Source organism: Pleuronectes platessa, chromosome 2, assembly GCF_947347685.1.
Source record: "Pleuronectes platessa chromosome 2, fPlePla1.1, whole genome shotgun sequence".
NCBI classification, from domain to species: Eukaryota; Metazoa; Chordata; class Actinopteri; order Pleuronectiformes; family Pleuronectidae; genus Pleuronectes; species Pleuronectes platessa.
The window spans coordinates 22085629-22229483 of record NC_070627.1 but is presented as its reverse complement, the minus strand read 5'-3'; the positions used below and the strand labels follow the sequence as shown (position 1 = coordinate 22229483).

The following is a 143855-nucleotide window of genomic DNA, read 5'->3' as shown; positions in this document are numbered from 1 at the left end:
TTATCATCATAATGATAATTATATCTCACCATTAAGTCTCATGAACCAGCTCAATTCCAGGATTAAACTGATGGAGACTTCACAGATAATTAAGGATTCTAAATCAAATAATACTCAACCCCCCCCCCCCCCCCCCCCCCCCCAAAAAAAAAACAACACGTTGAGATTGAGATAACTGATCTCTTGTGAATGGGGAGATTCACTACTCCTGACCCTCCTGTGCCACTCTGAAGTGCACTAAACTGCTGTGTACACTATATAGAGAAACGTCTTATAAATTTGATCCGAAAAATAATAACCATGCACTTACAGAGAGACAGTAAATAAAGGTTATCATACAGATGCAACAATTAAAAGATAGAGAATACAGAGGTTATGATTTAGGGTTTATAAAGAGTAATTTGTTAAATTGCTGAGATACTAGATATAGGGACACAGTGATTACGCACAGCTACAGGTTGACAATTTCACAGGATTAGATGCAGATGTTTTAAACGGCTTTAGATGTGTTACAACAGTAGCCAAACTTATTTAGAGCTGAAAATGAAGATGAACTCTGAAACAGATCTTTCACACACGTTTTTGCCAGACAGCGAGTGAGCAGGGAGACCACAACTGAGGAGGTCAGCCACGGGGCTGAAGCCATTACAGGCACAGCATTTGTAATAGATGTTGAACCGAGAGCACAAGCAGAGATCCAAATCAGGTTCTGAAGTATATTTTTTTTTATTCACTGTAAAGAAATCTGAGCTGGTGGGATTCCAACACTTCAACATTTTTTACAGTGTACATGCATGCCAGCAATATAGGGTTGTTTGGAAGAGGACTGCGTGCTCACATCAGCACCCGGTCTGCTCAGTATCCCTTCAGTCAATACATCATTGTAATGTTTGCCTCACAGCAGGGTTTCCTGCCTCTTTACAGCACTACATGTCCTTTCTTTGCCATTCAGCATTAAAAGTACTTTGCTGTTATAAAAATCAATAGAGGACCATAAACAATCCAAAGAACGCAAACAAAGCCCAGAGGATCTTCTCCTTGTGCAGAAACAACCCAATGGGTTCATGGTTGTGATACATGACCAACAATCAAACCCACACAGGCTCCTTGTGTTGGATTTTCTTTCAGACACTGAGATCTGACTGTCAACAGACACATCTCGGTACCATGTCAAGATCTTCAGATTTGAGGTTACTCACCACCAGCAGACCCATGGAGTTGTATCCAATCGACCTCCAGTTCTGAACATGAGGTCAGATTTGACCAGAGATGAATCAGGAGTTTTTCTCCGAGCCCCAGCCTTAGAGAATTTTCGCTTACTGCATCTTTCCCTGCAGAAATCGCTTTCTGCAAAAACCTCACATGAACTGTTCCAAGGCATCCTATGATCAGCTCATAATGTTGGTGAAAGGATGCTGGTTAGAGAGCGGCCAGGCAGTAAGAGTGATTCTGCATGTGTCCTCACAGCTTGATTCTCTTTACTCTTTCTATTAAAGTTGTGTTGATCCCAATCTGTCTTGCTCTTGTCTTTGAACAAATTGCTTTTCACAGTGTGGAAGAAGATGCCTGCACATTTTGTTTTTCCTGTGGGTGTTTTGTATTATTCAATGCCCAATTTGAATGATTTGAGCAATATTAATTGTGAGCATAGTCGAGCTACAAGGAGAACCATAGAGTGTAAAAGTTTTATTTTTGTTTCAACAGCAAATATCACCTGTAATTTCTCAGTCTTAAACCTCAATGTCTTTTACATAATGCCTATGGCACCAGTCGGATGTTTTTTTATAACCTACACAGAGGAGATTATGTTTCACCTATGTTTGTTTGTTGGTATAATTGTTGGCAGGAATTCACACAAAAAGGACTCTACTGATTTCCACTGAAGTTGGTGGAGTGATGGCCTCAGAGCGAGGAAGGTTCAAAGGAAGTTACAACATTTTAGGTCCTAAAGAAATTACAGGGCACTGGCCCCAGCTGAAATCTGATTGGCCCCTGAAATGCCATCTATACAGCCATTCAATGAATAAAGAAATATTTTCAAAATATATTTATTGTGCAGCTTTGCTGATATCAATAGACCAATAACTGTGACCAGTTAATGATTTCGCTGAGTAAGGTATTTATAGTTAGTTGATTTGTTTATTTGCCCTGTTTTATATGGAGGACCATACATGACTTAAGTAAAAATAAATAAATAAATAAATGTATAAATAAATACAGAAATAAATAAATAAATGAATAAATAAAAATGGAAATAAATAAATAAATACAGAAATAAATAAATAAATATGTTAATACCAAGAGAAATGTCAAAATAAATGTCTTAAATATATTTGCACATTTATTTATTCCCTGATACATTTCCTTTTCATTTGCAGTGTCCTTATGCTAATGAGAAAGGCGGGCCTAGCCGCAGTCTCATGCAGGATTGGTCACAGGAGTGTAATGATCCAGCCCTACTACTTCTGCCTCTCAATGCTGGTGTCCAGTAGCTGTTTGCAGCGTTGAGCCAGTTCACACTTAAAATGAACTAGTTCAAGTTCAGAGGGTTAGTTAAGGTTATTTTTTATTGGGATGATTTAGCTGTCAGTAGTCCTGACTGTGAGCATCACGTCCCGTGTTGTACTGAGCACAAGGAGCGAGCCGAGAGGAGAAGGAGGAAACAGAAACTCCAGCTCAGTACAAACCACCTGCAGCCTCTGCTCTGATCATGAAGCCGCTGATCTCTGAGCAGATGTGACCAGAGAAACTCTGTGTTTCCACTGTTCCACAGAGTCACTAACTGGCTGTTTCATGGTGAAGAGCTCAAGTCTCAGTCACTGCCCGTGTCTCTGAGCGAGTGTGTGGAGCAGCGCAGGGGCTGTGTGTGTGTGTAGCTCAGTTGACCAATCCTGCTCGAGACTGAGGTTAGGCCCGCCTTTCTCATTAGCATAAGGACACTGAAATCGAAAAATAAAAGTTGGAATAAATGTGGAAATAAATAAATAAATGTGGAAATAAATGCAGAATTAAATAAATCAATGTCTTAAACTTATTTCCACATTTATTTATTTATTTCCACTTTTATTCCAACTTTTATTTATTTCCACATTTATTTATTTCCACATTTCAGTGTCCTTATGCTAATGAGAAAGGCGGGCCTAACCTCAGTATCGAGCAGGATTGGTCAACTGAGCTACACACACACACAGCCCCTGCGCTGCTCCACACACTCGCTCAGAGACACGGGCAGTGACTGAGACTTGAGCTCTTCACCATGAAACAGCCAGTTAGTGACTCTGTGGAACAGTGGAAACACAGAGTTTCTCTGGTCACATCTGCTCAGAGATCAGCGGCTTCATGATCAGAGCAGAGGCTGCAGGTGGTTTGTACTGAGCTGGAGTTTCTGTTTCCTCCTTCTCCTCTCGGCTCGCTCCTTGTGCTCAGTACAACACGGGACGTGATGCTCACAGTCAGGACTACTGACAGCTAAATCATCCCAATAAAAAATAACCTTAACTAACCCTCTGAACTTGAACTAGTTCATTTTAAGTGTGAACTGGCTCAACGCTGCAAACAGCTACTGGACACCAGCATTGAGAGGCAGAAGTAGTAGGGCTGGATCATTACACTCCTGTGACCAATCCTGCATGAGACTGCGGCTAGGCCCGCCTTTCTCATTAGCATAAGGACACTGCAAATGAAAAGGAAATGTATCAGGGAATAAATAAATGTGCAAATATATTTAAGACATTTATTTTGACATTTCTCTTGGTATTAACATATTTATTTATTTATTTCTGTATTTATTTATTTATTTCCATTTTTATTTATTCATTTATTTATTTATTTCTGTATTTATTTATACATTTATTTATTTATTTATTTTTACTTAAGTCATGTATGGTCCTCCATAGTTTTATAGTTGGACTTTAAGAACTAAAGCCTTGTGTATGATTATCTAGCTATGGTGGAAATATCCATCATCATTCTAGTTAAAAAATTAAAACGACGCTGCCGAAACCCGGGATCGAACCAGGGACCTTTAGATCTTCAGTCTAACGCTCTCCCAACTGAGCTATTTCGGCGTGTAGCAATGTGTCCAACCCCGCATTTGTTAATTTACCCACCAGAGGGCCTTCTTACATCAGATATGGTGTAGGCATGTGTTTTTCCATACTTTTCTTAAATGTTCTTAATGAACCCCTCAGTGATAGCATCAGATACTTGGATCAGATATTTCGTCCTCGATGACTAATACCTGGAGCATAAATTACGAGTAACTAGGGCTAACATTAGAGGGCGCTCTAAGCTTTTAGTGTCAGGTTTTAGTCTCAGTATTGCGGCCAAATTATTATTACAACAGTCTGTTTGAGATGAACTCAATATATTTTGATGTTAATGTGGATTACACCATGATTCCAGTTTATTTTCTTCAATTTCTGTAAGCAAACATTTGTTTAATGTTTTATTTAAATGTAAAGATCCTGAAAACGAGCAGTAGCAGCGGCCTGATTGTTCTCTCTTGGTTTTAAGTGCTGCTGGATGACTTTGCCCTGCAGGCCTCATCCCACATTCATGACCTTCTCTTTCCTATACGGCAGAGGGCTGCAGCGCCTCCTCGCCCACGCAGCACCGAGCCCACGTTAAGTTTTCAAAGGCAGCTTTAGAGCTGGTGTGCATATAGTGCAAGCTGCAGGGAGGAGCAGGAGAGGAACACTGCCAGGTAAGCGCTGATCAGTGCCTACTGAAGGCACCTACACTCCACATGGATGCACCCACTGAGAACAGTCAACGTGGCTTCTCTTCACAAAGATAGTTCAACAGTGAAGTTTGATTTGACTGTATATTAACACATACTTGCTGTATCATATGGGCAGAGGTCTGGTTGTTTTAAGTATAAGCACATGTTGAAAACAGTGTGTATGCTGTGCATGAAGGAGTCACAGGCTACAGAGAATTGCAGTACCAGTGTGTGTTATGCAGCCAGGTTTGGCTGCGTCCAAATGGTGTTGTTGAGCTTAGCTCTATATTTATTTAGGCCTATTTGTTTATTTACACACTGCTCATTAACAGACAGAACAGTTTAAATGAGCCAGAGTTAGTTGTATGCGCTAATTTTCATCTGTTGACCTGAGACAGTTTTTAAAAACCATCCTGAAATAAATTAAACGACCAATCTTAAATTATTACAAATATCTACAGATATTTAATTTGCATTTTACGTACAATCCAAACTTACTATGTAACAAACCCAGGATAAAAACACTACTGCTGATAAAAACAAGCAAATAACCCATGATTAAAATGCATTATAAAAGTCAATATAACACTCAATACAATAGAAAGCCACAAATGCATCACATAAGATGTAGTGGAATGATTACATATGATCACAACTTTGGTTTGATTTAAGTCGATGTCTTAGGTTTGTATTTAATAGTTAGATAATTACTACTGTTTCTCAAGCAAACAGGTCAATTATTAGTTACTGACTGAGAAAAGTCTGTTTGCCAAACTTGCTCCGTCTGTGCTGCACAACACAGTCCCCTGTGTGATTGACCTGCTGTCCCCCTGTTATTAACTGACTCTGTGAGGGGGACACTAGGGCCATGTGAAACCTTAAGATGAGGCAGGCATCAGGAAATTTATATTTCAAATCTAATGAAATTAAATAGAGTGTATGTTTGTACTATGTGGCAGTGGTGATATCTACTGGCCTGCAGCTATTTCACTGCATGCATGGAGTCCGAGGGCACGTCATGCACATGAAAGTTCATTAACAGCTAAAAGTTCATGTTAATAAGTGCCACAGGCAGCCCTTCACAAAACAAACATTGAGGGGCCGATCACCCCAATGCCCACTCCTGCACTCGCCAGTCAACGGTACATTTTGAAGGGGTTAAAACATAGTTACTAACTGTAAAAAAGGAAGTGTGCATTTGTGTAGCAACAGCATATACTGCAGACAAACAGGTTTGAGCTGATGGCAACATTTGCATATGAGCAAGTGCTTTTTGAGAGAAAGGACAGCGGTTTGAAGGGAGAGCGCTGCAAATTGAATGTGCAATGAAGAAATTATTATCTCAAAATGAAAGCCCGTACTCTCTGCATAGAGATTGGGGAAATAACTCCATGGGCATGTCACTTTGTGTCCCCATGCGGGTCCCTCATAACAGGTTTCCTCAAATAAAGCCTGGGAGCCCTCTAACCCTGGATTTTACAGTATAGTCTGTATCTTTTTAATGAAGTAACTGTACCAAAAGCTCCAACATCACAGCAAAGAGAATATATAAATTCAAAGGGTTATTCATTGAGAGTAAAAGCAGAAAATGTTTAGACATCAATATTTCATATTTATTGATATATTTTATTTATCAATCAATAAATCAAAATCAATTTGTATGGTGATACATTTACATTAAAACAACACCATGAAGAAAACTTATCAAGATAGCATATTCCTGGTGATCATACAGAATAATTTATGTGTGTTGGTATGTTTGTATTTATATGTATATAAAGATGATAGACATGACTGCCCCCCTAAAGTGAAGGCACATCCTCTTGATGGCGACCTAGTGGCTGGCTGCAATAAAGTTCACATTCATTTTTCCACTAACTTTCATTATAAATAGTCATTTGAGCATCATGAGAACAGGATGAAAGATCATGACCGTCAGATAAACTGACTTGCTCTTGGTCAAGCGTGTGTATAATCCCCGATCTTCACTTCTTAATAGTGGTAGGACGTAAAGACAAGGCATCCATATTTATATAAGGTCTATTGTGTGTGTGTGTTTACATTCGAGATGCATTAAGTGTGCGACAGAAATCACATGGCCTATGAACTGAGCCCTGGTGTGAGTACAGCATTACAGCAGTGAACACACAAGCAGGTAGCCTACAACAAAGCCAATAACAAACACTTGTTTGATTGAAATTATCACCAAGCTGTCAGCACTCGAGTGTATTTACAGTTTCTCTCTTGTGTTTACTGGACACTTAAGTTGAGATGACCCGTGGGACCGGATGTCTGGGTCCTGACACAGACGGCCCGGCTGGAACCGAAAAACACTCGTCTGATCTAGAAAAGTCGATCTCTAATCACACAGACCAAGTGACTCATACTGTAGACTTCACGTGTCTTCAAATCTGGTCAATATTTACATCATGTACATAAAAGATATTCCACAAGAGAGTCGCATGCTTTAAGCATGCCAAAACTGAGTCACAATTAACATAATCTCCAAACAACAGGTCGGCAATACATACTACTCAAGCTTGAGGTTTAATTGAGATTGACCAGAATTGTAGTGACTGAACTTGACAGCTCATTTCGAGACTTCAATTTTTGGTGATGTACTAAACTTCATTATGCTGGAGGATTTCCGTTTATTTTGTTCAACATGTGTCCATTTTACAGTTTCATTTGAACTCGTTACCAGGGATTCTATTAACATCTGATAATTTTTAAGAATAGAAAATACATTTATAAATTTTCTTGCCAAAATTCAGAGAAGATTGATAACATGCACTTTCATGTCTGTGTGGTAAATATGAATCTACAGCCAGCAGCCAGGTAGACAGGTCTAACCTGAAAATGGCTTCATTCCTTTTTACAAAAGCTAACCATCAGAAATTATAGTTTTTTTAACTGAACCAGACTAACTGGTTCTCCTTTTTCCGCTTTTTAGTGCTAAGCTATGCTAGGCCACTGCTGCTGTAGCTTCATATTTCTCATATACACTTTGTGTTGATCTGAATGATTGAACTCTATGAAATAACGCAAATAAGCGTATTTTCCCACTGACAAACTTGTCCCATGAATGATACCTGTGCTTCTCCCTGCAGTCTACGCAACACACCAACAAGATATTACACCATTTGATACAAATCAGGAAAAAAAGAGCAATTGCAGGGTTTTTATATAAACATTGTAACATTTGAACATATAGTAACTAAACCTAAAGCCAAACTGCAATTTAATATTTCACATCTTAATTGTACTCAGACATGTGCCTCACCTGCTCTCTGTGGACTGGCCCTCATCAACCCCGACACATTTTCAACTCATCTTCACATTTCTTGTCTCTGTGTTTCGGAATGCACAGCAGCCATTCAGCCAGACTTACAGAGCATAATTTAAGGCAGAAACAATATTCAATACATTCAAAGACTTGTTGAGCATATATTTGGAGCGGAACATACATTTTTTAAGCTGCCTTGAAGCATTTGAGCAGGAGGCTGATCAGATCGTCTGCTGGTGAAACAATCTTTGGAGTGGTTATGTAAGCACCACTGTGAAAATGCTCTGTCGTGCAGCTCCTCGTGTAAACAGACTTCAGTGTTTGACAGAGTGCAAATTATTTACACTTGAGTGTTTGTTGTGTATGATTTGCTTCAGCTGCAAAGACTGTGCACGCTACAGTGACGACAGCAACCTCCCCCTACTCCTGCCTCAGGTGAGGTTAGTTGTGCCTAGAAGGGGCGTGCTGCTGGTGGTTACTGGTGGATCATCTCCCAGAGGTAGAAATGTGTTTTTCACATTTCTTACACTGGTTTCACACGCCAGGCAGTGAGTCTCCTAAAGAAACAATCTACATTAGTAGTGTCAGTCTCACAGGGCCTCTGCCTGGCAACGGTCAGTGCCCTCACTTGCCTCCAGCCGCACCTGCCGGGTGGTTTTCCTGTTCTCCACCCAGGAGTTGTGTATGATCGTGCCCCCTGGTGAAGGGTCTACTTGGAGCAAGGACACCACCCTCTTTTTAACCTTGGCGCGGAGGGCACGGCGCAGCTTCTGTCGAGTGAAAGCGTAGAGCAGAGGGTGGGAGACAGTGGTGCCGTAAGCAAGGGCCAGGAACCAGAGGCGCAGGCTGATCAGTGCGTCACTGGGGCCGATGCCGAGGATTAGCAGGTTGGTCACAGAGAGGGGAGCCCAACAGCCCAGGAAGGTGGTGATGATGATGAGGGACATCCTGAAGACCCGCCTCTGGCGCTCTCGCCGATCCCTATGTCGCCGCACTGCCCTCCGCAAGGCAATGATAGCTGACACCGAGGCCTGAACACCCATTGTGGCTGGCATAGGGGTGGCCGCACCCATTTCAGATATGACCAGAGGGGCGGATGAGGACAGGGCAGGGGGAGAGGTGGCTGTGGGTGTAGGGGAGGGGGAAGGAATGAGGGGAGGGTGGCAGAGCTGTTTGGTACCATCTGTGTTGCTCTGCTCCCCTCCCAACTCCCCACCATCGATCACTGTTAGCCCAGCCTTCTTTTTCTTTTGTCTCTTGTGGCTCCCGCTGCAGGAGGGTCCTCTGAACCGCTGGGTCTTCTTCATGTGCGAGCCAATGCGGATGTTTAAAGCTCTCAGTATCCTGGAGTAGGTGAAGAGCATGACTGCCACGGTGGTGAAGAAGATGGGTACCTGCAGGATAAGATGGTAATGCATTCCCAGGCTTGTGTGATAGCCCTGTCCACCAATACACAGCAGGGTCAGGTTACGCCATGCTGGCCCCACTGTGGTGCTATGTGATGACAAAGACATGGGTAACGCCTGCCCTTTCTCCTCTGATCCCTCTTCGCTGGACCACTGCACCTCCAAGAACGGGATAAAAAACACAGCTACTGACGTGACCCAAACGGCAGCCAGGAGCAGCGCTGCTCTGCGTGTGGTCAGCATCCTGTTGGCCGGCCGTACTGAAATGTCATATCGGTCCAAGCTGATGACCAGGATGTTGATGGCTGTGGAGATGCTGGCAAACGTGACGCAGGCTTCATGGAAGCAGCAGAGCAGGGCCAGGTTTGGTCCTGGAGGCAGCACCACCACCACCAGCGTGAGCGGCAGACACAGCACACACACCGCCACGTCCAATATATGCAGATTGACAGTTACCATATTGCTCACTGAGTCCACTAATTTGGATTGAGAGCAGTAGAGAACCAGCACTGTCAGGTTGCTGCTGAAGCCCAGCACCAGCTCCAGCATGAGGAAGGCTGTGAGCGACACCTGGAAGCCCAGCGAGTATGGCATGTACCAGGACACGGGGCTGCTGGACGACCCCCCTCCTCCCTCCTCCTGCAAGACTCCTGTTCCCTCCAGACCGGCCACCGTCCCAACCCAGTCAGCGGAGGCTGGGCCCGAGGTATAGCTGTCAGTCTCCATGCTGAGTCCTCATATATTGTATCTGTCACACCGCTGATGAGCTCCCATGATGCAGGGATGAATAACAGCTTGATGACAGCACTGGGGAGAAGGGAACACAATGCAGACAGATCAGAAGTGAACTGTGGAGGACAGAATCAAAACCCATTATTCTCTCTCTGAGCATCTTAGACATTTGTAATGCAGTGATCATAACCCATGTCTGTCTGTCTGTCTGTCTGTCTTTCTGTCTGTCCATCCATCCATCCATTGATACATCATCCATCCATCACCTATCTATCTATCTATCTATCTATCTATCTATCTATCTATCTATCTATCTATCTATCTATCTATCTATCTATCTATCTATCTATCTATCTATCTATCTATCTATCCGTCCATCCACCTACCATATGCATATGTCAACCCCAGCATCTGCAGACTGAACGCTGCATTATGCATCAAACCAGCTTCCAATCTGTCACCTATCAGAAATTCTGATAACCATTTTGGCTCAGCCACAGCATGAGACCTGCAGACAAGCTGTCAGATCCACAGGCTGCCACAATATCACTAAAGACTTCTGGGGCTCAGGGGATTGGGGAAATTGAATGAAGCAGTAATTCAAGTAAAAGCAAGTAATCAGACACACAGGTTAATAGTAGGTAGTAAGTGGGTCAACTGCGTTTCCAAACCTTTCCATTTAGTCACATTTTAAAACTAAAATGTAGTCGTGCAGATGTAGCTGCAGAAAAGACATAGTCAAGCGACCATTCACACCTATGGTCATTTTAGAGCAGGGGTGTCAAACAAATTTTTGTTATGGCGCCACATACTGCCCACTTTGATCTCAAGTGGGCCAGACCAGTAAAATCATAGCATAATAGCTTCGTACCCCCCCAGGTTTATTTCCATCCGACGCCACGCCCCTCCGCCCTGGCCGACGTTGCGTCGCTCAGGGTGGGGGTGCACACCACCGCACACCACCGCATACCCCCTGAACCACTTTGCGTATCCCATACCCCAGTTTGGGAACCGATGGTCTATGGCAGGGGTCACTAACCTTTTTGAAACTGAGGGGGATTACTTCGAAGGTACAGAGTAGTACTAAGGGCTACTTGTTTGATACAAACTTCCTGAATAACAAAGTTGCAAAGATCTCCTTTTAATAATAATAATAATATATGTGAAGAGAATATCTGATCACATCAATGTTAATTATTTCTCACAATAATTATTAACAATGATTTCCACAACAATGATGGTAGGAAATAAATATATTAAAACATTCACAGTTAAATTTAACTTAATTGAAGTGGTGACATTTATCAGTCTGTACTTTTTAAAAAATAGAGAAAAAATTTATTAAATTATTATCACTTTGTTACAACGATGATAAAGCTCAACCAAAAAGAACACATGCATGTGACTGGGGTGTAATGTTTCCAAGTGTCTACTTAATTTGTTGGGTCTCATACTGTCAGCTGCCAGAGTTTTTAGACCTAAAATACACACTGGTCTCTCCTCATGTCCTCCTTCATTCACTTTGAACCCAAGAGCAAGACAGACTTCATCGTACTTTCTTTTCAACTTGGTTTTTAACACTGTGTCTTGTTTGTTACTGACCGGCTGCTTCACATGAACGAGCTTTGATCTCACTGTGCGTATCTCTGAGCGAATGAGTGGGGGCGGAACCTGGGGCCTGTGTGTGTGTGCTGTCTGGGGACACACACACACATTTCCCACTCCTGGTATTTCATGCTGGCCTGATAAGATGATGATTTAACAAATTAACGTGAACATGATTCACTGTTCGTGTAAAATATGCGCCACATGCACAACACTGTAGAGGGAGCCACTGCAGAGCCGCGGGTTGCTGACCCCTGGCTACGGCGAAAGAACGATTTGTTTACTGTTCCACCGTTAAAGAGATGCGGACGTCAAAACATTAGCTCCTGCCTCGGAGCCCCACCAGTTTGAGAATCACTGGCAGAGAGTGAGATGGCAGTTTGACTTTTTTTATTTCAAATTTCATTTTGTATTTTTTTTTATTCATTTTTTTATTTTTTATTTAGAGCATGCCTTGCATCCGGCGGGCCGAGCTGGACCCCCTGGAGGGGCCGTATCCGGCCCGCGGGCTGTATGTTTGACACCCTGTATGTTTGACACCCTGGTTTTAGAGTGTTCAAGTAACTGAACCTGATCTACATGTGTTTGGACTGGGAGGAAGCTAGAGTAGCTTGAGAAAAACCACATAGTGCTGGTTGCACTGTGCCACCCTGAAATCCATACAGCAAAGTAGAAAATTACCCACTGCACACTGAAAGGACTTTACTAACAACATACAACCCATTTTGCTGGTAGCTTCTTCAGGTTCACTCTGTAAGTTTACTCTTTTCTCACTGGAAGCTAATGGTGATGATGGTCTCCTGCAACGAGTGGTGATATTTGAGACCCGACCAGGTATGTACTGTATGTCACAAAAGGCTGTTGAAACTCCAATAGGACATTTGGTGAAACAGATTTAAACATATCTACATAATGTGACTAAGGTCAGGATACTCTATACCTTACTTAGTTTTTTCTGAATATGACTAAATTAAAGTAATTAAAGTAATCAGACAATGCTGTTTACATAGCAGTGTCTTATTCAGACTATTGATTTAATCCTGTTAAGGCCTGAATATGTCTGTGTCTCGTGATGGCTGCTGGTCTTCATTGCTCTACAACCTTAGCCTGGTGTTGCACTGACAACCACGAGATTAAAGGCAGTTTGTACAACACAGTTGCCGCCCATTGATTATAGGGAGGCCACTGATTGCACCTGCGGGAAATCAATTGAATGATTAAACTCACAGCTTCCGTTGCTCTAAACTCATCAAGAGGTGGAAATCTCAGCATTAAGTGTCGAAAACATTTGATACTGAACGAACGAGTGGAGATAGCACGGAAACAAACAACACAACTAATCAACCCTCAACGATCAACCACTCTGCACAACTCCACTCCGGCAAACAAGACGTTCGCCTGAGTGATGGACTTTTCTCCCCCATTTCTGTTTCCATGGCAACCACACTACAAGGGTCTAGATTAATGAAGGCACAGGTGCTATAGTACGGAAGTGTGTGATCACTACTGAGCTCTTTGGTCACACCGCTCTATTACTAAACAGAGATCTTACAACTTGTTATATCAGGAAAAAGAGAAACGGAGTCCAATAAAGTGTTTGTTGAGTTGTGAGCCAAATCTTCCACCATCAAGTACAATGGTAAAAAAGTAACCTTCTAATAATCCACATTACAATGCAACTTGCTTGTCTGTGACCTTTAAAGTGTTTTGCTTCTCCATGGCTATTGTAAACAGCAGCTTGTGGGAGGAAATGTAAATTCCCTAAGAAAAACATTACTCTTATTTAAACTATTTTCAGTTATATAAGTAAACTCTGGACTTCGTGGAAACAAGAGTAGACTTTCTATGCCACGTCCTGGGCTAGCGAGGAAGCAGCTGGCAGCTACCGGTTTGAGGGGTTAGTGTGAAAGTGTAGGAACAGAGGTATCTCGTGGGGGGGGGGGGGGGGGGGGGGGGGGGGGGGTATGGAGAAATGAAAGTAGGGACACTGGGGGGAAGAGTGAAAAATAGAAACAGGGTCAGACAGAAACAGCATGTGTAGAATTTATGCTGTGCACGAGCTCGACCATGCAGCCACTTGGCGTGACTCCCGTTGGACGCGTGAAGCCGGTCCAATCGTGAGCAGACTGTCCGATCGCCATCAGAGGCTGGAATTGGGAGAGTGAACAGAAGGTTTGGATGGAAGCTGGAGAGAAAGGTACAGTAGATTGGTGCAGAAGTAGTGGATTTTTGTTCAAAAGCGTCACCTGATAGTTGTACACCTGAAAAGCCTGCTGGAGAGCTGAGACTGATTACAGAAAATGGCTGAGGGGAAAAGGAAGTAGATAAGAAGGGCGAGCTAGCGGTACTGGTAAACAAGATGTCCCTGGGAGCAGAGGATGACGGGTTTTTTCCCCACTCTAACGCCTTACATCAGCCTCACTGCAGCTGTTTTCCTGGTTACCTGTAGTCCCCAATGGACCATTTCAGTCCCAGAAGACTCCACTCCACTGATTGGCTGAGTGAGAAGCTGTGTGGTGGCTCCACAGGTGAGAAGATCCTAACAGGAAAGGTGTACAGATATTGTTGATCTTAAAGTCAAAGAGGAGAGGCAGTCTGATCATGGAGACTGGAGCCCTCGACGATAGATCACCCTGTAATATAAGAGTTTCGCTGTGCAGATCTTTAATGCTGTAACCTATATGTTTTGGTGTGATATTCATACTGTACATCTTGAGGTGGGGAGGTTTTCTACTTGAAACAAATCCGTTACGTTGGTTTTCTCCTTGCACTGCTGTTTAATCTCTTTATAAATTTACAGGCAGAGATGGACAGAGCATTCGAGTGAAGTCCAAGTGTGAAAAAACAATCAATATGACCCCAGGGAGCAATGTGCTGTTTCACACTGTACTTTATCCACAAGATGGCTGTTAAACGAATGAAACCAAGTGCATCTCTTACGGTTTCTGAATTAAGTCACCTGCGAGTGTGGACGCTCACCAGGGGGTTCTCAGAGTGCCTGTGTGTGTGTGACCTTTTTCTAGTTTTGCAGAAGCCAATTACCTGACTTGTACCATGACATCTAAGGCAGCTGCAGCTGAGGAGGTATAGCGGGTCGTCCACTAATTGTAAGGTGTGCAGTTCAATCCCCCGGCTTCTCCGGTGTATCTACGGACTTCTGAACCCCAAACGGCCCCCGATGATGAACCATCCGTGTGTGTTTTTGTCTGTGTATAGAACAAGCTCTGTATGAATGTGTGTGAATGTGTCCCATTGTGTGAAGCTTGGAGTGGTCGTTAAGACAAGACAAGCATTATATGACCTTTGTTTAATGTGTGACATACATAGGACCAGGAAAATGTCACATCCAGGTGATGAATTTCCTCTCCAATCAACACCTTCCTCCCTTTAACCTTCTCTCATCACACACCCTTACTGTGTAATGAGAGTGATGACACATTTTCATCTGAATATCCTGTGATGATGTCTAGTCCTGTGCGTGCATTGAGACTGGTATCTAAGTTTCATGTTGGATTATATAATTCAGGGTCTGCTCAGAGCCTGAGGTTAAAGGAATATTTATTTACAAGTGTGTGTAAATATGAAGCCACCACCAACAGCTAATTAGCTTAGCTTAGCTTAAAGTCTGGCACTAAGGGGAAACAGCTAGCCTGGCCCCATCCAAAGGCAACAACATCCACCTGCCAGCCCTGAAGCTTTAATCAAAATATCATGTTCGTTGTTTAGGACACGTTGTTAAATCACTATATAGTGGGTCCTTCTAGATATTTTCTTTAGACTACAAAATTATATATGTACAGTATATACTCATGCACTGAACTGGAGGAATGTCCTGAACTTTTCCTGGGGGTTGTATTTGAATATGCAAATGTCAGAGTCGTTGTCCCGTGTGCAAGTGTAAGAATACGGCATGAAAAGTCATGGCGAACAATTGGGCACATTGATGACGCTTGATGATGCAAAACTGGAAAAAAAAAAAACGTACCAATCTCCCTCTGAGTTCTTCAACTTGTGAGAAGCAAACACATGGAGTCCAATTCTGACAATTCTGAAATGTCTTACTTTTTTAATCTCCAAAACTTTTTGTTAAGAACACTAACGCCTACCAGTGTTGATCTCATTTTTGCTCAATTTATATGTAAATATTGACAGTGTTCAGAGTCTATTTCTTTATGTGACCTGTTTATGGACACTTCTTTTTTTTAATTCTTGGCAGCAAACCAACATTTTTCTCGATACTTAGGATTAAAGCTAAAACTATTCCACAGTTTGGAGGCTCAATGGAAGACACCAGGTTTGGAAAGCACACCATCACTAACAGTAGTAGTGTATCTGATTGCGTATTTGTATTTTGATCAGGAAGGAAAAATCTGATGGCAAAATTTGAAGCTGCTCTGTTTTTGCTGAACACCATTAACCTCTCCATGTTAACAGTCAGCCTTTATTGCAGCAATTTAGGCCTGTTCCCTGGGGGCTGTAGAAAGTAATTGTAGGAAATCAATGCAGGTTTAGGATGTGTAAGAACGTTTTTAATTACGTTACTTAATCACAAAGCAACCACAGACCCGTCTGATAATGTAACGTTCACTTACTGTCCTTCTAACGGTGCACCAAGGGTCGTGCAGGGAGGTGAGTTCACAAAGCAGCACAGCTCATCCTGCAGCCACCGTTTGCTACACAGATCTAAGAGACTCTGTTCAACCTTCTTCCCCCAGCGGAAGCCAGCATGTGTGAGACGAGACGGTATAGCATGTATAATTGAAGGGCCAAAAAGATGAATGACGGTCAAGATAATCTTGCTATTCCTATGAGACGCGCTGATGCAACAGGTTGTCAAAATGATAGGGAGACGACGGGAACGCAGAGGAAGGGGACATGAATAGTAATAGGGAATATATGTAAGTGCAGAAAGGACGATTCTTGTCTACACGACAAAAAGAGTTACGGTTAAATCAGACTGGTAGTTACACGTGTTAAGTTTGTTCATGTTCGGCTGTGGCTGAGGGGTAGAGTGGTCATCCTCCATCCTGAAGGTCGGCAGTTCGATCCCCAGTCTGACCCATCTGCATGCCGAAGTGTCCTTGGGCAAGATGCTGAACCCCGAATGGCCCCCCATAGAATAAGAAAGTGCTGCGAATAGATGCTCTGTATGAATGTATGGGTGAATGTAAAACTGTACTGTAAAGCACTTTGAGTGGTAATCAAGACTAGAAAAGTGCTATATAAATTAGAGCTGTGAAAAATAACGCGTTAACGCGTTATGATTAAATTACAGGATTAATTCGTTTTTTTTTTTTAACACATTTAACGCATGCGCAGAAGGACCTTCCAATTCCGCCGCCTCTGCACTAGTCGCCGCTCTAACTCCGGGTTCACACCGGACGCGGAAGCGACGCGGAAGCGAGGCGTAAGCGCAGCGCCAATCCTCTGGCTCCCATCCACTCCCATGTTAAACCGCAGCGCTGAACACACCGGAGGCTGAAGCGTAGCGTTGTGCCGCGGCTGCCTAGCGCCGTGAAGCGATCGTTTCGGCGTCGAGTCTATTTTTTCCGCTTGACGCGAGCGTATCGCGACAGGAAACACACTGAAAAATGATTTTAAACGATATAGATGACATATTTTATATGATATAAATGATCAAATATGCATCCCATACTTTGTATTCACGTTCTGTTGTCTTGGACTTTTAATTTTACCACTTTTACCAACCACATGATTTAATGTCCCCCTCTGCCCATCCACTACAGCCACACAAGCAGTCATGAAGATAAAAAAGAGAGGGGGGGGGGGGGGGGGGGGGGGGCTACGTATTCTCCACATAGGCTTGAGTGGAGAATACGTAATTTACCCTCGACACCCGACATTTAACTGAGCAAACAGCGGAGAAGTTCTTCAACAAGGATGACATTAAATTAATCATTGAAGTGGAGAAGTAACTTGAGTTGTTGATTCTCAGCATATGTTGTATAAAGACAACACCAAAAAAGACACATGTTGGGACGCTGTTGCAGTTAATGTTGGAGCAACAAGTAAGTATATGCTTGAAAAAAATGATTAAATGCCGTTTTTACTGCAGGCTGATAACAGCAGCAGTATGTGATATTATTAGTAATGCGCGGCGCTTCGGCGTCGCTACCGCGTCCGGTGTGAACCCGGCGTAATGCAGTCAGACGGCAGCTGCCATTCAAACAAACAAACAACATGGATAATTCTGATGAACCTGAGGACCTTCTGGACGGGAAGATCGTGTTCCAAAAAAACAAAGATCGAACATTCAGTAAAACCAAGGTGATATGCACACTCTGCGAGAAGACGTTATCGTTTCGACGTAGCAATACCCGCCTAACCACCGCAACGCGAAGCATGTGTTGGTCGGCGAGGGGCGTTCAAGTGGAATGCGCCAAACCAGACTCACTCGCCGGACACATTGTGCAAAAGAAGCGGTCAGCTTTACTGTCAGAGAATTTGAACAAGTTAGTTTGCCTCACCAACTGGCTAAAGACCGAGTAGCTAAGAGGGCCTTTAGAGACATTAGATTGTCTCATGGTGTGGTTAATGGTTGTGTGACAAAAAATATAAAAAATGTCAACCATCCTATGGCTAAGAAGCTCAAATAATTTCTGTTTAATTTAAAAAAAAAAGTTTTATTCAACCACACAATGGCTAAGGAACCCGAATTCTGTTTAGGATGAAGATTATATTAATGTTCCATATGGAAAAGCAATGATAACTGCTGAAGAACTGCTGAGTTGCAGCACAAAAGAAAAGTTAAATGTCATAAATCTTGTTTTCACAAAAATATTCCGAAAAAAACGGTAATGTGATTAATCATGATTAATCCATAGAAACCTGTGATTAATTTGATTAAAAATTTTAATCATTTCACAGCCCTAATATAAATACAAACCCTTTACCATCTTAAGCAGAACCAGATATTACGGAAGAGGTGCAGTGTTGCTTGAAGCTAAATGCTAAAGTCAGCATATAACATGCTCTCAGTGACAATGCTGATGTTGGTCAGATAACAAGTTTTATCGTGTTCTTCCATCTTAGTTCACGTGCCAGGTGACCTTGAAGGTCAGACCAATGTCTGCAAGAAACCCCACCGGTGATATTAAACCTATGTGACTTGAGCTAAAACAGTTTTTCTCATCATCTAACACATGGATGCTATTTACTCAGTATCTTAAAGCATCAGACAGCATCAGAGCAGTTTCAAGAAAATCAGTTTCTCTTCATCACTATGCAAAGTTATGCAGCAGGGTGCCTGAAAATCTAATCACGCTGTCAACTCGACCGAGGGGAGGCTCGTGGGGAAGGTATGAAGTTTCGCACAGGGGCTGCTGCGGTCGAGAAGGGGGATGTCACTGTGGAGGCCGGGGGCCCCAAATCTTTCAGCCCCTTTATTTTAATTGTTTTTAAATAGTTATCATCATCTTGCGACCCCTTTCTCTGTGTCTCCCGAATCCCCCAGGGTGTCCTGACCCCTGACTTTGGGAACCACAGATACAGTGCATATATTGAGATTTAACAACATAACAGATATACTCAAGGGATTTTTGCGATCACAGCAGATGGTCATCTTCTGGCACCAGGAGCCTGATCATTTCCCCCCTTTGTGCCAAAACAGGCAGCTTCAATCACTTGTCAAGACAATGGCACCACAAAGCGGAGCAGAGCTCACAAGACATTACTGAGGACAAAGCGAGGCACAAGAATAGACGCGACAGCACAAGAGTCTTCAGTGAGAGGGGGTGAGGAACGACAAAACAGAGAGGATGGAGCAGTAAGAACACAGAGCATGTACGCACCCTCTATACAATGAACACCCAACGACATATGAGTGTGTAAGTGCAAGTGTGTGTAAATAGACTGACTCCCTGCTGAGACATCCAGCAGTTATTTGAGTGCTCTCTCCAGTCGCCACGCCGTGATGAAGATAAAATGTCATGTCAGAGCAAAACACTCAGAGGCCAGTGGTCATCCTCGGCACAGCTGGTCCAATGACCGACACACACATGTATATGTATATTAGTACATGCATGCACACACACAGTTAGATGTGCAACAGGACGCCTGCTGAGTCTAAGTGGTCTTGCTGCTGTAGGTGAACACAGAGGTTAAAAGTCACTTGGGTAAATGTATGGGATTATTTCTTTGCCGGTGGGATAAATGGAAAACAAATAAATGGTCAGATACGGACTCCCTGCTGAATCTGACTTCCAGCTGTCAGCCTTCAACACGGTAACTTTAGTGCATGACTCTGACCTTCAAATGTAAGGACAACGACTACACTTGTGTTTTCCATTTGCAAGATAAGTATCATCATGTCCAGCGTTTCTGAGTGCAGTGGATATCACAAAACTGAATAGAACGGTTCTGCACTGTAGCGAATGTCAGTTACATGTTATGAAAAAAAACATCGTCAATATTATCACATATGACTCGCTGTGCAGTTCTGTTAGTGTACAGTTTATTACACTGTATATTCAGGTATTTAAGTTGTAAAGGGATAGTTTGACATTTGGAGAAGTACATTTAATATCTGTCTTGAGATTTAGATTCAAAAATGTTCTTCAAGTTCATTTTTTACATAGTTTGATGCAAGATATTTTATTTTGAAATGATCCAGCTGTTAGACATTTGAAACAGCATAATGAATACCTGAAGCCTGTAACGCTTTTCTCTTTTTATTGAGACCAGTTTTAGATTTAACATACACATACACATAGTTTCCGTTCTAAACCTGTTTGGTATGATGTGTTTGTTTGGCCTGTGTTTAAACATTTGTAAAATGCAAAAATAAAAAGTCAGATTCCAATAAAACAACATATACTGTATACTGCCATTTGGTCAATGGCGCTTTTCTTTTCTTGAAGACCACTCAAAATGCTTTCCATTAACGTTTTGCCATTCATGCATTCACACATTCATACTGTGCATCTATGTGCAGCTCTTTCTCTGCCACACATAAATCACACTGTTGGCACAGCCATCAGGGGCAATCTTCGGTTCATTATCTTGCCCAAGGACACTTTAGCATGCGGAACGGGATCTAACTGCTGACCCATAGATTACGACCCGCTCTACCTCCTAAACCACAGGCATACATAGTGTCCCTCACTGTAGTGTTATTATCTGGAGCAGTTTACAGAGTTTACTTCACTGGCTCTCCCTACAGCGTTTTTACCTGGTTGGATTATGGCTGAATCCATACTTTCTAGCCAGAAACCCAATCCTCATTTATGTCCCAGTCATAAATATTTTTATTTCATATTGGAGCTGAGGAGCAGCTGGTAAATGCAGCCGTAGAAAATGGAGAAATACAGGCTCAGAGGGAGAATATAAGGCAGAGTAAGAACTCTTTTTATAAATAACTTCTTCAGGAGACTCATCTTTAATGTATGCACATCTTTCCCTGATGGAGGAGGATGAATCTGACAGATAACTTAAACGCACAGTAAGAGCACCTATTGCCTTTTTTTAAGTCATTGACTCTAGGACATGCTTGGTATTGGGAAAGTTATCTATTATTCAGGCGAGCGCTCCAAATGGTAGATGGGGCTAATTCAGGTTTGAGTATCCAGGCTCTCACTAAGGTCCTTTGTGTTGTCCTGTTACCTGAATTATTTATCGCTGAGCAGAAATATAGACCTGAAATGGCACAAAGAAAGCTCGATGAAGAGGCAGAGAGAAGAAAAGAAAGGGGGTAGAAGACGGAGAGAGAGAGAGAAAGAGAGAGTAAAGGGGTCTGTGGTGACACAACTGATAGACGACAGATGCTGAACAGAAAGCCACTTGGGTGATAAATGATGAGGTTACTTAGCTGCAGAAGGAGGCAATTAATAGACAATTAATCCAACTGTGTGTGAGCTGGAGTCAGGATGACAGAGAGGGGATGATGTTAACACACACACACACACACACACACACACACACACACACACACACACATCAAGAAGGTTTTGGTTTTCCTATCTTTCTCCCTGCTCACAATCAAAGCCGTCCACAGCAGCAGAGCACATGGACGGCGCAGCGGAGCTACAGAATCAAAAGGCTTTCATCAGGACCTCTCTCTTCTTCTTCTTCTTCTTCTTCTTCTTCTTCTTCTTCTCCACCTCCACAATGTTGCTACAAATCACCAGCACCCCTCCCCCTTTACTCCTCCTCTCCCCTGCTGTGTCTCACTGCATATTAGTTTCACTTTTACAGTCTTTCTTCTCCGTACATCATCTCTTCTGGGCTGCTTCCTTCTGTAGCAAACTGTTGCTGGTGAGATGGACACTACACAGGCTGTGGGTTGTATGAGAGGAGAGTATATAAGCCTGATTTATGTTATTCTGTGAAGGCACATTATAGATGGTGAGCAGCAAATTATTCCGTTCAAAAAAAGATTCATGGCAACTGCTCATCTTACTGGATTGTCTAAATGCAAATAGAGAAAATACTTAAATGGAAATCGTTACATACAACTAATGGGGATTAGGTCTCAATTCATCATTTGGTCAACACAATATCAGAAAATTATGAAAATAAGCTCGTCATAACTTCACAGAAGATGAAGAAAATCATCAAAAAGCTGGAGCCTTAAGTAATTATCAAAATCGCTGTAGATAAATTAATTAGCTGGTAGATGTTATTCCACACAACAGGTTGGAATAAGACAAAACAGATGGGGAAACAACTATTTAGGTATAACCTCATAATATTTAACAATAAGGTTAAATGTACATTTAACAGTATTTAGTTAGTCTCTCCATATGATTGCAAAACAGTTGGAGATAAAGTCACAGTTCAGTAATAAATTGACACTGACGGGCAGTGAGAACAGATTAGCAGAGGTTCATGTCTTTTATAAGATGCATGTTTGTCCCCCAGGCTGCTGGCGCGCACAACAAAGCGCGAACGCAAACACACTGACAACACACAGACGCGCACACTTTGATGTGCTGCGTGCACGGTGAGATGTTTCAGCGGACTGCAGGTCCCTCGGGAGCGTGGGAGAGATACACAGCCTCGGAGCCCGTAACTGTGTCAAGCACCTCCTCCCACACGCCAGCCCGAGGTTTCTAATAAAACACTGATTCCTCTGCGAAATCGATATTTCATGCGCTCCGATGTGCCAAACAGCGCGGGGCGGTGCGCTATGCGCTGCACAGTAGGAGTGCAAGTGCACCCATCTTTACACTGGATAAAGTTGAACACAATATGCATTAACAAAGCAATGCTTCCACTTAAAATGATTTTGGTAAATGTCCACAACGTACATAGTAAATTACGCTGCGTAAAACTTCACCCGAGAGCTTTTACAAATACACCAGACGTGTTATTAGTGAATCTTTAATTAACTTTCTAAAATACCAAAGTGAAAAACGGTCTCTTTAAATTGACAGCTGCAGTTAATGCTGGACTGGATCAGGCAAGATACCGTCGCCAAAAGCTGCGTGCGCATTTTACAATATAATGTTTTATCAGATATACGGCTGCACGAATACCTGAGTTCTAAAAAAAATATTTTTTGTTTATTGTTAAAACTGGATTCTTACCTCTGGGGTTGGAGCCGTGCGCTCAGAGATCCATGTCCGCCACCTGTGTGCGCGTTAGTGAGAAGCGTTCCTCCTGTGGCACAGCAGAGCTCGTGCTCAGCAGCAGCTCCACCAGGGGCAACTGTCCACAGTGAGCAGAGCTCAGACTCCGGCTGGATCCACGGAGGTCTCCGCTTTCAGGATGACTTCCACTGACTGAGGAGGAGGAGGAGGGGGGAGGTGCCAGATATCAAGGTCACTCAGGTCAAACCACATTTTTGGAGTTTTATTCAAATTTGCATTCACATTTTAAATAGTGACTCCATCCATTTCACACATAAAAACCTGGCTACACGTGTACAATCCTTCTACTGCACATGTGATTGGCCACTTTATCAACATACTGCATAATGAGATCAGAAACCAGGTCCACAGAAATATTCTGCAAACTGTTTACATTGAACAAGGGCCAAATATCCATTCTGTCTCCAGGAAGAAATATAATACCACCTCCTCATAAACGTTAAAATTTTGATTCAGAAATACTAGAATATCTGGGTCCACAGCGTGGAGACTTCTGTAAACATCTCTTCTCTGCATATCTGAATCTCACAACGAACAGTTGAAATGTCCACATTCGTAATACTGTCTTGTGTTTGTCACCCCCCCCCCCCCCATGAGATTATGTTTTCCTCCGCGTTTATCGTATATTCTATGTAGCCGAGAGGTCGATGTTGTTGTAGAAGTTGTTGATGATGAAGAAAGGACTCCGAGGACCTAATACCTTCAGTATAACAAAGTTTATTACACAGAAGTTTCACAGGTCAGGACGGGCATCTAGAAACCCGGAGACATCACACAGCCAAATGGTGAAAATCTGACGTGCGGGGGTCTTACACACAGTTATATAGGGACATTGGTTCCGCCCTTGACTTCAGGTAAATGACGTCCCCTTATGGGATGTTTGGCTAAATAAGGGCACGTTTTTGTGTCCGAACATGAAGACACATTGGTCAAAAACATTCCATCCACCAGCTGGTCAAGACAACTCCCTAGGTTAAAGGTCATCCCAAAAAGGTAGAGTGCAAATAAGATAAACATCTGGAGGGCTCTCCGAAAATGTCTAAGAGTCCAGAGGGCAGGCAACATGTATGTAAGCCTATCATTATGTTTTAAGCACATACCAACATGTTTTATTCTAACGAATACACGACACGTTAATTAGCATTTTACAAAAACTACTCAAATTACCACGAAACATGACACAATGTGGTATAATTCAGGAGATAAACCATAACATTTTGCTGTGGGTCCGTATCAGGGGGCAGATCCAGCATTGTTTTTTCCACTTTCTTACACATTTTTTGAAATTTCTCAACAAAAAAATGCGTATATATTTTCATTAAAAATGTATAAGATTGTGTAGAAATATCCATGAATAGGTTTAATTGCTGACCGTTTTTAAAAACTCCATCTACATTGTATATGTACCTGTATACTCCAACATGGTGATGAGGTCCAATCAGCCTTTGTGAAGGTACACTCTGTGAGCTCTTGTTTTTTGTTTTTGGTAGTCGGGCGACCCCTAAGCTTTCATTTGGATCAGAAGTTGTTTCTTCAAGTGACCAGAGGGTACTGTTAAGCTGTAGTTCTGAGCTCAAACATCAAGGTCGACCGAGACAACCACAGAACCACAGCAAATGTAGAATAAAGCATTAGACCATCCACACGCACTACGTGACTCATTTCAGTGCAAACAAAGACTTGGCACATGACCAGTGTTCACTTTGATATCATATGCATGTTGGTGTGAAACTGGTTTTCGGGCTTTCTATGTGATGGGATTTAATTGATGCCACAGCAAAAACTAAACCAATAGAAAATGTATTACAGTTTTTCACAATTGTTAACACACGTTTTTTTCAAAACAATAACGGCTTTCTCAAAACTGCACACAGACAACTGAAAACCTCACACACAAAATGCTAAACCTGACACTCCCTTTGCAAGATGACTCTTTGCCATCAAATCTCTTACCTGTTCACAAAATGGAACTCGTGTTTTCATTTGGTACACAGCCATATTTTCAAATGACACACACATACCATTCATTGAGTACACACAACTAAGCATTTGCTTGCACACTACCAAGCATTTACAACACACTGAAGTGCAAAATTGAAAACACAATCATCAAAATGGAACACACCATATGAATGACAATGACTCTGGAGAATGAGCCATTTGTCCTTTTGTAAAATGTCTCAGTGTAGGCCTACTTTTTTCATAGTCAAACATAAAACAGCACAGAAATATGCAGCATAAAAAGGTTTATTCGGTACACACAGAGAACAGTACAGAACTGTAAACCGGCCTGCTCAACCCCCCCCCCCTTCACAAAAATTACAGTTTTTCACAATCGCTAACACACGTTTTTCAAAACACTAACGGCTTTCTCAAAACTGCACACAGAAAACTAAAAACCCCACACACAAAATGCTGACAGGCCTCGACACTCACGTTGCCACAGGCCTCCTCCATGGCCTGGAGCAGTGGTACCCGGTCCTGTGGGTTCCGTTCATATACCTTCCACCTCCAAGCTGAAAATAATTCCTCAATAGGATTCAGGAAAGGAGAATAAGGTGGAAGGTATAGAACGGAAAAATTTGGGTGGTCCTGGAACCACTCACCCACTTGAGCAGCCCGGTGGAAGCTCACATCGTCCCAGATGACAACGTGATCGATCCACTGTGGGTCATCTACCTGGCCAGGTGGTACCAGCAGGTCATGCAGGCCATCCAGGAAGACGAGGAGATGGGCAGCGTTATAGGCCCCTAGGTGTGCATGGCGGTGCAAGACCCCATGGTGATTCAATGCAGCACACATTGTGATGTTCCCACCACGCTGGCCGGGGACCTCAACAATGGCCCGCTGGCCAATGACGTTTCTGCCCCGTCACCTCCTCTTCAACAGGTTGAATCCCACCTCATCAATAAAGATGTACTGGTACAACACATGAGCTGTGTCATGCTCCTGGATCAGCATGAGAATGCAAGTTACAGTATGGACACAGAGAGGTCAACACAGTGGGCTACAGTGAGACACTGTAGAAAAGGAACAATATTGGATTACAGGTACAATACATGCATGTGTCAGTGCTGAATGTATGATACTTACAAGCACAAACTCTCGCAATAACTCCTTGATGCCTGTGTTCCGTTCGAATGGGACCCTGAACACTTGTTTCATCCACATGGCAGTCCTATAAAGAATACGCTTCAATGTAGAGAGGCTGACGGTCTGGACGTTTCTAAATGTAGCATGGTCAGCCAGGATCCTAGTTTTTATTTGTCTGAGTGTGATAGAGTTGTTCTCACGAACCATATCTATAATTTCAGTCTCCTGTTCGGCTGTGTAAATGAGGTGAAATTGCTCAACAGACCTGAATGTTTAGAGATTTGAGTATTTGTGTGTTGTAGGTTGATGCTTTGAGATTTTACTCGAGAAGTGTGTGCAACAACTGAACATTGTGTGTAGTGTTTTGACAACAAGGTGATGTGTAATTGACATCAGAGTGTAAAGAAGGAAAGTCAGAGTCCAATGCAGATAAGGGAGTTGGAAGTAGTGCCAAATTGGGTCGAGTGATTGGTACATGAAGTGAAGGTTGTGCAAATTGTGCCAAATTTTTGCTTTTTGTGTGTTGACAACTGAGAAAAACTGTAATTGCCTCTACAGCTAAGAAAACATGCTTGTTCTTCACTACATTAGCAAACAGTGAACCAGCTGGTATCACACTGGGTATTTAATTAACTTTATGTTAACATGAACTGAATCAGAAATTACCAGCTGACTCGGTTTCAACCAGTGGACGAGAGAAGACGCTGGTCCCCAGTGACGCTTCATCTCTTAACCCACTGAATCCTCTCAGCAGAGGTTTCTGCTTCACGATGCATTCGACGGCCAATCTGTTTAAATCCTGTTCAGCTTTTTTCCCACTTTCCACGACAAGATGGCAAAAGTGGCACTTCTGTGACCAGCTGAAGCCTCTCTCTCTCTCTCTCTCTCTCTCTATCTCTCTCTCTCTCTCTCTCTCTCTCTCTCTCTCTCTCTCTCTCCCCTTCTCTCTCTCTCTCCCCCTCTCTCTGTATAATGGTTCGCTTCCCTTCCCTTGCCTCCTGCAGCTGCTTGCTATTCCCCTTCTCTTCGCCTGCGTCTAGGAGGCAGGCTGCAGCTGGCAGGACAGTGCGGGCTTGGGGACAATTAGAGAAGCGTGGGAGAGACAGCTGGACCTGCGGCCAATTACACCGACTGTGACCAGGAACCACACCCAAGCACCAGTCTAATGGGCTCACACTGCACATCTGAGAGGACTTGTCGAATTAAAGGAACTTTCAGGTGTGGGAAATAAAAAGTTTTATTTATTCATCTCCAAAGGAAAAGTTAGAGTAGTGAGTAAAAGTGCTTTCTGAGGGATAACATGTTGTGTGGGACAAAACAATGTAACAGAGCAAGAAAGTGACTGTGAGGCGTGAGCTGTTGCAACATCTGCCATGTTTCCAACCTGCAGCGATATGATCAGGTAAATATTGATCGTTTCATCTGTGTGCTCAATCGGAGAATTGTCCCCTCCGCCATGCAGACCATCATCAGTGGGCGATCTTTCCCAGCAGCATGCTCTGCAGCTGTCTGATCCTGCTCTCCTGTGGCAGCGCCAGGCTCTTCTCGGCCTCCTCCTCCTCATCCAGCAGCTGCTCGATGTAGCAGGACGAGCCCAGCAGGACGTGGCCAGTGGCCTGCATGGAGAAGATGGTCCATCGCAGAGCCTCCCTGGAACGAACGATTTCAACATGACATGCGATTCGTTTGGATAAGTCAGAGGAGGATGAAAACTTGATGTTGCTCGGCTCGTCTGTGGTGGCTCCCCTGCTGCCTCACTTGGGTGGGAAGCTAACAGGTGAGCCCACAGATTGTAAGGTAGGGGAGAGCGGGGTAATGTGGGACATCGGGTGATGTGAAACACCCCCTGTATCAAGGCAACGGAACACATTTGTGGTCATGTGACTATTAGGTTTTCAAGCCCCTCCCGTCCCCCCTTGCCATGAAGGAGAAGTTAAGGCTGGTGCTGTGGAAAGTATGTTTTTTTAACAAAAATGTGTTTTTTGCATGTAAAAGTAAATTTTCTTGCTTTGAACTTAGTCAACTGTTGTGTCAAAACAAATTGAATCAGGTAGAAAAACTTATATCATACATGTTGGTGAACTTCCAACATATAAAACCATGTGATTGATGCTTGCTGAAGATTAGCCTGAATTGCTAAAAGATGTTGTTTTTCTAAAATTGTGGCTTCGGGGTAAAGTGGGACAGTCTCTCACTTTACCCCACCATGAAACACAAGTTAAGTTTAGTCTTAAACATATTTTAGTGTTATATTACATTATATATCTTTTATTTTTAATGTCATAAACATTGTAGAAAAGCCATCATGCCAAGAAACTATACACCAGGAAGACAACCTGGGGCCAAACACCCCTCGCAGAGATGGAGAGTGCAGCCGCTGAGGTCATGCAAGGAAAGAAGTCCTTAAGAAAAGCTGGAAGGGATAGAAATATTGATAAGACAACCCTCAAAAGATTCATAAAGAAAAAAGAGAAAGGGAAAGTAAAATCAGTAGCCTGGGGTGCAGTAGCTGAGGCAAAGAGAATATTCACAGATGAGATGGAGGAGGAGCCAAACACTTGAAACAACTAGCTGACCAGCTCCATGGCCTTGCTCCAGTTAAGTGCCGTGAACTGGAATATGAATACGCAGAGAAAAACAATATCCCTGTCCCTGCCAATTGGACAGAGAAACAATGTGCAGGTAAGCTAGGGTGTGCAAGAGATCACATGAATCATAATAATCATAAATGTGCTTAATTGACCAATCCCCATGATTCTGTTACTAGTCCAATATTAGTTTTGGAATGTGTGGTTGTCAGGATTTTAACTATTACAACATGTGTTGTTATGGTAGTTTTAAAGTGGAAAAAGTAAGTGGACCACTTTACCCCTTAGCTGGGGTAAAGTGGGACACAAGACCAATTTTTTCATCATATTTTCACTGCCCTTTGTCCTGAAGACATTCTGATCATTTCCATTGCTAGAAAACATCCGGAATTAGTTGGAAATGTGTACATTTTACTGATATATCATTTTAGCTTGCCTAGAGGGGAGCAAATGTAAAAGATGTCCCACATTACCCCGCTCTCCCCTACTAAGTTGATAAACAGTCATAAACATCTGTCTACGTGTAAAACTCAAAATACTTCCACAAGCAGCTTTTCTCAGGTGCTATGTGTCCTGATCATCTGCTCCCGGCTGATTTGCTTGCTCAAATCCTCCATTCTTGTGTCAAAACAACGTAACTTTACTGATTTACTTACTCCACATCAGCTGATGAGAAAACGACTCACGACCTCAGAGGGACATTCCAAACATCAACCACATCTCATGACGCTGACAATTGACACACACCTCTTACTCTGCATTGTGAGCTCAAAAGCCGAGTTTGTGACAATTTGCTAAATGTAATCCTCTCCGACCGAAGCTCCGTGTCAGAGCTGAAAACCAGCAGATCTCCGCAGCAATGACATAACTCTTCCCGAAATTAATCCGTGTAAAATCTAACCTTTGTTCTATTTTAGCTCTGCCGCCCACACGGGTGAACTCAGTACAGCATAACTTCATGCTTTACATTGTAGGGGCTGTGCACAGAATACGGCAACTGCTGTCAATGTGTTATTAAAGCAGCACACAGCAGGATATGGACCAGATAATAACTGAATTGTTAGTGGATGGCTGTATTGTCGAAAGGTGACGATCCGCTTGGTAATTTATGTATTAGAAACTCGTTAAAATGGATTGAAATTCATCTCTAAATGAATTAACCTTTACCAAGGATCCAAAAAGGGCTTCAATGATGCTTGGGTGAAAATAGACAAAACGGTTACGCAATGGTTCAACGCAACAGCATATAAATCATACAGGGCCTCATATATTTGGTGATCATTTTCACTCACTTCAACATATTTTTGGCAGCATAACAGCGCAGGTCATAGGACACGGAATAAGCACCGTACAGGGTCGCTTTCACGTTCAGGCAGCCAATGAAATCATTGGGGTTGTTCTTGTAGAGGTCGAGGGTCAGCTTGGCCACATCTGTCCGGTGCCGCCGCCTCTGCTCACCGAGCTGATCTCTGGAGAGGCTGTCCTGTGAGGTGACAGCGGGGGGGAACATGAGTCAGGTCAGAGGGGCACAGACGCAGGTGGTGTGGCTGCAACCTGGACCGGATGACACCTCCACCAGCCACACATACTGACTGAAGCCGCTCCTGTCAGTGCTGAGGATGATGGCGGATGACAACCAGGCAGGATCAATGCGAGGTCAGCAGGGTAAATATTTGGGAATGGGGAATGCAAATCATCTCCTGCATCAATTTCATATGGAAATGAATTGCTTTTGGGCGAACATGAGTCATATTTGATGATACAACGGGTCTGATTAATATTCAACACCATGCCTTTAATTTTTCCCTCAACAAATTAGGAAGAAAGAAACTAATCTCTGGTGCTCGCCTGTGTTCGTCTGCTGCACAATAACTGACATATTACTGCTCTATTCAGTCTGAAGGAGAAAATGTTTGGTGCTATTCAATTTCACTGAATGGTTGATGTGTTATTCTTCGGAGCTCAGAAGCATGTACCGTCTTTATTCATGGCCGCTTCATTCAGGAGCGAGAGGTCTCTCTGTCAGTCATTTTATTCATCTAAGACTCAATGACATAGCAAAACAAAAGAAGACTATCAATATGTCAAGCTTCCCTCTGTGTAGTGCATTAAAGCAACTGAACCAGAGTGCCACCTAGTGGTTGATGGGAAAAAGACATACCGGATGTTGGCTCCACTGCTGTCCTTTTTCCAGCAGCACGAGGACCGTGTTTTCAGGCAGCGTCTGGAAGAACTCCTCTGTGTCCACGTCGGTGCCGTCTTCACCCAGCACCAAGGCACCGACACACGGGACGCTCAACGACTCGCTGGCCTGAGACAGCAGGGACGGACAGACAAATACAGACGTGCATCACATGGTTAACAGGCCAGACTCACATTACTCAAGATAGATGTTTCCCCATATAAAGACATTGCCAAAGACTCATCCGACAGTCACAGTCTCGTGAACTTTAAGCAGCACGAGTTTGAAATGTGCAGGAGAATCACAGATTCAATACATGAGTCACAGTCTGTGGTCATTTTAATCCCCTGCACACACCAGGGTGGCTCCTTGCTTCATCACTGTGTCTTCAATCTTACTATTCCTTTGAATGCTGGACTCACTGTCACAAACCTCCTCTGCCACCTCACTATCCATGCTCCTCCTTCTCTCCTCACATCCAATGCTCCTCCATCTCTCCTCACTTCCCATGCTCCTCCATCTCTCCTCACTTCCCATGCTCCTCCATCTCTCCTCACATCCCATACTCCTCCCTCCCTCCTTACCTTGTTCATCAGGTCGTGCAGCGTGTCGGCCATGATGCCCTTCTTCACACTGCAGTCGGCATTCGTGACTCTGAAGGGTTTGGTCCGAGGAGCTCGACCTGACAGGAGCTGCTGGGTCATGGAGGCGCTGGCCGACATGCTGGCTGTCACACACCTGAGAGCAAAACGCAAAACATTCAGCACAAAGGTAGAAGATAAACAGAGAATGCTCACATATCTCACCGTGCATTAGCATTTGTCTGTATATTATGATGAATTGGAAATTACATAAACCAAATTGCTTTAGATGTTAAAATTGGTTAAATGATTTAATGTATTTATTGTCAATGGAACAGGATAACGACCATGGTGAAGACGGGCCTTGGATGTTAATAAGATCATATTTGAAAAATAGGTTATGTGATTAAACTGAACTGTTATTGATCCGTACCTTCACCCCCCAACTGGTTTGTTCGGTTTTATGGTATCTGTTTCTTTTGATATATGAGTTTTTTCAGTCAGTAAATATATATAGTGTGTCAGTGTTTAGTGCCTGCCATGTATCTGTATACAAGCATACTTATTTAATGCAAGTCAATAATAATTATATATAATTAAAAGAGTTAAACCTTTCTATAAACTGATCATAATCAGCTGGCGAGGCAGTGCTCTTACTTGGAGAGGGAGGACGGAGTCAAAAGGCTGAGAGACTTCATGGCATAATCCATCTGGGTGCACCTCGACCTGTAATTGAAGTTGCAGTATTAGTAGATTTAAACTGCAAGGCAACACGCCTCTACTAGCAAACAGTACAAGAGGCCTCACAGAAAAAGAAGAGCAAGTTATACTTTTATTTTCTGTTATTAAACTCCACTGTCACACATCTCCATCAAGCCCAACAATACCGTTCAATTCAACCAAGCTACACCAAATGACTAACACTTGATATTAGTTCAGTTAATGTGCCTGATATTTTTCATCCAGAGCCACAAATTAATATCTGGGAAATAGGTAGAAACATGAACAAATTTAAATTCTAAAGAGTGAAAAACATAAACATCTGCCCCAAAATGTAACGAGTTCTATCCAAATCCAGACCTCATCCTTCCCCTAGGGTTGGTGGTAATCCATCCAGTAGTTTTTGTGTAGTACTGCAATATATCAATACAAACGAACACTGATGGAGGTAACGAAAAACAAACAATCTGAAGTAAATTGGATTTACGCTCCAGGCTTTCACAAATAAATGTATCATAACTAGCTCATGTGAAAAAACAAATCTCTGTTCAAAATAAACTACCCACTTTTCACAAAAACGTCCCAGTAAAACCATTTTCTAAATCTATAACACAGATGATCTTACACAGTTTCAGAAAGGTGACCCTTCTCCGTCCTGAGTGCGTTTGAATAAAATCCTATCGCTGTCTTCTTGTTCTGAAGTGCTGCTGCTGCCTCAGTTTGCACCACTAATCCTCAAGTGATGATTCACACTCTTCTCTAGTTGCGGATTCTTGCACCACTTGGTTCCTGAACTTTGTGCTGATGACTATTGATCCAGTTACAAACCATCAAGCTTTATTGAGCAACTATCCATGAACAGTCCCACACAGCCCTGGACTCCAGTTTGATACATCCACAAACATAATGAGATTTACTGAGCAATTCAAAGGGTAAATTCCCCCAAATGTCACTACAGAGGAAACAGTCCCTGTGAAAACAAACTGGATTATTCAGATTAACCTGCTTGGAAAGACTCTTTTTGGCTAAATGGTGAGAGTGTGTTTTCAAAGTTAATACATTTTTTTTTATAAGATGACCAGAAGTCGTAGATCATTCTGTAAGAGGTTGGTTTCATGGCTCTTGAATATTCTCTACCAGAGATTGTCAAAATACTCGTCTGTTGGGTTTTTCTCTATGTTTTTTCCTTTCCTTCCTCTTTTCTGTTTTCCTTCTCGTCAAAACATTGGCGCTTTAATAACCCGATTTCTGTCTTCTTGTTTAGTTATGTGATATACGTTGTGATGCCTTCGAAGAAGAGTGGTAAATCTAAGAGGGTTTATTCTAATAAATCTATTTTAATCTGGTGTCAAATACAGTCATGACATCACACTTACATGGAATAAGGATACCCATTAAAAAGCAGGAGGTAGCTGCCAGTTTCTGCTTGAATTGTCTCCCTTAAATGTAGATCAGAAAAAGAGAATAAAGTTGGGGACTGTTTTTAATATAGTCCAAATTCATATTAAGACCCAGGTCAGAGGTCAAGGAGAATATGACGATTTCTGAAAGCACTAATCTTGGAAATTTGTGAGATTTGTGAGTGAGATCATGGTTCAATGTTCACCTCCTTATCTTACAAGTGTAGGATCAAGCAGACAGGTCGTGTCATCATATCATGTTTCACAACAACAGCTACAGGTAGGCCGACCTCACCTGTGTGCACCAGTGACATCATTTAAAACCCAGGGAAGATGTGAAAAACAGGTTCCACTTTAAATCTGATGTGTTAGTAGAAAAACACTGAGCCACTGATTCTATCATAAAGCAGGAGAATGTTTTGATTTCCTTGTTTGAGAAAATGTCCCACTGTCAGTTAATTTAAAACCAGTGAAGGGTTAAAGGAGTAAGAATGAACGCGTCGCTGTGGACTGGATCAGAAGTGACTCTCACTTACACTCCTGCTGCAACAGTAGAAACGTCTGCCCTGCTCAAGGGCTCCATACACTTAAATACACATGAAAGAGCAGAAAGTAATCTCATCGCTGTTCTCTTCAATAATTCACATGACATTGCCAGAGGCTGTGTTTCAACCTGTGTTTTTTTTTACATTTACACACACAGCTGAGCAGCACATCACTGACACTCACATACACATACACAAACACACACACACACACACACACACACACACACACACACACACACACACACACACACACACAATCAAAAATGTATCTTGTTGTTTCACAAACACACAAACGATCAGGCCTGACATTACGTGTTTGACTAACTGACAGCTTATAACATGTGGTATCGTCACACACACTCTGATTAAATGAGAAGTGAAAAAGGGGAATAGCTGTTGAAATTCACAGTGACCCAACATGGTGTCTGGGGATTAACAGAGGAACATGCCATCAGGACCCGGTGAGAAAATGTATTTTATATAATAACATATGTATCTGCAGCATTCAAATAATAAAATACATAAAGACCATATAGGATGATTAAATACATCATCAGTATGGGTTTTGATTGAAAATAACTGTATCTCTTCAACTTGTCACTTTTAACCAGCAGTTATGAGAAATTCATATAACAACCAAAAACCTATTGGAATGAAATTACAGTTCGAGGTAGATTTGAGGGGAAGGGGATTAAACCCTTCTTAAGAAGGAGGAGGTCTTATGCAGAACCTAGCAGAAGAAGTTCCCCTTCATGACAAATAAAGACGTACCACCAAATCTTCACTCTGTACTGACAGAATATCGCTGGTTTTTGTACACATTCTCCATCTTGTTTCATATTTGACACAATAAAACATGATAAATGCGTTTTTTTATAAATCCATTGTGATAAATGAGGAGAGAATCAGTAAAACACTGAGACTTACTTTTCCTCTGTGTCTCTGTACTGAAAGGTCTCACCACCTAATTGATTATCCACTTCTCTCTCTCTCTCTCTCTCTCTCTCTCTCTCTCTCTCTCTCTCTCTCTCTCTCTCTCTCTCTCTCTCTCTCTCTCTGTTTGAACACAGTCTATTCAGTGTGTAAGTGAGTATATGATATTATAATTAATGGTTACCCTGTGGAGACGTGTTTGTCAAGAGGGTTCAGCTAATAAAACAGAAGCCACAGTTACAGTTTTTCACAATTATTAACACACGTTTTTTCAAAACAATAACAGCTTTCTCAAAACTGCACACAGACAACTGAAAACCTCACACACAAAATGCTAAACCTGACACTCCCTTTGCAAGATGACTCTTTGCCATCAAATCTCTTAACTGTTCACAAAATGGAACTCGTGTTTTCATTTGGTACACACAGCCATATTTTCAAATGACACACACATACCATTCATTGAGTACACACATCTAAGCATTTGCTTGCACACTACCGAGCATTTACAGCACACTGAAGTGCAAAATTGAAAACACAATCATCAAAATGGAACACACCATATGAATGACAATGACTCTCGAGAATGAGCCATTTCTCGTTTTGTAAAATGTCTCAGTGTAGGCCTACTTTTTCCATAGTCAAACATAAAACAGCACAAGAATATGCACAATAAAAAGGTTTATTTTGGTACACACAGAGAACAGTACAGTACTGTAAAGCGGCCTGCTCACCCCCCCCCCCCTTCACAAAAATTACAGTTTTTCTCAGTTGTTAACACACAAAAAGCGAAAATTCGGCACAATTTGCACAACCTTTACTTCATGTACCAATCGCTCGACCCAATTTGGCACTACTTCACACTCCCTTATCTGCATTAGACTTATCTGCATTAGCATGGTCAGCCGGGATCCTAGTTTTTATTTGTCTGAGTGTGATAGAGTTGTTCTCACGAACCATATCTACAATTTCAGTCTCCTGTTCGGCTGTGTAAATGAGGTGAAATTGCTCAACAGACCTGAATGTTTAGAGATTTGAGTATTTGTGTGTTGTAGGTTGATGCTTTGAGATTTTACTTGAGAAGTGTGTGCGACAACTGAACATTGTGTGTAGTGTTTTGACAACAAGGTGATGTGTAATTGACATCAGAGTGTAAAGAAGGAAAGTCAGAGTCTAATGTAGATAAGGGAGTGTGAAGTAGTGCCAAATTGGGTTGAGCGATTGGTACATGAAGTGAAGGTTGTGCAAATTGTGCCGAATTTTCGCTTTTTGTGTGTTAACAACTGAGAAAAACTGTAAAGACATGTAAATTGAAGAAAGACAATGAGGACATCATGTGGAAACAAGAGGAAGTGCATCCGTTCAGACTTCATGTCTACTTCTTTTCACTGCTTCGTACAATGGTGAAAGAAGGATTCTGAATTCCAGTACAAATGACACCATAGAGAAATACTTCAGTAAAAGAAAGGTCATTTAAAAGTAGTTATCCTTTGCAGAATGATAAGTTTCAGCACCAGGTTAATACAAACACACTCCTGGTGTGAAGAGATGGAAGCTGATTAAATACAATTACTCAAGTACTTTAAAGGACAATCTTGTACTTTAATGTTTCCATATTCTTTCCTCAACTACAGTAAGAGTTACTTTTAAAAATGAAAATGTCTACATTCAGAAGCACATATATAATGCACCGTTAAGAAAAATTAAATTAAACTTGTGGTGTCCAACCTTTCTAAATTGTGTATTTTTGCAAACTGTAAGAAGTATTATGTTTGATGACTGACTTCCTGTTTGAAACCTAAAGAAGTCAAATGAGCTAATGTAGCACAAAAAAAGTAAAGACTGGAGGAAAACGCACGAAAAATGTCCTCTTCTTTCCAAACCCGAAAGTCCTCATCAGGACCATCCAGGTGTATCTTGTTGGTGGGGCCTGAACTCTCGATTGGGAGCCACCGAAAAGAAGTATGAAAGGAACTAAACTATTGCTAATGTAATTACATCTACCTCGACCAAGGACAGCAGAAAAAAGCTGCTTATACACTGTGGCATCAGTGCTAAGAATTCACAACCATAAATATCATACATGTATGGTGATAAATCAGTCAGAGAGCACACACTTTTGTTTTTTATACTTAAATTAAATGTAATTTCATTATTGTTGTGCAAGTAGGATTTGTAATGCAGGACTTTCCTTTGTACTGGAGTTAATTGTCTTATTGATGCACAGACTTTAACACAGGATATTGGGACATAGTGCATTAAAGTGTTATGAACTGTATGAATTTGTTAAAAGTATTTTGATATCAATATTATTATTGTCAACTTATACAAATTATAGCAATGTAATATATTCTATAATTTGTTAAAAGTATTTTGATATCAATATTATTATTGTCAACTTATACAAATTATAGCAATGTAATATATTCTAATAAATGGTCTCACGTTTAGTAAGAACTTGCTCTTAAGTTCAGAACTTACTTTGTGCCGCGAGTTATTTTCTTTGTTATTAGCAGCAATAGCACAAAACAGGCCGATGTGTGAAACTCTCATCTGAAAAGACTAATTAAAGATTGTGGCCTCTCAGGGAATATACTAATTACATAAACTGAGTCAGAGGCCTGAGAAAACCCTTTATGACTTCTTTGAATAGAAAATATTAAAAACCTTGATGTCAGCTGTGATAACAATGAAACTGAATATTTGCAGGATCATTTTAAGTGGTCTTAATGAGTTATATATTGTAATCCAATCATAATAATAATAATAATAATATTATCCTCTATGTTTTCTCATTATCTCCATTATCTGTTCTATTTGCACACGGTTGACTCATGAAAGCCACAACAGCTCGGAGCGATGCCTGGATTACGTCAACGTCATGACCAGTGGAAGACAGAACACACTCCAATGTAAATCAGATGAGCCGTTTATTTGCTGCTGCACATGTCATGCTCGCTGCAGGAGCACAGATGAATCATGCCACCGATACGAGTCCAACGCTGAGCGGATAACGCATCAAACCTAAAATGGCTGCGCCTCGTTTGCCAAATTTATCAAGTGTTACGTGAACAAAGGTTTATGGGAAAGGGTCTGTTGCTCCCTCAGAGGTCAATATCCTGTGTAGCCCTTTGTCCCATTATCACACATCAGGCCCCACTGTGGCTGACGCAGGCTCATTTGGCTCAGACCCATTCATCTGTGCTTTATGGGGTTGCTGATGCTTGTAATTACACTAAGGGTGCACGGTGAAATGAATTTAGACTTGAGAAGAACCAATACTGATCATCACATTGGATTTAATTGAACAACCTTTTCTTTGTACACATGCAGACACAAGAAGCAGATTTCAGAAGCTGATCACACTGTGCGACCCACGGCTGAATGATCTCTGAGACAAAAGACCAGCTTCATGTTGTATTGTGTGACACTGTTTGCAGATTCCTCTTGTGTGACTTTGTTTTACATCCTCCTTTCTAGTTATCATTATTTCCAGAGTCAGTCCATGGAGGGTTTTTATAATGAGCTGAGATAGTAAAGAATTGAATAGGAGTATAAAAGTAAAGCAGATCTAAGCTCTAAAGGACAGATACTGACCGTGATGCTTGGTATCACCTGAACTAACTTTGTTTCTAACCAGGTGTCTGAGCCTCAACGTGCTGCAGGGTGAGAATTCCTCCATCAACACCTCTCCCACGCAGGGGCTCCTCATTTCCTCCTGCCTATTCGTGCCATGAGTTCTGCATTGGCCGCAGCCTTGGTCCTCATGTCCTGGTTCTTGGCCAGGTCTATGAGGACGCTGAGGATGCTGGTGGGGACGTCGAGGGACAGGGCGAAGCGGGACCCCTGCTGGGCTCTCTTGGGCACCTGGGAGGCCGGGCGCGGGGCTCGTGCTCGCCTCAGCACCATGTGATGCTCGGACCGCAGCAGCGAGTTCAGCACGCCGCTGCGGTTGAGGATGTCCACGGCCAGCACGTCCCTCTGCGTGTCTTCATCCAGCTTGGAGAGAGCGCTCCTCTGGCTCTGGACGCACCAGGGCAGCAGCAGAGCCAGGCACAGACACACACGCACGCTCCTCATGGTCCAAGCTGTCTGCTGGGAGAGAAGAGGCACACGTCGATCATGCAGTAAAGAGTTACACAATCGTTGCACTGGGGGGGCTCACTCAGAGATGGCATGCATCAGGAATATCCTCATTTATAGTAATATGACAACAACAAAAAATTATGATTCCTTATTGACTTCAAATCAAAACTCACTTTAGCCATAAATGAGGATTAGGTGATAAACAACAAGGTTTTAAATATTGGATTTGTGCAACACCGCAGCAAAATAATATAAAAGTGATATAATGGCATTCATCAGTAATATCCAACCAACATTTACACTTCGATCCCTTCAACCTGTAACAGAGATAAACTAGTGTCCACTGTGCAGCGGCTGGTCCATTGTACATTAAAGTTTGTTTTTGCACAAAAACATTTAAATAAGTTTTAAATGTATCAAGAAAAAACAAATTTAAATACATAATTTTCAGCCACTTGTCACATAAGTCATCTAACTCTTTAATACATCATGCATTGTTTTCTGCTTGATGTGCAGCTGAACCTCTGTCTAAAGAATATCCCAATCCCAGTCTGTACTCACTCAGTGTCACCACTGTGAAATGTTGGTCCTCGTCCCGCCTCTGGACTGAAGCAGAGCTCTGATGTCCTGATGCTGGATCTTCTGTCTCTTCTCCTTGGTGAGCTGCTGGAGAGGTGACCCGTGCAGCACGCTGTCAGATGTTGAACTGGACTCCTGGCTGCTCGTCCACGACTTGGTCCTCACCCACATGAGCACTTCGTGGTGACACTGCCTCTCTCTGCTCTTTATCTGTTACATCTCTGCACCCCATCGCCCTCCCCTCATTTCATCTCATTTCCTCCACACTTATTGCGTCTTTCTCTTTCTATAAATAACACAATGACAATCACAGTAGTTTGTAATGAATTGGATCGCTGCCTCAGGGCGCTTTCAAAGTCCAAGTGTAACCTACCACCTCCGACAAAACTTAAGTACCAGCAAACACTGAAATACAATGTGCATCTGATTAACACATCCCACATTCTGGTGATGAGTCTGTGTGTCGTCATTCACACAGACAGGTTGGTCAAGTGATTAGTTGGGGGGACCTAAATATGTTTACTCAGTCCCATTATGGGGACTTGTCTTCCTTATCAGGACAAAAAACAAGTCCAGTTAAAGTAAATCAATAAATTTTAAGTTGAAAACATGTTTCAAGGAAAACATTGAGTGTTAGGGTTCGGCAAGATGTAACCATGGTCAGGTCATAAATCATAATCTCCTTTTTTAATTCTAAAGTAGTGTGGTTAGTGTGTGTGTGTTAGACATGCAGAGCAGTTTTAAACCAGTGCTGCGGTGTCACTGTAGCTGTGGATATTGTCACAATGTCCCATTATCTTAGATGTTAGGCTGAGGATTAGGCCTACTATGTGAAGTTTGGGACGAATTATTAAAAGAGAAATCTAAAGTCATGAACTCTAGCTCCTCTATCTTTTGGGTTTTTTTCTCTACGTGATTTGTGCCTATGTGTGTATACTTTATTGTGTCTTTCTGTTGGTGTCAATATGTACGATTTATTCACTTTTTAGTGTATACAGCATTTTAAACATTTACGAGACAAAAATCTCATTATACTGTATCCAATGTGTGTGTGTGTGTGTTGTTTCTATCCGAGTTATTTTAGATTTCACTTTGTGTGAATGTGCACAGTGATTTTCTCTGGATGAGAAAGAGCAGCACATAAGTGCTTGAGCTCTGTACAGTTAACAGAATGACTGATGCGTGATATAACAGTCAGGTTATGATGCAGTTACAAGAGTGAGTCACAGCAGCAAAGACAAAGAGGGATTTAGTCACTGGACAATTTCTGTGACCACCTGATGTCCGCTGCTTTCTTCATCAGTGTCCATGAACAAATACTAAGCTCAGTGAAGGAAAACAATCCTTCTCATCGTCAGTGCAGATGAAACACCACAGACAGAGAGTCATGGTGTGGGTTACTTTTTTGTATCACAATCTCATTGAGCTGGGTGAAAATGTGATACTGCAGAGCTAAATGAATCTCATGCACACACTGTTTCCTTTACTGAGACTGCATGCTCCCAAACAAACAGAACATTTATCATTAAGTCGTCAGTCCTCAGGCAAAACATCAGGACCTAAGACAAACATCCTACGTCACAAACTTTAGAAAAAGAAGTGCTACATAACAACACAACTACATGATTCACTTCTCACAGGGTGCATGCATTTTGGAGCAGCGGCCACTAACTGTGGTGTCATTAATCAGAGATCTCTGAGGCAAGAGTGTCCCGAAGGATAAAAGCAAGAGAAAATTGATCCCTTGGTTTTTGAAATGATTGATTTGATTGAAGATCTAATATCACATCATCAATAAATCAGTATAGGCACAATTTAACAATGTCAACTTTTCCCATCTGACCTTGTGCACGACGACCATCACGGCCATGTCTCCCTGCAATCTATGACATGTTGAATACAAACCGTGGACTCTGTGGATAGTTGCCACTTGGAGGAACCTATTTTACGATTATATGTTCTATTTACAGAACTTTACAGAACAGGAGGAGGAGAGGAAGGCGGTGATGGGAGGACAGACTGAGAGAATGCCCTCTGGAGAGCAACAAGGAGGAAGAGGCTGTCAGGCTCAGGAGGGACACTCACCGAGACATGGCCTAGCTCGTTCCCTGATTCACCTCCAATCCGGCCCATCATGGGATTTATCCTCATCTGAGTAATGACATGAATATTATGAGTCCAGGCTGATTACGATAGCTGGCCCCGGGGGGTCCTCAGGATTACGAGTCGTCTCAGTTACCCTCAGATAAACAAACACGGGTCACACAGATGTCATCCAGCAGCAAACAAGATGTCCTGGGTCGTACCAGTAGTGCTATCATCGCAGTAACGGCGTGACGCAGGACTGCACATGAATGTGAGCTGATGTCATCTCCATGATTCAACATATCAAAGCAGGTCCAGCTTTAATCACTCAAGCCGCCTGATAATAAAAACTCTGTATACAGTAAACATATGCATCATGAAGTACCTCAGTCAGTCACATCAACCCAACTGTGTTTTTTTACATGTACATTCTGAATATGTTGTCATTATACAGAAAAAAACACCATGAAACATAACATGTAGGTTACGCTGTTCCAGAATCTATTGGCCAACTGAAACTGAGGTGGATTCCAGATTTGAAAATAGGTTTGAATAAAATAATAAGGGTTCTTGTTTCGGGAGCCTGCAGCCACAACTATTTATAATTATTATAATAATAATTATCTAGTATGATTGACTATGCATCCAGGCAATCAGAATCAGTGCAGTGGTTTGTTTGTTTGTGTTTGGCTACTCCTCCTAAACTCCTCCACCATGACTCTCTAAATTTTCCCTAAAAAAGGATGTAGGGGACTGGCACTTGCATGCGATCTTTTACATCAGTGTTATTTTCATTTCATTTTGATGTTAGATTGAGAGTCTGTTGTTTTACCTTCCAAATGTTATGTTGAAATCCAAACGTTTTAGTTGTTTAAGTGTATATTTTACACTAATAAATAGCATTAATGTCATAAATAGGCGCTACTTAGAACAGAGCACACAAGCAGACACCCATTTAACTTGAATACAGAGAGCGAAAAAAGAACCAAATAAGAAGAAAATTAAGAAAAATACTCGAGACAGAAAAATCAAGAATAAAAGGAAGAATATATTGAACACTGATGTGCTCAGCATTCCTGTATACTTTGTATTGAAGTGCAAGAAATAGAAGTTAAAATGAAAAAAAAAAGACAAGGCCCAGGAGCAGCAATGCTGTTGATTTACAAAAATCCTGATGAAGGATGGGTTACCTCCTCACTGGCTGCCACGGGATAATGAATGGATGATTGGTGACTATAAAACAAAAAATTTCAGTGATAGTCTATAAATTTGACATATAGGTTGTGTGGATACTTTAAAAAAGCAACAACACCACATGCAACCGTACATATGAAAGAGACAACATACAATAGATCCGTGTTTTACAGTATTTTTTTATTTTTGTTGGAATGAGGGCTTCTGTTATGTACAAGAGGACAGAAACAAATTTTACAGAAATTATAAATATACTCCAAGCTGTATGTATTACCGACTGTAATGTGTCCAGTAGATTATATCATATGCAAGTCCACCCTCTCCCCCCTCCACTCTGCAAGTCAGAAGCAGGTGACAAGGAGCTGTGCAGTAAAATCAAGAGGTAACCAATGTCTACCGTTTGCAAGCTGGCTGCCATCCTCATGGCTGACTACGAGTGATCAATGGGCAGGATAATAAGGAAGGGGGGAAGAGAGAGGATGGATGGCTGCCTGTGCTGCCGAGCAGAGGGTGGACAATCCTCAGGTGATGACTCTCGCAGCGATGACGGGACGAAAGCGAGATGAGGTTTGGGAGGAGGTGGAGTTTCCAACGTGGGACACACAGAGCAACAAGACAACACGTCTTAAAACCTGAGCCAGTACATGGCACTGCGCACTCTGTTGTAGTCAGGCAGCTGCTCTACGGGGCCTGGAAAAGAGACAAGAGTAGCAGATTATAGAAAATCATCAGAGTCCGGCCTCTAGTTTTACTGTAAAAGGGACAAACTCCCAGGTAAACCCACCGACTGCTGCCACAGCAGGACACTTGTCGTAGATGTATTTAGAGCAGACGTCACGAACCATCCTGGGGGTCACGGCCTGAAAGGAGAGATGAGAAGGAGGTGAAAACAAGTATTCTAGAGACGGACAACAACAAAAGAACACCTTCTGCTTTAAAGGACTGAACAACTGTTGAACCATCTACTTCAAAGTATAAACTCACATCGATGCGAGCGTCCCACTCAGCCAGAGGAATACGCCGGCCGTAGTTCAGGACGTGTCTGCCGATGTCATCACAGATTGGAGTTGTTCCTAAAAGACAAACACATATGTTGATTTGTGACACCGATGAGTTTATTTGTGTGTGTGTAAATGTAAGGCAGATGCAGTACATACCATTGAGCTGTCCAACCAGGCTGGCCTTCAGAGCGTTCTTGCCTCTGGCTACATCACTCTCTGTCACCGTGGTGCACAGGTTCATCCTGCACGGAGCAGAGAGAGGTGGAAATAAGACGAACTACAGTTATGGTGTCCCGAGCGGGTGTGTCGGTCCTGGTGTTATTACTGACCAGGCGTTCTGGGACCAGTGCATCATGTCCTCGATGTTGTGTCTATCAGTGACAAAGTGAATGCCCAGCAGGCCGGTGTCGCTGTAGGAGGAGTGAAAGGCCTGGAAGCTGTGACAGATATTATCCTCCACCGCCAGGCGAGCCAGGCGGCTGCTCAGATGCTGCACAGGAGAGGGAGAAATAGATGCTTATATTCTATTGTTCTTAAAGTGGGATTATACAACAAGACAATGGACATGGAGAAGGTCAAAAACACATGCAGTGTTTGGCTGAAATGCTTTGAATGTAGGTTGTATGTTTGTGACTTTAAAAAACATTAAGTTTTGTGTTCCATCTTCCTTGTCTGTTAAAGTCCTCTTCTCTGTATTTAAACCTAGGGTAGCAGCTTCCACTCCACATACAAAATGTATGTGTATAAAATGCATTTCATATCTGAATAACTGAAACAAACTACACAACATTTAGAGCTTCTATTTTACCCAAGGAAGGGTGCTCCATCATGAAACTAGATTGTCAGTTGCTGCAATATTTTTTAGGTCTTGTTCCTCCCGACAGGTCCAGAGGCAGGGGTGAAACCCCTGACCCAGGTTTTCGAGAGAACTGTGATCTACCCCTCTATCATGGCCACTCAAGACACTTCAACCTCGAGTGGGCAAAGCTAAGAGGGGACAGTGCTGAACCAAGAGGATGAATTTAGTTCAGGAGGTTACCGATTTCCTCACTGTTTTCATTTTCTGAGCCGCATCAAGAAACAAGCCTGTACGAAGAAGATTTTACACCAACCTTTCCACCACCATAGGTGAGGTCAAAGCTGCCGATGATGGAGTTGGCCACCATGAGAGGCACGATGTCTGGGCTGGCAGCACTGGCTCCCTCCACAGCGATGGCAATGTGTGCCAGAGGCAAAGCATCGTCACGCACACGGATCTGAGGAGAGATGGGAGAGGCACACATTAGCAACACAAATGACAGAGACAGTAAATAGACTAACACTGCCCAGGCTCTATTTTTGATGGAAAAGCATAACAAGTAAGACAGCACATAACTTTAAAATGGAAGTATGTGCTACATTGCGTTAGGGATGCAAGTCTCTTTTGTAGAGCTTGCATTGCTATATCAGAATTATAATTAGGAAATATAATACCGGAAACAACACGAGGATAAGTCACCATGTAACAAAGCTGACAAAGAATAATCAATAAAATACTATCAAAATAAAACAATGAACACATCTCACCTCACTGCCTGTAAATCTGCAGGGCGACAGCACAGGGATGGCGTCTTCCTCGTACTCAAAGGAAACTCCGCTGAAGTGAGACTTGGCCAAACTGACCAGCTCATCATGGTTCACACCTGCAAAGGAATCGGATGAACGCCAAGTCATTCAAAGGATCGCTGGCTACCAGAGAATCTCCAGACAGTGTCAGGAGGATGCTGTTACCTCCAGCAGCAGCCAGCACCATGCGAGGAGCCTTGTAGTGACTGCTGATGTAATCGACAAGGTCCTGGCGGTTCAGAGTCCTGGAAGAATTTAAAAAGAGCATCGTTATAAATTTACACAAAAAGGTGAGGAATTGAATATTTCATGGAATAAAGTGATGAGAAATACCACAGTATTGTGGTTGTTGCTGTTCTACTCCTGAACCCATTATTGGCATCATTAGAACACTGCTCTGTTTTAACAGCAAAGGGCTTTTGAGGGAATAAGTTCAGCGTTGCCCTGAGATGGTGTCTAATGATAAAATACATGACATGCAGTTGTTCCTACCTGGCATTGCTGGAAGGTCCCAGCACGGTGTGTCCCAGAGGAGTGCCCTGGAAGGCTGTGGCATGCAGCATGTCCAGACAAACTTCCTGCCCGTTGCCCTCCACTTCCTCAAGCTCACGCAGCACCACGCCCCTCTGCTGCTCTATCTCTGCCTCATTCAGCGAGCAGCTCTGCACCACCTCCGACAGCAACTCCACAGCTGGGAAACACAGTAACCATGTGTATTAATGTCTTCTTCTTCCAAACAAGAATAGCTTGAATTTTACCAGTTCATAAACTGAATTATTATGAAATCTCAAGAATAATCAGTTTATTGTAAATCAAGTCACCTTTGGGCAGGTCTTTGGACAGGGTCTTCATGTAGTATGCAGTGTGCTCCCGAGATGTGTAGGCGCTCAGGTGACCACCCATTGACTCCACCTGCTGCTCCAGGGCAGCCTGAGGGTAGTTCTTTGTTCCCTGGGGAGAGAGGTGAGGAACATTTGCTTAACATGTACACGGTCAGCAAGCCAAGGTCAAAACCTAGGATGTAGTTAAACTGTGTGGAACAGCTGTAAAACTTTACACTTTCAGTAGAAAGAAGCTATAGACCTGATTAAAACTTAGATTGATGTATTGATATATATTTCTGTCATCACATCAGTTTCATTTTGCCTAATGTCAGACAGTGTCGGCTCTTTATCTCTCCGCTTCTTTCCTACTCTTTGCTCAAATATACAGTATTTTAATTCAGACATATTGCCAATTAAGTTCACTTGGTCCTTTTTTTTAAAAGCATCAATAAAAGGGTCTTAAGTCTCTACATCTGCTGATAAAGACACTCAGTTTCCAAAGTGGCCTGCAACTGCCCCCTGATGACAATAAAGCCTGTTGAAGCACATTTTCCTTTATATTTGGCTGATCAAAGTTGCAAATTCATCAGTCTAAGACATAGTTTATCATGAGTCTCTATGCGAAAAAAGTCGACCAATAACCACCTTGAAAGCCATGTGCTCCAGGAAGAAGCCTGCTCCATTGTTTTTCTCGTTCTCATAGCGACTGCCAGTGCTGATCCATAGACCAACCTGTGACAGAAGAGACATGTTCATCTACAGCTCTCATATAACAAACCATTAGATTGTTGGGAATAGATCCTGTATTGTGTCTTACAGTGCATGTGGCATGTCCAGTCTCCTCAGACGCGACCCTCAAACCATTGTCGAGAGCGGTGAGCTGGGTTTCAGGGGCTCCCACCAGGCTCTGAGCGTAGCTGACCGAGGCCTGACCACGCCTGAGAGACAGCAGTAGGGGCTGCAAGGGTAGGGGCGCAGAGAAGAAACAAGAGTCATTTACAAATTCTGTTCAAATAAAACATGGGAGAATCCATAACTGAAATCTTGTACTAAAAAAATCTAAAGGATTAAAGTCTCTTGTTAATCCATTCTCATTCAAAGCAGAGAATAAACATTTTGAACAGGACGGAATCCAAAGTTGAGGCTGACACTGACAGAAGCCGAACGCACGCACACGCGGCTGGCCCTTTTGCCCTGGATGAGAAAACTGCCCTTCTGCTGGAGCCCAATTTTTTCTTCATTCATCGATATTTAAGAATAAAAATTACTCTCTCTGCCATCAATTCCCCCAAAATGTGTTTTGATATCTGACGGGGCATTTATTTGAGTTATTGTGAGAATTTTCGCCCAGACATGCTCCGCGGCGCTCACAAGCTTCAACTCTGTCAGAAAACAGTATAAAAATTGTGAGTACTGTGTTGTCAGCTTTATAGAGATTATGTAAGTCACTCTTGATAATTATGCACAACATTGATCTATCTCATTTACAAAATTTGCAGCATAATGCCAAGAAAAGGGAGACTCCAAAAGCAGAAGGACAGCTCAGGGTAGCAGCTCTCTTTTATCTTGGATCAGGCCATCAACTTGTAAAACAGATGAGGGAGAATCAGTAACCCTACCTGGTCCGGAGGAGCCCATCACATCACTAACCCTAACCCTATCATATTATGTGGTTATTCAATATGGCCGTTTCAGATTTTGCCTGTTATTCATTTATGTATTCAAATTGATAATTTGAGTTAGTTTGTTAACAAAAATAAATTTATATCGTGACATATAAGAGGATAGTTCAGCACTTTAAAATGATACTCGATCGATAAAATGCTCGATGAGCACTAAATAGCAGGCACTGATCCGCCCTGTTGCAGTATATTAAAGTGATTTCTTCACAGTAGATGCTCAGTGTAAAAGTAAAGCTTTCATGTCATGATTCCCCTTGCTGATAAGTGCTTCAACAATCAAAGATCGACCGTGTTCTCCTTCCAAAGTCACCGTGCTAACGCTGTTAGCCCGGAAGCTTGTGTGAGGGGCAACTGAGGACAAGTGACAAGCTGACAGCTACTGACCTTGTGAACGGACAGATGCGAGTGAAACTACGACGAAACGCTGATCGTAATAACACACATACAAAGTACATGTAACGTATGAAGTGGTTGTAACCACAGGTTCTGGCTCCTGTGCCAGGTGACCTTGTGTACACTAGCGGCTAACTAATGCTAACCGGTTAGCTAACACCTCTCCGCCTCTGTGCAGCTAAGGGCTCAGTTAGCCGGTTAACAAACGCGGTGCCGAAAAAGGAGAGCAGTACACACAGACAAGTCACATTATGAATCCATCTTCTGGTTCTACTTTGATTCAGTACTCACACTGCGGGCTTTGGCGAGGGCTCGACCCACGGTGTTGCCGACTTGGCACAGGGACGCCGCCATTTCTCTATACGGTTACAGAAGACAGGGGGAGACTCTTGTTCTCAGTCCGGTGAAAATGTTCACAACCTCTACAGGCGCACACTACCGCCACCAGCTGTTCATTATGTGGTGGTTGAGCACTATGACGTTTTTCAAAAGTTTTAAATAGAGTTTGGATGGAGTCAATTAAAAAAAACTGCAATGAAAAAAACTACATTATGTGTACAGCTTATAAATCATCTACAAACCTATTTTCAATGAACATGTGACACTGTCCCAGTACCTTGATGGCTTTTTACACAAGGGCCTTGGCTGTCTTCCATCTCTCTGGGTTAGAACAGGTAGCCCTTGCCCTTTTGAGGTGGAGCTGATTTAAGGACACAAAATGCAGAACGCAGACACGGTATAAAAAGGTCCACCAGAACAATTTATTGGCAGGTAGAGTGGACAGGCAGTCAGTCCAAGTAGAGTTAAAAAACTACAAACAAAAACGACCAGGGCACTGCAGATGAACAGAGAAACTGGACTGGGAATGTTTAACAAGGAGAAAAATAAAACTTTCTAGAAGGATATGGACCAAAATTCAATGGGTTCTTGGGTGTGGGTTTACCCTGAACCCAGACCAACACGTTTCGTGGTAGTCCGTCTGGTAGTGTTTGCATAATCTTGCTAACTATCAGACAAACAAAAAATAAACAAATAGATGATAACGTAATCTCCTTGGTGTATGTTATTAGGCAGACACATTATGCTAATTACAGAGACTGTAACTAAACCTGATGACCAGTCATCTTAAGCCTGCAGCCAAAAAGAGCAGAGTCATGAAACTTCAACAAATGGCTTGGGAGCTCATACATTCGGCCACGTGTCCTAAGTGTGACCTCATGATTCATTCAGCTTTCACGATCTATAAGACAAACCTATAAATGCAAAGGCAGAGTCGTATATTTATATCTCAGTTTATAAATGGGCCACTCAGCAGCAGGTTTCAACAAAGGCTCCGTTTGCAATTTTCCAACAACATTAATTCATTCAAACAGTTTTTCAAATAGCTGAGGGAGAAGCATTTTCCTTCAGAATTATTCCTTGAGAAGTTCATCATGTTATTTCACGAATATATGAGTATGCTGCCAAAGAAGCCCTTTGCACCTAACTCTACTGTTTGTCACTGAACTGTGTGGTCAATGTGGTGTTGCTTTTACTGGCGCGGACCAAGATGCCCACCTAATACAGAAGAATTGATGTTGTGGGAAAAGATGTTTATTTGTCTGTATTTGGGATATTTGTGACCGGAAGAAGGAGAGGCATGTGACTGCCGGCCCCTGATTGGCTGGTACTCGCTCTCCTTTAGTGATAGTTTATTGTGGGTTGGTCAGGGTTTTGCTGTGAAGAGTGCTGATTGGTTGAAGTGAGAATATCACACGATGAGCCAATCAGAAGAAGGATAGGGGCCGGTGTGCAGAAAACCGCGGGAGGGGCGACCGTGACGAGTTGTGTGTCCGGACAAGTTCCTGAGACGACATCTGAAAACACAACAGCACAACTACACCGCTACACTCAACAACAGGTACACCTAAACGTTGCATTTGCAGCCAGCGAAGAAGAACGGTTCAGAGCACTGACATGAGTTTTAAGCTAGCATGCTAACTCTGTAGAATACTAACCGAGCTTGTCTTCTCTGGTGTTTTTAAAGTTTCGCTTCTGCCGTCAGGATGTGTGGAAGAACCGCGTGCACTCTGGCTCCAGACGAGGTGAGCCGAGCCTGCTCCTACAGGACCCGGGGCGGGCAGCGCAGACAGCCCCGCTGGAGGGATGGAGATGCGGATAAGTACCGGCCCTCCTACAACAAGAGCCCCACGACCATGAGCCCCGTCCTGCTGTCCCAGAGGCATTTTGACAAGGTAAGAGCTGGATTCATCACTTGATCTTTGCTAGATGAGGAGAGGAGGCTAATGGATGTTATCAACCTGTAAAGTCATCTGAATTGATGCTAGTTTTAATGTTTATAATATTAACCTCCAATAAGGAAATAAACAATGTGCAGTATAACCTGGGAGATAAAATAATTAGCCTCATAAATCATAAACACACATCTGATACAGTCATAAACATATGCATCACTCACTATGTTTACATGGAGAGCAATATTCCGTTTGTGGACCATATCCTGAATAAGATGTTATTTTGATTATGATTTTTACATGAGGTACTTATAGAATGAACCATAAATACTCCTGTTTACATGTTACGATATGATCCAGTGTCAGATTCAGCTTTAATTGTCAATCTCATAACACATGTTACAGCCTAACATGGGAGTGAAACACTGAACTCCACATGTCAGGGCGCAGGTCACATTTATAAACATCAGATACAGTAACTCATAGCCACGTAACCAAAAGAAAGATAAAAAGAGCAGCGTTCTAAATCTAGCAGGCAGTCAGTGGACATTAAAAGTGTTTCTGGAGCCTCTTTATATGGCATGTGTACAAAGAGGAGGTGGGAGGGGTCAGCCATTATGTTGGTGGTCTTTCTGACACACCAGTCTATGTAGATGAACCAGAGAGAAACCTGAAATCTTCTCAACAGCCCCTTACCAGTCTATCCACAGACTTGCTCTCATGAATCAAATATTCTGTAAGCCACTTGTATAAACATCAAAATGGAAATGTCTTGTTTAGAATGTCAATTCCTTGAATGTAGTTTTCTATGTAAACAGGGTCACTGTTCTGCCTCAGAATGGTAGTATGCACTTCCATAGATGCTCATGTTGTTGTGTCCATGCCTTTTGTGCGTCCTCAGGATGCTCCTGTGGATGAGTGTGTGTTGGCCTCCATGCGCTGGGGTCTCGTACCTGCCTGGTTCAAGGAGAAAGATCCGAGCAAAATGCAGTACAGCACCAACAACTGCCGCAGTGAGAACATACTGGAGAAGAAATCTTACAAGGTGTGTAGGGTCAGAGACACTTCAGTGGTCAGCTACTCCCCTGTTATCTACATGCTTCGTGGGCTTCAGGACGCTGATCACTCCCCTTTCTCTCCAAAGTACCCCCTGAATAAAGGACAGCGCTGCGTCATCCTGGCTGATGGGTTTTATGAGTGGAGGCGGGAGGTGAAAAACAAGCAGCCATTCTTCATCTACTTCCCTCAGACTCCGGCAGGATCCACTCAGGAGAAAGCAGAAGATCAGGATGACCTTCCGACCTCGGCTCGCAGTGAGGAGAATTCAGAGACGGCACGCTCTGCAGACGGGCCCTGCCTTGACTCCACGGAGGTTCGCACTGGGTTTTCTTCAGCAGTATAAGCGCCGTAAAAATTGGCTTTCATTCAGAGCAAAAGTAGAGAGAATACAGCTATGGCGGAAATTAAGAGTGGCTTAATATTTCCTGTTTGAGAGAGGAGCTGAGGCAAAAATGTGCATGTGTCCACCAGGTGTTCCCTTAGCACAGAGATTTCCAACCAAAGCCTGGTTTGGTTTAATTTAAGTATATGACCTTGGACTGGAAAGTAGTAAAACAAAAAAAGCCTGTCTCCAAATTTTAATATGCAAACTTGAACCATTTAAACCTTTAATGTGACTCTGCCTGTTTGTTCTCTGCGTTGTGTGGCAGGGAGGGGAGGAAGCACCATGTGAATGGACAGGCTGGAAGTTGCTGACTATGGCTGGACTGTTTGACTGCTGGACACCTCCAGGTGGTGGAGAACCCCTTTATACTTACAGTGTGATCACTGTGAATGCTTCCCCAAACCTGCAGAGCATCCATGATAGGTAAGAACAGTAAATTTGCAAATACACTCGTATGAAAAAAAAACGAGGCATGCTGAGAGGACTGATATCTATGTGTGTGGAATTTGGTGCAGCTTAATATAATTTAAGGGGACTTGTTAGCCTCGGTGGAGGTATGTGTTAACTGAGTACCATTCTAGTTTAATTTTTCCCGTGTGAAACTGTAGCATACTGTATGCTTGGGTTTTAGGATGCCAGCTATCCTGAATGGCGAGGAGGAAGTGAGAAGATGGCTCAACTTTGGGGAGGTGAAGCCTCTTGATGCCCTGAAACTGCTCCAGTCTAAAAACATTCTGACTTTTCATCCCGTCTCGTCGCTCGTCAACAACTCGCGCAACAACTCTCCAGAGTGCCTTCAGCCTGTGGATCCTAGCAGTAAAAAGGTATTAGATTACCCTCATTTTTTTAACTCAATTTTGACAAATCTAGCAATATTTTGTTTCCCGGTAGAGTGGTTTCATATGATAAATCTGACCTTTGACCCATAGGAGCCCAAACCCACAGCCAGCAGTCAGAGGATGATGAGCTGGTTGAAAAGCAGCTCAACCACTAAGAGGAAGGAGTCAGACACTCGTGAGAATGAGCAGCAAGAAAGAAAGACAGAGACTCAGCAGAAGTCGACTGGAGGACTTCAGCAGTGGCTTCAGGGAGCCAATAAGAAACAGAGAACCAAGGATTGAAAACTGCACATTTGATTACCGTTTAGGTCTCATTGATTCTACTTTACTGGTTTTAAAGGCATTAGAAACATTAAGGTTTTTGCTTATGCTAGTAAATATCTTTTATGTAATAAATATATGCTTCACAGATGTGACTAATATTCAATATTTCATTGTCAGAAATAAACATAGTACTTTATTCAAGATTTTTATTACCCTTATTACTTGAAACGCAAAGACATTGAAACAATGTAGATGCTTCAATCATGTTTTCATTCTATTCAAAGTTGTATGTAATCTAGAATGCATTTCAAAGTTTTAACACCAATAGATTGGTTAAGAGATGTCAAGCACTTTAACTGTTTGCCAACACGAGCAAGTCGGATATGGAGATTTACAACACAACCTTTTCAGCCTTCACCCAACCATGATCTGGAGGTTTGCAAATATACAAAGTCTTGCAATAGTTGACAGTAAAAAGAAACGTTCTAGCTAATAGTACTCGGTTATGAGTGATATTTATACTTGAGAAAACTCTCCCCTCCAGGACTGTCAGGTACAATGACCTACTGTCTTGATTTGATTCATATCAAATGTTGTACCAAGAACTCAATAAAAGACAAACCTTCATTTTCTCCAATAGAGGAACAGCAATATGTTAGTGACAGCACTTTACACCAAGGATTCTGGATATACAGGATGTCCTCAGCCTGAGCTACAACTGCATGTATTGTGGCTTCAACATGAGATGAATGAACAAGTCTTCAGTTACTGTTTGGAAAAAAGGTATCTGTACACACACATCTGATGGATTTTTCATTGAATTATATTTTCAATTCTTTGCCACTTAACGAGAACCAGCAGGCAGCATATCAACGTGATCCACACATGCCCTTTGTCCCTCACTGATCCTTCACTGCGTCACTACTCACTCCCTCTTCATGTACCAGTTTAGTTAACAAGCCCACATGATGTACAGTGAAAACATGGTGTCCTGTGTTTTTGAGTTTGAAAGGAATTTAAGCCACAACACAAACAAGTAAAATGAAAAAGGGGGAGGGGCATGTCTATTCATGCAGCAGTGCTGGGCTGTGAATGTAGGAAAACAACCACAACTGCCGGAGAGGGTTAAAAAATAAAATAAAAATGAATTTGTCCAACCTAACTCAAACACAAACATGTTCAGAGATAATGCTTCAATCTACCACTTTAAGTATTCAAATAAAAGCAATTAGAACCAAAAATGGGTGTGAAAGCAGCGATATACATGGAACTGAAATGAGACTAGCCCGAACCACCACCGCTATGACAAAAGTGTATACTGCAAAGTATTACGCATCAACAAGTAAATGCCATGATGTTTCCTTAATGTGTTCTTTGGGCTAGGAGACTTGTACTTTATAAAAAATGTGTGATTTGTATACATAAGGAGGTGAGTGCAGCATGTTTGTGTGTAGTATACTCTATGAGTGGGATGCTGCTTGTATGTCGGGCAATAAGGATTAACACAGTGGGTCATGGGAAAAGGGATATATAGACAAGGCAAGACAGGGTGGTGAGGGCAATGACGACCCCCCGACGACCCCAGATGATCCTCAGAGTCCTCAGCAGCTGCAGGTCTCTGCCGACGGCTTGGCTCGCTCGTTCCTGTCCAGCTTGATTGGCTCTGGGAACTCGTTGTACAGCTCAACCTCGGTTTCCTGAAATCAGACAGTATGTGTGAGTGAGTGTCTGTCTCAGCATCCCCCAGCTCCCATGGAAACAAATTATGACAAATGTTATATCTCAACATGATTGACTTGGTCATACTGCCTACTAGAGCTGTGTCTTAATTCAGGGGCCGCATCCTTCAGAGATTGTAATTGAAGACGTGAGTAGGCGGTCCTACTTCGAATGCTCCTTCGAATGTGGCTGACAAATACGCTTCAGTAATGAACGGTATTTCAAAATAAGTAACCGTGTCAGCAAGCTATTAGACATCCATCGCTTGAGTATCAAGCTTCAACTCAACATAAATTGAAAATTAAGGGGTATTTAAACTTTTACGTCGTGTCCCACTTTAGCTCTGATAATAAGCAGCAAAAATAAGGGCCAACACGGAAAGCCTTCGTGGACTATACTGTTTCATTTTGGTTTAACCTTTGCAGTACCCGGCCCACAAAGACCGCCTCCTTCATGGGCCACGTAGACCTTGTCCCCTGAAGGAAGCGGCCCCTGAATTGGGACACAGCTTAGAATTTCCTGCTGGCCTCCTCTTACCTGTTTAAGAGCGTTGCGTGCAATAGTCTGGAAGGCCTGTTCCACATTGATTGCCTCCTTGGCGCTGGTTTCGAAATATGGGATGTTGTTCTTGCTCTGACACCAAGCTTGTGCCCTCTTGGTTGTTACCTGAAACACAAAAGAGCAGACGTTACAACAGAATCACGAGACAGATGAGATTGACTCTTTTATCTGAGCATTTGTAGTTATGTCCCATGATTCTGGAGCAGTGGTGACCAACCCTTTCGAGGCCCAAGATCACTTTTTAGATCCAAACTTTAGCTGAGATCTGACACTCCGATATCTTCCAGAAAAAACAATTAGGGGGTCATATTTATAATTTTTTGCAATTTCTGTTAAAGGCTGAATGTACAAGAAATAAATATACACAAAGGGCGATAGTGCAACTTTTTTCTATTCAATGCACATTATTAAAATTCATACTAATTCATATTTACAATGCACAATATGTAGCTTCTCAGTTCAACGTCATGTTCTGAAGAGTAGCTGCTACTGCAGCCGATGTTTTTACATTTAGGTTTTGATTTGAATACAGCCACAAAAATGATTATTGCCTTGTATGAAAGAAGTCCCTTGTACTCTAATAAATACGAGTACTACACAGTATGAAGGCGGGCATCTTCCACTCCTGCAAATATGTCATAATAAAAAAAAAAAGGGAATGGATTTCATCAACAGACGGGCTGGAGAGCTTTTATTTTGAAAAGGCATAGAGCGAGTGTTGCAACCATTAGATTGTGACACAAATTCATCAGATAAACATTATAACTAAGCTGAAAGATCATTTTCTCAGTTTATTCTAATGTGAACCCCAAGGTTTATCTGTTTATGACACAATGTATTTACAACACTTTCCGAACCCATTTCAAAGTAAAAGCACTCCATTGTTTCACTTTCTGAATCCACTCATTTGTTCCAACGGGTCTTTGATTGTTGTTGACAGACCCAAAGATGAGCATCTTCATACAGTAGAGTCCTGGCATTTAGTTTAGTACAAAAACCAACTTGTACTTGAAGGAAATGCAGTAGATAAACCTGCAACTCTACCGCCAGTAGCGGACACACATCGCGTGTGAAAAGCAGACAACCGACACACAGCTGATCTGCGGCAGGACGAGAGCCAGCGAATCCAAAGCGTTGGGGGATCGACAGTGAAGACTGCAAGATCGACCTGGTAGATCGCGATCGATGGGTTGGCGACCACTGCTCTAGAGTGTTGCCAACGTCAACTAAACATTTCCTTGAAAAAACAAATGTTGTCAATAGATGTAAACCTGGTGATCTGGACCCACCTGTCTGTTCTCCAAGTCAATCTTGTTGCCCAGCACCACAAAGGGGAAGTTCTCAGGGTCTCGAGGGCTGGCCTGAATCAAGAACTCGTCCCTCCAGCTGTCAAGGGTCTTGAAGGTGTTGGGTGCCGTCACGTCAAACACCAGGACGCAGCAGTCGGCTCCACGGTAGAACGCAACACCTAAGGACTGGAACCTCTCCTGACCTGCTGTGTCCCAGATCTAAGATGCAAACAGCGAGAGACACAGAGTGGAAAAAGGTGAGTAACCAGGAAAACATACAATATTTACATGCACAAAATAATCTGATCACTGAAAGAGATTATCTCTTTGACGTTTGGTGTTAAAATAGTTCACTTTAACCAGATCTGCCTCATTACCTTTGTTTATACCAGCAAAAGTAAAAGCATGTGGAGTAGAAGTTTATTTACTATTGATTGCGTTTGGTTGTCTGCAGTATTAAAAATAATTTTTTTATCTGACATCACTGGTAATGGTGCTGTTTGCAAGAATAAATAAAAAATTGACTCAGTTTTACCACCACTTCCTGCGTAAAATGTAAATGTATTTGTAAGCCAAAGTATAGAGACCAATGACCAATCTCTTAAATGAGATATGCCTAACTCTGAATCTGACTTTGACTCCACTCAGCCAGTGTTTAGTTTACAAGAGTAAAGTATGGATGTCCATTCATTAACAGCCTAACCTCCATACCTCAGTTTTATGTAAATACATCTGTGATTGCAAGATGACTGGAGTTGTTAAATTATGCATCTAAAGATAAGGCCTGAGACTTGTTTTCAATAACAAATACAAAAGAGTGTGACCCACTAGTTGTATCCAGTACATTTGAGGCTTTAAGTTGAATCTTTGAATAGACCACTTTTATAGAAAACTAAAAGAAATAACACATTTTCTGATTGATAAACCATAAAAACTCCTACAAAGCAATAACTGTTATGAGCAATGTGAATTAGCATTCTTTTAAGTATCACAACCTTTTAAGCCTTATACCGTACTCTGTGATTGTTAAATAATAGCGTTTCAGTGAGAAGACACCATATCCGTGCGACATTCCTGAGGGAACTATGTCTTCAGTACCTGCATTGTGACAAGTCTGTCATCAACCATGACTTCTTTTGTGAGGAAATCAGCTCCTATTGTGGCTTTGTACTGGTTACTGAACTTCTTATTCACATACTGGTTCATCAATGAGGTCTTTCCAACTCTAGAGAGAAAAAAAATCACAAGACAACGTTCAGAAACAAGTGAAACAGAAAGTGTCAGTACCAGTATGATTGATTGATGAATCACACAAAATGAAGGGTTTTACAATCACACAGATTCAATACCCTGACGAATGTTATATATTTACAGTGAGTTGGCTATTTGTTGTTCATTTAGAGTCAAGGCAAATGTTCAATACCACTCACCCGGAGTCTCCCAGGATGATGACTTTGAGTAGAACTTTCTTCCTTGACGTCATTGTGCCACAGCTGTAACCGACAACAACACAGGTTTTAGGGGGAAAAGAAGAAACCTCCTAACAGAAGCAGACATACGCTGGAGTTGCTATAGGGGAGGAACAAAGCTTTGTCAAAATGATGACCCTCCTGATACGAGCCAACAGCTTTTACTGAAAGATGATAGGGTCTGTGAGCTTCTCAAAATACACTCCAAAGAAATGTTCTAGGAAAGACACCAAGTGCAACGTCTGCTACAGCAGTTTCCTTCACTTCAGAAACAAAGAAAAATAAAATAATGTACTGCACTGTACCATGAGGAACAACATACAATTATTAAAACAAAAAACTTTTTTTTTTTTATATGTTGGACAATTGAGTTCTAGGATTGCTGCGCTAAATTGACATCTGCTTCAGCTGCTTGCCTTTGTTTCACTAGAAAACATTGATTCTGTGATATGAATGTTTCTGACAAACCATTCAATGGGAAGAAATGCATTGTTTCATTCCCAACTTACAAGGTTTGTAGATGTGTTATTCTGAACATTATAATATGTTAGAAATTGAAACAGACAAGCACACAGAGACTTAGAAAGTGGATTTGTAAATAATTAGTCTATATAGTAAATCAATCATGGTGATTTCCACTCTGCAATCACAGGGATGAGTCAGACTGTAATTTTTTATCTACACAGATCTTGGCGATTACATCCCATTTGTTAAATTTGGAGGAACGGATGCTCATAAATCAGGCCTCAGCTATCCTCAACTCTTCCTCTTTTAATGTTATATCTGCTTCCTCCATTCGACTTCCCTCTATTTCCATAATATCCAAGATCCATAATGGTTTACTAATGACGTAGATCAGAAGCATGGAAATCAGTAGCTGATCAACCACTCTCATATTTTTGCCGGCTCAAGACTTCAATAAGTATTTCTAATTTGGCTGAGTGTGCTTTGTAATCAGAAACAAGCTCATAGAGCTGAAAAGACCAAAGTCCAAACTAATTTACATAAGGGCTTTGAAACAAAACTATGATCAGGTTAAACCTCTGAGAGAGAATTCACGAAAAACCATCTTATCCACCCATCACTTAACGTTAACAGCCTCTTTTGTGCTCAAGAAGACACTGTCTGAATCCACGTCAGTCGTATTATGAGGGAAAAGAGGCAACGAGCTGTCGGTGCGGCTCTCATAATCTGCACCCCATGACACTGTGTCAGGGACTGATCACATGGTTTAAAACACAGGACTAACGGAACCATGACTTGGCAACCATGATTAGCACAGCGAGTACATTAGCGGGATTCATCACACATAACGGAATAACCCATAGCTGGAATCAATCTGTCGACTGGGAATATTTACATTGAATAGAGCAGCAAACAATCCTGCCTCGATATGTAGCCTCAGGACCATAAAGGCATCAAAAACACTGACAAGGGGTTTAGCATGGGAGACTGGGTGCAAAGCAAATGGTGGAAAAAGTTAGATTGCTTGGAGAAAGGTTAACATCGAAAGTACACATGTTATTTTCAGGCAAAAATCGTTTTCATTACCTCGACTACAAACAATTACCATATCCAGTGACACTTCTGATTTAAGCTAACCTTTAGGTATCTGGCCAGGGTGTTTTAACAAAGGTGAAACAATATAAATAACACATTTTGTCACGTAAAACCAACAACTAATATCAACACAAACCAACCTGGCCGATGTTCCTGTGGCGAAAAAAACAACCTCAAAGCTGGATTCTTCCTCTGCCGCGGTATGGGGCGCTAGCTGACGCGCAGGCTAGCTAGCTAGCTAACAGCAGCTTCAAATGTCTGCCTTGAACAAAACAACACGTTTACGGCGACGACAGCTAAATTATCTCGGACAGTTCCACTCGCACCTAACTCTGCTCGTCAAAATCAGGCCCGCCGTTGCCGACGCTCGTCTCCCTTTGTGCTGTGGAGGAGATTTGGTGGAGACGGTCTACGTCGCCCTGGCTCTCGTTGACGCTTGCTTTTCCCCGTCCAGCGAACGCGCTAGCAGCTAACGGCTAGCCTAGCTCGGTGCACTTCCTCCAAAACAAGCTGTGTCGGTGAGCGCTGACGTCACGTGCAGGACACGCCTGGCCGCTCAGGAGAAGTCACACGAGCACCAGTGTCCCCGATCACACATTCACTGGTTTGTAGCTGGTTTACTGTTGCTGCATGTCGCTTTAAACACGCACACTCGTACTGCACATGCACTGCACTCATGTCGTACTTTGTGTTACTTGTTGGATCACTACTCATGTGGAAAAACACCATTTACGTGCAGTTTGTGTAACAATTCTGTTTTTGTTCATCATCACATTCATTTATTCAAACATTCAATCATGAAACTAGTTTTAGAACTGGTCCTGTGACGATTTGTTGTTTTAATTTGTTTTGTACTTAAGCTTTGTGTGGTTTAGTTGTGACATGCTACCCTCTTCCCCTACTCTGGTATAGGTTCCTCACTGTGGTCTGTCACATGGTTCTAACACTGGTAGCATATGTTTGTCTATGTGTCTTTGCTGTCCGCCAGGTGTGCCACCCCAGGAGAGGTCACCTCATGCCCCATGCTCTTATACTTCACAATGCTCTCTGATCTGGTGGAGCCAGTGCACTGAGCTATCAATGCATCAGCAGCTTTTTTGACCAGTTTACAATAGATAGACATGTGATGATGACCAATAAATGTCTTGATTATTTTATTGTTTTTATTTTATGAAGGTGGCCTCCTTCTTGGGGTTTTAATAGAACTAAATTCCACATCCAAGCAATTTAGCAGATTCACTGGACCATAATCATATAATCTATTCCATTCTATTCTTAACTCTTGGAAAATGATTCAAAGGTTATATGAAACATGTAATCTTCAGGGTGCGTTTTATAAAGGTTCTCTCAAATTAACTATGAGGTAACTTCCAAAGAAACTTTAGTCAACCTGTTAGTGGTCATTGTTTTTAAACCCTGTATAAATCTATATGATGTCATTACATGTGATCTGGTCCTGGGAGTTGTACCGTTCCCCAAAACGTGTCTCCGCAGAGACCACAAAAGAATCCTGCCGAAACCCGGGATCGAACCAGGGACCTTTAGATCTTCAGTCTAACGCTCTCCCAACTGAGCTATTTCGGCGAGCTGTAGAGTACTCAAATGAGCACAATTTTAATGTAAACTTTTATCACACCTTACAGACAATCGACACAGAGTAGAACACACAGATAAACTGTTAAAGGTTTTATTTGAAATAATCCTCGTAAATATCAACTGTAGTGATTCGTTGTCTGATTTCACAATCGCTTCAGACGCACGGCACGTTGTCAAGACCCTGCTGTGACGTCATCACGTCGGACTGAGTGAAGCGTCATCGTTTCTGATGTAGAGCAGCGCGGCGGCCTTTCTTTGCTGCTCTACGGTCCCCCTCGGCATTATCCGCCCTTATCCCGGCATTCAGCTCTTAATTAATTTCCACCATGGCTCTGAAGGCGCCTGTGCTCGCCGCCTTACTGCTCCTGGTAGCCGCAGTGGGCTCGGGGGTTTCAGCGGACGGTTTGGTGAACGAGGAGGTGAAGAAGACCGTGGACCTGAGCTCCCATCTGGCGAAGATGACCGCGGAGATCGTGCTGTCCAACCAGGGACACACCGGGGTCCAGAGCTTCATTCTGGCGGTGGAGGCGGACCTGGCCCCGCACCTGGCTTACATCGGAGCCTCGGTGAGACAAACGTCAATGAACGAGTTGAAACGGCGCCTGCACATCTGTGGTCTGCAGCCGGCTAGCTGCTTCACCCAGTTAGCTAGTCGGTATGATGCTACATGCACTTGCTCGCTAAGTCTTGCAGCTCTCACGTGTTTCTTTGTGCCTAACAACAGCAATAGTGGAGCGGTGAATTAACTCGATTGCTTTGTGCATTAAATCAGTCTGTAGCTGTGCGATACGATTCATTGTGAGCGATCTGTGTTAGCCGACAGCCGCACTTAGCCACCGTTAGCTTCAGTTCATAGACGTTTACTCGCTGTGCAAGACCTTCAGATGAGCTCAGCTCCTATCAGCAGTAATGTGAGTGTGTGCGAGCAGCTCGGGACACATGAGCCTCATTCATTAATGTTAGCGGAGAATGTGGGTTGGAAAACGTTGACTTCCGCAGCGCTGCACGCTCCATCAGTGGCTGAATGACACGTATGCGCTGGACAGATCACTTCCGTGTGTGACTGCGCAGCTCTGCCCCCTGCCTCAATGAATGAAACTTTTCTGTAGACAGGATAATATGCTACTTACGTTTACATAAAGGGATTGTTATGTTTTGAATCATCCAGTAAATGAATCACAATTCATGTATTTTGTCTGCAAGTGTTTTCATGTTAAGGAGAGTATGCTCAAACAGGTATGTCTTCACAGGTGAAGGGTGATGAAGAAGAGGATGGCATGCTCGAGCTCCAGCAGACATCAATTCAGGGCCAACGGTGAGTGATCACACTCTTAAATGGTCATCAAAGCATATATATATATATATATATATATATATATATATATATATATATATATATATATATATTTTATTTATTTAACTGTGTCAAAGCGAAGGGCATACTTAAAAATGCATTTCAATTCCAAGGGAATACTTTTCAATATCCGGTTCCTCTTGCCTTCAGACGGGGATAAAGAACGTTATTCCTTATAATCATATGGAAGACATTGTTTTCCCACTGGTCAATATATGGTTGATTGATTATTAACCACTAACCGAAAAGATTAAAATGTTTTATAATAGTGTTTTACGCATTTAAAAATACATGTGCAAATTTATTTAAGGGTTTGATTTTTACATGTACTAAGTAACAGCAGCATAAACAGAGAAAACTATGATTCGCTCATTACACACTTGCAGCCCTGCTCTTCTCTGCCTCTCTCACTTCTCTCACAAACACAGACCCATATGTCACAGTCTGAGTAGATCCAGTCAATCCATTGGAAACATCCAGTCTTTCAAGTTTTTACATCTTAGGGAGGCGAGTGTCTGCATAACTTACTACTTTAGCTGAGCGTGTGATGAGCCGGTAGTCACAGACGGGCCGCTCTGGCCTAATCAGACCTCAGAAAGCTTTTCTACTAGTTCTGATTCTGACACAGAAAGATCTCCACATTGTGCACAGTCCGTTAACTGGGAGACCCACAGTGGGTGAGTAACTGCTCACATCGTACCAATGTCATAGATCTTTTTTTACAGATTAACTGACAGTATTAATTTGTCGAAATTCTTATTGACAATTACTGATCAACTGGTTAATGATAAACATTTCACTCATCAATTCGTCAGGTCATTGAAAATGCTCATTAATAACTATTTGTCGTTTATTGGTTTCAGGGCTAGAACTCCTCCCTTTCTGTTAGAAGAATGACCTCCTGAAAGAATGACCTCCTGAAAACAAACCGCAGCAACATGAACCCCATCAGAAAGTTGTACCTAATCCATGCTTCTCTCTGTCATCTGTTCCTGTGCAGTGGGGAGTTTTACAGAGTGCAGCTGCCCTCCACTCTGTCAGCTGGTGCTCAGCTGATGGTGAAGGTGGAAATGACATTTAGCCATGTACTGAAGCCCTTCCCCACACAAATCACTCAAGCCGAGCGCCAGCTGGTGGTGTTTCAGGGAAACCACTACCTGTTCTCACCGTACCCCACACGCAGCCAGACCACACGTGTCCGCCTGGCCACCAAAACTGTGGAGACCTATACCAAGCTCGGCAACCCCACCAAGACGGATGAGTTTATTGAGTACGGACCCTTCCGTGATGTGGCCCCGTTCAGTGAGGTGCGGCTCCTACAACATTTCTATGAGTTACAAATGAAGCTTTGAGGAAGAGTACTGAAACATTCTGTGCTGTGTGTTATTTTCTGTTCAGGACGCGATGAAACTCCATTTCGAAAACAACTCCCCCTTCCTCACCATCAGCCGCATCACTCGCATCATTGAGGTGTCTCACTGGGGCAACATTGCTGTGGAGGAGACAGTCGACCTGAGGCACACAGGAGCTGCTCTTAAGGGCCCGTTCTCACGTTACGATTACCAGCGTCAGTCAGACAGTGGCATCTCATCTGTCAAATCCTTCAAGGTGCCCCATTAAAACACAAACTGTCATCTGACTTGTTTTTCCTGTTAAGGTGATGATGATGAAAAAGAATGTTTTTTTTTTTCTCTCCTCAGACTATCCTCCCTGCCTCGGCCCAGGATGTCTACTACAGAGATGAAATCGGGAACATCTCCACCTCCCACCTTCAGGTTCTGGACGACTCAGTGGAGGTGGAGGTCAGGCCTCGCTTCCCCTTGTTCGGAGGCTGGAAGACTCACTACATCATTGGCTACAATCTGCCCAGCTACGAGTACCTCTACACCCTGGGTGAGTTGATTGTTGATCAGCCCAGCATAAACTTCTGAGGAACCCACCATCCCTAAATTAGAAACTCCTACATCATAACAGTTGAATCCAAGGGTCTGTTGCTAACATGTCGCATCAATTTGTCTCCTAGGTGACCAATATGCACTGAAGATGAGACTAGTTGATCACGTGTACGATGACCAGGTCATCGACTCCATGACGGTGAAAATCATCCTTCCAGAGGGAGCTAGGTGAGTGTTTGTAAGAAAATCTAATGAAAAGTAAAGTTGAGTTGTGGATTTTTGCATCTAAGTTTATTCTGTCTCATTCAACCAGAAACATCCACGTGGACACACCGTACAAAATTGATCGGATGCCAAACCAGCTGCATTATACATATCTTGATACCTTTGGCCGACCTGTGCTGATCGCCAGCAAGAACAACCTGGTGGAGCAGCACATTCAGGATGTTGTGGTAAGGGCAACATAACATCATTATTTGAAATAATTGTGTGAATTTTTGTGCAGCATGATTTTACCAAAATTATATTTCCAAGATGTGACTGGAAAAAAGCAATCAACAAGATCAGGCTTTTATTCTGAAAAGTTATATAAATATATCAGTACACCTGCTTTGTGGCGGGAGGCCTGTGAGAACAGCAAAATTACCAGTCTGCTTTTGTCTGTGGGGTCGCATTGATACTGCAGCCTCTTTGGGCTGTATGTAAGAATATTGATGCTTTTAATCTGTATGCCATCTTTAAGGCTTGATTGTATTTATTGATACTGGCCCACTCCTTCATATTTGAGAATATGACTTCATTTCTAAACAAGTAGTTTTTTTCACAAATTTGTAGGCCTGTAACAGTTCTCCAAATTATCGGTTCAGTTCAAACCTCTGATTTTATTTAAAAGATTTATTGAAATTATTATGTAAATAATTTCAGCCCTTGAAATTAGGTTGGTGATTAGTTATAAAGCTGTTGCAGGACAGTCTGGATAATTAATGGGAAACACTGAACTGTGAGAAGATGTTCGTATCTAAACTAATAATGAACTTGTTCCCTGTTGTTGCCAGGTTCATTATAACTTCAATAAGATCCTGATGCTGCAGGAGCCTCTGTTGGTTGTCGGGGCCTTTTACATTCTCTTCTTCACTGTCATCATCTATGTCCGCCTGGACTTTGCCATCACAAAGGTGAGGAGGTGGTCTCTGTCTGTCTGTCTGTCTGCATCCAACCTTTTTATATGATTCACTCACATGTGCTATGAGTATGTTTTTTTTAAATTAAAATCTGTGGTTCTTTGTTCAGGACCCTGCTGCTGAGGTACGCATGAAGGTGGCCTCCATCACAGAGCAGGTGCTGACTCTGGTTAACAAACGTCTGGGTCTGTACAGACACATGGACGAGGTGGTCAACCGCTACAAGCAGTCCCGCGACACCGGGGCGCTTAATAGCGGCCGGAAGACGCTGGAGGCCGACCACCGCGCTCTCACCAACGAAATCAGCTCGCTGCAGGCCCGCCTCAAAGCCGAGGGCTCCGACCTGGCTGATAAGGTGAGTGACGTGGGCGTGTGTATTTGAAATGTTGTGAGTTACATAAAATGTGTGTGTGCAGACAGATTAAGTCGCCTCTTTCGCGTCCTCAGGTTGGCGAGGTGCAGAAGCTCGATGGCCAGGTGAAGGAGCTGGTGTGTCGCTCCTGCCAGGAGGCGGAGCGGCTGGTTGCGGGTAAGGTCAAGAAGGAGGCGTACATCGAGAGCGAGAAGACTCTGACCAGCAAGAGACAGGAGCTTGTCAGTCGCATCGACAGTCTGCTGGATGCCCTGTAAACTACTCCTGCCACACCAAATCACAAACGCACACATACAGACACACACAAACGAACACATACCATCCCTGCTACACCATACAACTGTTTGTATGTTTAAGAATTAAAAGAAATGTGACACAAATGCTTAAACCTTTTTTACTATCGTTGAACCCAGACGTGGACTTTTTCTCATCTCATTGTACAGTAGTGATGGGTTTATCCAAACACGTGTGTATTTGTGCCTTGTGATAAACCGGAGGTCACTGCATGCTCTGCTCTACAGCAGCTACATCACAACTTCCTTGGTTCTGTTTGTGTCTGCTACGTTTGTCACCGTTTGCTCAGACATGACTCTTCATTAGTTTTCGTTTTCAAATCTGGACTCTGTATTATTTTTATTTTTTTTCCCATTAAAGAATGTACGGTTACGGGATTTTTTTTTAATGAATAGCTGAGGGGCCCAAGTGTGTTCAGTCTCATGTCTTTACTCAGATCTACTGTATGCTAAGACTGAATCCTCTCTGGCTCTTTAGAATGAAGGGGATCGTCTTGTCCAATCTTTGCTCTCTTGCACTTACAACCTTTTTCTACTTGCCCCACACTGACATTTATATTTGGGGAAAAAAATGTTAAAGCTCTGATTTAAGCGACTTCCCAAATGCTTGTTTTTGATCTTCCGTCATTTTTTCTATATCTTGTATGATTTTTGTTTTGTAAGTGGTAATTTGGTTCCCATGAGATTAGTGAACATGAGATTAGGTTGTATGTGAGGAAAGACATGAGAAATGGGACACAGATGTTTGTGAAATGGGCAATGAAATGGAATGCTTTCAAATTTGAAATAAAATGTGGAGAAAAAGTTATAATTGTTATTGTGATGACACAGCTGGTGTATAAAAATGGATGATAGAGTTGGTTGGTTTTATTTACTGGTGTATTAGTTCATTTGGAGGAGCAGTAACATTGGTTCAACAAAGGAGGGCGCACTTGAGTCAAGAAACACCACGAGATTTTGATGTACTATTTTCCTCCTGAAGTTTTACCCTGCATTTGTACTCATTTTCCATGCTATTGAAAAACGGATACAAATGTAACTGCCATACTAACCACCAAATATAAAATCAGGCCACACGTTCACTGTGACCAGTGCCCATTTTAAAACTGGCACCTCAGAGGGAATTTCCAGCACATTGTTGCCTTCCTTGTTTCAGAGAGACCCCACCTATCACCGTCTCCCTCCCTAGTCAGTGGAGCAGTCGACCTGCCTCGATTACAGTCTGAGCCCAGGACAAACTCGAGGTCAGTCTGAGGTCGCCACTTTCCCTCTGAGGTCACCACGGGTCCTGGCAGGTCATTTCCTGCTCCATAATAACAGGCCCCCAATTGCCTCACAATGACAATGTTAACATATTGTATGTGCCATACAATAATCATTCTGAAAATACACACCAGGGGGAAGGCAAAGACAATGTCTGTTAGCACTGATGCTCGAGGCTGGTGAAAGGCCACACAATGGCATTTTTGTTTATACTTCAGGAGACTCGGAGCAGTGAGACTGTGGAGAGCCTGATTCTCACTGGGTACCACTGCAGGCCGACTGCTGCTGCTCGCACACGTCCACCTCAACACCACGGACTGTGTTGAGCTCACATCTGCTCTTCACTCTGCATGTAACATTGTTAGAGTAATAAGAAGTAAAGATTCCCACGGGGGGATGTGTGGACTTGATGAACCTGATCACGAAATTGGAAATACTTTATCTGAATTCATCCTTAAGCCTCAGCTCTCTGGATACTCTTTCCATCCTTTGAATAATGTCAACAGGATTTTGGGGGGGAAAAACAGCTCTGAACCACTTTCCAAGGATTCACATTATCTACACAATCATTGAAGTATTCCACAACCCTGTACATTTTTTCCACCAAATTCATATTATATCATCTCTACTTCATCTAATACATCTAAAGATAGGAGTGGCCCAATGGTACAGTGGGTTGCACTGTCAACTCAAAGCAAAAAGGGTTTGAACCTGATGGAAAGGCCGGGTTCTCCCGTGTTTAAGGGTTTTCTCCAGGTACTCTGACTTCCTCTCACAGTCCGAAGACATGCAGCCTAGATTTATTAGAGACTATAAACTGCCCATAGTTGTGAATGTGAGAATGAATGGTTGTTTATAATTGTATGTTGGCCGAGTGATGTGCTGCCGTCCTGTTCAGTGTGTACACCGCCTCTCGCCCCAGTATCAGCAGGGATTGGCCCCAGCTTCCCCGACCACCCTCAAGAGATGAGCTGCAGCCTATAATGGACAGAGACAGAATATAAAGATAGTTTACTTCTTGAGGTAAATAACAGTGGAGATATTAGAATAAAATTACTTTAAAATGTTAACTGCTCAAATTTGCTAACAAAGCCAGACAGAAAAATCGACAGAAACATGTCGAGAATGATTATTTTAAGTTTGAAGGCTCTCAGCCTTACTCAGACAGATTGTTAAATATTTACTGTAGAGTATTTTTAGTTTGATTTCAATAATAGTCACAGACCTTACATAAAACCTGAAAAAAAAAAAACATTTTGGCGCTGCTCTACGGTTTAGGCACTCCAAAAAGAGCATACGAGTATTTTTCTAAAGCTTTTTTGTGTCCCGGCTGGTGCAGGCGGGTGCAGTGAAGGAACCCTGATAGATCTAATTAACAGGGGCCGGCTCGCAGACAGACGGATGGACAAGCAGGCAGGTAGAGATAACAGGCTACTACAAGCAGGCACACAGTGAAACACAGAGTCATAAGCAGACGATCTGACAAGGAGCTGGTGGAAATGGCTGATTTATAGAGGAAAGTGTTTGAGGGCCAGGAAGCTCAGCGGATGGGAAAGAGGAGACAGGTGAGCAGGAGGAACTGAGTGGGCTAGAAAGTCTACAGACATCTGGAGAGCGGATGGAGAGAGGCAGGAGACGGAGGCCAAAGTAAAGAGGGTCTTGACTCAGTTATAGAAAAAAGGAGTGTTTCCGTGTTTTGGCTTTGTGGGGCAAAATATTCACCTGGGTATTTCTACACAGTGGATAAATTATTTGATTAAAATTATGAATTATTTGATCATCCTCTATAAGAAGGACAACATTTTTTGTAATTGTGTCTTATGCCTCACTTTTATATGAGAACAGTTCACAACAGCTTTATTCTTTAAAATTTGACCTTTAAGGGTCAAGAATCACCCTGAAATGACCTCTTTAATAAGCTGTTAGACCATACTCTCAATGAGCACTTTCTTAAAGACACCATACTAATACTGGGTCGTTCCCTCCTTTGCGCTTTGCTGTCACTTGCTGAGAACCTTACGTCTAGATCCTTTTCCATGACGAAATCATTTCTGCAGATTTGTCCGCTGCACATTCATGCTGCCAATCTCCTGTTGGTAGTCTGCTCGTGTTCCTGAACCCGGCTTGAGATGATGTATATTTTGTGTCTTTATGTCCAAAATTAATCAAGAAAACATTCCCCACACATTTACACAACTATCATCAGCCTGGACTTTTGGAATAAGCCTGGTTGGGTTAGTAGATGCGTGCTTTTGACACTAAACTCTGACTCTACCATCTGCAGCCTCAGCAGAAATCCACATTTAGTCTTCAACTGTCAAGTTTCGACGATCCTGTGCCGAATGCAGCTTCAGATTTCTGGCTGACAGGGGTGGAACCTGGCGTCTTCTTGATGTAGCCCATCAGCCACAGTTATAAAGTGGTCATGATGAGACCTCTCAGTCTTTTCAGTTCCAGCCGTGTCCTGTGGCCCAGGATGTGATTACTGGTCGCAGAAGAGCTGCGGTTTATCTGTTGGTGTGAGCCGAGCAGAATACTGTTTAAACCGGAATTCATGTGCAGCACTGTATCCTGATGTGACAAAGTGTGTGTGTGTTTGTGTGTGTGTCTGTGTGCGTGTGTGTGTGTGTGAGGTAAATGGTGGGGTATATGAAGGGTGTGGGACTGGTTATGCCATGTGGTTGAGTTTTCATGCCCACCCCCTACCCCTGCTCAGGCATATGGCTGATTATTATCTTCCTTTCCTGAAGTATAGTAATGATGCAGAGGGTGTTCTCTCTTTATCTGCCAGAAAAATAATGAATATGCAAAAAAATGTGGAGTCAGACTAGGTATCAGTTGAAGGGGTAATCCACAAGCCCCAGGCCTCGTGACGTGGCGGTGATTGATTACATTGAGGGCTCACCTGCAGCGCTCTCCCTCTTAATCTTTCTCACTCTGAAATACACACACACACACAAAGAGAGAGGCAGAAGTCACCAGTCACAGAACAATATCCTGCTCAGAAGACCCTTCACAGCACACTCTCATAAATCACTGAGACAGAGCCACCACCCTCACTGTCAGCATGTTATTATACGTACACACACACCCACGCTCCTCACAGCATTCATTCAATTCAGTCAATCCTGCTGTCCATAAATGGTTGTCATAGAACAGAAGAAATATGAGGCGAATCTAAACTCAATACTTGCCCTCATACACACACAAACACACACACACACCTCACCTGTGCTGATTCCCTCTGGCTCTGCTTAAAACATATAGCCCTACAACAGCAGCTCTGTGTCCCGTTCTCCCCCAGCCCTGTGCAGCGGCCATTCCTCAGTGACAGGGTGCCGGGATGAGAAGCTCTGAAGGGGCGAGGTGAGGGGTGGATGAAAGCCTCGCGGCTCAGGCCCCGGGACCCTGCGTCCTGTGCAGGTGGCAGGTGTGATCAGGCCGGGTGCAGACGCGTGAGGACGAGGAAGAGGAGGACAATGAAGGCGTCTGTGGCCCTCGCCGCAGCTGCAGGAGGTGGAGAGCAGCAGGGTTGACAGATCAGACAGTCAGACAGACGGACAAGACGCGAGAAGGGAAGGACAGAGTTGGGAGAGCAGAGTTGGAGATGGGACTTCAAACAGGGGATTGGGCCCTGGGTGCCGAGAGACACATTCTTGTCTGGCATGGAGGAGGTGGGGAAGGAGGGAGTGCGGGAAAGATGGACGGCACAAAAGAGGGCGAGCATCAAAGTCCACCGTCGTGTGCGGATGTTTACATCGCGCACACACACTTTTGCTCAAGGCCTCTGTGCTCTGCGTGTATCTGTGCATATTGATGTCAACCTCCCTCTCTGTATGGATTTGTATTGATGAGACAGTAATCCTCTTCCCTTGCAGCTCTTGTGTTCAACTGTCCACAGCTCCCACTAAGACCCACTGATCTCTGCCACATGGCACTCCATCAAAGCACTGATGGTCATGGGTCTCAGGGCAAATTTTGCCAAACAACGTGCCCACGTGGCTCATACATGTCCCTCAGTGCAGGGGATCAGCAGCAGATGAAGGTCTGACGCTCCTTTTGAGTTTGTATCATCTTGGATCATGTGAGGGCGAGGGAAACCAAGTGTGACAAAGCACACACCTCTGAGCACACACACACACATACACTAGCACACACACACACACACACACACACACACACACACACACACACACTTCCTACTTTCTCTATCGGACCTGATTAGAGTGACAGGGGCACTTCCCATTGGTTGTGCGAGTGGCCCTCTCCTTCCCAGGGCAGCCAATTTCCCCTACTCCAGAGCTGATAGGAAACTTTGATTGTCCACTGAGCTCAGGAGAGACAAAGAGATTTTTCCTCTTGCAATCCACATATCGCTCCATCACATCTCTACCTCCAATCTCCCTCTCCACTTGCTCTCCTCTCCCACCCTCTCCTGAATGTTCTCGCCCTATTTCCATGAGCCCAGACTCACTTTCTGTTGCGGGCAGCAGATGGTGAGTCCATTAAAGTGGCACTGACTGCTTTGATGGGCAGGAAGTTTCACTCTATGTGGTGACATCTGCATCCTGTGACACAATCCTATCCCTGTGTACATAATTTACTGTCTTGGCTCACCACTATCCTCTCATAGCATTCCTATCATTTAATACAGAGAACCTAGGTGGATGCTTCATTATGTACTTCTCATGTTGGGTGTGAACTGACCTGAGAAATGGGGGCAGTTAGAGTAAGCGAGGCGTCTGAACGTGTAGAGAGCCAACAGGAAACATCCCCCGCTCTCTCTCTCCGCTCGATGCTGGCCCTCCCTGAGAACACACTTCCTGCCAGAGCTCCTCTAACTTCCTGTCCAGCCACCGGGAATCCCAGCTGGAACATTCCAGCTGTGCACTTAGTCTCTGTCTGCGTGCTGCTTGATTACTACAGTTTCTGAGTCGCTCAGTACCTCAGAAACCCTCCTGCCACAACCAGTCAAAAGATTTAGAACACCTTTATAGTGTAAGTGTCAGAGTTTCTGACCTTAAAACACATAGCAAATACAAAATGAAGATTAGAAAACCAGGACCTTAAATAATAAGTTCAAATGACCCTTACCCGAAAAGACGAGTCATTCTCTTTAGAATAAGAATAAAAAATAGATGGACAGTTTATCCCAACATCAGCGATATTCCTGCTTGCAACATATTCTTGTGGTCAAACCACAACAAAGCAAGCTTGATAAAACTAGTTCAAGAGAATTATTTGTGGCAGCAGGAATCTTTAACTTCTGAACTGTCCTAAGAAATCTCATGTATAAAATGAGTTGCTGTATAATGATTCTGAAAATGAAATGATCTTTGTTTTAAACACGGAACTTCATGCTACCATCTCAGCTTGGAGACATGGGTATAGTTACTTGTGCCTCTCTACGTATTTTATTTTAAATAACTTTTGTCTTGACCCTGAGTTTGAATTATAAATATAATTTCATTTCCTATTTTTACAATATGTCCATATATCGCAATAAACAATGAACATATTATTGAAAGCAAAGCAAATCACATAGTTTGTGTTGCTTCACCCTCTGTTCAGTTTATTCTAAACTAGCTCTGTTGATTATGAGTCTGGAGTCAGTTCTGCATCCTTCCCCCTAATGTGAAGCCTCGGTCTGGTACTGTTCTCAGTGTTGCTGACTGGATGAGCATCCGACTTCCTCACTCTTCTTACAGCCATACACAAGCACTACATCCTGCAGTGCAGTGCTGTCCTAATAATGAATAGTTATACACATCACAGTCTTCACACAGAGGGTTTGTATGTCATCAACACAGGTCTCATGGATGAATTGCTTTAACTTTCGAGGCTTCATTCTCTCCCACTGCTGCAGGAAGGCTATGTGTTAATCCCAGACAAGAACATGTTTTCCAAAATATGTACATGATTTCCCAGGTTTTGGAGACATACACTTTGTTAAAAAAAATACTAGGCAATTTCAATGTTATTCGCTGGACCACTCCTGCTGAAACTTCAGTGAAAAAGTAGGATTTCTGGATCTTTGGACTGGCGGTGTTGAAGCGTGCACATACGCACACGGCCACCAGGGGTCGCTACATGACAGCACATTCCCTTGACTGGCTGTGCTTGCAGTGGGGATCTCTCCCTCTGTGTTGGCTGCTCTACACCCGCAGACGGCTCTCATCTTTATTACCAGTGTAAAGAAAAAGAAAAGACGCGGTGCTATTAGGCTAATGGCATTGAATAAAACGTACATGCATGTTTATGAATGTGGCTCCTCGGACAGAGAGCGGCAGGGTGCGTGCAGACAGGGAAAAGGCAGGTTTGGTGACTTTGTGTGTGACCTTTTCGGAAAAAGAGCTAATCCCGAGCTATAATAGACTCCGGGACCGATATGGAAAACTGCTGCACCGTTATCTCGGTTGTCTTGGAGACCATCAGAGCACCGGGGCCGGTAGAGAGGCCGCGGTATTAAAAGGGGAAGACTGTGCGTGTGCGCGTGTGTGCTGTAACATGTTTTCTTCTTTGACACAAGTGTCCATCATAACTACTCATGCTCGACTGTGCACGTTCCAAAAAACAAATTCTGTGCAGCATCATTACCTTTTTGCACCGGGTTGAATATATGGGCTGTAAATGCAATTCTGAAGACACGGGAAAAGGTCAGTGATGAGAAACGTGAATGGAGGAGGAGGAGAGGAGGGGGATGCGTGGTCGTTAAATTAAACTGCACTGGCCTGACATCAATTATAAAATTTTGTGGGTGTTCTATGTACTAAATTATAGACTGTTAAAGTGCTGTGCCCATGATAACACAGACCTATATATAACGTGAGGCCTGTGCCATAACTGCAGGGCCTGCTCTGACCAAAATCACAGGAAACTCACGGGGCATGTTACAAACTGAACCCTATCATGTTTCGATGTGTTTATTAGCAGGGCATCATTATGCCATGTACAGTTACAGTAGGAAATTGAGCTTATCAGATTCGAACCTTTAGCTTTACTTGTATTCCCTCCTCGTGTCCACATATACTGTACATACTGTTTGGGCTCTTAACCCTATTTTAATCTTTTGCTTTTTAACTATTCTTGTGCCACATCTTTTGTATTGATAGGTGATTAAATCTCCTAATCTGATTTTTTATTTATTTTACTATTAATTTGCGGTATTTATGATATTATAAGGTGTCCTAGTGTGTCTACAAATAAAATATATTCGTATTATTATTATCATCACATTATTTGTATTTTAACCTGTTATGATGGAGATGGGCCTAAACTATAAATATATTAAAATCATAAAAAATGTCTTACAAATAAGTCACTCTCTTTTTCTTTGGTGCTATAATCATCTTCCACAATAAAAGATGTATTTGTAAAAGGTGCTCTAAATGTTAAAGTAGGTGGGGCGGGTGGAGCTAATCAGACAGATAGGCATCTTATGACAGTGATGTGTGTTTAATATAGCATGTATTGATATGTTAAGTGCGCGCACACACATTGGTGCATGTGGCCAGTACACGGGGCCCCTGTGCCAAACACAGCCTGTATTGGGCCAACACCGCAGCAGCAGCGTATATAAAACGTGTAAATATTTCTCATTCCCTGCGCCTATCTGTCTCTATCAACCTGCGGGATCTCCCCCACCGCACAAATGATGCATTAGATGCATTGAATGTATTTGTTGTGCAAGTTTGAAAAGGCGGCGATAATCTGGGAGCGAGAGATAAGGAACACCAATTTATTCAGAGGCACTTTGGACCCCGCTCCCAGCCTCGGTCGGTGCTGACACCCCCAGCAGTTTGCTGATAACGATTAGGCCATTTATTATCTTCACACAGAACAAAGATTGCGTGGTGCCGATGAAATATTACCCCTGGTAATAATCAGAAGGAGAAGGGCCCTGGCATCTAATGCGGTGTGCATATAATATCGTGGCTGACGAAAAACGTGCACGAGCGCGCGCGTACACAACCACAGTCTCGAGCAGAAAATACAGAAAATTGAGCAAAATAACAAGTGCAAGCAGACAGAAATATAATATTAAGCTGTAGCCTACCACTGTGAATTTGATTTATTGAAGGGGATAAGCTTCTACGTACTACTACTAATAACAATAATAATAATAATAATGATAATAAACCGGTTGTTGTTTTATTTGGTTGTTATCTATTTGATCATCTGCTTCAGCTTTAAAGACAGATAACAGAACACATCGTCATATTCCTAATGATATTCTATGGAATGACTCATGTTTAAAGACATAAATGTGAAGTCACATGTAGAGTATTGCGTTTGGCTATTGAGACAATGATTTTAATATTGAATAGGAACTATCGTCCACAAACTTGTATAAATAGATAAGTATCAAAAGTCAAACTAATAATGCTGCTCTTGAAGAACAGCCTACACTTCTTACACATGCATGCAGACAATAACAACACAGAGTGCCCAAACAAAAAGAGAGATTTTGATCTTTGAAAAATCTCTACTTGTAGGGTTTATGAGTACAAAAATATTTTAAGAAAGCGTAAAGCGTTTATAAAATGGGTTACTTGTTATCAAAGTTAATCTATATTTCCGCAGATGAGCATTAATGCGCCAGACATTGTTATTTTTTCACTCTAGTGATTTTAAACACTGAAACAAATACTATTAATTCAGTCAGACTTCACGTTTCTTTTCTTTTCTGTTTTTTATCCTTTTCTTTTCTTTCTCTTGTTTTTTTGTTTGCACTCTGGGGAGCACGAGCCCCGAGTTGCAGAGGTCTCTCGCGCCCCTTGCACCTGCCCGGCTCCTGCGCTGCGCATGCACGAGCCCGCAAGTCGCGTGCAGGAGATTTCAGGGGCTTTGCATGTTTTACAAAGTTGTTGCGTATCGTGGGGGTATAAAGAGAGGGAGAGAGAGAGAGAGAATGAGAGAGGGAGAGAAAGAGCTGCAGTATTCTTCTTTAAAGAAATGAGGGGGGGGGGGGGGGGGGAGCGGGGGTCTCAGTATAAGTCAATTAGGGCCGAGGGTCACACACTTTCCTAACTATCAGAAATAAACAAACGTCAGACATATAGGCAGAAAGAAACTAATAAACATATAATATATAATTTAAAGTAGGGTTTAGGTATATTATTATATTTTATTACTATTCAACATCATTATTATTATGATTGTTATCGACTGAAGTATCACTATTATATATTTCTTAATAACAACCAGCCGTAGCCTATACCTATAAGTATGACGGCTACACAGTTGTATCTGGTCTCCCTCTCTCTCCCTAATCCCTCTCTCTCTCTCTTCTCTTCCCCTTTTTTCTCCTCTCACCACAACCGGTCGAGGCAGGTGGCCGTCCACAGGAGTCGGCCAGGCTCTCCTGTTGCCAAGTGTTTGTCCGTTGTTGGAACTTTGGTTTGGGTCTCTCTATAATTCTGTAATGTTTAGAGCCTTATATTTAAAGTATCCTGAGTTAATGATATTTGGAGCTTTAAAAATAAAATTTAATTTAATTGCCTGTGTGCAAGTGGCGCAATGATCCAGCTCTTATTAGAAGCGGATGGACAGAGTATTGTTCACAATGATTGCGGAACCAATGGATCGTTATTAAAATTTGCGTGTATTACTTTCTTTATCATTTCACTTTGTGCAAAAGTCACATGTGTGTGAGCTAAATTCTCCTTATAGCTTATCACAACCACTGAGTATTCAAAAAATAAAACAAAATTATAACCAAAGATAAAAGACGTAAGATGGGTTTACTGGTGAAACTACATCTGGATGACCTTCAAAATAAAAACAAACGGAAACATAATGCTGGGAGTCTCTGTGCAGACTCCGTGTAAGACTGTGTTAATCAGCTCTTGGGAGCAGGTATTGGTGCCAGATTGAGTCTATTTCACCAGGACCCGGAAGACAGGCTGCTGGCTGACGTGCCATTACGTTGCTGTGTGGCTGCAGCCTCTCATACGGCCACACAACTTCTTTTTTCTCTCATATTCTCAGAGCTGAGGATCCAGCGGGGAGAGCAGGAGACACACACACACACACACACACAGACACACTCCGCTCTCTGGTGCTGATGACACACACAGCAGCGACTAAACACACGGGCCCTCCGGCTCCTTCACGTCGTCTCCACACTTCTCATCTTTAAAACGCAAGCAGCTCGTCCTGACTCCGATCAGATTCTTTTTTTGTTTGTTTGGTTATTTTGGAGAGAAGCGCCGATCGAAGCTGAAGCTGGATGGAGCCACCGTGTCGGGTTTGACTCTGAAAGCGCAGCCGCTCCTCTCAGGTCAGTCAATCGTTATATTTTCACACGGTGCGTTATTTCTAAATACGCTGCAGGAACTCTGATGCTTGAAAATAAAAAATAGTCCCGCAGGCTAATGCTCAGATATATAAGGAGTCACATTCACATTGTATTATATTCGTATTATTGTAGCAACAAAAAAGAAACAAAATGTTGTTTTTCTGCAACATTGCATGGGCTGCACTATCCATTAATGCTACTTTTACTTTTGCGCTTCGTTAATAACAGCCTATTTACCTTCATATTCAGCTTTATAGTTCTGAATAGCGAGTTATCTGGGAAGCATGTGATCTACTGTAACTATGCCTTTTGTTATATTCACTCACAAACATACTTTTATTGTAGTTTGGATCTATACTATTTTATAAATGATAAAACAGTAAAAATGAGCCACTACTGAATAATTAACGCAGACACGGATGGAAACATTGCGCCCCCAACAGATTTATAGCGACATTGTAGGGTATTTCTAGAAAATAAGGTCCTTATATAAATCCGACCAATAATCATTTTTGTTATGGGGCGCTTTATGTTGCCGTGGGCAAGGTGCTGCATTCCGGGAATAAACCCCTCGATCACGAAATGGATTAGTGTATCATCAGCGTGATATTAGCGACGACAATTGTCACGGCTTTAAAAATGCGTAATGACTGGAGCGATCCTCTTTCATCTGCAAAGAGAGCAATCACCGGGCTACAATGGTGGAGTATAGAGACAGAGACAGGGGCAGGCTGGGGTCTCCACAGGCATGCGGCTGAGCTGGGGCCATTACAACGCACCTTTTCTTTTTTTATTATATATATATAAACTGGCCTCTTTTTCTCTTATACCTGCATGTGCTGTTGTCTGCTGGAGGCTTCTATAGACTGATCCAAATAACAGTAAAGTACGCTGAGGTCTGGGAGGGTTTTGTGTAGCTCAAAGCTCTGAATGCATAAAGAACTCATCTGTGTTTTATGAATTGACTGGATGAACACATTTTAACACAGATGCTGAATCTTTATCAAAGTTTTTCTTTGGAGAACCAATCTTCATACTATGGAGAACTTAATTTCCATTATTTATATAACCCAAATAGTGCTTTATGTTATGAACACAAGCATCATCTTATGCTCCATAATCTCTTTTGCAGACCATGTGTTACGTCCTGTCCTATTCTGAAATGTTATTATTCCGAGCTCAAACTCTTTAAATGGGAGTGAGTGCTGCTCAGCAGCGTCCAGGCCCCTCTCCCTCTCTCAGCAGTCATATGGTCATTGAGTCTGGGTGCTTGTGTCTATAAAGCCCCCCAGTGCATGAGCTCGATCTAATTAGCCGTGAGTAAAGGGGACAATAATGCTTCAGCTGGTTTGTGTCATTCTCCTTCTCTCTGGCTCTGCTTATCTTCACGAGCCCCAGTGTGGCTCTTCACCCCCCCACCCCCCCAGCCCCACACCCAAACACACACACACACACACACACACACACACACAATACAGACACAGTCAAGCACACACTCACATTCACACAGTCACACACCTCCACTCTGGATAATGATGGATGACCGTGCCCAATGGGAACAAACAGGTAGATAAAGCCTATCCCATTTAATAACAGCATGGATCGGAATGATAATCTTGTTGTTCATTAGCCACTGTGGCTGCACAGCCATACAGTTGTTGCACGCACACTTCCCAACCGGTGCAGGAGCTGCTGGGAGAGGGATAGTGCTCTCCAGTCTATATGAAGCATCCCATGGCTGAAACAATACGGCTGTGTCCTTGAGAAAAGACAGAGGCAACGCATCAACATCAGTCCCCCCCCCCCCCCCCCCCCCCCCAACCCCTCTCCACTAACCCTCTCCCATCTTTTGTTCCAGCGGAGATACAAATGGGATTAATGAAGGTATAAATTACAGAGGGCTAAATCCTGCTGAGTAATCCATTTGGCAAACATGCAAACAACAATAGGCATGCAGCAGCAGAGTCTGAGCCTGACCCACTCTCTAAGGCCAAACGGTTAGCACAGTCAGGACACAGCACAGGCACACAGGCCGACCACTGCTGCAGGCTATTCAGTGACATGTTGTAGTGCATAGAAAAAATAAAAAAAGTCCTTTTACCACCAGCCTCATGAACAAGAGCACCAATGCTCATCTATTCAGGCCTGAACAGAGGGAGTCGTTGTTGCTTCAGGTTCAACCTTGTGTGACAGCAATTATTCTGCAGCATAAAATCACTAATTTCAGTGGACATACAAAGTCTGTATTATTGATGTCTGTGTATCATAATGAAATATTTATGCAAAGAACAATAAATACCATAATAATACCGTGTAAAGGTGAAGCTCCACCTGCCAGCTGCAGTGCTTTTTACACTGGAATGTGAGTTATTCAGGTAGCTGGACCTCTGCTGCCCCACATGCACTAATTTGTTGATTTTAGGGGTTGACAAGCTCAAAGGGCTGAGCTCATCAACTCACTACCCCTGGCAACATGCCAGCGATTTAATGACTTATGACTGACACACACACACACACACACACACACAAAAGCACACAGGCACACGCACACACTGCAGGTATTCCAGAAGATCATAGCACGAGTTGTCGCACTATAAAGCACGGTGATGGAGTTATCAGGGGTCTTTTACCTGGGGGAGTTATTTGTCCAGGTATCAGAGGGTTCACGTGACGACCCTCGCCAAATGCGCACCCACCGTGACTCTCTGACGTCAGGGCTCGGCGTCGGTATGGCGGCCAGTCTGGGCTCCTCGCACCCTCCAATTATTCTCTGTCAATCACGCACAAACACGCTCGCGCACACACACACACAGAGGCAAACATGTGATTTTATCCTTAAATGCAGCGAACATCAGTAATAGTACATAATGATAAGAATAATGTTATCATAACATCATTTAAAAACAGTGAATAAGAGCATTAAGCGTGTGTTAAGGGTTGTGATCTGTTTGGGTTTGTATTGCGAGCTCTCAGTGGGGGGGTGTCATGAGACACTTTGATGATCACCAACCGGTTTTTTTTAAGGCCTTGCGCTCATCGCTGGTGCCACCAAGAGAGAATGTGGCGCCATTAGTATGCAAACTGTGTTTGGTTGCTCTGTCTGCGAGACAAAACCTCTGTTTTCACAAGAAGAATGGCCCACTACTAATTAAAGACAATTAGGCTCCTCACAACAAAGGGACCAAATTCGGGGTCATAAATCGACTCCTCCTCTGTTGGTTTTAGAGGTGCTGAAAACCCTGTTTATTTACATAACAGCATGCGAAAAACGACACTTACAATTATTGATGGTAATGCGAGGCTCCATCAGTCACTTGACTTGTTGGAGGGGGAGTGGGTTCATATTCTTGTTGCCTTTTTTACAGAGGGGCGCATACAAGTGGAGGCAAGACACCTCATAATTAACCTACATTTCTCATTCGTGACAGTGAGACATGTATCGTGCAAAATGACTTTGCCTCCATGTTAAGTGTCTGCATTCATGCTGAGAACTGGTGCTATAAAAACCGATCGTCAGGGGCCGATTGCTGATCTTCATGAGAGAGAAAGATCCCCAGAGAAATGACGCTGCTGATTGATAAGTCTTTCAGTATTTCGGTGCAGGGAAATGGAAATTTAAAGGAGAGCAGGGATGCAGCGAGCCAATTGTGGCAGAGGCTGGCCGTCATTGGCTCCGAGGTAGGCCCCGCCCCCGCGAGCCTTGATATGGGAATTTACTGGCGCCATCCGCGTCAGTCTCCGCCACATCTCATTAATGAGCCCGAGCAGAGCACGGATCAGGAGGTTTACACATCCGAGCTGTGTCCGCCGTCAGCTGATCGAGACCGCAACAGGTATAACAGAGGACATGTCTCTTTTCTCCTTTACGCACGGACTCAATGACTCCTCTCAGTCAGCTGTCCACTAGAAGGGACAGTGAAGTGTGCGAAGTGAATTTCTAGAGTCAACAGCTATGATAAGACAGCGATGCTCAGTCCCTGCGTGGAAGAAGAGGTGGAGTGTCCATCGTTTGAATGAATTAACATTTTGTTTTCGTCTCATTGCAGGTATCCCCTCCTGAGGAGAAAGAAGGAGACCGGGCTATTAAAAGGATTTTTTTTTAAATTTCTGCAGTAAATAAACACAGCCGAGACCCCTACAGCTCGGGAACTATATTGTCAGGAGGATCTAACTTCCATTTTGGAGGCGAGAGTGTGTAGAGTAGCCCGGCGCACAGACAGAGGCGCGTTCAGAGGAGAAGCAGACGACCAGCTCAGCCATGGAGGTCGCAGCGGCCGATCAGTCTCGGTGGATGGCGCACCACCACGCAGTGCTGAACAGCCAGCACCCGGACTCTCACCACCACAGTCTGAGCCACAACTACATGGAGCCCATGGCGCCTTTGCTGCCCCAGGACGAGGTGGACATGTTTCTGAACCACTTGGACTCTCAGGGGAACCCTTACTACACCAACTCCCGGGCAAGGGTCACCTACAGCCAAGCGCACGGTAAGATGCGCGCTGACTTCTCAGCTACGAAAACAGTGTTTAAAACGAACACAGCCTGTTTTGTTGAGACATTATTCAGTTTGTTTTTTTATATAATTCACGTCTGAACAGAGCTTGCTTTGTATGTTTGAGTCCGCTTGTGTACTGGGTGTATTTAGAAGCTTACACAATATATGCCTTAACAATTCAGTGATTTGCTTAAAAATGTTCTTCTTGACATCTCTGGGCCAATCCTGCAACATAAAGGGATTTATAGCAAATGACAGCGAGGGGAAAGGGAAGTATGTCATTTAACCCCTCTGTGCTGGGGCAGGGGCTCTGGAGGGAGAGAGACAGGGAGAGAGAGAGAGACACTTCCCGGATATAAAATTAAAACCGCAAATTTACTAGTCCGAGAGCTGCAGCCGATGAAAAGATACTGTCCGGACAAGGAGCTGCGTTTACTGTGTTTTTCTGCAGCCAACAGGCCTTTATCGACTCTATCTTAAATAGATTAATTCACGGTGGCTTTTGGCAGATAACGGAAAATATTTTGGGGTAATTGTGAGGAAAATTCTTTATTTTAAATTAACTACCAGTGATTGTTGAAACTAAATGTCGGACTTGAGTAATTTTGAGTATTTGTCAGGTAAGATCTTTCTGTTCTGCTTTGGAAAGTAATGGAAAGGAGGCTGAAAAATCCAGCGTGTATTAAATAGATTATCTTGCATTTCAGCTCGTCTCGCTGGGAACCAGGTCTGCCGACCACACCTCATCCACAGCCCCGGGATTCCCTGGCTGGATCCCGGCAAAGCTGCCCTGTCCGCTGCGCACCACCACAACGCATGGGCGGTCAGTCACTTCAGCAAACCCGGCCTGCATCCCACCGGCTCCGGCTACCCCTGCAGCAGCAACACCGGCACGGCCCCCGTGTCGTCGCTCACCCAGGGGTCCCACTCCAGCTCGCACCTCTACAGTTTCCCCCCGACCCCTCCGAAAGACGTGTCGCCGGACCCCGGCCCCACCTCCCCGACCTCCACCTCGACCAGGATGGACGAGAAGGATTCGATCAAGTCCTACCAGGGGCCGCTGACGGACAGCATGAAAATGGAGAGCTGTAGTCCACTGCGCAGCGGCCTGGCCTCGATGAACGGCCAGGCCACGCATCACCCCATCCCGACCTACCCGGCCTACTCTCTGCCGAATCCACATGAGTACGGCGGCAGCCTCTTCCACCCCGGCAGCCTGCTCGGCGGGTCCAGCTTCACGCCCAAGTGCAAAAGCAAAGCCAGATCGAGCTCAGGTGAGTCTCACGTGTGTTAGGGTCTGTGTATGATGAAAGATTGAAGTGATAAAGTCTTACTAAATTATCCTGCTTTATTCAAATGAGCCTTGATGGGTAAATGAATTTCGAAGTTAAATTACCCGCTTTTGTGATGCACTCTTATATAAATGTGTGGGTATTATCATCTAGAATTGTGCCACGGTATTTATTTTAAATTCTAAAATGTACTCCATATTGTAAGCTCTTTCGTCACTATTATAGTATCTAATAGTTTGTTACTTTTAAAAACCAGCGGTGGTTTCCACGTGGGACCCATCTAACCTGTGACAAAACTGCCCGGACTGGTATTATCTGACGAGCGGGTTCACTTTAGAGAGAAACCAACCATAGGTGAAACTCATCAGACTAATCGGGGTCAACTTTACTAAATGCCCAGTTAAGGGCAGTGTGCGCGTGATGGGGCGGTTTGAAGAGTAGGCTCGTTGACTTGGAAAGAAAATGGGATCACAATTAAAGCAACTGGGATTTTGTAAATATGTTGGTTTGTAAATTTGTTGGTTTGAAGAAAAAAAAGTATCCAATTAATAGTGAGGGATTAAAGTTTGTAAAGTCGTCCACAAGAACTTAACATTTACTTGTTCGATGACAGTGACTTATCCTGACCGTCAGAGGTTGTTTTATGTGGCGTTTACGGCACTTTAAAAAAACAATACTTTAAAAAGTAGCCAGTCACGACGCCCTGGCTCCTGCCATATCCTGTATACCTCCAAGTGAACAAATCACGACCTCCACCCCGCCCACCCGCTCTCCCCAGTCCTAACAAAGCACAGGCGACAGAGCCCTGCTGTTTGTGTTTTTAAGCATGGCCTTGGCCCAGCAGCACGGACACAAAGTGGAGGCAACCAGAGTCCACACAGGATCTGCTGCTATGTGTATAGATGGGAGCGTATATTTAATAACACTGTCACTACAGGTCTGCAGACTGCAGTGCATTGGGTAATCCTGATTAAACATGCACTGCACAGTCGGTCCTCCTCTTACCTAAAATCCTCAAAGCCAGTGGGATTGTTTATAATGAAACGGGGCCTATTTACTGACTGTCTGGACAAGCACCTGATTCAATACGCTGCATGTGCTGGGAGGAATATTTAGACTTTATGCCTGACATTAATGTGCAGGCATTTGAAAAACAACTCAGTCTGGTAATGACTCTGTAATTTCCCCACATTGTTCCAGCTGTTGTACAACAGGCATCTTAAGACACGTTGCTCTAAATGTAGTTGTGCATTTATCAATATTTGTCATCCATAGTCCCAGTGCTTTTTAATACACCTTCTTTTTAATACTTGCTTGGAGATAATGTGAGTGTGAGCTGTGGCACTAGAGAAATGTTATACTTTGACATTTAAAAGAAGTTGGCTCGACTATGCCTGAATCAGTAACACAAACATATCAGCCACGGCATTAAAAAGGCTCTTATCTATCAAAGTCTCTGTCCAGGGCCAGTAATGGTGATTGACTGTTTTACAAAATGCCACAATGACATTTCAGCTGTCAGCACGTACACCTTCAGCTTCCTGCTGAGCGAGCCTCCGACCAGAGCACCCCTCCTCCTCCTCCTCTCGACTCTAACTTCTCTCATGAAGCTTTCATCTTCCCATTTTGTTTCTTATTTCAACACTATTGCACAAGAAATAATACCCCAGTCACTGCTGATGAATATTTAAAGTTTTAATGATCCCACTTTAATGTGGCTGTTGCTATTACGAAATACGTACGAGGAAGAGAGGGGAGGCACAAAAAAAGAAGAAAAAGAAAAAGCCGAGAGATGCATTTCAAAAGGAACCTAGCTTTTTCGCTCAGGTCAGATTCCATTGTGGAGCGAGGGTGGGACTCTGGGTGTCGCTCGCATTATGACAGGAATAATGAGGGGATGCTCTAGGGAGAGAGGGATACTTGAATTAAAATAACTGGTTGGTTTAGCAAGGGGCTGTTTGAAGTCAAACCTGTATGGCAGAGGAGTGCATGTGGAAATAACTCAAAAAGCGGGTTTCTATATAAAGGCATGCACGGTATCTACAGTTGAATAAAAATGTGAGCTTTCCCATAATAATATAGAATTTCTATGTTATTATCTGCAGACAATTGGCATAAAAGCTTCTCACCACAGGCTGCAACACTGCCCGCCACATTTAATACCACCACCACCACACACTTATGTTTCCTCTCATGGGTGCCCATTGATCTGATAAATAATGTAGTTCTAATTTGATGGTGTGCCTCATTCTTCTTGTCGGACACCTCTGGACATGTTCTGGGTGTCTCTGGCCTCCTCGCTCTGGATCGGTTTACATAGAGGTGTCTGTGTCCATGGCAGCCATGTGCACACTTGGTACACCAGCGAGCTCACCTTTACGTTGTCACCATCACGAGCCAGATTTTGACTTCATATTACAGGGTCATCCAATGTCATACAAGTCGCGTGATGGGGGCAGGACAGCTGCTGTATGGTGCCTCTGGCAGAGGGTGAACTTTTTAATTATATAAATTTCTTCCTCTCTCCTCTTGAACTCTACGCAGAGGGACGGGAATGTGTAAACTGCGGGGCGACCTCGACCCCTCTTTGGCGACGGGACGGAACCGGCCACTACCTGTGCAACGCCTGCGGACTGTACCACAAGATGAACGGCCAGAATCGACCGCTCATCAAGCCCAAACGCAGACTGGTGAGTTCTCACTCTGTTGCTCTACTATGAGAGCAGGCACCCAAATATGAGCACAAAGCAGATGCCGGCAGCACAATTCCAGGAAAGTTATATTTTCCCTATGATCTTCCTGGAATTGTTTGTCCCTCTCACCCCCTGACGATCCGCCTTCATGGCCTGTTACAATACTGCTACTATTGCCATTGTTCCTGCTATCATTATTGCTGGTACTTCTGATACTGTTACTGATACCAATACCCATGCTGCTTTAGTTAACACCACGCTCGAGTAGATGAAAAGCACCATGGACACACAACACTGTTGATGTACCCCCGCATACACACTATAGGACTCAACCATATACTGAAGCTGGATATATCTCAACTTATTTATTCATGTATTCAAATTCTATCTATCTATCAATCTATCTACACGACTACATTTAAATTTAAATATATGTATTTTATCTTTTTTAGCCTCTTTAAATTAGTTATTTTTAAGGGTTTTTATATATAGTTTACAGTAAACTCTCGTTAAATGTTGTTTCTTGTTCAGGAACAACATTTTTAGAAATCGCCCCAATTATTATTAGAGTTATATGAATTAAAACGAATTCCTGTAATAAAAATAAGCATTTTACTTAATAGTGACTGGGGAAAAAATAATAGCCACCTACTAAATACCACGAGGGTACTACTACTAATATCCTTTATTTATAGGGTAATCATACCATTATTAATGATAATAATACAAATGATGGGTGGAAATGTTTCTGAAAATAAATAACACAATTTTAGTAGTGGGTTAACCTAATAAAAATGGGTCTGGCCTATTTAATTTACCCAAGCTAATTCTAATTGCATAGTTTGTATCCTGAGTCTAACGGACTTTATTTATACTCGCTGGTTATTTGACTCACGAATTATTTGGCTGCCATAATTCGGTAAAGATATTTAAAATTTGAACAAAAACGCTTGAGCTTTTTGACATCAGGCGGGTTCGTGCTGTTCCTTGGGCACCTCCGCGTCGCTCCTCCTGCAGCTCCTGAAAAGTCGCGTTAGATTTTCCACCGCATGGCTCGGCCCTTGTGCGGCTGCAGCAGCTTTTTGCATTTGCAGCTTCAAGTGTTTTTCGGGGTTGTGTTCAAAGGGGCATCCAGTTGTTTCCTATCCGGATATCTGCCCGGCCCAGATAAGGAAGTCAGGCTCCCGGCTGTTTCCGCCCTCAACCAGCGCGCTGCATTCTGTGCGCGGCCAGACTGACATATAGTGTAAAGAGATTATCACAACACTGGAGGAGCCGCTTATGTGTGAAGGGACGGAGCGTGAGGGGCGGCCACTGGAAAATACATGGATTTATGTCCCCCCCCCCCCCCCCCCCCCACTCTTGTTTGCCATTCTCTGCGGCCGCTCTTTTATTTTACATCATAAATATATTTATTTCTGAAGTCGGGTCAGCCTGTGTTCAAAATGACCGGGGTCGTGGCTGCTCCCCGGCTCCACCTGAAATTATTTAGAAGGCAAAAAAAAGCTGGATGCTGCCTGTGGAGCGCAGAGCCGCGGGGTTGTTGCATGTAAGGCTAATGTTTCTTATTATGTGTGAAGAATTGATCCGCAATGGACGCAGGGAGCACATTGCCAGACAGGACACCGGGTCTTACACGACTTGTCGGCCAGTTCTCCTTGGATCAGGATAAATGGAGGGTCTTTACAGCAAGGCCCCTATTATGACCCGTTAAAACTGGCGCACTTATTTTTAATTCATTAAATGTGATAATTACCGACGGGCGTGGACGGACTAAGACGTTTTCGAGAAAAATGGCTCCACAGCTTATTGCGCAAATGAGACAATTCGATCATGGTTGTCGCGGTCTGCGTAATTGATTTAGTCTAATATGAGGAGTTAAGTCATTTCTCCTTTTGATGCCTCTCCGCACATGGCTCCGCGTTACAGCTCGAACCTCACGACCGTCCACGTGCCGCCGGTTCATTTGAAAAAAACAAAGCTGTCTCTGCCTTATTGGTCTGTCTGTGCTGTCTGTGGCTCTTTCTGCCTGTTGAATACATGTGTGTGCAGCCGTGTGACCCCGCTGCACCAGTGTGAATGGATCTTTATTCATGAGGTGTTTTCCCTCTTCCTACAGTCCGCTGCGAGACGTGCAGGCACCTGCTGCGCAAACTGCCAGACCACCACCACCACCCTGTGGAGGCGCAACGGGAACGGAGACCCGGTGTGTAACGCCTGCGGCCTTTACTTTAAACTGCACAATGTAAGTAGACTGCATGGGACAGGGGGAAAAAAACAAAATTGGTGGGTCTTTTTCTAGGGGAGGGGTATTAGGGTTTAGCTGGTCGTTAACTGGTCAAGTGGGCGGACAGTTTGTATCGATTTAGGAGTGTGGAGGCAAAGCCTGCTCACCCTGTGGAGCAGAACCCACCGGTCCTCTCTCCTTTTTATTAATCCATCGTTGTCTCAATGGGGGGCGTTACTCCCAGGAGAGGCTGCGGGGTGGGACTGTCAGTCAGTGTAACGGCGTCGGTTACACTGATGAGGATTTGTCTGGAACTGCTCTTTTGAGGCCCAAAGCCTGCTCCCCATCCCCATGTATTCATATCACCCAGGACAGTTCTGTTTGCTTTTAAATGAGACAAAAGCCAAAAAAGAAAACCCGCCCCCTGACTAGCCTTATAATGCAGCTATATATGCAAAACAGCTGCTTATTATTTACAACCTTCATTTCACACTGGCATAACTCTTAATGAAAGAAAGCCATGTTAATGCTAATTGGCAAAGCGATATGTGACATATTCTTGGTGACATTTTAAATGATGGCCTGGTAAACAAGCTGGAACTAACAGTAAAACAAACCCTAGCCTCTATAGTGCTCGTGCCATCAGTGCAGCTTTTGTTTGGTCTGTCATGAGCTAATGTGTTGCTCTCCACAGGTTAACAGACCCCTGACCATGAAGAAGGAAGGCATCCAGACACGCAACCGCAAGATGTCCAGCAAGTCCAAGAGGAACAAGCGAACAGGGGACGGCTTTGACGAGCTGTCCAAGTGCATGCACGACAAGGCCTCTCATTTCGGCGGGGGACCCGGCCTCACCAGCCACATGACCCACATGGGTCACCTGCCCCCCTTCAGCCACTCGGGACACATGCTGCCTACTCCCACGCCCATTCATCCTTCATTCGGTCACCCCCACCACTCCAATCGCTCGCCGGTCTGGGCCGAGCCTCACTGAGGGCCCCCCCCCCCACAGACCCAAAACTCCTCCGCCTGTAGGAGCCGCCACGCCGCCATTAACACTAAATGGCCTTCACATCACGCCAAAAGCTGAGCAGACTTGTTGCGTTATGTACAGTGATTGGGAGGGACTTTCAGTTGGACTTTGTAACTGAAGGTCATGTTATGCCTGACTTCACTGATGGGACGCCACAGAAAGCGGGACGTTTGCGGACTCTGTGAAGAGTAAACGTGACGCGGGGCTTCCCTGGTCCCTGGGTGATTTGTGGCTTACAGGAATGGAGAGAACGAAGATGCTTTTCATTCTTTTTGCTTATTTTTACTGAGTCACTTTGGTACCCACCTCTCCATGACCCTGTAACAGGAGACTCCAGAGGTCTTTAAAGAACCGCTGTTCCCACCTCACGACCATCTCGTTATATGCTGAGATACGTGCATCCTGTCCACCCCCATGCTGTTGCCCACAACCGCCATGGACAGACAGACGGACAGAGAGACAGACTTCAGTGCTGGAGGTCTAAAGACTGGCTCGCAGCTGCAGCACCCCGTATGCCCCTGTTACCAACCAGTCAGGCCCAGACTACAATACCCATAGACGAGTTCTCTCCTCACATGCTGGATTGTACACCACCACAACGCTCACCTGTTTTTAATAATGGACTTTTAAGGAAAAAAGACACCGTAAATAAAGTGTTTATAAATGCTTAATTGCTATTATTGTTGTCATATTTGATGTTATAATTATTGCTACGATAATTTATTTTCACTGTTAAAGCTTTCGTCAAAGACACATGGAAACTGTTATGATTTTAATTTCATGGTTATTACGTAAAGAAAAACACTGACCTATCTTAGATAAAAAGGCCCTGAGCTGTATGTTTTTATCATTTTTCCATCTCACAAAAGTAAAGTAAATAAAGTTTAATACTGAAGTTCAATCTGTCACTGTCTCCTCAGTTTAGTCTGTCTCCATCACTCTCACATACACGTACACAAACAATACAGCATCAACGTAAACTCTCCTTTCTAATGAAGAGTGCTTGATTATCTAAATCATAAGTGATATCAGATGTATCAAGGAAAACTCTGTGATCCCTTGAGCGTGGTAATGCTTTGGTCAGGCTCCTCCTCTTTGTGCGATTGTTAAGAGAAGGCCTCTTTGTGAAGCTGAGGCCCCAGGCTGGACCACTGTACCCAGACAGCAGGCTCCGGAGTCACACACAGTCATACATATGCACATTACCACATGCTCACGCACAGACATGGAAAAAAAACAAACACAAACCCTAATTCACACCCTTGTGTAACCAAATAACCCGCGCAAGGTCTCTTATTTAGCTCCAGCGGCAAGTTTTTTTTGTTTTTTTGTTTTTTTCTGAATTCATATGTGACAAATACTGAGTCATGAGTTCAGCGGGAGCCGCTCTCGGAGTAGCCCTCTATGTTGGCCGTGGTGATTGGAGTGAGAGGAAGGACAGCGGGTCTTTAGTGGGAGAGGGAAGAGGAAGGAAAGGCAATCAGGCGACCTGAGCAAACACGTGGGGGTCTGCTCAGGCCCTTTGCACACAGATGTGCACGCAGCTGAGGCTGCCAGGAAGCAGGCGTCGACTCTGCTTCTCCCCGTCTCGTCTCATCTCGTCCTCTTTTTCTTTTTCTTTCTCTTTCTGGTTGTTTTGTTTGTTTTTCCCTCTCCCCCCTCTGCTCTCCCATTTATTCTGTTTGTATTTTACTCTCCTCTACTCTGTGTTTCTGTGTTGCTCTTACTGCCTCTCCCGCCCATTTGGACGATTACAGTAAAGTAAAACGACTTGAGAAAACTTTGAACAGAGCCAGCCGCTAATGAGTCTGCTCCATTAGGGCCAATTTGAGGTCATCATCGTGGAGTTCAGCATGCCCTCACACACCCGCAGCACAAACCATCCGATTAAACAGTCCGAGCTAAAAGTGGACCACTACCCCTCCCTGAACCCTCTACCCTGCTCACATCTGCTGGACTGCTGTGGAGCTTGATCTGCTGGGGTTTCCCCAGCGGCTCGATCAGTTCAAATTGTAAAAAGTATTTATCCAGGGATTTATGAAATTGCTGTTTTTTTTTAATAGTGTGGCTGAAGCACTCCAATGTCAGCTTTTGCTACATCTTAGCACTCACAACACTACACACACACAGTTACAAGACTGAACGACTGCCTCTGTGGGTCTTTTTTCAGAGTAGGGGTGGGATCCCCCCTGATCCACTTGCTGAGCATCAGTGGAAATGCAATGCCTGGCTGCCAATAAGCAGTCTAGCCATCTGTGTGCAGCGTAGCGCTGTGGGTGCTGGGTCGTGCACAGACCACGGCTCCAGCGGGTTGTGTGCTGCTGCAGCCAGCGAGCCTGTTCGGCCGGGCTTGGCTGCGGTCCTGCAGCCTGAGAGGGGGCGACAGAGAGAGCCAGGACTCTTCAATGAGGCCCTCCAGAGGGAAGGAGCAGCTCTCCCAAAAATAATACAGCAGTCGGCCAGGCTAGTGACTCCCAGAGCGGCCCTCTCGTGAACACACCTATCCATACACAAACAAAACACTTACATACAAAAATGGTGTGTGACAAAGCTGCAGAGGCAGTGGTTGTGTTTGGAGGAAGTCGGGCCACGTTTCAGCTCCGATGTCTGAGAAGATACCGCTGAGAGACATGGCATGCACACTTGCTCCTAAAATGAATCTTTAACTAAGTGTATTGGTTGATATCATGTGCCACCACTGCTCCATTTCCTACAACATTAAATTTACGCAGGAATCACCAAGCATGACTACACCAACAGCTATGTTGAACAAGTCATCCCCCTCCTAACTTGTGAATTATGTGACACGAAAAGAGCCGTAAAATAGGAAGTCCCTTATCTCCTCTATCAGAGTGGCGTTGCACAGAGGAGATGAAGACGAGTGATCTCAGATGCGTCACTGGGGTCGAACGTGGTGGTGGCCACCTAAGATCAGAGCATGGAGAGGTTTACGACTTCAACCTGGAACTCGATGTTTCAACTCATCTGCACTCCCTATACTCCTTTTCTTTCTCCCCTCCGCTCTTCCGTTTGTCCTCCCCCGCCGTCTCCACCACCGTTCATTCCCCCCTCAGAGCTCCTTGCAAATTTACATTTCTTTCCTCACTCCCACTCTTTTCTTGCCTCCCGCTCTTCTAGTGTATTTGTTTTTCCATCAAATTGAATTAGTGGAATCAAAAGGTATCCCGACCATCCCCTCACAAAGTTGAGTTAGGGAGAGAGACACGAAGAAGATGAAAGGAAGTGGAGTGCGGTTCAGATGCAGGTCTCGTAGTGTGTGTGTGTTGCAAGAGGGGGGGTGTTGACCTTTGCCTGGGCCTAGCTAAAAAAGCATCCCGCCTTCCTCAGACCCCTAGAAGGATATTAAGGCTGCAAGACGGGACAGTATTTAGATAATACAAACACGGGACATATTCCAGCCTTTATTTGCCATAAAGTCACCTATAAGTAGCTTGCTTGTTGACGCTTGAGTAAAAAGAGAACTTGCGCTTTGCTATGATGAAGCATTAACTGAGCTCTTAACTCTGAGATGCAATTACTACAAAGTCATAGCGGTTGTGCTGCAAAGAGTCCCACATGTGAACTTCCTCTTTTCACGGATCAAGAAGAATTCATAGAAATGCCCCTCTGTCAGAGGCTGACGGGAAAAGGTGGGCACGTTCAGAAAGCACCTGGGGAGCACTATTCATGGCAACCTCCACAGATACACCATTTGACACTTGAACAACTCTGTCACACTTTGAAAATCAATCAACCAGTTATGCGATCTGAAAAGCTTTGAAAGGAATAACTGTCGAACAGAGCTGGCAGCAGATAATCACTGATGACCTCTGTTGACATGAAACAACAGCATCCTGACCTGTGAAACCTCAAATCTCACAGAGGATCTCTGCAAATGTCAAAGATTAGTCCGAAAAAGCCAAATGTGTTCTGATCTCTCATAATTTGTTTGTGTCCCATTTTCTGTCCCCCCCCCCCACCCACTCCAAAACTTTGAAATGACGCTTGCTATTTACAGCCTCATACCAAACATGGGTTTCCAAAGTAGTTAAAAACAAGAAAAAAACAGGAAGTGAGAGGTTCAAACAGGAAATACTTGTGTTGTATTATTAGCACCAATTAAGACCATTGAGGTCTGACTGAGACATTACAAAGAGATTGTTTGTAAGGGACACTGTACTCTTGCACAGAATTTAGGTGTAATTGTGTGCAAGGTTTTTATCCTGCACGTTGTATGCATAACTAAAATCAACCCAGTGTACCAGTTAGTTAGCAAGGGGCTACAATATGCAACCGCTGTATCCCACCCCCTCCCATAAGCCCTGTAATGAAAGCTATGCCCTGAAAACACTTGAACTTGCATTGCATTGTATGTCTCTCCTGGCTTGCGGAGACTCATACACTCTAAGAAAATGGACAGGGTACGCAGGCAGGCAGCTCATCTAGTGTTTATTACAGTCCTGAGAGAGCCACAGACACCAGCTCGTCTTTTTTTAAAAGACTTTATTAAGCTGTGGCAATCGAGACGTGGAAAGGATTTTTAACAACTAAGATAAAATGTGATTCATCAAAAACTTACCAAAACTTCCTTTAAAACATACAGCTGCAGAATAATTTGGGCTAATTAACACTTTCCTCACACACTACGCTCCGACACAAAAGATTATTTTCTAAGAAATCACGGGAAATGTTGAATAACTTCTCATCTCACAATGTTAAAGAAAGTGAAAAGATATTTCTGGATCCACCAACTCGTCAAGATCCACACCAACATTGTATGGATTCTTTTCTACCTATTCCTCATCCTTCCACCAAATTTCCTGGTCCTCTGAAGTTTTTGAACAATCCTGCTTACTGACAGACAAACACAAACAAAAACATAACCTCCTTGGTGAAGGTTATAAAAAAAAAAAACGTTGCCACAATTTTAAGTAGAAAACTGGGAGAATGTATTTTATCGTTAATCAAAGATAAACCTCATTGCCACAGTTGTGGTTTTAAAAAGTAGAGCACATTATTACTGAAAGGGTTCATGAGTAGTGTGTAGAGTTATGGCCCTTCATGGCTGTTATGTTGTAGATCCCAGTGATAATCCCCCTCTCTCTCTCTCTGCTGTTGGGGATGCTGCTGTCATGTTGATGTACATGGGTTCTCCTGTTTGCACACATTCCCTGCTGAGATGGTGCTGATACATTCACTTCCCACTAATTGAACGAACTTGCTGAAATTCCAAACTTTTATGAATTGCCGTCCGTCATCTGCTCGGTTCACACTTTTTTTGTGTGGTAACAGGGTGTGGACATAAAGCTCACCCCTCCCACGACTCACCCACAAAATGAGGCCAGTCTCCTCTCACCTGGGACAGGGAGCATTCAGGACGTTCACCTGGGACAGGTAGTGTTCAAGTCTCATTCATGCCTCATTCTGCTGTGCCGAGGCCCTCCTGCTCACCTGCTGCAACAGACAAATTCATCCCCACTGTCTGAGGACAACTGAGCCCATTCATCTGGAGGCTTCCATTGACTAACCGGGGGGCAAGTACAGTGCTAATGCCTCGGAGGGCTCAGGGGAGAGGGCGTCTGGACCTGCCATCCTCTTCCGCACCCATATAATGTCCCTCGCCATTCCCAGCCCCCGCCCGCTCCACTCACTCTTTTTCTGCTTTCACTGGCAGGTAACTGGAGAAAGGCCTCAGTGAGGGAGCTGAGGGCACCTTGGCTCAGGGCCAGGAGTGAGAGGATGGGACCCAGGTGCCTACCCCAGGATGGATCCTCTGGACACTCCCACAGGGACTGATGACCAGACAGAGAATGGGAGGACAGTGGAGGACAGTAGAAGCCCACAGAGACCTGGTGTGCCCTGCTCAGACTTCCAAGCTGTTCTGCTCGCTATTGTGGACCAACGATGGTTGCTTATGCGGTGGATTAAGTGACAGAGCTGCTCTGCAGAGGATCTGAATTCACAGTCAAACCTTCTCATGGAAGGAACACAACACGGCTGCTCTTAATGTCCCGAGGTATTCAGGTGCAGCTCTGGACATGATTGGTTGATAACAGAAGCAGGGAGCCGGCCTCATTTCAAACCTGCTCATCTTGTCACTCATGCACAAACACGGCATGAGCTGAGGGCATTCCTTCATCATTTTGTTTGTTTATTTCCACCTTAACATTCTGCTGTGTCTCTGAATTTGTTCATGCAATAGCTGTCAGGTTAATACAGATAAGAGGACATCAAAACACAAAGAGGAACAAACTCCGACCAGTATTTACAGAGAGTGAACTATTAATGAAACACGGTGTGCTTCTTTTCAGAAACAAGTGTGATATGATGAGATGGATGGGGAAGATTACAAATATTATTTCTTAAGGGCAAAATTTGGGATGTGAAGACTTTTATCAGATCCAAAAAGTCCATAAATGAGTAGTGATATGTATCACTATATCAATGTTCTATTCTTCTCTAGCAGATGATCAGCAAATTGAGACTGAAGCCCTTTATTTATGATCAGTCTAAACAATAAGACTCAACAAGTTTGCTCATCAACTCTTTCACTTGTGTTTTACTTTAAACCAGTAGATGTGTGCCATCCTGCAACCTTTACACAGTAGATGCCAGAGTTCAGGCAAAACAGAATTTATCAGTGGCATCACACACCCCTGCACACGCACTGTGAGCCTATCTGCTGATGATCGGTATGAAAAGGCATCGTGCACACTCATTGGCATGGTGGGATGTTGCAACCCAAGCACCTAACTGGTCCTTATCTCCCCTGAGCAGACTGCACAGCTTGATATGCATCTGTCATATTTGTCAGAAAGAAAGACACCGCGGTGAGAGCGCGATGAGTCAAAAAACGGCCCAGTGACATAAACTCACTTCCCTGCGGTTTCTCCTCGATCGTTTCTTGTCTGCTTCTACTCGATGTTTTGGTGTTGCGTTCTCCAGCGAGGCAGGGAGCACTCAACGCAAACACATCAGACACAGTTGCAAAATCAAGCACTTGCATTGTGCAGTTTTCGTGCATGTGGACGTCATAGCACACCTGAATGCTGACCGCCTTCACATGCCTGCACAAGCGAACATTTTGGCAGACTGGTAAGATTGTCATCATTCCATCGCGGCCATCGCCATGACGACAGATAAGGCCCTGTCCTGTATAAGTCATAGCGGCCTTGCATCAGCTCCATCAGTTGCTGTGGCTAGCTGAGCATCTGCCTGTGCGGGTATGAGAGTCTGTCTGAGGCTATCTGGCCTGATAAGAGTGGGGAAAGAGCAGAGCGACACGTCTACCACAGAGCTGCTAAACATTTCAAATAATAAAGACAGAGTTGATGGTGAAAGTGTCAGACGACTTGACACAAGGTTCACATGCAGGCAAACAACAAGAAAGAATCAAACAGCTCCACTAAAACATTTAACACAACCCAACTCCTCAGCCCACTGGGTCTGGTTGTTAAAGGGCCAAAGGTCATGTGGACAGGTACAATCTCACTTCTCTCGCTGGAGCCGAGTCACTTTCTCTCTGTTACGTTTATGCCACTGATTGACTTTTAGCTTCCCAAACCATCATTAATTGGCATCACACACACACACACACTCACACGTACACACACGCACACACGCGAGCACACAAACACAGATGCACACGCACACACACACACATTATACACACGCACGTTGAGCATCTAATCCAGCTAATCCACCCGGCCAGTTGAACGACTGGTAAGGGTTAATCACCCATGTAAAAATAAAGACAAGACCAAATTGACTGATAAAATTATTCCATTTACCCGCCTGATTAAAACATGTCACCACGGCCATGGTTGACTGGAGATCATCTCAACAGAATGAAAACAACACATGAAAATTAATTAAAAGTCAGTGGTGTAAACGGCTTCATTCATTATTGGTGCAAATGGCAAGCTCCGTAGCACGATAACTGGCACATACAGACACATCAATTTAGCCCAGGAGAAAACAAGGGAGCCACTTTGAAACTCTTTAAAAAGGACCCGGAAGACTTCTTGAAACAGGAGACACTTTCTCCAAACAAGAGCAGCACTCTCCTGAGAAGGAAGAATGAGCTTTTTAACGACACCCTTTCAGGCGGCAGGGACGCTTGCGGGACGTGAGCTCGTTCGGTCGTGGGTCACTCCCCAGCACCCTCTGCTCCTGGTGTGACATCACCGGCCGCGTGGGTCAAACTGGAGTGTGCTGGGACAGTAGGGCGCAGACCAACCACGAGCGGACAGAGGCAGAGAAAGGCAAAGTGAGACAAAGGAAAAGTGTGGTGGCTGAGAGAGGGCTCTCTGATTCGTTTCCTTGGCAGGATGACAAAACTGCGCGGAATGCAGTGGAGAGGGGAAAGAGAAGTGATCAAGAGCTCAAGAACGAAAAGAGGGGGGGAAAATAGACGACAGACGAGGAGAGAGAGAGAGAGGCCTTCTGAGTAAGCCAGGATGGCAGGGCCTTCCATTGATTCATTTCCCCTTTCCCACCCTATTACCATTCTCTCTTCATCGTTCCCTTTCTCTTCTGTGCAGCCATTAGCTACATGCCCACTGCTCCCTTCAGTATTCAGAAGGTCATTCCTGTGGTTTGACTGAGGGAATAAAATGAAGGTGAGTTGCAGCTCTCTGTGTGTTGACACATCATGGTCTATACACATAAACTGTACACGCCAACTGTGCAGTAAAACCAATGAAACCTATCATTATTTGAGAGTTGACATACATCATGCTCGTGCCTACAGCAGACTATACACACACAACTGCATTGGTCCCTCTGCACTTCCTCTGTCACCCACATTTCACAGTGGCGTATCATGGCCAGGCCATCCCAGCCTGAGGCCCACCACTGCTATTGCACTTGGGTACGCACGACGTCGGCCACATGAAGTCTCGGACACACTCCCACAGTGCCACCCAGCACGCAACCCCATAGGCTGTGTGATAAATGGAGTGTGAGCATCAGATACAGCAGCATTACTAAGGATCGTGATAAAGAGCCCCCTGGCCTTTCTGTTTAGTTTTAAATATATTGCTTGTGTCCATCCTGCGTCCGCTGACTCTGGACCCTCATTAATCCAGCTGGGGCATTTTGCTCCTTTGGCACCTTGGCATAATCGTTCATTTTTTATTTGATAGTGATGAAATGCTCTGCCTCGGTATTTTGGTACCTCCGTTATACTTTGCAAGCTCTATACAGAATACTGGCAGCAGATTGAACTTTGAGGACAAGCATTCACAGTATCAAAGAACAGTGAGAATATTAGCAAGTACAAAATCTCAGTCCATGGCTGCCAGCTGGGATTAGATTTTTAATGGGTGTAAATGTGAGGGCCTAGTCCACTCTCCCTGCTGACAGAAGAGCATCCTCCGATATGGCAGCGTTAGCAGAGGGCCGAACAGAAGCTCCATGTTTACACAATGCTAAGTCAGGTCATGAGTCATTTGCGCAGTTATTCAACAGTTTGAATGTAGTTTGGCATCATTATATGCCCATCATGTGACAGCAGTCAGCCAGAGTGCCCCCCCCCCCCCAGCTCCAGAGCTCCTCTTCCCCCTCCTCTGCGTCTTCTCATGCCTGTCTCCCCCCCCCCCCCCCCCCCCCCCCCCCCGCCCTCCGCCCCACCTTCTACTGGCGCCTTTACGGTTAGTTAGGGATTGCCACAGGACATCATGTGACAAACAAGCAAACACACACAAACACGATGCCGCGCGCACGCGCATGCCCGCCCGCACACACACCAGCAGACGTTCAAGCATGTAAACTACAAGCACCAACACATTCATTCGTCATTCTTCCTTCCATTCACTTCTTTCATGTGGGCTAACTTGAATGAGCAGCAGAGCGCTCACACAATAGGATCCATTCTACTTGCAGTATCAAGCCTCTCTGTCCATGTGTGTTGGTCCCATCAGTTGCCAGACACAACTTGAGGCAAAATGTTATCACTTGCTGTAGTTACAGCCTTACCAAATTTAGGATTTGTTACATTTTTTTTATACGTGACAAGATAATTTACGCTGGTTGTGAATCGGTTTTTCATAAGTATTTATATGGTTTGTCCTTGACGACTCCATCGCCATTAATATTTTTGAGGAAGAAGACAGTTCAGGCTTCAAGTATTTTTTATTTATTTCGAGGATTTCAACGTATGGACGTTAGAACAACATATTAATATATTGAAAGCAAGCCATTAAGGCGATACCACCATGTTGATATCCATAGTCATTATTCAACCTCCTTACCTTCAGTATTCAACCCAACCTTGACTCCCTTGAATCCCCCCTCCTTGCCCTCCTCGTCTGGCAGAGCTCCAACGTCTGAAACTCTAGACAGCTCTGGTTCTGCCCTTTCTACAAAATTTAGGAAGCCATTAGCATCATCAAATCATTACTTCAGGAAAAGGGAGAGAATGACGTGGGAGGAGTGGAGCAAGCAAGAGAAAGAAAGACAGAATCAGAGAGAGATATCAGATGTCTCCTGTTTTCAGTAACTCCATTACAATAATGTGTAGGGGCCTAATGCATACAGGAATGATCCCCATAATAACCAGTAAACTAAATAACTGACCAGGAGAGTCCCTACACTGGGTACACATACTCTTGTACTTTTAGTACGCCTTGAAAACATACATGCATAAACCCTCAAACCAGAGCTCTTCAGATAACTCTTTTTTCCTTGCAGACGTCCTGGTCTATCATATGAGAGAGATGAAACTAACCTTAAAGAAAGATCCATTTGATGTGGTTCAGAAGTATTGATACATAGCAAGCGTTTTATAATATATATTCTTACTCATGGGTATATAGTATCTTAAAGTATATGTATGGTATATAGTGTGTCTTTGTCAAGTGGTTACCCACGCTGATGTCAACAATTGGTTTGTGAATTGTTGTTTTGAAGCGTCTAGTTGTGCATTTGGTCCATCGCCATCTTGGTTGTTTGAAACCAGAAGTAACCATATTGGGAGAGCCCCATGTGGGGCTGAGTAAGAGCTCAAGGACGCTGCACGACCACCCGTGACCTCCACTCATTGGACGATACTAGCTGTCAATCACCGAATGGGTCCAGTTGACAAAACGAACATCAGACTTTATTGAAGAAGACTAAAAACTAGCGTTTGAGACCATGACTCCATATGAAAATGTATACGTACAATAATCAGGTCAGAAGTAGGCTCATTTGTCATTGACTTCTATAAAAGCTGACCTTTTGCAACAAGTGGAGTGGCCATCTGCTGGTCATTTCAGGCACTTCAGCATTGGCTTCCTCTTGCGGACCCAGTGTCCTGGTTGTTGTCGGCATGATATTTTCCCTTCCTTGACGCCTGTGATCCGTCAGTTCCATGCCTTAGAAAGACCTTCAAATCAAGGAATTCTTTTGGGATTCTGTAAAGTAAAGCCGAGTTAGCCGCTAGTGCTACTTTGAACTTCTTTACGGCAAAAGCATTAGCTGAGGAAATAGCCAGCGTTGCTTCAATATTTCAGATAATGTATGTTTCAAGTTTAACAATCTTTTGTCCCAGGGTGGTCGCAACTTCTCAGAATCACAAATGAATTGTGACACAAATAACTCACTTTGTCTTGCAAAGCTCTGTGTGAGGGCGATTCACTGGATGCTAGAGACAAGTCACTGTCTACATAAATTATCAGTAGCTGATTCAAGGTTTTTTTCTCTGGACCATTTTAGGATAGTACTTGAGGATTACAGGAGACTATGGTGTTCTTAAGTAAGTTCGAGCATTATGGGTTTAATTGGAATTACTTTTTACTCTTTAGAGACATAACACGGCGGGCAGACTTAACACCTTTAGCCGTGCGTTGCTCAACCGGAAGTAGTGATTCCTCTTTTCATGTCCTCCGATATTTCTTCTTCACTCTTGTTCCCTCTCTCTCTCACTGCTGCACTGTCACCCCAACACAAATCCAGTTCAAATGTAAACAGGCTTAGGTCTTCATTCCTCACTTAAACCGTATCAAATGTATCAAAGCAGAGGCTCAGTGGTGTCCCTGGCTACAGAGGGGTCAGGCCGGGGCTACATGGGGCCACACACTCTACTCAATTAGCCAGAGAGCCAGTTAGTCTGTCGGACCAACACAGTGTGTGTTTCTGCGTGTGTGTGTGCCAGACAGAAACAGTCCGCGAGTGCCCGTCCATAACGCTGTCAGTGTACACAGTGATGAGTGTGTAATCATACGTGAGTGTGTAACTGAATGTAAATGGCACTGGGTTAATAGGTCACTTCGCGGTTATAAGGGACATGAACATGTATATAAGTGAGTGTGTGTGATGTGTGTCTAGCAGAGACATGGAGTCTCAAAGCTGCATCAACCAAAGGGGGAAATATGTGAGAGGTTGTCTGCAGGCTAAGGACTATAATGGAGTCAGTCTGCAGCAACATTATTCCTCTAGTTAAGTCACAAGCCCTGGAGGAGTCCTCAGTGGCCTTGAGAGTGCATCGCCTCTTTTTCTATCAAACTAGTATATATTTTTTCTCTCTTCTAAATATAACCAGAATACAATAGCCTCTCAGATGAGATACAAATGGAATAGTTGGTTAAAGCTACTCCTGCCATTAATGTATCATTTTAAAAGTATTTTTAACTACGAGAGAATTAGCCAGAATAATCACCGAATTATAAAGCCACAATTTGTAAACAGGGAATAGACAGTTAATCAACTTAAGATAAAGTGCTAAATATGTCAATTTTATTGCTGATTAAAATCGACAATTACAGTCATTAGAAAAAAGATCATTCTGCCATTTCTTGTTTTTTTACCCCCTGGGGCAGATACTCAAATGGCGTGGTTTTCTTTTGATAAAATCCTTGCAACTACCCTCTGACCTTTCCTATAACATGATGGTGCATCCTCGGTTCATATTTATGTGGGAATCAACCGCAACGAAAGCTCTCATTATTTGACTATCTTGTTCTATCGTGGAACAGGCGGCGGAGGAGGAAGAGGAGAGGATGTGTCCCAGGAGACAGCGTTCTCGTCGAGTTCCAATCTCATCGGATACAGATATCTTATTGCTCATTCACAACGATGAGCCAATTGGACACAATCAAACTAATTAGCAAAGGAGAAACTGTCATTCAGCTCCAGCAGTCCCTCCAGTCCAGACTGAGCCAAGAACTGAATGAATTCTGATGTAATAGGAATATAGAAGAAAGAGAAGAAGAGGTTTTCTAATGAATTGTCTCTAGAGTGATTTCTCTCTAATCTATTAATCTGTACCATAATGGTCAACATATTTAGTGGGATCTTGACGTCCCTTAGGGGCCCTCCAGTATAAGGGATCCTCCTCCAAATCTCAATCTCAAGCCAATCACTCTTCCTGAGGCACTCAACTGTCAATCTGACTCTGATCTGGGAACCAGCTCTTATCTGATCCCTCAGGGGTCCCCAGAGGACAGAGGGATAGAGGTGGTGGGGCGTCCCAGGCAGGCCAAGCCAAGCCAAGCCAAGCCATGTCTACATACCTCCCCATGAACAGCTACAGCCAAACTTTCCCCTCCAGAGGTGAAACCTAAACGTGAGAATGTTTGAATAGAAGCTATAAACTAAAAATGCTTAATCAACATGGACAGATAATCCATAATAGGTGCTAAAGGTCATAAATGTGGTCAAATGATTTGAAATCTATTAGCAATTAACCAGGTCAGGTTTGTCTATCAGATCTAAAATGAAACAGTTTTAGGATTGTTTATTTATATTCAGATCCTAAAATAGTCTCTTTAACAGGTATTATTAAGAATGAGTCATGCAAGAATGCACTTAGATATAAGTATGAAAGTACTGTCAGCGAATTGCATCTGATGTTATAGTATCAATTAAGCAGAACAAAGCTTCCTTGTTTGTATTCAGTTTTATTAATTTGATTGATGCATTCTGTAGTCAAATCTTAAACACTACATCGTATTTCATCAAAATAAAGTGCTGAAAACTTGGAGCAAAAATTCTAAAGACATTTACTCTGGTGAAGGTTCTACCGACATGACTGATATTAACTATGTCAGCTGCTTCAAAAGTCCACATTTTTAACAGTTAAAAATTACAACAAAGTTTTTCTTTCTGATAATTTATACTAATCTTCAATGTATGAATCTGAAAAAGGAATTAACAATTCAACAGTTTCTGACTTCTTATGGGTAAAAGATATCGTGACTTGATAGCCTGGGTTTAAAAGAGAGGTGAACATATTTGAGCTTCTTGTTGTTTTGAACATGACATGTTTTTTTCTTCAGCAGGTGGGAGTTGAAATGTTCAAATTTCCCTTTTCCACAGCTCGTCTTTACACTGACCGTGTTGGCTGCATGATGGTAACATTAGTTTGCAACTTTGAATTGTATTTTGTAAAGTTTATTTGTAAGACAGGTATAACCATGAACCAATGCCATAAACCACAGCATTTATAACCTAGAACGTATATGCCATGCACAGCATATTTTTATTTATTTTCTTATGCTATCAGTTGTCAAACTATCTTTAAAACTATCCCTAAATTAGACCCTGTTAAAACTGGCACTGACTGCTGAGGTGACAACTGAATATACGCTCCCTTATTTCTTCATTAAAATGTTTTTTTTATTTTACCGATAGTTTGGGTGATATCACAATCACCTCTTTCAAAAAAGCTTTCACTTAAGAGTACTTTGTCGTTGTGCTTGTCCAACTCTCAGTCTGTATTACAATGTCTGTGTGTTCAATTCCTGTTATCGACGATTCCATCGTGCAGAAATAAGCTTTGTCAGGTCTTGTAGCTGATCATCCTGAGGCTCGTCCATCAGACACAAATTCAATTGGAGCCTTTTAATTAATAATGCCGTTTATCGGAGGGGGACATCGGGCGCTCGGACAGGGGGGCGGGGGGGACCCTGGGAGCTCGTCTTTGTAATTGGGACGCCTGATTAGGCTCTGGAGGAAGCTTTTAAGCCGGCAAGGTTATCAGTGCTCCTCCCTCCGTCTGTCATCATCATCTCCTCACTGTGGGCTCCCGTTTTTCCTTCGCTCTTGTCTGATCACTTTTATTTTATCTTCCCGTGCTGGTGCTTTTGCCTTGTCCTATTCTAATCTGCTCTTTGCTGCCTTCAACAGGTGTGGGACATGGAAATTCCTTCAGAGCGCTGCCTGCTCAGCCTCGTAAACGTCTCAATATATAATACTTTTAAACATTGGATCAACTCCCTGGTGAATGAGTCTGAGTTAATGCTGCAGAAAGTGAGTCTCAGCACTCAGGAAGCTGGACAGCTCCTGACCGGCCTGATGTGAAAGGAGACTTATTGATCTGAGCAGGCTGTGGTTAGGGGGCCCTAATGCATTTACACTCTGCTATACACATTCTGTTTGTCCTTCTTAATTACAGCTACACTTTAACGGATCTATACAACTCAATGACTTTCTCCTCTTTTTTTCAACCCATCCTATTCTCCCCCATTTCCCCCCTTCTTTTCCTATTCCCCGCCTCTGCCCTCTGCCTCTCTGTCCTCTGAGATCCCTGGGGTATTATCTCTAACGGCAGTGTTTGTAAGGCCAGTCTGGTGTTGACATGGCTGATGTGTTTTGGTGTGCAATGATGTGTTTTTTTAAATGATTCAAATTAACCAATAGTGCGTGGCACAGATGAGGAAACCCCCACAACTGTCAACTGAGGCGTCATGTTGTTGTGAGCTCTGTTGCTTTTGCATGGTACTAAATAGTAATAGATATACCATAATGCACATGATGTAATATAATTCAGTGCCTATCACATGGCGCTGGCATGTCAAACATATCGTGAATTTAAGCAGTTAAAACCATAATGTAAATGCAAGATAAGTGAGTGTGTGTAAACTGTACATACATTTACAGGCTCTCAATTTACAGACCTCTCAAACAAAGTCTTAGGAAAAGTCCCAACGAGGAAAATGAGGAGATTGATTTAGGGATCAAACTATAAGCAACGGGACGGGGGACGAAACCGTTTGAAAACTGTATTAATGTGAATTACTGTCTTGACAGATCAAACAACATTTTTGTTAGTGGGACTAAAAGCGTGTCTTCCTGTCTCCCTCCCTCCCTCCGTCTCTATCTTACCCTATGTTGGTTTGCTGGGATCTCTGAGGAACATCCCACCCGGCCTCAAACTCTTAACCCCACCTTTACTTTACCTCCTCAAATCCTTGTCTCTCGCTTAAACTCTATTCTTACATTTCTGCCCTGACCTTGACTTAACTCCTCTCCGCTCTTTCTTTAAAAAGGCCAATCATAGGAGCAGCTCAATGCTTTTACCGTGTGTTTCTAACTCAGCAAAAGGAAAACATCAGACACACTTAGAGGAAAAGAAAAAAAGTCTGATAGTTTAATAGTTTAAATTTGCTCCTCTTATGCAACCAGTAACACACTTTCAGATGACTAAGAGCAATAACAAATGAATCATTGTGGATAAAAACAAACCAAGTTTCTTTCCATGTAATAAACCACATTAATGTCCCATGTGACTAATAACTAGCAGGGAGATAATGGTGTTAGGGGTTGTGCCAGGGAGATCTGTGATCTTTGTCTGCCTGTTTAGAAAAGCCGCGTAAATCATCAGAGAATAGTCCTAAAATGTGACACACGAGCGAACCAGATAAGCAAAGGAGAGGGTGTGGGCTGGGACAATGAGAGGACTGCTTACATACCACGCTGTTTATGACAGTGATCATTCAAACACTTAACCCGACACTTTTAAACAGCTTTAATCCTGTGCAACATCCAGCTGCTTATTCGACATAGGTATGATCCCCCTGGTAATAAATAATAAAATCCTCTTTTTTACAACATAATGATCAATGTTACACTAAAATGTGACCACCCTTTAGTAAAGTGCAGTGTTGATTACACAGTTTTTTCCCCCCACGCATTTCAAAATAAACCTTTTTAATGTATCTAAAAAAGCAATCAGCTAAGAGAAAAAACCTTTTGTGAAATGACTCAAACTTTTCTTCAGCTTTTGTTATTGTTTTGTCTATGAGGAAGAACAATGTGTGCACGTTTTGTGGAGTTATAGCTCTACGCTTCCCAGAAATGAGGTTCCTTTAAATCATAACGTCACAGCTTTTTCTTCTGCGTCTTGGTCACAGCTAGATGAGTAGATGATTAGATCACACAAAAAACAAACAAATTAACCACAACAACGAAAGGAGGTTTTAAACAAGTGATAGATTCCCCAACCAGAAGGTCGGTGGTTCGTTCTCCGGCAGCTCCCCCCTCCATTCAAGATACAAGAAGCGAGACACTGGGTCCTAAAATCCCCCTCACGACAGTGCAGACAGTTTATGAATGGTGTGTGATAGAAAACGTGCTGTGCATACTAGTGCAGTATAAATGTGATGAACTGTAAAGCATTGCGAGTGGTCGATAAGACTGGAGAAGCACCATTTACCTCAGTGTACAGATATGAAGCAGTTTTGTTTATTTCATATTTAACATTTCTCATTTTTTTCCTCTTCTCACAGGGTGGAGGTGGGTGTGGCTCAGTTGGAATTATGTCCCACAGTCTTACATGCACCAATCAGGATTCAGGATTTAAAATTTTGAATCAGATTGCCAGTGCTGTCAGTCAAATGTTATCACACCACACCCACATTGTCCTGCTGAAGCAGAGAGGCTGGGTAACTGCAACATAAACCCTCAACTAAACAAGGTGGGTTTCCAAATTTGACCATTGAGTGATGCACATTTAGTCGTGAACGTTTTATTTGTTAAAAAAGACTCAATTGAAACCATGTTTCCAAGTTCTCTTAGCAGAGCTCAAAATATAAGTTATATAAAGATGGAACAAAACCAAATCATGAAATAAAGACCAGAAAAATAATCTACCAACTTTAACCGTGTGCCAGAGGAATTCTACTGAGAAGTCCCAGAGGATACCAACTTGGTGGTAACTACATCACTGATTCACTTTCTTTTATGGAAATGAGTCCCCCCCCCCTCCTTCCGGTCTACTGGTTTCCTCACATCCAGCTCGGGTCTGTTTTGGTGTGGTGTGGTCTTAAGTGGTTGGACCAGGGAGTTCTGTCCCGCGGCCCATCCGTTGGCTGGGTCCTAATCCAGTTAGGGCTGAGGGGGTCTGGCGTTTCCCGTCTTGGCCGAGCAGACTGTGCTAAATGAGGTTTTTACTTGCCCCGAGGAGCCCGACTTTAATGGACCCTTTCAAATGAATACATAAAGAAGAGAGGCAGAGTAGAGCGCAGGAGAGGCAGCTCAGATCAGCGGAGGAGGAAGTGACAGTGACAGTAATTAACAGGTGAAGTAATCTGTCAATCCACCGATCAATCAAAGGTGAATCTGTCTGTCTCTCGTATTATTAATGACAAGAAGACGAGCATATTTATTAATGCTTATCAGCAGCCCTGACATTAAATATGTGAAATAAGGCTGTTGTGAAGCTTTCAGTGACTCGACATGGAGGCGGCGGAGGTCTGTACTCTGCTCAGTGCACTTCCTCTCTCCCTCTATTGCTAGAACACTATTGTGCGTATGAATGTATTTATAAGCTGTAGCCACTGCCACTACATGGAGCCCTTTGGTACGGTTAGAAAATAGCTCCATCTGTATCCCTGCACTCCCTCTGCGTCACACACACACACACACACACACACACACACACACACACACACACACACACACACACACACACTCACACACACACACTCACAAACAAACAGCACTCTACTCCACCCTTTCCCACTGGGTCCATGGGATGGGCAGTGGACTCAGGGGAAATGAGGTAACACATACACACATACACACCCACACAGCCGCACACACAGAAAACACAGTGACAGTGTAGCTCCATTCAGGCCTCTGTTCTGCTCTGTCCATCAAGGCTGTCAATCTCGGGGCACGTCTCAATACCCCCCCCCCCCCCCCCCCAACCCCAACCTCGGCCCACCTTTTAAGGCCTGGAATATTTGGTCTTGCCAGTTGCCATGGGAACGATCCAGATGTTGGCCTCTGATTAGCTGGCGACGGTCAAATGAAATCAGAAGAGGTGTGATAAGATCGCGGGGCGACAGAGGCTGGGAGAGTGGTGGCCGCGAGCAGGAGGGGGATGGAAGCAGGGCTCTGTGTATGTGTGTGTGTGTGTGTGTGTGGGGGGGGTCCATAGGAAGTCATATAAGAGGTGGGTTTTAGAAAGAGTGTTGCACACACATTCATACAATTTCATGCAATTCACTGGGGACGGCTGTTCTTCACCCAATTTTCCCTCGGTCGAAACCAAACAATCACAGTCTGTGTTTGCTTTCTGAATTAGAGTGTGTCATGGCCGTTTGGAGTAAGTGACAACAGAGCACCTTTGACTCTTCCTCTTTCTTCTGGGAAAGTCAAAATAGAAACAAACAGATGTAGCGGAGCAGCCTGTTAATCCCACAGCGAGGCTGATGTTGAGCGGCCTAAACAACTTTCACCTTCCAGGGAAAGTTGTTCTTTTCCTCTGATTCCACAGTCCATACAGGGGCTACAAGCTGAACATGAAAACATGTCATAGGCTACATTCATACTATATCTTAATTGGAAAATTCATCAATTCTGCCACAGACATATGAGTTTAGAGTCGCACATTCAAACGGCTCTTAAACAAACTACAAAAATCAGCCCACCCCCCATACCTGTCCCGCAAGTACCTAATCACATCCAGTCCCAAGTCCTATTTCCTGTCAATGAAATTACATTAAACATCTCCCTTTAGGTCCTTGTCCAAAGTGACCCCAAACACACAGGGACTGATAAGGGTGATAACTAGGTAAAGGCTGAAGCACTTCCCAGTGTTCGCTCAGTGAAAAAAACCTACAGTGAGGGGAACGCGGGGGGGGGGGCTCCATTTTCCAATAAACTCCAGCAATCAGATCAGCGCTGCTTTAAATGGAAGACTTGATGGCAGCAGGCTGCATTAGCCGCCGGTGTTCTCCCAATCCGATTAGACAGAGACAGTGACAGTTTCCAGCCACAAGAGGCAGGTAACGCATGCACACACACACACACACACACACACACACACACACACAAACAAACAGCAAATACTCTGTTTGCCGGAATCAAAATATATAACACAGAACTTAAACACAACAGCAGGTAATAACTTAGGTTTGCTCCAAAAAAAAAAGCAGTCTGAAAACGGATGGGCATCACACACACGTACACGGTGACACATGCAGGCAGCACCTCTTGTAGCCATTTGTGGTGCTAATTGGATGGTCTGAGGCAGATGTCATTATTGTGGAGCCGTCAGCCACTTGATGTGTCCAAGTTGCTGGGCAGTCATTTGGGTGTATTAGCAGCTCCTTCGGGGCAGAGGGTCATACACCCAAGGCTACGGTATGTGCCTGCGTGTGTGTGCGGCGTACAGATGTGTGTGTGCGGCTGTTTGAGTGTGTGAGTGATTTATGCATGTAAAAGTCCCTCTCTCCCTCTCTTTCTAACGGCTCCCCTGCTTTGAGGGCCGGGCCTTTTACGGTCATATAATTACCCCCTGATTGTTTTTATGTACACAATGGGGTAGCTCTCTGCTGTGCACACGCCTGGCATGAGAAGCCGACAACAAGCTGCTAAGTGCAACAGGCGCTGTCATAAAAATGATTGCCAAACCTCAGATAGCTAAAAAACGTCTTTCAGGGCAGCCTCTGAGAGAATGGTCCCTCAGTGAGCTTATCAGGTAAAATACACCTCAATGATGCAAAGCAATGGTTGAGTTACATGAGAATGCATGTGTGATGCAGAGATTGTGAACTCTGCATCTTATCACAGGGCTAGACAGAGAGGAGTGAGACTGTACTTAACAGATTTAGACGCTCAGTGAAGCCCAGCCTGGATAGAAAGAAAGAGGGGAGGAGAGCTGTATCTCCGGTTACAGTGCACCCTATAGAATATATAGAAAAACTTGGACGGGTCAATGGTGGTACAACTTTTAGAGAGAACCTGACCTGAGACAGGCTTTTTTTTTGTATTCAGATAGTTTCAATTGTACCTTTGCATTTAACAACTTCAGCAGTTCCACAGTCCTGCAGCCTTTTAGAACACATGCCAGCTGAAAAAAAGGTAGATGTAGATAGAACAAATTAAAATGGGTTTACTCCTGTGTAACTCTATTAGCTGATAAAAGGGGACCACCGGCTGTTTTTTACTGTTTTATGTTGGAAACACATTTGTGCAGCGCCGCGCTACCTGACGCCTTCCGATCCCGTGGCTGATGATGGACTGCGGATCAGCCAGTTAATTTAGGCCAGATAAAAGCCTCTCATCTCCACCGAGGTAGATTACTGTAATAGCAGCCGTTCGCATCTTTTGATCTTTTTTACTGCTGCGTCGGTTCATTTGCATGTGTCAGAGATACATCTTTATTTAGGGCGCTTATTAATGGGAACAGGAGGGATTCTAGATGCTAAAACCTGAAGCAGATTAGCAATGACCCCCCTGGATCTGGCCCACTGTTTCTGCACATACATTTATTAGTATATCTTGTGTGTGTGTATGCACACACTGACATTCTATCAACTCTAAATATGCAGGCACACATGCACGAGTACGGTGCACATACATGATGCATGCACAAAAACAGCAAAGAGAAAAAGGCGATGATGGAACACAAACACACAGTATATTTAGAGATGCAGGGATGCAGACACATGGCTAAACACACACACACACACACACACACACACACACACACACACACACACCCTTACGACAAACACAAACATTCCTTCATCCCTGCCCCTCACTGACAGTATGTTGGACTCTAAGCGTTCTCTCAGGCCTCGGCCTGTCATCTTCCTGTCTCTCCCTAGCTGCTTCGCTGCAGCAGATATGGTCGATGTGGACGTGTACTTTGTCCAGATCATCCGTGAGATGAGATGAGAGGAAGTGGGAGGTATTGTTCTTCCTGTGGTGCTAAGCCCCTGGGCGATTACCCTGTCAGGAGGGAAAACTCAGCGCCGGCGCCGACTGCCACAAACCAGCGCTAAATCCCAACTGATCGCAGAAGAGGCCGATTTTACACTTTAGATTCCTCCCATCTCTTAATGCGGCCGATGAGGCAGAGGATCTTCGCCTCTCCCTCATCTTATCCGCCGCTGCTATCCTCCTCAGCTGGTGGCGTCAACCCCTAAGCTTGCGCTGCGGGGATAAGACTCAACGCCTTGTCAGGCCAGATCAATGTGATTTTACAATGCAGTCCAAGAGAGGGGCCCGTATAGCCAAGCGTGGCTAAACAACAGCACATAGGCTCTTCCACATGCTCAAGTACTGCTCAAAAGTGACTCTTACCACCTCCATGTATCCAGCTTGTTCAAATGAGATACCACAATCTGACAACAATCTTGTACACAAAACCTGCCAACTGCATCTCCTAAATCTGACTACCTCACACATACCTGCCCTATCTCTCCCCTTTCCACTGTGTATCTCTCTGTTTATCAGAGGGGTGGATCTCTCTGAATACCTAATTGAACTCCTCCATCGGGTTATCTTATCTGTTTTCTCAGAAACACTCCTCAGGACAGTTCTTCAAATTCCTTCTCAAGTCGTCGAAACCATTTCTCCTTTTTTTTCTTCCTATTTCTTACTGAGATCACCCGAGGATACGTCTCTTGAATATGACACTATCATGTGTGTCTGTGTGAGACAGAGGATGTTTATGTTAGAAAGGAATTAATAATTATACGGCAATTATGGGCCTGCATAATGCAATCAGTGATGTAGTTACCATAAGGCTTTTTCAAGGCATTTATTTTCTGTGAAAGAATGAAAAAGAAAAACTGTTGAGTTGGAAACCAGGCTCTGGGGCAGACTGAGTGAAGGTGAAATGAGAAATAACAGAGAGAATCGTTCCCCATCAGAGCATCCAGCTGCAGTACGACATCCTCCTCCCTGCCAAGTCCTATGACTGATTTCCTGTTTGGGTTTGATTATCATATAGGGCCGCACTAGTATATCATCCCCTCCCTCTCTTCTCCTCTCCTCTCCTTTAGTTTTACGAGTAGTCGGGAATAAGGAAGAGCGTAAATCTCTGGCAGTAATAAAGCTGCTCAGGCCAATGTTCCTGCCTAATGCTGGTTCATCTCTCCCTCATCACAAATTTGTACTTTTTACAAGACAAGCACCGACTGCCTTTCAATGCTGCCACTAAGTCATCCTCAAGTGTCAGCCCTCAATCCCGGTTTAAGAGTATTGGGAGAGCCTCAGCCTGACACAAATACATCCTTGAGTGTTGTAACAAGCAGCGGGAACACAAATATGAATTCTGGATGAACTCGCACAGTCCCACACACACAGAGTCAAATTGTTGGAAGAAGTTTGTCTTCACGGCTTTCTACTGAAGTCTCAGTTTTCAGTCGCAGTTTGGTTAAGTTTAGGCAACAAAGCTATTTGGTTTGGTTTAGGAAAAAGATCATGGTCTGGGTTAAAAAAAGACCCTTTCACAACATTAACCACGTGCAGAGGCTTTCTGCAAGAAAGCCTTCAGGGTAAACTTCTCTCATGTGCTGCTGACACACGCACACACACACACAGTTCCCTCTGCCTGACCACATTCCTCTAAAGGGCAATCATGAATCTTGGCCAGGAATCTGAATCCTGTGCTGGTAAAGCAGCCTGTGGCAGCACTCCTTCTATCCCCAATAAAGTCATCCCTGGGTAGGCAGGAGAGCCCCACACCTCCCTGACCTCCATCCATCACCCAGGGGGGAGTGCTTGCCTCTGCTCAGTGACTGGATCCTGAATCCATCTGCCAGCGTGCAGCACCAGCACCAGCATCCATACACACACACACACACACACACACACACACACACACAAAGCCGACTCATCAAACAGCATCTAAGGCCTACAGGTGTCAAAACATGCACTAACACACTCCAAGCACATAGCCCCCAACCATCTGATCAGTCATCTGCTAGATAAGACTGTCAAGTGGTCAACTGTTCAACTCACGACTTATCACTTACAAATCCCTAATCTTCACGACTCACTTACAGTAAAACAAAGAAGTTTGCAGTTAACTCAGGAAAACCAGATGATGATCACAAGATGAGCATGTGAATTATCTCATAAAGCAAAGCGCACACGCTGCAAAAGGTGCAGATTCTTAGCCCAAGACGCCCGGGCTTGGAGAGGCCCTGTCTTTTTGGTTGACAGTCGAACTGACAGTCAAACTGTTCTCAGGCATAAACTTGAAAATTGGGTCCAGACGTTTTCCAGTTTGTCTTTAACATATGCTGAGTGCAGTAAGAGATCTCCTGGGTTAGATGCGTTCACACAAGAAGGTACATTTCCAGAACATTCAAACAAGAGGAGGCACCTGGGTAGAGCAGGAAGGAGGCACGACACAACGTATAAATTCCAATGCAGAAATAAGGGTCTTTTGTTTTGTGTTCCACATCCAACACCAGTGTCTACTCTTATTACCAACAGTTAAAGTGTCTCAATTTGACATGTTTGTAAAAAATCTTGGTTCCTCTTTTTAATCCTGAGAAATTTGTATTCAGTTTTGCATCCATTGTGTGAAACGCCATTAACACGATCGCTGTGACATTTTCCTGCTGTATTCTCACATTTTTGGGACATTTTACTCGGAGACTAGCACACACTAGCTGTGTGAGTTTCTCCGGGAAAATAATATATATGAAGACTTTCAATCGGGGTTTAGAGCCAATCACAGTACAGAGACAGCCTTGGCAAAAGTCACTAATGACCTTTTAATAGCCTCAGATCAGGGACTTGTGTCTGTCCTCGTTCTGTTAGATCTCAGTGCAGCATTCGACACAATTGACCATCAAATTTTATTACAAAGACTCAAACAGTTAATTAACATTAATGGAACCGCCCTTAACTGGTTTAAATCGTATTTTTCTGATCGCTCCCAATTTGTGCAAATTAATGATGAGTCATCTGTGCGCACCAAAGTTAACCATGGTGTTCCACAGGGCTCTGTGCTCGGCCCAATTTTATTCTCATTATATATGCTTCCACTAGAAAACATTATCAGGACACACTCGGTAAATTTCCACTGCTATGCGGATGACACCCAGTTATATTTGTCAATAAAACCTGAACAAAGTAATCAATTAACTAAACTTCGAACATGTCTCAAGGACATAAAAACCTGGATGACCCGCAATTTTCTCTTATTAAACTCAGACAAAACAGAGGTTATAATACTTGGCCCCAAACACCTTAGAGATGCATTATCTAATGATATAGCTGCGCTAGACGACATTGCCCTTGCTTCCAATGAAACAGTCAGGAACTTGGGAGTGATCTTCGATCCTGATTTATCCTTTAATAGTCACTTAAAACAAATTTCTAGGACCGCTTTTTTCCACTTGCGTAATATTTCAAAAATTAGACATGTCCTTTCCCAAAAAGATGCAGAAAAACTAGTCCACGCCTTTGTTACATCGAGACTGGACTATTGTAATTCATTATTATCTGGCTCCAGCAGTAAGTCGTTAAAGACTCTACAGCTTGTCCAAAATGCCGCAGCACGTGTCCTGACGAGAACAAAGAGAAGAGAGCACATTTCTCCAGTATTAGCATCGCTACACTGGCTTCCAGTTAAATCTAGAATAGAATTTAAAATCCTCCTCCTCACCTTCAAGGCCCTTAATAATATAGCGCCTTTTTACCTTAAAGAGCTGTTAGTACCTTATAAACCCGCTAGAGCACTCAGCTCCCAGAATTCAAGCCTACTTGTTGTCCTTAAATTCTCTAAAAGTAGAGTAGGAGCCAGAGCTTTTAGCCATCAAGCCCCTCGGCTGTGGAATAATCTACCACTTTCAGTTCGGGAGGCAGACACCATCTGTTCATTTAAGAGTAGGCTCAAAACCTTCCTTTTTGATAAAGCTTATAGTTAGAGCTAATTAGTGCGCCAGAACGTTACTTGTTCTATTTTATGACACATGACACACGGAGCTTCTCTTTCCAGCTTCTCCTTCCTCTTCTCCATCCCTATCCCCCTTCCCCGGAATCCCTTTGCTTTATCACCCGCAGATCCAGGGCCTCTGTGGCCGCACCATGGATTGCGGTTTGTGGATCGCGCACCGGGGGTCGTGGTGTTGGATCCAGTGTGGCGGATTCTGAGTCATGTGGGCTGATCGTGGTGCTGGTGGCGGACCCTGTGTCGCGTTGGCATTGGGCACGGGCGGTGGACCAGGACCGCGGTGGTGGCTTGTGATGGGTCCTGGTGGGCGGCGGTGGACGGTGACTGAGGACTGGAGTGGCGTCTGGTCTGGATGGTGGATCGTGGTCTAGATGGTTGCTGAGCATGGACTGTGCTTGCAGCGGGACTGCTTGGCATGTCATGTTGGGGTTGTCCTTCGGGATGTCTACCCTCATCAAATGCTGCTAGAGACTTTGATTATTGATGATGTTCTCCTGCACGTGGCATCTATTGCACTTCTGTCCGTCCTGGGAGAGGGATCCCTCACATGTGGCTCTCTCTGAGGTTTCTACATATTTTTACCCTGTTAAAAGGGTTTTTAGTAGTTTTTCCTTACTCTTGCTGAGGGTTAAGGACAGAGGATGTCACACCCTGTTAAAGCCCTATGAGATGAATTGTAATTTGTGAATATGGGCTGTACAAATAAAATTTGATTGATTGATTGATTGATTAATTCGGAAAAATGTCTGCAGCAACTGACTCTGACATCTGCGTTAAAAAAAACTCATTTCAGGAAAATTAAATAGTTTAAGATGATCTTGCTGAGTGCCTACAGGTGAGTCTTGGAGAATTTAAATTGTCAACAGATTAAGCATGTTAGCATGTAGAAATAGGCTCCATAAGAAATAGCATGTGATCCAAAGAAGACCAGATTGTATAACTTGTATAAATCTTTGTCTGCCAAAAGAAAAAACAAACGAAAGTAGCTTTATAACTGTATTAATACACACTACGGGCAATTTAATCAAAAAACAATGAGCTATTAGTGCTACCTGGGCATTGTGAGTAGACCCTCGGGTGCTTCTCAATTTTGGGATCAACAGACTGAAGGTTTGGCCAGAAAACTGTGTTACATCAGCGATGCACATTTGTAGAGTTGCATGAACGTTATAAAATAGATAATAACATAGTAATAACAATATAATAATAATAATAATCAGTAACCAGATGGTGGGTTGTTCGAATCCCCTGCTCCCCCAGTACATGCACAGCAAAATCAGCATACCCAAAATAACTGTCAGATTTGATTTCAACTCCTTTGAAGTGTTGATATGGGTCCACGCCACAGAGTGTGATTATTGACTCCTTTTGGAGTTCAAATTGAACTCTTCATCACTCTAACCAGAGTTAGTTTTTCAACACTTGTATAGTGTTGGACATTAACTCCCTCATAGGTTAATTTGTTAACTATACAAGTGTTACCAACCTATTTACTCTCATAGGTGTAAAGATAGTTCTCCTTAATTACTAAAATTAATGGAAAAATAAAGTTTGTTTTAATGAAGAGGCCATGTTCGGTTAAAACGCATTTATCCACAACATTAACATTTTAAAACATGATTTAAAACATATAACAGTAAGAGAGAAGATAAGCACATCTACGAATTTTTGAACTCCATACACTCCATCCTTACACCATATTCCACCTTGGTCAGCATTTTCTGTGAAATGCTGAGTGAGGTTAGCTTTCAGTACAATTTATGCAATCTGATCCACTATCAAGTAACTGTGTAACATAAATTACCCCATGAAATGTCAGGAGAGGACATCAATGCATCTCTGTGTTTTCAAGGACCCTAAACACAGAAAGGTCTGTTACTTCTATGTTGGCACCCAGGGTTTTAAGATTTCACACAACAAAACTTATTCTCAATAACAAAATTGTCTGTGATCAATGCAAAAAATTTGAGAAAACTATATCAACACTAAATTAAATACAAAGCACAATAACAGCATAACAACAACATACAAATGGCAAACAACAGGCAGACTTTGTGGCCTGATGAGGTAGCGGCAGCTGTAATGTAATATTAACCACACACTGTCTTGCAAAACAAGTAACATCCCGCAAGACACTGACGGCTGTTCTGTCAGAGAATGAATGATGTGATTAGGGGAGCGTGTGTAGAATGGGACTTGTAGTAGAAACTGCTTTTTTACATTACATTACATTTCACTTTGCTGACGCGTTTATCCAAAGCGACTTCCAATTAGTGCATTCAACATCTATGTACTTCATTTGCAGTTCCCTGCCCCTACAGCTCTTTCAGTCATGCACCTCTTTACATTTATCTGATGGCAAATTGACTAAACCCGGTGACTTTTAAGTAAACATTTGGACAGCCGTCTTATTAAGTAGTTACGAAAGTTACTTCTGGTTAGTTACGAAATCAAAACTCAAAAATTGTAGTATGTCACATGTGGTTAAAGGCTGCAGCAGCACAAGGTTAAGCAATATGATAAATAATGCATTAAAAAACAACAACCATCTTCTAAGATCAGTGTAACTAAAATAAATCATGTACTTAATAACTAATATTAATCTTATATGCAATAGGAATAATAAGAACAGTTTAATAGAATTGGTAACACAAAAAAATGCCTATCTGAAGTTCTCTAGATCAGATCAGTCTAATATTTCCCTTCACACTCTGAACTCTGGAAAATGCCCAGGAAATTGGGTCAAGACAAAGAGTTTTCTTTTCTTTTATAAAGAACACAGCAGGAGATTGTCCAGGTCAGACGCATTCACAACAAGAGGAACATGCCCGGAACATTCAGATGAGGAGTGGCGCCTTGGTAGAGCGTGCGGGAGTCAGCACACGATGTTTAAATTCCAGTGCGGAGATCACGTGTTGTTGTTTAAAGCAGAGCCCTTATCACCAAAAGCTCTTGAATCTCATTGTCTTTCTAGGTGACGTCCTGGTCTGCTTCTTCTACATATATGGCTCCTCCTTTTCTTCAGGGTCACTCGGACATTTTACAACGTGTTGTACTCTCTCAGTAAATTATATTACATCCTCTGCTATATCCTCTACATGAGATTGTACCATACCTTTTCACTGCCACTTCACTTTTTCAAAAACAACTTCTGTTAAAAGCTGCTCAGCTCTACACTTGATTTTTTTTCATTTGACCAACATATACGTATGTGATGTGCATTGTGTGTGTAGATTGTGTTGTGGTTCTTGTGCAATCTTCTGTGTGTAACTCTGTATGTTGCAATGTTGCTTGTCATTATGCTATGTCCCAGCTGTTCTGACCTGCCAACGGACTTAAGATGTGAATAACATTGAAGCTATAATCTGATCTGGTGCATCAAATGGTGACATTTATTTTGGTACTTCCCTTTTGATTAAATAGACAAAAATAAATCCACATATAAAGGAACTGCACTTGACGTGGGTGCTTATCGGCTCCAGTCTGATCAGCAGTGATGGAAGAATGACAATCAGGTAAACGTGCTTATTTCTTCTTCTTCTTCTTCTTTATTCTAGCAGTCTTCACACTGATGGTGCACCCTTACACAAACCTGTGTATACCCACTAAAGGCCGGCGCATGCTTCTGCGCCCTTGCAGGCCCATTACGTGCTTATGTATCCCTTCTTACGTGCTTGCGTGCGTTGCCCAATTTTTCTAACTATACGGCAAAGCTCTGCAAGCCTCACACAGCCCGCAAGGGATGTGATTGGTCTGCTAACTACATCCTTTCTGGAGTCGCATTTCCGGTTTCATGCACCATAATACCGGCAGAAACAACGAAAGATTTAGAAGAACGAATATGGACCAAATAGAAGAGCGTTTGGCAGAAGAGATCCGAAAGTATGACCACTTGTATAACCTGTCACTGACTGGCGGATTTGTCCGCCAGAAAAAGGCTACGAGGAGCCGCAGTGGCGATGTAAATAAACAGTCGACGACGACTGCCACACACAAAGAAGGCGTCTCTTAGGCCGTCTTTGACAAAAAACGTTACTCCAACTAGTGTTCTGGTGGTGAATTGTTTTGCAACACGCACAAGCATAAATTTAGCAATTTATGCTTGGGGAAGCATAAATTAAAATGAGTCCTTCGACACAGCTGCGTGAAAAGCCGCAGGCGCAGTTGCAGAAGCATGCACCGACCTTAATGCTGATGTATGCAGTATCAAGCATAGTATCAGACAAACACTTGCAATCACACCTGATCTCTCATGACAACACGTCTGATCAGTCTTCAAACAATTGGGAATTTTCCCGATTCAAAGGCTCTAGAATACGCCTACAGATAAACAACCTGTAATACCAGGTGTAGGAGGTTACACGTACATCTACATCTACTCACTTGGCAGATGCCTTTATCCAAAGTGACAAAACAACACTGACGCTTCAGTACAGCAGGAGAGTTTGGTTTCGACAGCAGCTAATAAAACCCCACAAACCCACAGCCTGACAGATTTTTTTCTGTGAAAAATGTTGTCCTGGAGTAAAAGTAAGAAAAAACAGTCAGATGGTCATTTTGCCAGTTAAAAGCATGTTAGGTCAGACAAACACAGACTCTGAGGCTGGCACGATGTCAGAGGCCAAAGCCTGAGAGCCTCAGTGGTGTGTAGCCCTCCCACATTAAGTATAATACAGTCTGTAGTGCACACATCAGAGTACTGGAGTAAAACATTTCTTTTTTTAAATGTGAGGACATGGTTACGTAACAGACACAAACACGCACACACATGTACGTACAGATCAGAGTCCGTTTCTCACAGGGGTCGGACTGTGGGAACCCTGCTGTCACTTCCTGTGCCCGCAAGCCACAGCCAATCGTCATCAGATAAGAGCCGCGGCCCGACCAATCAGAGCTGCTCATCGGCTCCAAATGAGGGCGCAGGGAACGCGATAAGGACATAACTTGCCAGGGAAAACGTCTTGATCTCAATTGTACCCCCTTCAACCTGACCTTCTCCCCCCTTCCCACCAAAATAGTTATTTGGAGACAAGGTTTCTTTTTGTCTTTCCCCCATAATTACGCTCCCTTTCATCTGCCCCCCTGTTCCCCTTGACCCCTACTCTGGGGTCAGTGGCCAGGATATCCCACTCTCCTTGGGCCAATAATGTGCCTTTTAGGGTGGATGAAGAGGGGCATTCATGCCAGGGCAGACAGGAGAGCAGCGAGGAGAGTAATCACTCCATCACACTCTGCCCCCATCTGTCCCAGCTCCTGCCCAAACACCCAAACATCTCGCCCCGCTCCGCACATCAAAGAGCCGGACGGCAGCCTCAGCTTCGGCTCTGTGCAGCACAGAGGGCGACTGTGTCACAATGCAACCAGGGAAAAGAACAGTGGCGCACCAACTCAGTTGTGATCATCGTGGAAAGCCCCCTGAGATTTTTACACTCTCATCTGGTGACACCGCGAACGAGATAGCAGAAATTCAAAGAATTCAACTCACACTCACACACATTGAAGCACACTTAGTCATCAAACAGAGCTTCACTAAATCGGGTCTGGACAGCTTGAGACCTGCACAATGAGTCATCAAGGAAGTGTGTGCATTGTGGGGAGTTTTCCATCAGTTGGACCGTGGGCAGTCACACAAACCTTTCATAAATTAGTATTGTTCCCGAGCAGCCATCGCAGGTGGTGGTCCAGCTTATGAAAAGTCTCCCCGGTCGATGTCTGAGCTACACTAGCTGTGGTCAGGTTATGTCAACAATATTAAAAAAGGGGAGTACTTCATAGCACATGTAGAGTATGTCTGTGTATCTGCCTGGTTTTACTTTACTGTAAAAGGCTGCAGGGCCTCTCTCTTGACCCTACACGTGAAGAACAATAAACAGAGTGTGAAGCATCTTTAAACATTCCTCAGAGAGCTGAGGAGTGACTGGAATTCTGTCAGAACCTTTGACCCTGTCACAAGCCCTGCACCGTCACTGATACATGGACCAAATGTATTGTAATACAACAGTCCTCAGATTTTACCAGTGGTGTGCAGTAACTGAATACATTTAATCCAGTGCTATACACATGTGAGGTACTTTACATGGGTATTGGCATTTATGCAGCTTTCTGATCCAAGTCAGAAGAAAATATTGTACTTTTTTACAGCTTAAGTTACTTTTCAGATTACAAGATTAACCATGTTTCCCCAGATGTGTTGATGAATGTTTGTGATAAAGTGAGGAATAAAATGCTCCTGTGTTGAGAAAATTGAAAGCACGCTGTTTTTCGGAGGTCAAGAAAAGTTGACCTTTCTGAGATACTGTAAATGATTCTCACAAATTTATGATGATCTTATAGAATATGATGCATTTTTCTTGATCAAACTATCTATAGCTGCTTTCAGACATGCACTGAATTCCAGACAATAACCTGACATTCTCCAGAGGGGCTGTACAGGAGAACGCAAATGACAGAGTGCAGCTTCGGAGTTTCTCCCGCGAGCCCCCTTGTAAAAACTCTGGAGAGTGTCCAAATGAGCCCATGTGAGAACATGGCAGCAGAGCCTCTGGGGGATTCACTGTGAGTGAATGGTTGTGTAGAGTTTGCTTCGAGCATGTGACAAAAAAGAAAAAAAGAAAAGAATATCTCAGGATAAAAATAATGAACCTTTCATCTTGAACTTTAACAGCTGCAAAATACAATAGTAAAACATTTTACTGCACCACCAGTGATTTCACTTTTCATTGTTTAAGGACATTTCGCTGATCAAAGGCCTACTACATTCCCGTTACTTAATTAAGGTTTTAAATGCAGGAGTTTACTTGTGAGGGGGTATTTTTAAAGTGTGGAATTAGTCATTTTTACTGAAGTAAAGGATCTGAATACTTCTTCCATCACTGGACTTTATACATGCATGCAAGTGAAAAACAATGATTGACTCCTTCAAATATAGAAAACAATCTCAATTTATGTACAAAGAGCCTTAGATTAGAGGCTTCAGTTTGTAATATTGGAAGGCTATGATGCTCTGGCTTCATCAGCGTGGCCTTGTGCAACCATCGGCCCGCATAGACCACCACCAGTCTGCCTGCAGCCTCCCAGCCTCCCGGCCTTTAGAGTTTCACTGTGATCAATAGGTGGATTAATTACTGAAAGGGTGGAGGGGGTAGGAGGAGGAGTCGGAGAGCAAGGAGAAGGAGGAGGTCATCAGAGCCCCAGGCAGGGGAGGGCTTCAGAAGGTGGGGGTTAAGATGGTGCTGACAGGCAGGGAAAGCTGAAGGGATTTAAAAGGCGAGCGGAGGGGAGCTGGAGTTGGAGCTGTAAGAGCTGGGGAGGGAGCGTCTATACCTCCCCTCCACCCTACCCCACCCCAGGTCACCTGGCAGCACGCAGGGCGGCGGGCCGTCAGATTAGGATCTGAGAGGGGGAGATAACGAGTTTATTGCCCCCTGGACAGGGCTGGTGGAGCCAGGCAAGGAGGAGGGCAGGCCAAGCAGGCTGGGGTGGGAGGCTGAATGGTGGTGGGTGTTTGTGTTTGTTTTAACCTGGGGAGATAGATGCAGCCAGGCAGGATCTTTATGAAAGAGAACCCCAGCAGGGCAGTAAAACACACAGGCAGCATGGTTAGAATACCACACTACACCACTTAACCAACAGTTACAGCGGTGCATCCATCACAGCATCGACACACAGACTTCCATATGCGCATGCAGAGACACACACACACACATACACACACAAACGCACACACGTGTACACACACACACACACACACACACACACACACACACACACACACACACACACACACACACAGCCTCTGTTACAGCCCTGTCTGGGCTAGGAAGTTGCTGCACAAATTGAGTGTCAAGTGCTGAGTGAGTAACTGATAACTACAAATAATCATTCCCGTTGCCATTTTCACCACTCTCCTAATTTTTGTGGGTTGAGTAAATTAATGTCTGAGGGCCTGTTAGGAATTCCACCTCCTCATTGATCAACACTGATGCATACTTTCATGTTATCTCCTGAGTTATTGAAAATGGGATTAGCCCGATTCTATTACAAGCAAACACAGAATAACGTATGAAATCTATATGTATTTCACACCGCTGTGATCTCTGGTCACTGAATTCTGCGCACGTAGCGGGAGCCTGTATTAGCTTTGCGTGTCTGGCTCAGGCGCTGGAAGAGAGATAAGGGGAGCGGATATGAGAAATATGAAAAATAGCACTGTGATAGGATGATCAGTGAGAATGAGCATCACGGGCTGCGGTGACAAATGGGACAGAGAGCCAAAGGAGGCGAGCAATGCAAAACGGATTTAGAGCCAAGGACAGAGTGATTTACTCTGAGGAGTGGAAACTAAGCCTACTTCCTCAGAACGAACAGGTCAATAATAACCTCCTGATAGCAGTCAATTTATTTATTTATTCTATTTAATATTTCATAGTGACAAGGCATGTGTGAGATGATGGTTAACTCTGGAACTGAAATCCACTCAGTAGCTGTTGTTTTCTTCAATGGATTGTAAAACTGTGAATTTCCACAACATAATAAAGTTCTCAGAGTAGGGCTACATCCATACTCACTACTATGTCTTCATTTGAAAACAGACTTTTCCAACTAAAATGATCTTTGTACTTGAAAGTGTTTGACTCTGCATCAGTCCATCCATACCAACACACCTAAAAAACACATATCACGTGACCACTCACATGCACTGGGCATGAATTGTCGCAGATTGCTCAATTAATAGCTTGTGTTGCATGTTTTCAGTTGTATCTTCATAAAATGCAGAATTTAACTGCAGAACAGTTGTTAGCGAATACAACAGAGCCAGCAACCTAGTTGTGTTCTAAACTGGTAGCCGAGGAGCCTGATGAATAAGGGAGGGCTACATCGTGACCGTCACCGTTTACAAACATCTAAATTTCTGCCTATCCAGACTGAAATGCGTTTTTAAACTTCTCCGTTTAGTGGATCTAAAACGCCGGAGTAGAGTGGACACCAGGCGTATCCATGGCAGAATGGAAGCTTTTTCAAATGAAAATGTAGTAGCTAACAGAATATACACTGGTAGCACCAGAAGGTCCTAACTTAACTTATCCTATTTAATATATCTTCTCTTACAAAGATAAGATTAGATTACAGGATATGTTTCGGTTTGAGCGAACAATCCAAGCAGACAATAGAAAATGAACAGACATCCGCAGCATCAAGAGAAATAGGATGAATAGCGTGGATCCATCTCAAACACACAAACCCCCCACTTTCTGCTCGACACTCGCACACTCAAAGGGATTTTGGGGCCCTGTGGAGCGGCACGTGAGCAGCCCTCTGTCAGCTGTGTTTGCAGTAAGGCAGGCGAGGGGCGCCCTGCACCTCCGAAAGAGAGTGGCGACCCAGCGAAATGGAGGAGAAGGAGGGGTGCTCTGTGGAAAGGCCAAGGCCCGAGAGGAGAGAAAAGAGCAACCACAAAACAGCTTTCCTCCAGAGAGACACACAGAGACAGACATAGAGAGAGAGAGAGAAAGGGAGATCAAGGAGGGGGCTCTTGGAACAATGCCCCTTCAGCTGCAGGTGCAGTGGCTAAGACCGTGTGTGTGTCGTGAGCACTTTCTTTTTTGTGTTAATTGAGCTGATCTGTTGTCTTTTCTTCGCTGCAAGTTTAACTCGCAGCTGATTAACATGTGGCCTTTTGGAGCTCCTGTGTGTGTGTGTGTGTGTGTGTGTGCGTGCGTGCAGAATTACAAAATGAGCTCCGTTGCCAGTGTGTGCTGTGTAATGACACAGGCACAGGGTGTGTAGACACTGGCCAACAGTGAGTGTTAACTCGATTTGCACTTGTATGGAGCGCAGAGCAATGGTTAACACATCTGAATAAAGGCTTTATGTGCTACATGTCGCACAATTGGAAGTGCACAGAGGCGTCACTCAGCCTCTGGGTTAAATAGGATACTCAGAGGATTACAGGCTTTACACATCAGAACGGTAATGCAGTATCACAACCGGACATTCAGCTCACCTACTGTATTTACAACCACAGAGTCATATCGCTGAAGTTACATTTAATCGTTTTAAACACAAGTCCACGATGCGGTGGCTCCCACTTTTCTTTACACATCTTAACGAATGTAAAAGCTTATTTTAGGAAACAGCTATTGTGACCACAGTAGGTTAAACAAAGAAAACATTTAATATTGTTGAGTTTGACATCAAAACACTTTGGCGACTACACTTAATGAGATCCGGGGTCTTGACGCCAGGGGTGTGTCCCTGGCAGCTACCCCATGGTGAGAGATCCTGATATTCCGACCCCACCAGACTGGACGACCCTGTTTGGACAACTGGTTCCTATCCTACACTCACATGAGGCATCACAGCAATGGGAAGACGGCCCCACAGCCCGAGGGCACTACCGAGGCCGGGCCTCAGCGCTAACATGCTGATAGAGGGGTGCCCGAGTACCACCCGCTGGTTTTGGAGGAGGTCTTCACCTGCAAAGAGGAGCAGAGTTTGTGTGTGAAAACAGTGGATACATGCACGTCAGCTCCCCCCTCCACACATACATAGAGAAGGCACCTCAAAGCAAAAGCCCCAGGGCCGTCGGCGGGGCGCTCAGACAGCCCCAGTAAGGCAGAAACACAGAAACATGTGTAAGGCCTTAAGAAGACACTCGCTTCACAGAGGAGTGTGTCCCCTGCTCCTCCCCCCGTCCCACACCTCAGCCCATCTCCTTCATAGGAGATTATTGGGAGAAAAAGAGAGAGAGGAGCAGAGGGTAAAGATGGGGAACCGAGATACGGAGGAGAGCGAGCGAGGAAGATGAAGAAAGAAACAGAGAGATTTTGCTCTCCACCCCTCTCTGCAGATATTACTGCTTAATTAAAAGGGCAGCATGTGCTAAGTATTATTCCAGCTGAGATCTCTATCTGCAGCCTATGTAATAAGATCTTCAGCAGGCTTACAGCTAAATTTTCAAGCAAATTTCCTTTCTATTCTTTTCCTCACGGCCTATGTCTATTTCGTGCTGTTGCTGCAATCTTTTTGGATGCCTGCGTTTTGTGTGTGTGTGAGTGTGAGCAGAGCAGGACTGTTTTGCATGTTAATTAATGTAATATTTTGTACACCACTCGGGAGCGTGTAAGTGTTCTCTTGAATGTGTTCCAATTAAGAAACCTCCCTCAGGCACAAATTGGTTTGGACACACTAAAAAATGTTCCCATATTTTTACATATTTGGATGAGGAACGTGAGCACAATGCAGAGTTTACAAACCGTACAAGAAGATGTTTGGTGTCTGTATGAGTCTCACAGAATAGTAGCCCACTTCTCCCTAACCATCATCTCTCTCCACGTCTCCATCTGCTATATATCCCGACGATGATTCACGTCTGCTACTAATGCTGCAAATCCAGAGAGGGTGGCTGGGTAGGGTGTCAGGCTGCCTGCTTAAAAATGTCCAAAACCTTAACAGTGCAACAGCATTTTAAAGTAGTATTAAAAACACGTGACTAACACTGCACAACTATTACATGCTGGAGTGCACCATGAATTTTGCCTGTACAGAAATCACCTTCAGATCAGTTCATTTCATGAAGGAAGACGTAGAGTGGATTTATATGCAGCCTACACTCACATGTACACATGATAGGCCTGACTGCCAAGTCATTTCTGTATCATGTCTACGGGAGGGTTGGCCATGAGCCCCTTTTGCATTTTCTCCAAAAGAGTGGCTTTGGACTCACATTCAATCATCTGGTAAATTAGTTTAATCCTGCAGCAAATCTGTGCCTCTCCTGGGACGGTTCCAGAGGTGTCAATCGGAGATAAGGCCTGTGTGACAATAAAGCCACCAAACCACAGGGGGGGTGCTGGTCTTAAACTCTCCCATACATTCAAGGTATTTGATTTGTGGGAGCGGAATGAAAAACAGCCATATTCTTTTCCATTAAACTGCTAAAGAAAAGAAAGACATGGCGAGGTCAGGCAGTGTGCTGGGCAGAAGCCTTACCTTTAACAAATTACATACATTTGTGTAGAAGTGCAAAACATTTCCGATGAAAAACACACTGATCAGGGAGAAGTAATAGTAAACCCTTTAATTAAAATCACTGCAATACTGCCGAAATCTGCTCGGAGCCATACACTGAGTCTTTGTCAGTGTTTAATAATTAGTTCATATGAGCCTTGTGGTGACTACATCTCTGACAGTAGCACAATAATTACAATTACAGCCCCTTAATACTCACTTTCAATATTTTTGCTTTTCTACTTGTATAGCATTGTGGGTTAATATTGTTTCTGTTAATAGGTGGTCAAAATTTAGCATCCAGCACAAACAGGTGGACCAGAGATAAAATAAAATGTATTAAAGGCATAAACATGCAAACATTTATTTTCTCCCCTCATATGGGGTTAAGCCTTTGTGGATCACTTCTGCCCTCTATTGACTATGACTGGGACTGCGGCTGCAGAGATATAGAGTTACATGATGGAATTAAATAAGACGAGGATATTAACTTTTTCATTTTGACTGTATTGTATTGTTAGCAGTGTCAGTGTAAAATGTCATTAGCTGCTCAGTTAGTAATAGAAAACTGGCAGTGAGCCATAATAACGACTTAAATGATTTAAATCTGTGACTAGAAAAGTGGGGAATTTCATATTCACTGTCATCTACATTATTTAAATCTAAGAATTTTATATTGAAAATAAAAATACCTACAGCAGCTATTTTTTGTACAAATATTATTATTATTATTATTATATCATCATTGATATTATTACAATTTGCAATTCTAAAATGTACACTAAAGTAAAATTGGGAGACCTCAATGATTTTTTTTAAAGTTAATTTGTGAGAATGAATATGGTACAAAAATGTGTAAGCTATCAGCCAAAGCATTTTTGTTTCTTGAACTAAAAAATGAATTTCAATTTCTCACTTCACTGTTGCTGACCAATAAAAGCTGAACGCGCTTTCCTCCATTACACCATGTTTTTACTTTACACAAGCTTAAGTAATTCTACATATTAAAAAATACTGTGATTCCAATATACTCTCTAAACCTGTAAAAGTTCCCACTATCAGTGAGTGGAGAGCTAATGTGTTGCAGAATGGCATTTCAGAGTGGGGGAGACCCACATGGCTTAATGTGAGTCATTTTAACATTAAAACAAGTGGAAGACAATGGAGACTAAAAGAGCAAAAGAGAAAAGGAAACTTCAAAATGCTCTTTGAGGAAAATGAGATCACAGTCTGCAATTATATAATTCTCATCAAATGATGGTGGCGATAGTGCAAGAGGAATGCACACACACACACACACACACACACACACACACACACACACACAAACACACACACACACACACACACACACAGGGAAATCCTTGTCTCACTATATTTGTGAGCACCCAAATTATAATAAGGTCTTAATCAACAGTCATGTAAACTTGTGGGATCCAACATTTCGGCCCCGAAAAGTTTGTAACGGCCTAATAGCTTTGTGTTATTAAGACCTCACGAAAATAGTGCAACAAGGCTCACACACACACACAGAGAGATAATAAACCCAGATGGGAGAACAGGCTCCTTGACTGCATTCTTATATGTTGGAAAGTTAGAGGGGTTACTTTGGGGTCAGATATGAGTGTGTGTGTATGTGTGTACATGAGTGTGTCAGGCCCTGAATACTGGGCCCCTGATAAAAGCACTTCTTCCGATTTCCTCCTTTGCCTTTTGTTTTTGTCCATTTGGTCCCTGGCTTTCTTGTTATGATGAAAGTCAAAAAGCCAAGCGTTCCCAAGAGGTCCCTGATGCTGAATACAGATTTGAAGCGGGAGCATGACTGTGAATGTTGTTCGTACAGTGTGTGTGTGCTGTATGAGTGTGCCTCAGTGTCTCTGGGTTTGAGAAACAGTCAGTCTTGACTTTGCTTCTTCACTTAGACTACAACACAACCATATGACTACAAACATATTCAATGAAAAGTCAGATGAACGGTATGGGCCACTGCTTCCAAATTAATGTTCAGAGAATAAACTAGGCATTCATGCCGGGCGCTACACATCTCCCAGTTTACAAAACCCATTTACAGACAGGGCAGCAACTGGGACACAAAGGTTCCAGTCTGAGCCTTCGTCATCCATCCAAACACACACACACGCACAAATATATATCCATATAAATGTATGTACATTTACACATAAGCACACACACACACACACACACACACACACACACAGAGTGGTGATGGGGCCAGGGGGTCTGCTGCTGCTAGGTTCCCAGGGAGCCTCACTGGTCTGATGGAGGCACTTTGTCTGAGGCCGGGGCAGACTACAGCAGACTCCAGAGGAGATGCCTATCAGCTACTGGCTATGCTATGGCCTGGAGGAGCGAGGGAGGGAGAGAGCGAGTGATATAAAGAGAGGGAGAGAGAGGGAGGACTACAATACAAGATGCTGAATGAAAATATAATCAACATCAGCAGAGAAATCAGAAAAAAATAATGCTCACTGAAGACAGGGACAGAAACCCCCCAAAAAACCTACCAGTTTGAAAAGTTAAAGGCCACATCAGGTTAAGATAACTCACAGGAAATAACCACTTCCTGCTCGTTGCGTGTGCCAGATATCGACAGCAGAGTTTTTCTGCGTCAGTCGATTGGGATAAATCCCTCAACGGGCGAATCGAGTTAAAGAGCCCAACTACTCGCCATTGACAAAACTATCCCTCTGGCATTTGACGTAGTGCAGATAGCGGTAGCAGTTGAGGCCATATTCAAGTGTTGACAGGCAGAGTGATGTATAGTGAAACTGAAGGAGAGTCAGGTCGGTGACACAGTAGAGGTCAACAAGGAGCGTGACCCCTCCAGGTGTGGCCTGCTCTCTCAGGTCTAACACTGTAGGCACACTTCCACACTTTCTTCATCCATCTCTTTATCCTGCTGAATAATCTGTGACAGGTTTAAAAATGATATGCAACATACAGTTCATCTTTCACTCTGACATGGACCCTGACAGGTATTGTAAGGTGCTGAGCAACGATAGGACCATCATAAAGGATACAAGGACAAATGCAATTCCTTGCTGCCGCCTCTTTCTCTAATCTCGCTCTCTGATTACTGAGGCAGTGAGGGGTTATGGACTGGGTGAGTTAGCCGGTGTAGTGCTAGACAGATGTAATGCGCGCTGTCTGCTGCATGGCGACTTCTTAGTTACAGCGTCAGGGCATGGGGTAGGATGAGAGGAGGGGGGGCGGTGGACTGGAGGGAGTCGCACCGTGACCCAAGGATCTCCATGGCCTCTGTCAGCGGAAAATTAGATTACAACAGTCGGACCAGGGGGCGACTGAGGAGGGGGCGTCAAGAAGTCTAAATATGGAGGGATCAGTATGTCTGTAATCACTTTATACAAGTTAGATGAACAAAAAGACTTATCTCCTTCTCGCTGTCCAGATTGCCTATGTGCTGCTGGTGTCAAGCGTTATGTGTGTGCTGTGAAACCTCTGTGACACAAATCCTCTGCACTCGTCGTACCTCTGTGGTGTCCTTTACCAGTGAAGGGGGAAGAAAAGTGCACGGTGGAGCATGAATGTTAGTGATATGTCTGAATGGGTGTTTTGGACCTGGTAGCAGCCAAAACAGGCCAATTCAGATGGTTCCATTCAGACAGTAGCCATGCCGGGACTCAGGCTCAAACACATGCAGTTGTACATGTGTTTGGATTCATATTCAAAATGATGGATGATCAACCCAAAGGAAGATACATTTTTTTTACAATTAAGAGGCGGCCGATGAATATGAATCAGTTCGATGTCAGCCACAAGACCGTAAGAGAAAGACAAAAAGAAACGAGAGGTCACTGGCTGTGACTGCAGACAAACGGCGTTGGGAAGGGAAAGAGTTGGGGGGGGGGGGGGGGGGTGATAGACAGAGACAGAGCAGAAAATTGAAGTACATGTAACATGACACAAATTGACAAAAGTATTTAGCTAATGATTTATTATTAAACAGAGCAGGCAGCCCTCCCCGGCCCAATCCCCCAGCCTAGCCCAGGCCCCGGCCCTATTGTAGGGAGATGGAGAGGCAGATAAGCGGGGCTGTAATGGTAGTCAGATGGCAGGTGGGCCGGCCGAATCCGGGGTTAATCACTGCTAAGTGCTGTGGAGAGGGGAGGACATGGGGCCTGGCTGAAACACTGTATCCTGGGGGGCAAAGGGAGGCCAGGTAAGTCAGCCCAGGTAACTCACCTCGGCAGCTCAGTGAGACAGCTGGACTCTCGCGCCACTTGGCTAATGGTGTTAACTCAGGAGAGTCGCCACAATGATATGCTACATCAACACACTCCCCTCCGTCTCACTCTTTTAAACCATGTTAGGCTCTTTTGTAAGTGCTCCATCCTGCCTTATTGCTCGCAGCATTTCCGAGTAACACAAGTGATTTAATCTGTCTGAGAGGAAGGAGAGAACACTGTGGAACACAGTAACAAAACAGAGGCTTGTGGGCCTTTAAATGGAACTTATCTGAGGCTAAACCAAACAACTTAGTAATTTAGTAAGTTTTCCTTTCAAAGATGCATGAAATAAAAGGCTAACATGATGCATATTACATTTCTCCTAAAAAAAACGTGGTGATAATAAAGGCATAAGATTACCAATGCTAAGCACGGAAAAAAAAACAACACCTAATCCAGCATAAATATCAAAACCATTTCATTTTGTCCCTCTCTGCTTCCAATTCATATTCACGTGGAGTGCCCCCTATTGGTGACTTACCATGCTGAGGTGCATTTGCCTCCGGCGGCTATCAGACTACATGAAAAACACAACAAGCGGCCTCTGCTGCCACAGCATGAAATGCAGGCTGCTGTGCGTCCAAACAGCGGATGACAAACCCATAACGAAGGCGGTAATTGGAACAACATTTTCAGGTCCACTGTGCATGTCTTGCTCCGGTATCCCTGCCGCCATCAGGCCCTTCTCCCAAATCATTCCCAAACGTCCGGCAAATCAAAACAAAACACGGGGGAAGGAACACAACTTTACAGAGCACTGACATCTGATGGGCCATTTCGGCTGGAGACTGCAGTCTGCGTGGAGGTGGGCCTTACTCAGCCCTTAACATGAAACAGGCTGCTACTCTGGGCTACATTCTGCAAGAGCCAGCGAAGGTATGGGTGCACTGTTACTCCAACACACATGAGCTGTTGTGTTTGGACTGAAGGAGTCTGCACTGCACGCAACCCGTCCCCTGATAATGTGAGGGGACAAAATGTACACATACATGGATCTCTTTAATTTCCTACTGTAAAACAAACACATTCATCTTAAAACACACACACGCACACACACACACACACACACACACACACACACACACACACCCTCTCCCATCAACCATGTTGCCAATGTATTCCTCCGCCTGCTCCCATAAAATGGAGTCGTCGTAAACAACAGATGAAGTCATCTTGTTTTAGAGGGAGAAAAAACGGAGAGGTCAAGTTGAGCGGAGAGCGTTAGTTAAATCATCTGCTTGTAGTAAACAGTTGAGAGGAACATCTATCAGCCAGGCACGTGCCGCTGACAGTATAATAATAAGGTAGCGAGGGCTGGAGCGTGCAGGGAAAACAGATGAGGAGACCCACTTCTCTCCGGGATAGAGACAGAGAGCTGAAGGAAGAAAAGAGAGGACAAACAGAAAGAGAAAAGTAGCTCATCACCTTTTCCATCAGCACGGTGGGTGGTGCTGGTGTGACTGAACACAGTAACACTGCGGACCCTGTTCATAATCACAAGGTTACTGTTCATTGTTCACAGTGACCTGGCGGACATGAGTGACAAGGTGGGCGGCCGGGCTCGGTGCTACTGCACGGATAATTACCTCATGACGACAAAGTGAACTTTGATGTACAGTCTGCCGCTGCAAAGCTTTAATGACCTCGGAGCCGGTATACGTGCACATCTTGTGTATATGTTTGTGTAGAAAATGCCTGCACATGCACATAGACACCCACGAACAATTGCGACGCACACACTGTCTCTCTGTCACACTCTCATAGACGCACACTCGGCTTCAGCCAGCCAGTAGGCCTGATGTCAATCAAATGGGTGTCTAATTAAAAGTAACAGGAGGAAGCTGCTGGGGACAGCAATTGCTATCAGACTCCCATTTTCATATGAATGGCCTTTTTTAATTAAACTCAACAGCTAATAAGCCTCAGTATCCAGACCATGTAGCAGTTGAACAGACAATGAAGCACAAAGAAAACACACACGAGCAGAGAGGAGAATGGGGGATGAGAGGTAAAGACAGAGGGATGAATAATGAAGAGTCACAGGCAGAGTGATGCATTGCCTTTGAACCTGTTGGCTCTCCTTTGTTTGTGGAGGCGCTTTGCCAGGAGCTATTGTTGTCAACAAAGTTTATTTAGTGTTGATGATATTAAAGAACACACTCGCTGCGTCGCTGCGAGAGGGGGGAGAAATGAAAGAGAAGGGAAAGAAAGAGCGAGAAGCGTTATCTCTTTCCCAGATGAAAAGGAGAGTCTACAAACGATTTGGGCACACGTGTGTTATTCTGTCCCACAGCTAAAGGCTAATTGTATATTTATTTGAGTTAGGCGGACTGGATCAAACACAAACACCAATAAAACAAAACCAGCTGCCATTATTTGAGGCAAGAACGGAAAAAAATTATACGAATATTTTACGACATGATTTGGGGATATCCTCCAATCAAATTATTCACGAGGAAAGTGTCACTGTAAAAGCCGATCTTATTTCCATCCATTGATTTAGCAGCTTTTGAAATACAAAGAAGGAAAAGCATGACAGCATAATTCAGTGACATGAATGCAGTGCTTAGCGGCACGGTTATATGATGTTCAGACTTGTACTGCCAAGCTCTAACAATGACATTTAGCAGCTCCAAAAAATTGCTTTGTTCATGCGCCAGACATAATTAATGTGTTGATCCTCTTCTATATGAAATTAGCAAGCCACTCAAATCTAGTATTTCTGAAAAAAAAAGGACAGATTTCCTTCCTCAGCATCCCTCCCTTCTCATATCAACAACGCGTCGACAAACACACCAGGTTGGCAAGATGCGCGTTGAGAGAATCTGGGACAAAAGGCTAAATAAATGGGATGTTATGATTCCCATACTGCTAAGATTTCTCCGCGGAGGAGATTACGGCTCCGTTCTAACAAACACGACAAATCTCCATTTTCCCAACCTTTTACAACAGATAATGGGTCTCGGATCCCTTTTCCGCACTAAATCCCAGATCATCTTCTCCTTAGCTATTCAAACCACCCAGCAGGTTGTTTCTTAAAAGGCTTGAAAGTGAGGCGGGAGATAGCGAGCTCTGGGATCTCGAACCAGCTCTCAACGCCGCCGTGACGCACACGCCACTCGTTAATCCTCCCTCTTTCTCACTTCTTCAGAAACTTTTAACATCATGACCCCGAGAAACATTTGCAAACTATAACAATAAAATTAACTTGTAATGAGCAAAATAATTGCACATCAAACGCTGCTCGATGGCGGAGCGCTGGCTTGGAAGAAAGGGCCCAATTTACAGATTACATGGCTCATGACTGCCGAAGTTCAAAACACAGAGAAATTGGTTGTGAAGTGAGAAAAAGGGGCCCTTCCAAAACGACTCCGAAGCATTCTTTAAACTTGTGTAATGGATACGCTGCGGGCAACTGGGCGAATTTACCATGCAAAGAATCTCCATTCTGCACGCAGCACTTCAAAGGGGAAGAGGAACTGAGTTTCAGGGAGCCAGTGGGCACAGGCGGAGGGGGGAATGAACCCAGCGATGCACATTTGTCTCCCAGAGTGACAGAAATTGGCGGGGGGTGTTCAAAATGAGAGATTCAGCTGATCTAGGGCAGAGTAGCGGTTCAGTCAACACCACAGTGCTTCCTCAATCTTCAAAAACTGAGGAAAAATCATAACACAGAGAGGAGAAATGCTGAGAAAGTTAAAATAGGAAGACTAGACACAGGCACATCAAAACTCAGTGGGGACTGGGAATATTTTTTCTCTCCTCGGCCAAGAAGTAAACGAGAGCAAGTTAAAGAGAGATAAAGAGAGATAGAAGATAGTGAGATAGAGGGCTGCAGAGACTAGGCCAAGTTGTATGTTATATTTTTCGGGGCAGCAGTCTTTTATGTTGTGTTGGTAGAGGAAGGGAAGCAAGAGATTACATTAGAGATGATAAAGTGACCAATGCTATGCCACGTCTTACCATCAGATACACGAGACAAAACACAGCAGATTACGCCAAAAAACACCTAAAACCCAGATACACTCTGGACTGCAGTGGACAGCTGATATCACCCATGCAGCTCAGCACACAGGGAAAATGTGCACCAGAATAAAAACAAGTGTGAAAGGCCACAGCTACAAGTTTCTCTCTCTCTGTACTGTAAACAATTAATAATCAGCTTTAACTGAAATACTGGAATACCTGGAAGACCGTCGGAAAAATGTGCGACTATTTATTTAGCCATCCTAAAAAAATTCAATAGACATATTCTTGGCCACGATGTTTTGTGCTCATTTCTCACATTGCCCTCCGCTTACACCCCTCACTCATTCTGTCTCCCCTCCGTCCCTCTCGGCTTCACAGGACAGTCTCCTTCTGCTGTTCTGGAGCCTTATCTGATGGGAGCGCTGCCACTGTTTGCATAAAACACTGTTTATAAGGGGTTGCATATGTTAAAACATTAAAAGGCACATTAGAGGGCATGCATGCACATACATACACATGCTGCACCCAGATGTGCGCACGGTGACAAGTTGAGCTGTTCTGACCTTACTAAAACGCTTTGCAAGTGACGTGCAGTGGATTTGTTTAAATAAGGCTTCTCCTTTTATATTATCAAGGACACGGAGAAAAAAAACACTTCACACACACACACACACACACACACACACTCACACACATACTTAAGGTCTTAGTGGCATACACATTAATAATATGATTTAGCTTTCACTCAAAAATGTAGCTTTCACTTTAAAATGTCAATGCTTTCATAGTTATCATTTACTCATTAATTATAGAAAGAATAAAATGACACTACCCAATAGTGAGTGAGAAAGTTGTAATTTTGTCATTGTAGGAATAATGTAACCATACTATTAAAACAACAAGATAAACAACAAATTAACTGTTGTTGTAATTACTCAGGTCAGCTGAAGACTTATAATTTCCGATTGTGAAGTCTCACAATAAACAGAACCAACCATAAATGTATTGCAATGGGAGAAGGACTGCAACTGATATTTTTTATTATTGATTAATCTTTAATGAGCAGAGCTTGACAAATGTGGATTTTTGAAGGTTGATGCTGATTATTATTATATTAGGGAGAAAAAAATCCATTGCCAATTTATATAAATATATTATATATATATATGTAGAGAATTTGTGGATGTCAAACCTTTATGATAAAAAAATATAAATGAGGTTTATATTTTAAAGTTTAAACATAAACTTTGATATACATAACTATAGATAAAAAGAAACCCCAGGACAACTTAGCACAACTAGAACTTTAATATAGAAGCATCATTTTTTGTGTAAAAAAATCTTATCGGAATTGTTTTTCTTTTCTGCAAAATTATCTAAAAATTGCTTGTTAACAACAGGGATGGCCTTTCATGTTACAATCGGAAAATACTCATCAACTTTATTTTTATATTTAATATATTAATATTTAGTTCATCAATCAGAAAGACCTGCAGTAAGTCAGTCTTTTAGAATAGTTGCATATTTGTTTCGATAATTGTGCTACCACTTTACACACGTATTAGAAACAACAAAGGGGGACTACACTCTCCATAGGATTTCCTCTTAACAGACCAGTTTATTGATTATCCTCTGCGCTGCTCAACAAATTAAAGAGCAGTGATCATTTCGGCAGCTGCAGCCTACACAAACCATTAGTCTTCCCATCAGTCTCGCCTCATTCTCTCCTCTCTGCCAGGTGAGTTGACCATTATTGTGTTCAATTAAAATCCCCCCACTTGTTTTCTCTGAAAATTAGGTTACTTCTGCAAATTTACACTAATTTACTTAACTTGCGTCCACCTCGGGCTCCAGCCAATCAAAAGGCCCGCTGTTTGTTTAACATGCAACTTGAACTCTGTAACTTTTGTGTAAACCCTTCCTTCACCCGTCGCCTCCCCTTCTCCATCCCTACTCTGAGACCCCGAAAAAGGTGGATCAATGTGGTCCACGTGGTTCAAGCAAGGGACATCGTTCCCAGATTGGTATTCAAATTGTAAAACTAAAGCGGGTTCGATCAGAGATAAATCAAGGTGGGCTCTCGATTAGTCCATCCCGTTGCTCCCTGAGGGAAGTTATCCTCTCAGCGCGCGCTCCTGCAGAACAGCTCCTTGATATCCAAACTGCCAACAATGGCTCTCTATACTTTGGTCAGTCACGTCAATGTGTCTCTTCCTGTGTGGACAGAGTGCTTTAAACTAAGCAGCAGAGGAGTGCAGGTTCCCAGGAGGTTGAGGAGTGAGAGCTGCGTATAGACTGGAAAGGGTGCTGTCAACAGAGACGAGCCTTTTGCCCTGACACATGACCCGGCAACTTCCGGGTCATGTCGTGATAGCTTTCCTGAAGGTTATTCAGAGTGCCAGCGGTATTTCACATGACCCCCAACACATCACATTCCTCAGCACTAATATCACGAAGCCCTGTTCCTTTCGCTCTCTCGCTCAGACACACACTCACACACCACACTTGTCGACGCAGTCTGCTCATGACACATCCGATCATGTCCGTCCCACCACATACACAGAGAGTGTCACTTGGTGCTGTTTGATGTGTGAACATTAGACTGGGGTGGGGTTAGTGTCAACATCTGAGTCATGGGGGTTAATGGAAATGATGGTGAGTGCAGGGGTCTTAAATGCAGCGCTCTCTGTCTTCGGCCACGCGTGACTGAAGATCATGATCATTAGAGCCGAGGGTTTGCAGCTATGAGCTCATCACGGACAGATTGCTGCTCATTTGTCACATCCGTGAAGAGAAATAAATCATTCACTGGGGAAAGACATCAGGTCGAGAAATACATCAGGCTGTTGTCATGATTCTGTGTTTATGGAGAAAGCTGGTTTCTTCTCTTTGTAGTTGGGTGAAATGTTTCTTGAACATATGAAGAAAAAGCCACTTTGTAATTATACTCACATATTGTACGTATGTGTAAAATCTTCTGACATGATGTATCCATACCACAAAATCTGTTACAATTATGAAATACATACCACAGACGTTGTTTCTGCATATTCTAGTAAAAGAAATCCATGTAAAATTAACATCTAATTAGCCAATTGGCTGAATTATTTGTGAAAAGAGAAGGAGCTTAGTTACACCGACACAAAAATGCTGTAAATCTATTATTGCCATTTAAGCCTTTCAGATTAAACTTTAATGCAATAATTTATTATTTATTCATTCAATTTTCAAGAAATTAATTGAATCACAAGTTAATCACAGCGTCACAGATATACCGATGTTCAGATTTTCCGTTTTATATCAATATTTGGGTTTTTTGATCTGTTGGTCCGACATTCGTATAAATTATGTCACACTCATATAAGGTGTATTTGACAATTGCCTCAATCGGTTTATCTAGAATTGAGAAAATAATCTGCAGATTGATGGACTACTTTACAGACAGACATTGAGCATAGAGAGAAAATGCATAGGCCAGTGTAGATCAAATAAATAGTTAAATGTTGATAAAATTATATAAAATGTAACAAATTCAATGAAAGCAAAGAAATGTAAATTTAATAAAGGGCAAATTTTCACAAGGATTTAAACATTAAATAAACAGCTTTCTCTGTAAAAACAACGTGTCTGACATCTGACAAATCTCTGTCATCTCAAGTTATACTAGGCTACTGTCAATATCACAACAAATAATAATACCCAGTAAAATATATATGAAGAAGACAGTGCAGCATTTTAGTTGCTATAGAGTTTATTAATTACTTTAAATTCTACGGCTTTGTTGTTATATTACATTGTGCAATCTTTCATTACCTGTTAATGAATAGAAATTTACTCATACAACAATATGACTATATCTGTCCACATGTGACCTTCATCAAAGGGCCAGACTTCTTGTTAGTTTGACCACTTTGTACTTCCAGCCAGGCAGAGAGTCTTTGAACCTCTCGGTGAACCCCGAATTGGTGCTCAACTCTCAGCGGATACACTGGAAGTTGTGTGTCGACCCATTAGGGCAGGCAGGGGTAGGGTGGACTGAGGTCACGTGACGGGTTCCCACAGCTCAGAAACTCTGCTTCCCTAAAGCTACGACAGGAAGCAGACTTTAGGGACAGACTAATGGACAATCATTATGCTTTCTGGCTCTGCTTGCTCTCATTGGTTCTACTAGGGTGAGAACATAGAGCCTCTAGCCCCCCCGGCACCGAAAGACAGTGATATCTGCACTTTGTACATTATGCTGTACAAGTGATAGCCTATTTTCCCATTTCGTGGCTTTTACTCATTTTAATTCATCCTCTACTTGGGCCATTTCCCCAGCCGTCCTGCTCTGCTCAGTCTCCAGGTCTCTATCTCTTAATTCTCCTCTGATTAGTGGAACTGAATGGAGCACTGAGGAATAAAAAAAATGCATCTGCAAAGTTTCCTCGGCATAAAAGCATCACTAAATTGTCTGTGTCTTTGAAGAAAAATATCTCATTCATTTATTTTGTACTACGACGTTATGTTTAAAATGTGTGAATATGGAGCATGACGCAGCTGAGGCAACTAATCAAAGCACATGTTTCTTCAAACCTAAGACAACTTTTACCTCCTCTGTTCTCTTTCTTCTAAAGTTAGATAACCCAATACTGTTTTTTTCAATGGGTGACAGTGTTCTGTCTTCCCGTCTTCGCACCTGTCCAGTCTGACTCAAATAGACCAGCATGGACAGAAGAAAGGATGGGGCAGAGGCAATATGGCTGCAATTGTTAAAGTATCCTTGAGAGACGGCCAAAAGAGACAGAACCACCAAACTGGGCCAAAAAGAGAGCTAGCTGAATGGCGTGTGGATGATGGGTGTGTATTTAGGGGGCAGCAAGGATGGGAGATGTCAACATTTTTCCTTCAGTGTGCCCATCTCCATTTGCATAATTTCCATTCCCTATGAGCAACAAAGAAAGGAACGAGATGCTCACACAAAACCCAAATTGACAAGGGAACAATGGTGGTCTGAAGGGTCATTGTGAGGGGGCTAAAATGTCCTAAATCGTGGTTTAATATTTTGTCAGGCCAGTTTCAGAAAATGCATTTTTGGCCAAAGCTTAGTCAGAACACTGCTTTGTCTCATTTGATGAGCAAAATACATTTAATGTGAATAGTTCTCACATCATCTATGAAAAAAAAGAGAGAAAAACAATGGCTTTCATTTCACTTGTCAGTGTCTGTTAAGTTTGCCACAGGCCAAAAATGAGCAGCCACAGATAATGGCACAGTGGACGGTGGACATATCAATGATTAATGTTCATCCTCCCAAAGATGAGTTTGAGATGCATCATTTATAGAAGAGTCTATGTCACATCAAAACAGCGGAAACAGTTTGTAGTTCAAGATCGAAGTTTATCAAGTTAACTGGAAGAAGTTCACAAACTAGTCCATTATAAAAATGGGGACAATGGAGAACAGAGATGCAGATAGATGTGCCTGCTTTATTTACAGTTTCGTGAAAGGTCAGATGGTTACAGGGCACACAGCTGGCAGAGGGGCAGGTGTAGGGAGTGATATGGCGGCTGTTGTGAGGACGAATGCGCGCACAGCAAAGCAAAGATGGATGATGGATGGTGTTGATACAGGAGGCAGCCGCCCTGCTTTATCTACGCAGCACAAGCCAGACCTGCCGGGTTGATGGGTAGGCTGTCAGCCTTTTGTTTATGGACCACCACCCATCTCCCATCTCCTATATGGCCCAAAATCCTAGATCATTCAAAAATAGCTATTCACCGCTCTTTGTCTCAAAATGTGAAAAAAATAAATATTACATTAATTGTAATCATTTTTAAATGTTGATAATAGAACATGTCTCCCAGACATTTCAGTCCGTAGAGGAGGAGAGACAAGAAAGAGAGGAGGGGGAAGAAGAGACAGAGAGCAAAGGGAGGAAGTGAACCTAATCCAACCATATCCCCACGAGTTGCACGCTTCCAATTAACGACTGCTTGGTTTATCAGTCTCTGACGATGATTGCTGTTTTTAATCATTTTCTTTCTCTACACGGTTTCTTCCAGTCTATCAGTTCTTCCCACTCTTATCATCTAACCCCCTCCACGCGCTGTCTCGCTTCCCTCCCCATCTCTGTTCAGCGCTGCCTCCATTTCATCACACTTCCCATGCAGCCGTACTCTCACGCTGCGTCCAACATGAATGTCTGTGGGCCGAAATTTCAACCTGCAAGTTGAAAATCTGCCAATAGTTATTCTTTGACCACTGGAACAGCACCTTCCACAATTAGTCATCCAACTCCACATACCAACTCAATTAAAATAACATGATGTTGGGAAACAACAGCCAAAATAATAAAGCTACAATAAAGCTATAATGATGCTACAGACAGAACAGAACATGCATCAGGCAGAGATGCATGTCCCAAACTACTGTACTGGAAGTTAGATAAAGTTTGAGTCTTTGGTTGAGGACAACAGAGGGTACGTTCAGGCCTTTTCTCCTGACTCATCCAGGTATAAAGCTGTGGTCCCCTCTGAAAAAAGGATATCACCTCTTCTTTCACCTCCCTTTGTTAGTGTGATTGTTTCAGAGACATGAAAATGTACCTTTCACATTGATCGATCTGTCCACTTGATGTGGTGGGGGTGGAGGGGGGGGGGGGGGTACATTGGCACTGTAATTAATGAGGGGTAACATGCTGTTGACGGAGCAGCAGTTATGGCTTCTTTAATTTACCTGTCGCCTCACACTGACAGAGACTCATAGCAAGGTGACACGGCGATATAATGGTTATGCTCAGTCACCTCTTGTCGGGTGGAGAGAGGGAGTGGGGGCGGAGGTGTATGATAAGTGTGATTTTGTGTGTGCGTGTGTGTGTGTGTGTGTACAGGCTCGCTGATTTGATGTTGCCTCTCCTCCTTCTGGTCAAGGTGTTATTGAGAGTGGGACTGTTATCTCTTTCCATGAGGTTGCCCGCAGCCTCACTAGCGGGAGTACACCGGCCCCTCCAATCCCAGCAAGCCCGAGCGGTGTGTCCGGGTGGGTTGTTACTCGCCACCTCCTCCTGGGTGGGCTATAACTCATCTCCAGACGGGGAAGGGGCCTTATCTGAGTATCCCTCAGCAGGCCTGATCCTCGCCTGCTCTGTCTTAGGGAAAAGATTTGGCGGTGCCGCGGTATGTGAGTTATAGTTGGGGTTAAGGGGACTGAATACGCCTGTCAGTTTGCTCTGCCTTTGTAAATCTATGTCTGTGTGTGAGCAGAGGAATATGACGGTGTGTGCCTGTGTGTGTGTGTGTGTGTGTGTCTGTGTGTGTCTGTGTGTGTGTGTCTGTATTTATACAGCATGTGTGTCTTCATAACTGAGATTTATTTAACATGCAAATAAGTTGTGTGTATGCTCATCTCAATGTTTCCTATCCCATGAGGTGAAACACTATTGTCATAAGTTATATCATGTCAAGGGCATCGTTACAGTTGCATCTGA

At 43.4% G+C, this 143855-nt stretch overlaps 8 protein-coding genes and 3 non-coding genes across 15 annotated transcripts; 3 read left to right on the top strand and 8 right to left on the bottom strand.

Moving 5' to 3' along the window:
• Positions 1 to 3994: 3994 nt before the first annotated feature.
• Positions 3995 to 4067, bottom strand: trnaf-gaa (transfer RNA phenylalanine (anticodon GAA)). Its single transcript has one exon. It is a non-coding gene; the product is annotated as a tRNA-Phe (tRNA).
• Positions 4068 to 8599: 4532 nt separating this feature from the next.
• Positions 8600 to 23403, bottom strand: LOC128425625 (G-protein coupled receptor 22). Its single transcript, XM_053412338.1, has 2 exons — positions 23299 to 23403; positions 8600 to 10222 (listed from the first exon to the last, which is right to left on the bottom strand). Exon 2 carries the CDS (start codon positions 10139 to 10141, stop codon positions 8600 to 8602), a length of 1542 nt encoding a protein of 513 aa, XP_053268313.1. The 5' UTR covers positions 10142 to 10222; positions 23299 to 23403.
• A 4096-nt stretch (positions 23404 to 27499) lies between these two features.
• On the bottom strand, positions 27500 to 33225 carry cidec (cell death inducing DFFA like effector c). Its single transcript, XM_053412504.1, has 6 exons — positions 33151 to 33225; positions 32463 to 32531; positions 31809 to 31962; positions 31204 to 31353; positions 30335 to 30525; positions 27500 to 28104 (listed from the first exon to the last, which is right to left on the bottom strand). The coding sequence occupies exons 2-6, from the start codon at positions 32513 to 32515 to the stop codon at positions 27924 to 27926; spliced, it is 729 nt and encodes a 242-aa protein (XP_053268479.1). The 5' UTR covers positions 32516 to 32531; positions 33151 to 33225; the 3' UTR covers positions 27500 to 27923.
• A 5889-nt stretch (positions 33226 to 39114) lies between these two features.
• On the bottom strand, positions 39115 to 39486 carry LOC128425728 (urocortin-3-like). The gene has a single exon (XM_053412491.1). It carries the CDS (start codon positions 39484 to 39486, stop codon positions 39115 to 39117), a length of 372 nt encoding a protein of 123 aa, XP_053268466.1.
• A 4023-nt stretch (positions 39487 to 43509) lies between these two features.
• LOC128425643 (cytochrome b-c1 complex subunit 1, mitochondrial) lies at positions 43510 to 49275 on the bottom strand. Its single transcript, XM_053412360.1, has 13 exons — positions 49147 to 49275; positions 47598 to 47738; positions 47426 to 47512; positions 46778 to 46907; positions 46449 to 46647; positions 46122 to 46201; positions 45918 to 46033; positions 45464 to 45607; positions 44681 to 44841; positions 44508 to 44593; positions 44335 to 44423; positions 44135 to 44210; positions 43510 to 44040 (listed from the first exon to the last, which is right to left on the bottom strand). The coding sequence occupies exons 1-13, from the start codon at positions 49207 to 49209 to the stop codon at positions 43976 to 43978; spliced, it is 1437 nt and encodes a 478-aa protein (XP_053268335.1). The 5' UTR covers positions 49210 to 49275; the 3' UTR covers positions 43510 to 43975.
• LOC128425813 (small nucleolar RNA SNORA26) lies at positions 45218 to 45336 on the bottom strand. Its single transcript, XR_008333183.1, has one exon. It is a non-coding gene; the product is annotated as a small nucleolar RNA SNORA26 (small nucleolar RNA).
• A 1350-nt stretch (positions 49276 to 50625) lies between the features above and the next one.
• On the top strand, positions 50626 to 54404 carry hmces (5-hydroxymethylcytosine binding, ES cell specific). 2 transcript variants are annotated; one of them, XM_053412423.1, is made up of 7 exons: positions 50626 to 50755; positions 50882 to 51089; positions 51991 to 52134; positions 52234 to 52461; positions 52799 to 52956; positions 53165 to 53357; positions 53463 to 54404. In XM_053412423.1, exons 2-7 carry the CDS (start codon positions 50901 to 50903, stop codon positions 53652 to 53654), a joined length of 1104 nt encoding a protein of 367 aa, XP_053268398.1. In that variant the 5' UTR covers positions 50626 to 50755; positions 50882 to 50900; the 3' UTR covers positions 53655 to 54404. The 2 variants fall into 2 exon arrangements, with proteins under 2 accessions (XP_053268398.1, XP_053268406.1); XM_053412431.1 differs by having other exon boundaries at positions 50696 to 50755; positions 50900 to 51089.
• LOC128425703 (ras-related protein rab7) lies at positions 53829 to 60725 on the bottom strand. Of its 2 annotated transcripts, none has more exons than XM_053412443.1 (6): positions 60375 to 60725; positions 58636 to 58698; positions 58304 to 58430; positions 57206 to 57424; positions 55893 to 56021; positions 53829 to 55333 (listed from the first exon to the last, which is right to left on the bottom strand). In XM_053412443.1, the coding sequence occupies exons 2-6, from the start codon at positions 58686 to 58688 to the stop codon at positions 55238 to 55240; spliced, it is 624 nt and encodes a 207-aa protein (XP_053268418.1). In that variant the 5' UTR covers positions 58689 to 58698; positions 60375 to 60725; the 3' UTR covers positions 53829 to 55237. The 2 variants fall into 2 exon arrangements, with proteins under 2 accessions (XP_053268418.1, XP_053268427.1); XM_053412452.1 differs by having other exon boundaries at positions 60561 to 60723.
• A 1020-nt stretch (positions 60726 to 61745) lies between these two features.
• Positions 61746 to 61818, bottom strand: trnaf-gaa (transfer RNA phenylalanine (anticodon GAA)). The gene has a single exon. It is a non-coding gene; the product is annotated as a tRNA-Phe (tRNA).
• A 217-nt stretch (positions 61819 to 62035) lies between these two features.
• Positions 62036 to 67737, top strand: rpn1 (ribophorin I). Its single transcript, XM_053412260.1, has 10 exons — positions 62036 to 62396; positions 63081 to 63145; positions 64185 to 64491; positions 64583 to 64792; positions 64885 to 65077; positions 65208 to 65307; positions 65393 to 65531; positions 66135 to 66254; positions 66370 to 66615; positions 66708 to 67737. Exons 1-10 carry the CDS (start codon positions 62157 to 62159, stop codon positions 66888 to 66890), a joined length of 1803 nt encoding a protein of 600 aa, XP_053268235.1. The 5' UTR covers positions 62036 to 62156; the 3' UTR covers positions 66891 to 67737.
• A 10437-nt stretch (positions 67738 to 78174) lies between these two features.
• gata2a (GATA binding protein 2a) lies at positions 78175 to 91130 on the top strand. Of its 3 annotated transcripts, none has more exons than XM_053412391.1 (6): positions 78175 to 78471; positions 82536 to 82976; positions 83692 to 84258; positions 86821 to 86966; positions 89089 to 89214; positions 89891 to 91130. In XM_053412391.1, the coding sequence occupies exons 2-6, from the start codon at positions 82748 to 82750 to the stop codon at positions 90188 to 90190; spliced, it is 1368 nt and encodes a 455-aa protein (XP_053268366.1). In that variant the 5' UTR covers positions 78175 to 78471; positions 82536 to 82747; the 3' UTR covers positions 90191 to 91130. The 3 variants fall into 3 exon arrangements, with proteins under 3 accessions (XP_053268366.1, XP_053268357.1, XP_053268375.1); XM_053412382.1 differs by lacking the exon at positions 78175 to 78471 and adding an exon at positions 81356 to 82322; XM_053412400.1 differs by lacking the exons at positions 78175 to 78471; positions 82536 to 82976 and adding an exon at positions 82987 to 83604.
• The last annotated feature ends 52725 nt before the right edge of the window (positions 91131 to 143855 follow it).

Bases quoted from the DNA above. Each gene is read 5' to 3' on its own strand.
- LOC128425625 (XM_053412338.1), bottom strand. From the start codon at position 10,141: ATGGAGACTGACAGCTATACCTCGGGCCCAGCCTCCGCTGACTGGGTT.
- cidec (XM_053412504.1), bottom strand. From the start codon at position 32,515: ATGGATTATGCCATGAAGTCTCTCAGCCTTTTGACTCCGTCCTCCCTC. The intron at 31,963-32,462 runs GTAAGAGCACTG...TTTTGCTCTCAG, and splicing joins ACTCCGTCCTCCCTCTCCAA to GTGTGTGACAGCCAGCATGT. The intron at 28,105-30,334 runs GTGAGTGAAAAT...CGTTCGTTCCAG, and splicing joins GCTGCCAAAAATATGTTGAA to GGAGGCTCTGCGATGGACCA.
- LOC128425728 (XM_053412491.1), bottom strand. From the start codon at position 39,486: ATGAGGAGCGTGCGTGTGTGTCTGTGCCTGGCTCTGCTGCTGCCCTGG.
- LOC128425643 (XM_053412360.1), bottom strand. From the start codon at position 49,209: ATGGCGGCGTCCCTGTGCCAAGTCGGCAACACCGTGGGTCGAGCCCTC. The intron at 46,034-46,121 runs GTAACAGCATCC...ATTCCTTTGCAG, and splicing joins GGTGCTGGCTGCTGCTGGAG to GTGTGAACCATGATGAGCTG. The intron at 44,842-45,463 runs GTTGGTGTAAAA...TCTCCTGTGCAG, and splicing joins TCACCTATGGTGGTGGAAAG to CATCTGAGCAGCCGCCTGGC.
- hmces (XM_053412423.1), top strand. From the start codon at position 50,901: ATGTGTGGAAGAACCGCGTGCACTCTGGCTCCAGACGAGGTGAGCCGA. The intron at 52,135-52,233 runs GTGTGTAGGGTC...TTCTCTCCAAAG, and splicing joins TGGAGAAGAAATCTTACAAG to TACCCCCTGAATAAAGGACA. The intron at 53,358-53,462 runs GTATTAGATTAC...TTTGACCCATAG, and splicing joins TGGATCCTAGCAGTAAAAAG to GAGCCCAAACCCACAGCCAG.
- LOC128425703 (XM_053412443.1), bottom strand. From the start codon at position 58,688: ATGACGTCAAGGAAGAAAGTTCTACTCAAAGTCATCATCCTGGGAGAC. The intron at 58,431-58,635 runs GTGAGTGGTATT...TTTTCTCTCTAG, and splicing joins ATCATCCTGGGAGACTCCGG to AGTTGGAAAGACCTCATTGA. The intron at 55,334-55,892 runs GTAAGAGGAGGC...GTCTGATTTCAG, and splicing joins CACGCAACGCTCTTAAACAG to GAAACCGAGGTTGAGCTGTA.
- rpn1 (XM_053412260.1), top strand. From the start codon at position 62,157: ATGGCTCTGAAGGCGCCTGTGCTCGCCGCCTTACTGCTCCTGGTAGCC. The intron at 64,793-64,884 runs GTGCCCCATTAA...TTCTCTCCTCAG, and splicing joins CATCTGTCAAATCCTTCAAG to ACTATCCTCCCTGCCTCGGC. The intron at 66,255-66,369 runs GTGAGGAGGTGG...TTCTTTGTTCAG, and splicing joins TGGACTTTGCCATCACAAAG to GACCCTGCTGCTGAGGTACG.
- gata2a (XM_053412391.1), top strand. From the start codon at position 82,748: ATGGAGGTCGCAGCGGCCGATCAGTCTCGGTGGATGGCGCACCACCAC. The intron at 86,967-89,088 runs GTGAGTTCTCAC...CTCTTCCTACAG, and splicing joins TCAAGCCCAAACGCAGACTG to TCCGCTGCGAGACGTGCAGG. The intron at 89,215-89,890 runs GTAAGTAGACTG...TGCTCTCCACAG, and splicing joins TTTACTTTAAACTGCACAAT to GTTAACAGACCCCTGACCAT.